General features: G+C 38.5%; 6 protein-coding genes and 4 pseudogenes across 6 annotated transcripts; 7 read left to right on the top strand and 3 right to left on the bottom strand.

Moving 5' to 3' along the window:
- Window positions 1–35,436: 35,436 nt before the first annotated feature.
- On the top strand, window positions 35,437–37,488 carry LOC140037736 (trans-resveratrol di-O-methyltransferase-like). Its single transcript, XM_072082738.1, has 2 exons — window positions 35,437–36,265; window positions 36,619–37,488. Exons 1-2 carry the CDS (start codon window positions 35,483–35,485, stop codon window positions 36,931–36,933), a joined length of 1,098 nt encoding a protein of 365 aa, XP_071938839.1. The 5' UTR covers window positions 35,437–35,482; the 3' UTR covers window positions 36,934–37,488.
- A 683-nt stretch (window positions 37,489–38,171) lies between these two features.
- On the top strand, window positions 38,172–39,411 carry LOC140037986 (trans-resveratrol di-O-methyltransferase-like; annotated as a pseudogene).
- Window positions 39,412–64,311: 24,900 nt separating this feature from the next.
- Window positions 64,312–66,356, top strand: LOC140037735 (trans-resveratrol di-O-methyltransferase-like). The gene is made up of 2 exons (XM_072082737.1): window positions 64,312–65,133; window positions 65,487–66,356. Exons 1-2 carry the CDS (start codon window positions 64,351–64,353, stop codon window positions 65,799–65,801), a joined length of 1,098 nt encoding a protein of 365 aa, XP_071938838.1. The 5' UTR covers window positions 64,312–64,350; the 3' UTR covers window positions 65,802–66,356.
- Window positions 66,357–67,039: 683 nt separating this feature from the next.
- LOC140037985 (trans-resveratrol di-O-methyltransferase-like) lies at window positions 67,040–68,279 on the top strand (annotated as a pseudogene).
- Window positions 68,280–82,748: 14,469 nt separating this feature from the next.
- On the bottom strand, window positions 82,749–87,760 carry LOC140037984 (uncharacterized). The gene is made up of 5 exons (XM_072083169.1): window positions 85,628–87,760; window positions 84,058–85,390; window positions 83,286–83,895; window positions 83,182–83,193; window positions 82,749–82,902 (listed from the first exon to the last, which is right to left on the bottom strand). The coding sequence occupies exons 1-5, from the start codon at window positions 87,758–87,760 to the stop codon at window positions 82,749–82,751; spliced, it is 4,242 nt and encodes a 1,413-aa protein (XP_071939270.1).
- Window positions 87,761–94,130: 6,370 nt separating this feature from the next.
- Window positions 94,131–95,627, top strand: LOC140037983 (trans-resveratrol di-O-methyltransferase-like). The gene is made up of 2 exons (XM_072083168.1): window positions 94,131–94,962; window positions 95,316–95,627. Exons 1-2 carry the CDS (start codon window positions 94,180–94,182, stop codon window positions 95,625–95,627), a joined length of 1,095 nt encoding a protein of 364 aa, XP_071939269.1. The 5' UTR covers window positions 94,131–94,179.
- Window positions 95,628–97,005: 1,378 nt separating this feature from the next.
- LOC140037982 (trans-resveratrol di-O-methyltransferase-like) lies at window positions 97,006–98,340 on the top strand (annotated as a pseudogene).
- Window positions 98,341–113,276: 14,936 nt separating this feature from the next.
- LOC140037981 (trans-resveratrol di-O-methyltransferase-like) lies at window positions 113,277–116,787 on the bottom strand (annotated as a pseudogene).
- Window positions 116,788–117,104: 317 nt separating this feature from the next.
- On the bottom strand, window positions 117,105–118,867 carry LOC140037734 (trans-resveratrol di-O-methyltransferase-like). Its single transcript, XM_072082736.1, has 2 exons — window positions 118,034–118,867; window positions 117,105–117,680 (listed from the first exon to the last, which is right to left on the bottom strand). The coding sequence occupies exons 1-2, from the start codon at window positions 118,814–118,816 to the stop codon at window positions 117,369–117,371; spliced, it is 1,095 nt and encodes a 364-aa protein (XP_071938837.1). The 5' UTR covers window positions 118,817–118,867; the 3' UTR covers window positions 117,105–117,368.
- Window positions 118,868–125,235: 6,368 nt separating this feature from the next.
- Window positions 125,236–130,247, top strand: LOC113739015 (uncharacterized). Its single transcript, XM_072083167.1, has 5 exons — window positions 125,236–127,368; window positions 127,606–128,938; window positions 129,101–129,710; window positions 129,803–129,814; window positions 130,094–130,247. Exons 1-5 carry the CDS (start codon window positions 125,236–125,238, stop codon window positions 130,245–130,247), a joined length of 4,242 nt encoding a protein of 1,413 aa, XP_071939268.1.
- Window positions 130,248–138,537: the final 8,290 nt, after the last annotated feature.

The raw sequence follows: 138,537 nt of genomic DNA, 5'->3' as shown, positions 1-138,537 counted from the left end.
GGATCACTTTCCCCTTCCTTTCATTGATCAAATGGTAGAGCGATTAGCAGGTCGAGCTTATTATTGTTTTTTGGATGGATTTTCAGGTTATTTCCAGATTGCTATCGAACCTGAAGATCAGGAGAAGACTACCTTCACGTGACCGTTTGGAAGATTCACATACCGGAGGATGCCATTTGGGTTATGCAATGCACCTACTACCTTCCAGCGCTATATGGTCAGTATTTTTTCAGAATATGTTGAGAAGATTATTGAGATTTTTATGGATGATTTCAGTATGTATGGGGAAAGTTTTGATAACTGTCTAGATAACCTGAAATTAATTTTAATAAGGTGCATAGAAGCTAATCTCGTGCTCAATTAGGAAAAATGCCATTTTATGGTCGAGCACGGGATAGTTTTGGGTCATGTGGTATCGTCTAAGGGTATTGAGGTTGATAAGGCAAAAATAGATGTTATATCTACTTTATCTTACCCCGCGAGTGTGCGGGAAGTGTGTTCGTTTTTGGTTCACGCAGGTTTCTACAGGAGGTTCATAAAGGACTTCTCCAAAATTGGAGCGTTCGTTTTTTGTTCACGCAGGTTTCTACAGGAGGTTCATAAAGGACTTCTCCAAAATTGGAGCGCCTTTGTTCCAACTGCTGCAGAAGGAGATACCCTTCGAGTTTGATGAGTCATGTAAGGGGGCGTTTGATAGGTTGAAGGAGCTACTGACCTCCTCACCTATTATCCAACCCCCCGATTGGAACCTACCGTTCGAGATCATGTGCGATGCCAGCGACTATGCCGTGGGCGCGGTGCTGGGTCAAAGAGTGGGGAAGGCAGCCCATGCTATATACTACGCCTCTCGAGCCTTGAACGGAGCTCAGTTGAACTATTCGACCACCGAAAAGGAGCTTTTAACTGTAATTTTTGCTTTAGAGAAATTTCGGTCCTATTTACTTGGTGCTAAAGTTATTATTTTATCTGATCATGCAGCCCTGCGGTATCTGCTGACCAAAAAAGAGGCAAAATCGCGACTGATAAGGTGGATACTACTGCTCCAAGAGTTCGACTTGGAGATCAGGGATAAGAAAGAGGCTGAAAATCTGGTAGCAGATCACTTAAGTCGAGTGCAAGTCGTAGAAGATAATATCCCATTGAGAGAAGCTTTTTCCGATGAGCATTTATTTTCTATTAATTTGTCTTTACCTTGGTATGCGGATATGGTTAATTTTCTAGTTATTGACAAGTTTCCTGCAGGATGGCCTAAGGCAAAAAGGGACAAATTGAGGAGTGACGCAAAGTCTTACATTTGGGATGACCCTTACCTCTGGAAACGTGGTGCCGACCAAATCATTCGCAGATGTGTAAGTGAAAATGAATTCCAATCTATTTTAGCTTATTGTCACTCTTTCGCATGTGGAGGCCACTTTGGACAAAAGAGGACTGCTCGTAAGGTTCTAGAGAGTGGATTTTATTGGCCGACCTTCTTTAAGGATGCCTACTTATTTTGTTAGTCATGTGATAAGTGTCAACGAGTAGGTAATATTTCTCGAAGGGATCAAATGACCCAAACCCCAATGATTTTTGTTGAAATTTTTGATGTTTGGGGTATTGACTTTATGGGCCCTTTTCCTTCATCTTTTGATTTTTTGTATATATTGCTTGCCGTGGATTATGTCTCAAAATGGGTGGAAGCAAAGGCCACCCGTACTAATGATTCCAAAGTAGTTGCAGAATTCATCAAGTCTAATATCTTTGTCCGCTTTGGGATGCCGCGAGCAATTGTAAGTGATCGGGGTACCCATTTCTACAACAAGACGATTGCTGCACTTTTTAGGAGGTACGGTGTCCTGCACAAAGTCTCCACGTCTTACCATCCGCAGACAAACGGTCAGGCGGAAGCATCGAACCGAGAGATCAAGTCGATTTTGGAAAAAATGGTTCGACCTGATAGGAAGGACTGGAGTGTGAGACTTGAAGATGCCTTGTGGGCATATAGAACGGCGTACAAGACGCCAATCGGCATGTCCCCTTACCGTTTGGTATTTGGGAAGCCATGCTACCTCCCTGTCGAGTTCGAGCATAGAGCATTTTGGGCGGTCAAGCAACGCAACATGGATATCGAAAAGGGAGGAATCCAAAGAAAGTTACAGTTACAGGAGTTGGAGGAGATTCGCAATGAAGCCTATGAGAATGCGGTAATTTATAAGGAGAAAAATAAGATTTTTCATGACCAACAGATCTCAAGAAGGACATTCGAGTGTGGGCAAAAAGTTCTACTATACCACTCCAAATTGAAATTATTTCCAGGTAAATTACGTTCTCGTTGGATTGGCCCTTTTGTTGTGACTAATGTCTTTCATTATGGTGCAGTGGAGATCCAAAGTTTGAAAACTGAGAAGAAATTTGTAGTGAATGGTCACCGTCTCAAGCCATATTATGAAGGTTTTCCAACTGAACGGGTGGAGATGATACACTTGGAGGACTCGATTAGCTTAGTTTAAGCAAAGTTTTGGACAACGTCTAGCCAAAGACATTAAAGAAAGGCGCTTTTGGGAGGCAACCCAAGACTATTTGTTTCAGTTTTCAGGCATTTTTGAAGTTTTAGTGTCAATTAATAGTTTGATGTTTGGTGGCAGGAAATTAGTAGTTAGACGTGCCCACGCCAGGTGGTCACGCCTAAGGGGAAGAAATTTTCGTTCAGGATCTGCGGACTCCATGGCAGTTAGACGTGCCCACGCCAGGAGGGGAAGAAATTTTCGTTCAGGATCTGCGGACTCCATGGTAGTTAGATGTGACCACGCCTAAGACAGGAGTTCTTTGTTTAAAAAAAAAAAAAAAAAAGAGGATATTTCTCACCGTAGCTCAAATGGAGCCAAATTTTTTTTTCTTTTCTTTCTTTTTCCTTCTTTTCTTTCTTTCTTTTCTTTGTTTTTCTTTCTTTCTTCTTCTTCCTTCTTCTTTTCTTCCTCCTCTGCTCCCTCCCTGCTGCCCGAATCCCCTTGGCCGCCGCCCACTCGCGCCCCATCTCCACCTCCACCGCGCGCCACCATCTTCCTCGACCGGACCGCGCGACCGCCACTAGCTCTCTCCGCCATCGAATCTGCGCAACGGCCGCGCGCCATCACCCATCGGGCATCAGCTCCTCTGTGCCCGCCGCCATCTCGCGCAAAGTTCGCAGCAGCCGCCGCGCGACCTACCGCCGCCCGCAGCTCACGGCAGCCGACGGCCGAGCACCTCGCACCACCGTCGATGGCCCGCGGGCGCGACACAGGTGCCGCGCTCCCTCGCGTGACAGTCACCTCTGTCCGCCGCTCACCCACCTTGCAAGCCCAGCTCCACCACTAGCCCTATCGCCGCTTGTCCGCCTCACCAGCCTCCGCTCCACCAGCAGCCCCAAGGCTCGCCTCCAGCACCAGCCCCAGGCCGCGCGCACGAGCTCAGTCTAGGGCGCGATCCATCCGCGCGCCTCGCCAACAGCCGCCATCCCCAAGGCGCGTGGCCGTCACGCGCCTTCTCTCCACTCCGTTGGCCGCCCCTGCTCTATTCACTGTCATCCACTGCCTATTCCAAACCTCCGGTGAATTCTTTCTTTAATTTTCTGTCACTAAGTAGTTGAGACCAGATTACTAGCTTTTATTAGCTGATGCTAGATTTTTATTTCTTAGCTGAGGCCAGATTTCTTTTAATTTGCTAGCTGAGGACAGAATTTTTTTGGTTGATTTTAGTGCTGTGATATCATCTGTGGTTGGTTGACGACTATTTGTCCAATTTTGGGGTGGAATCTGAAGTAATTGGGGAAAATTTCATTGTTTCCATGTTTAATTAGTTTTTGGGTGCAGTTTTTTATGTGTTTATCTACTTAATCGATTTTTGGGCCATTTAGTTTCTATTTGTTCAATTGTTGGCGTGTGGAGCTGTGTTCGGGACCCCTTACTTTGCTGATTAACCACCGCTCCATTTTTCCCAACTTCACCTTGTCTTTGCCCTCTTTTCCAATCCCCAATGACCAAATCCAAAACTAAAGGCAAGAACAAGCCATCCACATTCACCCCACAGCCCACAGTCCCTTTGAGTGGACCTGCCCCATCGACTGGGCCGGGAGGACCCCGGACCCGTCTTGGACGGAATAGGGAGGTTCATATCTCCTCTCCGGCCCACTATGGCGGCAATTTGACCTTCACCCGGGCTGCCGACAAGCAGCGGTATGCCTCGGCTTGCACAAGGAAGATAATTCCTTGTAAATACATCCATGGCCCTACACTTGATATGCTGAACCTGAGGGATGAGGTCACGCATCACTTGACTAACGTAGGCTGGACCCGCTATGCTTCTATCAATCTACCTGCTTTTACTGAACTCACGTGGGAATTCTATGCTACTTTCAAATTTCATATTCCTGATGAATTCTCCGTTACCACTCCTGGGGTAGTGAGGTTTCGATTAATCGGTAGAGAGTTCAGCCAATCTATAACTGAATTTAATTTGGCTCTTGGGTTCATAGATATTCCCTACCCCAGAGTGAGGAATATATGCACAGTGCGTGCGAGTACACGGAGCCATTTTTCTCTCATTACCTTGATTATTGGGGAGATTTGTCAGTTGACCGACACTGCTATGACCCCAGTCAGTCTAAAGCTTCTTATCTTAAGAGCGCCGCCTACCGGTATTTACATAGATTCATGACCTATAGTTTCTCAGGTAGGAAGGATAGCTCGGGTACTCTGACCAAGCCCGAGTTCTTTTTCGTTTGGTGCATGGTCACTCGGACTAGGGTCAATTTGGGTAGCTGGTTTGCCATCCACCTCCGAACTGTGCTAAGTAAGAAAAATAAGCCATTAATCTTAGGCTCATTTATCACTCAGTTGGTTGTAAATCTTGGGGTTTTGGACTTAAATAATCATAACTTGCATCGTGCTTGTACTATGGAACCCCTCGATTTTGTTTGTTTGGAAAAAATGGGTCTTGTGAGACAGGTGGCGGGCATTTTTCAGTTTGCTCCCCCGGGGCCAATCTCCGTTCCTCCAAAGCGCAGCGCTTCCAAATCCACTGCCCCGGAGGCTGGTGGTCCTTCCACGGATGCCCCCGGACCATCCTCTTCGGCACCTCCACCATCTTCCTCCGCCGATAGCCAGCTTGCAGCCCTCCGGTTCCAGATGCAGCACATGGACACTCGTATGGATCGGATGGAGCGTCAAATGGGCGGGATGGCCCAGAATATAGCGCAGTATCTCCATCACGTGGGCTTCCGCCCACCTTTTCCTCCACAACCCTGATTCAGTTCTGCCCTCCTCCATTTTTAAGGGAAGTGTTGTTGCCCCGGTACCTTTGTTGCGATCTTTCTTTGCTTACATTGAGGGCAATGTGAGGTTTAGGTGTGGGGGAGGGTTCACTACGCTTTGAGTCATGTTTTTAGTTGTTGGGTGTGCATTTTTCTTATTTTAGTAGTTAAACGGTGATGAATGCGATTGAGATATGAGTATAAATAGTAAGTTCATGCCATGGAGTGTTCTACTTTCCTTGATACTGAATTGATTGATTAATATGCTGCCTTTGACATCAATTTGATCACTTGTGCGATTTTTGGGCCTAATTTTTAGTTTTGTTGAGTGATTAGTGCACATGGTTTGTCATTCTAGAACTTGCTCGGTTATGCATGTCAAGACTGCATTTAAATGAGTTTAATGCATTGAAATGATAGGGCACCTAGGAATGAGCCATTTTTGGACTGTCTTAAAACCAAGCCTTGGATTATCTACCATTAGGGAGCCAAGTTGAGCCTTAACCCCTATTCTTTGCTTGATACCCCAGCTTTTAGCCGCGGAACCTCTTTTTAGACTTTCTTTCTGAATCTCGTGTGAAGAAGTGCTTTGATTTCATTATACAGAATTGTGGAATAGTATCTGAGAGGCATTGCAAAAAAAAAAAACCACAAAAAGAGAAAAAAGAGGTGGAAAGAAGGCAAAATGCAAGAAAGCAGCGAGTAAAGTTGATTCTTATGGTGCTGTTTGGGAGTTGTTGAAAAAAAAAAGAGAAAAAAAAGGGGGAAAATATATAAAAGAAGAGGAGAAAGGAAAAGTCGAAGGTCGTGGCAGGTGCCAATTTACTCTACTCGTGTGATGGTTGAGATGCCTTGAAGTTCCCAATGTGCAAGAATCTGTGTAGTGAGTTTCTGAACACTTTCTTTATACCTTTACACCCTTTTGATTCCTTTTTATCCTACCTTCTCACCCTAGCCCCATTACAACCTTGCAAAGTCCCTTGATTGCTGCATTTAAATTCATAAGTAAGTGGTGGAGATATGATATATGAGCAAGTTTATGGTAGTGTCATTCTATTGTGTTGATTTGAGAGCCATCTTATATACATTTCATATACACTTTGGAGTGAATGAGTGCACTTTGAACTGTGAGCACTGTTGATTTGGTATATTTTGATTTCAATGAAGTTATTGGGGATTTTGGAGTGCCGTTCTTGGTATGAACTGCTGTAAATTACTTCGTATCTTGATTGTACTTCTGAGATAATTATGCTTGAGGGCAAGCATGATTCAGGTGTGGGGGGAATTGATAGTGTATAATTTGTTAGTAATTTTATTATTTATGTCCCCTTTTATCCCTGATAAATATTGTGTTAATTGCTGATATTTACTCATATTTGGTATCTGGACTTAATTTCAGGAATGAAGCAGAAAACTACCAAAAAGGAGGGACTTTATGGAGAATATGGAGACGTCTAAGGGCTTCAATCCTTGGGCCCTTGGATTGGTGGGGACCACAAAGCTATAAGTCATTTGGGCTTTTCAAAGAAAGTTACGGAAAAGAGACTTGGGGGAAGTACTTTGGAGGCTTTGTCCACATGTGTGGGGACCACTTAGATAGCTTTAGTCTATCTTTCTTTTGTTTCTTAAATAGGGATAACGTAGGGAAGGAAGACATCTCTAGTTTTAGTTTATCTTTTTAGTTTAGTTTTTCAGCCTAGTCTTTAGTTTTTATTCCTTTCTCTTGACTGACCTCTGACACACGCCAGGTGTTCGATAATATTCCCCAACGGAAAAAACACCTCTTATTCCGTGCTTCTTAATAGAAAACCTCGCACCGCCGTCGATGGCCCGCGGGCGCGACACAGGTGCCGCGCTCCCTCGCGTGACAGTCACCTCTGTCCGCCGCTCACCCACCTTGCAAGCCCAGCTCCACCACTAGCCCTATCGTCGCTTGTCCGCCTCAGCAGCCTCCGCTCCACCAGCAGTCCCAAGGCTCGCCGCCAGTACCAGCCCTAGGCCGCGCGCGCGAGCTCAGCCTAGGGCGCGATCCATCCGCGCGCCTCGCCAGCAGCCGCCATCCCCAGGGCGCGTGGCCGTCACGCGCCTTCTCTCCACTCCGTTGGCCGCCCCTGCTCTCTTCACTGTCATCCACTGCCTACTCCAAACCTCCGGTGAATTCTTTCTTTAATTTTCTGTCACTAAGTAGTTGAGGCCAGATTACTAGCTTTTATTAGCTGATGCTAGATTTTAATTTCTTAGCTGAGGCCAGATTTCTTTTAATTTGCTAGCTGAGGACAGAAATTTTTTGGTTGATTTGAGTGCTATGATATCATCTGTGGTTGGTTGACGACTATTTGTCCAATTTTGGGGTGGAATCTGAAGTAATTGGGGAAAATTTCATTGTTTCCATGTTTAATTAGTTTTTGGGTGCAGTTTTTTATGTGTTTATCTACTTAATCGATTTTTGGGCCGTTTAGTTTCTATTTGTTCAATTGTTGGCGTGTGGAGCTGTGTTCGGGACCCCTTACTTTGCTGATTAACCACCGCTCCATTTTTTCCAACTTCACCTTGTCTTTGCCCTCTTTTCCAATCCCCAATGACCAAATCCAAAACTAAAGGCAAGAACAAGCCATCCACATCCACCCCACAGCCCACAGTCCCTTTGAGTGGACTTGCCCCCCCGACTGGGCCGGGAGGACCCCGGACCCGTCTTGGGCGGAATAGGGAGGTTCATATCTCCTCTCCGGCCCACTATGGCGGCAATTTGACCTTCACCCGGGCTGCCGACAAGCAGCGGTATGCCTCGGCTTGCACAAGGAAGATAATTTCTTGTAAATACATCCATGGCCCTACACTTGATATGCTGAACCTGAGGGATGAGGTCACGCAGCACTTGACTAACGTAGGCTGGACCCGCTATGCTTCTATCAATCTACCTGCTTTTACTGAACTCACGTGGGAATTCTATGCTACTTTCGAATTTCATATTCCTGATGAATTCTCCGTTACCACTCCTGGGGTAGTGAGGTTTCGATTAATCGGTAGAGAGTTCAGCCAATCTATAACTGAATTTAATTTGGCTCTTGGGTTCATAGATATTTCCTACCCAAGAGTGAGGAATATATGCACAGTGCGTGCGAGTACACGGAGCCATTTTTCTCTCATTACCTTGATTATTGGGGAGATTTGTCAGTTGACCGACACTGTTATGACCCCAGTCAGTCTAAAGCTTCTTATCTTAAGAGCGCCGCCTACCGGTATTTACATAGATTCATGACCTATAGTTTCTCAGGTAGGAAGGATAGCTCGGGTACTCTGACCAAGCCCGAGTTCTTTTTCGTTTGGTGCATGGTCACTCGGACTAGGGTCAATTTGGGTAGCTGGTTTGCCATCCACCTCCGAACTGTGCTAAGTAAGAAAAATAAGCCATTAATCTTAGGCTCATTTATCACTCAGTTGGTTGTAAATCTTGGGGTTTTGGACTTAAATAATCATAACTTGCATCGTGCTTGTACTATGGAACCCCTCGATTTTGTTTGTTTGGAAAAAATGGGTCTTGTGAGACAGGTGGCGGGCATTTTTCAGTTTGCTCCCCCGGGGCCAATCTCCGTTCCTCCAAAGCGCAGCGCTTCCAAATCCACTGCCCCGGAGGCTGGTGGTCCTTCCACGGATGCCCCCGGACCATCCTCTTCGGCACCTCCACCATCTTCCTCCGCCGATAGCCAGCTTGCAGCCCTCCGGTTCCAGATGCAGCACATGGACACTCGTATGGATCGGATGGAGCGTCAAATGGGCGGGATGGCCCAGAATATAGCGCAGTATCTCCATCACGTGGGCTTCCGCCCACCTTTTCCTCCACAACCCTGATTCAGTTCTGCCCTCCTCCATTTTTAAGGGAAGTGTTGTTGCCCCGGTACCTTTGTTGCGATCTTTCTTTGCTTACATTGAGGGCAATGTGAGGTTTAGGTGTGGGGGAGGGTTCACTACGCTTTGAGTCATGTTTTTAGTTGTTGGGTGTGCATTTTTCTTATTTTAGTAGTTAAACGGTGATGAATGCGATTGAGATATGAGTATAAATAGTAAGTTCATGCCATGGAGTGTTCTACTTTCCTTGATACTGAATTGATTGATTAATATGCTGCCTTTGACATCAATTTGATCACTTGTGCGATTTTTGGGCCTAATTTTTAGTTTTGTTGAGTGATTAGTGCACATGGTTTGTCATTCTAGAACTTGCTCGGTTATGCATGTCAAGACTGCATTTAAATGAGTTTAATGCATTGAAATGATAGGGCACCTAGGAATGAGCCATTTTTGGACTGTCTTAAAACCAAGCCTTGGATTATCTACCATTAGGGAGCCAAGTTGAGCCTTAACCCCTATTCTTTGCTTGATACCCCAGCTTTTAGCCGCGGAACCTCTTTTTAGACTTTCTTTCTGAATCTCGTGTGAAGAAGTGTTTTGATTTCATTATACAGAATTGTGGAATAGTATCTGAGAGGCATTGCAAAAAAAAAATACCACAAAAAGAGAAAAAAAAGGTGGAAAGAAGGCAAAATGCAAGAAAGCAGCGAGTAAAGTTGATTCTTATGGTGCTGTTTGGGAGTTGTTGAAAAAAAAAAAGAAAAAAAAAGGGGAAAAAATATATAAAAGAAGAGGAGAAAGGAAAAGTCGAAGGTCGTGGCAAGTGTCAATTTACTCTACTCGTGTGATGGTTGAGATGCCTTGAAGTTCCCAATGTGCAAGAATCTGTGTAGTGAGTTTCTGAACACTTTCTTTATACCTTTACACCCTTTTGATTCCTTTTTATCCTACCTTCTCACCCTAGCCCCATTACAACCTTGCAAAGTCCCTTGATTGCTGCATTTAAATTCATAAGTAAGTGGTGGAGATATGATATATGAGCAAGTTTATGGTAGTGTCATTCTATTGTGTTGATTTGAGAGCCATCTTATATACATTTCATATACACTTTGGAGTGAATGAGTGCACTTTGAACTGTGAGCACTGTTGATTTGGTATATTTTGATTTCAATGAAGTTATTGGGGATTTTGGAGTGCCGTTCTTGGTATGAACTGCTGTAAATTACTTCGTATCTTGATTGTACTTCTGAGATAATTATGCTTGAGGGCAAGCATGATTCAGGTGTGGGGGGAATTGATAGTGTATAATTTGTTAGTAATTTTATTATTTATGTCCCCTTTTATCCCTGATAAATATTGTGTTAATTGCTGATATTTACTCATATTTGGTATCTGGACTTAATTTCAGGAATGAAGCAGAAAACTACCAAAAAGGAGGGACTTTATGGAGAATATGGAGACGTCTAAGGGCTTCAATCCTTGGGCCCTTGGATTGGTGGGGACCACAAAGCTATAAGTCATTTGGGCTTTTCAAAGAAAGTTACGGAAAAGAGACTTGGGGGAAGTACTTTGGAGGCTTTGTCCACATGTGTGGGGACCACTTAGATAGCTTTAGTCTATCTTTCTTTTGTTTCTTAAATAGGGATAACGTAGGGAAGGAAGACATCTCTAGTTTTAGTTTATCTTTTTAGTTTAGTTTTTCAGCCTAGTCTTTAGTTTTTATTCCTTTCTCTTGACTGACCTCTGACACACGCCAGGTGTTCGATAATATTCCCCAACGGAAAAAACACCTCTTATTCCGTGCTTCTTAATAGAAAACCTCGCACCGCCGTCGATGGCCCGCGGGCGCGACACAGGTGCCGCGCTCCCTCGCGTGACAGTCACCTCTGTCCGCCGCTCACCCACCTTGCAAGCCCAGCTCCACCACTAGCCCTATCGTCGCTTGTCCGCCTCAGCAGCCTCCGCTCCACCAGCAGTCCCAAGGCTCGCCGCCAGTACCAGCCCCAGGCCGCGCGCGCGAGCCCAGCCTAGGGCGCGATCCATCCGCGCGCCTCGCCAGCAGCCGCCATCCCCAGGGCGCGTGGCCGTCACGCGCCTTCTCTCCACTCCGTTGGCCGCCCCTGCTCTCTTCACTGTCATCCACTGCCTACTCCAAACCTCCGGTGAATTCTTTCTTTAATTTTCTGTCACTAAGTAGTTGAGGCCAGATTACTAGCTTTTATTAGCTGATGCTAGATTTTAATTTCTTAGCTGAGGCCAGATTTCTTTTAATTTGCTAGCTGAGGACAGAAATTTTTTGGTTGATTTGAGTGCTGTGATATCATCTGTGGTTGGTTGACGACTATTTGTCCAATTTTGGGGTGGAATCTGAAGTAATTGGGGAAAATTTCATTGTTTCCATGTTTAATTAGTTTTTGGGTGCAGTTTTTTATGTGTTTATCTACTTAATCGATTTTTGGGCCGTTTAGTTTCTATTTGTTCAATTGTTGGCGTGTGGAGCTGTGTTCGGGACCCCTTACTTTGCTGATTAACCACCGCTCCATTTTTTCCAACTTCACCTTGTCTTTGCCCTCTTTTCCAATCCCCAATGACCAAATCCAAAACTAAAGGCAAGAACAAGCCATCCACATCCACCCCACAGCCCACAGTCCCTTTGAGTGGACTTGCCCCCCCGACTGGGCCGGGAGGACCCCGGACCCGTCTTGGGCGGAATAGGGAGGTTCATATCTCCTCTCCGGCCCACTATGGCGGCAATTTGACCTTCACCCGGGCTGCCGACAAGCAGCGGTATGCCTCGGCTTGCACAAGGAAGATAATTTCTTGTAAATACATCCATGGCCCTACACTTGATATGCTGAACCTGAGGGATGAGGTCACGCAGCACTTGACTAACGTAGGCTGGACCCGCTATGCTTCTATCAATCTACCTGCTTTTACTGAACTCACGTGGGAATTCTATGCTACTTTCGAATTTCATATTCCTGATGAATTCTCCGTTACCACTCCTGGGGTAGTGAGGTTTCGATTAATCGGTAGAGAGTTCAGCCAATCTATAACTGAATTTAATTTGGCTCTTGGGTTCATAGATATTTCCTACCCAAGAGTGAGGAATATATGCACAGTGCGTGCGAGTACACGGAGCCATTTTTCTCTCATTACCTTGATTATTGGGGAGATTTGTCAGTTGACCGACACTGCTATGACCCCAGTCAGTCTAAAGCTTCTTATCTTAAGAGCGCCGCCTACCGGTATTTACATAGATTCATGACCTATAGTTTCTCAGGTAGGAAGGATAGCTCGGGTACTCTGACCAAGCCCGAGTTCTTTTTCGTTTGGTGCATGGTCACTCGGACTAGGGTCAATTTGGGTAGCTGGTTTGCCATCCACCTCCGAACTGTGCTAAGTAAGAAAAATAAGCCATTAATCTTAGGCTCATTTATCACTCAGTTGGTTGTAAATCTTGGGGTTTTGGACTTAAATAATCATAACTTGCATCGTGCTTGTACTATGGAACCCCTCGATTTTGTTTGTTTGGAAAAAATGGGTCTTGTGAGACAGGTGGCGGGCATTTTTCAGTTTGCTCCCCCGGGGCCAATCTCCGTTCCTCCAAAGCGCAGCGCTTCCAAATCCACTGCCCCGGAGGCTGGTGGTCCTTCCACGGATGCCCCCGGACCATCCTCTTCGGCACCTCCACCATCTTCCTCCGCCGATAGCGAGCTTGCAGCCCTCCGGTTCCAAATGCAGCACATGGACACTCGTATGGATCGGATGGAGCGTCAAATGGGCGGGATGGCCCAGAATATAGCGCAGTATCTCCATCACGTGGGCTTCCGCCCACCTTTTCCTCCACAACCCTGATTCAGTTCTGCCCTCCTCCATTTTTAAGGGAAGTGTTGTTGCCCCGGTACCTTTGTTGCGATCTTTCTTTGCTTACATTGAGGGCAATGTGAGGTTTAGGTGTGGGGGAGGGTTCACTACGCTTTGAGTCATGTTTTTAGTTGTTGGGTGTGCATTTTTCTTATTTTAGTAGTTAAACGGTGATGAATGCGATTGAGATATGAGTATAAATAGTAAGTTCATGCCATGGAGTGTTCTACTTTCCTTGATACTGAATTGATTGATTAATATGCTGCCTTTGACATCAATTTGATCACTTGTACGATTTTTGGGCCTAATTTTTCGTTTTGTTGAGTGATTAGTGCACATGGTTTGTCATTCTAGAACTTGCTCGGTTATGCATGTCAAGACTGCATTTAAATGAGTTTAATGCATTGAAATGATAGGGCACCTAGGAATGAGCCATTTTTGGACTGTCTTAAAACCAAGCCTTGGATTATCTACCATTAGGGAGCCAAGTTGAGCCTTAACCCCTATTCTTTGCTTGATACCCCAGCTTTTAGCCGCGGAACCTCTTTTTAGACTTTCTTTCTGAATCTCGTGTGAAGAAGTGCTTTGATTTCATTATACAAAATTGTGGAATAGTATCTGAGAGGCATTGCAAAAAAAAAAAAAACCACAAAAAGAGAAAAAAGAGGTGGAAAGAAGGCAAAATGCAAGAAAGCAGCGAGTAAAGTTGATTCTTATGGTGCTGTTTGGGAGTTGTTGAAAAAAAAAAGAGAAAAAAAAGGGGGAAAATATATAAAAGAAGAGGAGAAAGGAAAAGTCGAAGGTCGTGGCAGGTGCCAATTTACTCTACTCGTGTGATGGTTGAGATGCCTTGAAGTTCCCAATGTGCAAGAATCTGTGTAGTGAGTTTCTGAACACTTTCTTTATACCTTTACACCCTTTTGATTCCTTTGTATCCTACCTTCTCACCCTAGCCCCATTACAACCTTGCAAAGTCCCTTGATTGCTGCATTTAAATTCATAAGTAAGTGGTGGAGATATGATATATGAGCAAGTTTATGGTAGTGTCATTCTATTGTGTTGATTTGAGAGCCATCTTATATACATTTCATATACACTTTGGAGTGAATGAGTGCACTTTGAACTGTGAGCACTGTTGATTTGGTATATTTTGATTTCAATGAAGTTATTGGGGATTTTGGAGTGCCGTTCTTGGTATGAACTGCTGTAAATTACTTCGTATCTTGATTGTACTTCTGAGATAATTATGCTTGAGGTCAAGCATGATTCAGGTGTGGGGGGAATTGATAGGGTATAATTTGTTAGTAATTTTATTATTTATGTCCCCTTTTATCCCTGATAAATATTGTGTTAATTGCTGATATTTACTCATATTTGGTATCTGGACTTAATTTCAGGAATGAAGCAGAAAACTATCAAAAAGGAGGGACTTGATAGAGAATATGGAGACGTCTAAGGGCTTCAATCCTTGGGCCCTTGGATTGGTGGGGACCACAAAACTATAAGTCATTTGGGCTTTTCAAAGAAAGTTACGGAAAAGAGACTTGGGAGAAGAAGTACTTTGGAGGCTTTGTCCACATGTGTGGGGACCACCTAGATAGCTTTAGTCTATCTTTCTTTTGTTTCTTAAATAGGGATAACGTAGGGAAGGAAGACATCTCTAGTTTTAGTTTATCTTTTTAGTTTAGTTTTTCAGCCTAGTCTTTAGTTTTTCTTCCTTTCTCCTGACTGGCCTCTGACACACGCCAGGTGTTCGATAATATTCCCCAACGGGAAAAACACCTCTTATTCCTTGCTTCCCCTCTACTAATTCTTTGATTAATCTCACCAGCAAGCATTTCAATCCATAAACCATGAAAATTCATATGCCTTCTTGGAAAATCTAGTCTCAACCTCCTCCTTAATAAGAGCTTCTGCATAGAACTTATAACGCCAGTGCGGTACAACCTGGGGAGGACCATTACTGCTATACCTATTAATTTCGCCAAACCATCAACAGTTGGCTTGAATGTACTAAGAGGAGGTGAAGGCCACCAGATCACAATTTCTCTATGATTTGCATCCTGAAGAAAAATGAAGAAGACTCATCTGCCAGATCATAAACGAGACAAGCAAATTTCTCTATGATGGAGCAAATTGAGAACATGACAATGGCACACCATTGATGAAAATAAACCGTTCGTCTACCATGGAGCCGCGCTTGGTCAATGGTAAATGAACAGATAGCATAAATCAGGCAGCCTAACATAGTAAAAGGAGGGTTGATATTCGCCTGGTCTTATATGCACATTTAATATCATCCCAGCAAATTCTGCTGGAAATGACACGCACCACCTCCCCACTTTGCTGTCAATGCATCATAGTATAATCGCCATCAGTCAATGTCAAACTAGATCCTGCACTACTAGAAGAGGGAAAAAATCGCAAATGTGTAAATCATGATGCTGGAAGACAAGAAATGGTCATTTGTTTCTTCAGCCCAAAAGAATTGACATTTTGACATCTGCACAATTCCAGAAGACATAGTTCGTGATACCTATGAAAACAACATGTTACACTTTTCAGATGCGAGTCTTTTAGCCGATGAAACTTGTTTTCTCAGACAGAAGAATCTAAGTTGGCCAAGTAGTCAGGGACTTCCCCCGCTATTTGGTTGAGGGTTCAAATTTTGGACTCAACAATTGGGAGTGGGAAGGGTGGGAGGTTAAAAAAAATGGGTTGGCCTGGAAAAATAACATTATCTTACTTTTTACCACTAGCATTGCAGTTGCCTTGACGTGTATTATGGTCTGCAGTCTGCACTCACTAAAGAAAGGGTCGAAACCGAAAAACCGAAAAAACAAAATAATGATAATCATAATAAGATTATAAGAATTAGAAACTTCATTTTGTTTATTCTTTGTTTTATAAGAGAACCTCCTCAGTTGAATTCTATTTTACCTCCGTCCTTAGCTAACATGGAGCTGAGAAAAGCGCTGAAATCAGCTCAAATGATGTGAATATTCGTTCGGAAAAATGGAATAACTGATTGTTGATTCGCTAAAAGAGGAAAAGTGTAAGTTTTAAGTTCTACAAAAGATGTCAATATCAGTATCAAATGAGGAAGATGAACTGAGGTGACTGTGTTTCACAAGACGGATACTACTGTACTACTTACACCTGTTATGCCTTTCACTACTTCCTTAAGCTGATTTGAGCCAAACCAAAAAAAAAAAATTTTAAATTCTAAATTCAAGACTCTATGAAAGTGCTATATACGTGGCCTCAATTCATTGATTTGAAGACAAATGATGAATCAATATGAAATTCATTTATTTGGGTTATCATAGATTATTTATAGTTGGAATTTCAATCAATGTGAAGCCTAAAGTTTTTGTACTCCAATTTTAAAAAGTGAAGGGTGGGGGGGGGGGGGGGGCAGCCACACATGTGTGATTGTGAATGAAGATAAGCAATAAAGAGAGAATTAATTTGGAGGATGAGGAATAAGAAAAAAAAAAAAAAAGAGATTCAAAAACAAAAGACAGATTGATTCTAGTGAATGTGGTTTGATGTAAAAGGAAAGTTGGTCTCGTGACTCTTTGTTGTTTGGTAGCATCTTGTGGTCATGGAAGTCGGAATTGTGTAGTACATGCAGACAACAGATTAAGCCTTTCACGGGTGCATGTATCGATCCATGATAGTGCCCTAAAGCAATTATACAATCCTGTGAACCCAAGAGATACTAATTGCAAATAATTTCATAAAACTAACATAATCAGTCCATAATCAGATCTACGATAACTCCCATAAATAATAATCATAGTTGTCGTGATTTGTGAACCCCCAAGATACTACATCAACAATGTCATTAGATTAACATGTATAATAATTAGTTAATAATAAACATCCCCAGAAAAAGAGGTTAATTAAAAACACAAAACTATGCATAACTTCAGTTCTCACCCAAGCCATGTTCGTAGGTATAAGTGAACCCTGAGCTAAACATGTTACTTATAAACAACTTTTTTTTTTCCAGTATAAGCGGGAGGACTCGAATCCGAAACCTCTTACTTACACTCCCTACTCCTGTACCACCCAATCCAACCCTTCCCAAAAACAACTTAGTATAAGATAACCATGTTTTCAAATAACAAATTTTTTTTTGGTTTTTCGTTTGTTTGTTTTTTTTTTTTTTTTTTTTGGGGGGGGGGGGGAGCAACTATTCAAGACTGTGTCTAGTTTTGTAACACAGAAGTAGGAGTAAACCCATAGTTGAGAAATGACATTTGCCCTGTGTATTAGTAATATAACATCCATAGAAGTTACCATATATTAGGAACTGGGTATCTATCCGTTTGGGCTGTATTCTTTAAGAGTTTTTTTTTTCTTTTTGCTGAAAAATAGCTATAGTGCTTTAATAAGGTGTGACATATGTGAAATAAAAAGGTAGCAAGAGAATATTTTTTAGCATTAAAAAAGCTCAAAAAGAGAATATTTTTTAATAAGGTGTGACATATGTGAATTATTTTTTTATTATTAAAAAAAGGATAATATTTTTAAAAAGCTCAAAAAAGTTTCGACAAAAAATAACAATCTAAATAGGACATTAACATTTCCTCTTGCTTGGTTTAGCCATTACAAATTGAACTTGAATGTTCTTAAACTTTTTAAACTGTCTATCTAAATAGATATACTTAAGTTGGTAAACTTTTCCAAATCTGTTGGCTGACCATCAAATTGTGTATCGTCATATTGTTTAATATATAAAACCGAATTCAGATCATACCTTTTTTTATTTAACTATTAGTAAACAAGATCTAGGTAGTTGAACAAATTTGCATATTGGAACTTGAATTTGGTGTCAGAACAGATGAATAAGTATAGATTTGTTCATTGTCTCTATGTCATCACATCTTATAAATTTGATGAAATCTGTAGGCTGAGAGCAAGATTTTGAAGGGTTACTATTGTGAGGAGAGAACACCGTAAAATAGAGTTTCTGCCTAATATAATCCCTTTTGATGGGCAAGATTGTCCTAATTTGTCACGGGAAATGTAGCGGCTCGTTCTTAAGGCCCACTGATGGCAATTTTCTGTTTTTATCAGGAGTTCTTGAATTCGTTGCTCTTTTCTTTTTTCTTTTTTTTTTTAATTGAAGAAGAGGTTTCTACAATTAAAATAGATCTAAACACTCAACTGAGTAGTTTTCTATGGAAAAAGGCTGCTTTGATTATACTTATTTTCATATATGAGTATATCAATTGTATCTAGGAAAGGATCGATTAAGTGGTATAGAGGCAGAGAGTATAAGTGAGATGTTCCGGATTCAAAACCTCTTTTTTTTTTTTTGGCTAACCCCGACAACTGAGAGGGACGCCACCCCCGCTATTATTGATAGTGGAAACCAGAGTACAGAAAGAATATCAGAGTACAAAAGATCGAGAATTAGGAGTTTCGCACCTTCCTAAGGAAAGGCAACCCCATGCTGTCGAGTCTAACTCCTCCACGGGCCAGCCGCGACTAGTCACTCCAGTGCTCATAGAGTTGAACAGCTTGACGAGGGTGAGCTACCCCTACATTAGCCAAAACCTCTACTTACATCTTACCAAAAAACAAAGAAAGTACATCAGTTTTAGTCCTAATTTGTCACGGGAAATGTAGCGGCTCGTTCTTAAGGTCCACTCATGACAATTTTCGGTTTTTGTGAGGATTGAGGAGTTCTTGAATTCGTTGCTCTTTTTTTTTTTCTTGAATTAAAGAAAAGATTTCTCCAATTAAAATAGGTCTAGACTCTCAAGTGAGTTGTTTTCTAGGGAACAAGGCTACGTTGATTATACTTATTTTTTGTCTCTGAAGATTCAGTGTCAACCTGTCTTCTTCAGGTGGTCCTTAAGAGCTGCAGTTTTCCATTTTTCTTAGTATAAGCTTTTCATTGTTCCTTCATTTTTGTTAATCCAGCCTTCTTCTTAATTCCCTTTTGGAAATTAAGTCCAAATAAGTTTTCACGAGGAGCACTTTCAACTTTTTAGGCAGCCTTTACATGACAAAAATTTACTTCATTATCAAATTAAGAGACGCTCGTGAAGTGACAAATTATTGTATTGGAATAAGCTCTAAGACAACTCACCTGTAGGTTAAAGCCACGTGCTTGCATGATTGTGGTTTTCATTATTTTATTTTATTTTATTTTCAAGAACATACAATGGACTTCATTACGTTTCAGCAAATATTTACACATGTGCCCCCCATCAAATGGAAATTCTTTTGATCATATGCATCCTTTTTTAAGAAAGACAAAACACAAAAATTTCACATTCATCATGAAAAGGCATGTATGGAGTATGCTACCAGAGAGCATCAGCACCGAAGAGACAATTTGGACACATTATCAAGGTGGCTCGGCAGACATTGATCAGATTTCTTCTCCTCTGGCTCTGATCACTTGACTATCAAATTGTACATCTGCAGAGTGCATCTTATGGTTGATGCCTGTGTTTTGAAACTCGGACCGAGTTGTGACTCGGTCGAGATTAGGGATTAATGGGATCGGCCAGAGGTTGATTCATCTAAAAATTGAATGATGTTATTGTGGTGTCATAAATGTATTTAATTTTAGAAATTAATATACTATATAAAATTTCTAAAAATGTATTAATATGTTTGATGTTTCTAAGATATATTACAAGAAAGTACAAATAAAGTAATATAATCAAGTAGCACTCTATATAATTTAATGCGTATTCAACAAGTTCAGAATTGAATTGGTGGGCTTATTTGAAAAGTAGTACTAGAATTTAGGACTGTAGTTGTAAATTACAAAATGTTTCTAGCTGTATTAACAGTTTTCTAACACTCTAGGGGACAAAATAGAATATTAAAAATTATTAGGGCGTCCAAAGCTACTATCAAATAATGAAACCTAAATCTTGTGTTTTCTTATTTCTCTGCAACTCTAAGGTTCTATTTGATAAAACTGAATATGAATTCTGAAATCTGAATATTGAAATAGTTAATTTGCTGAATTTTAAGAAAGATGAAAACGATAAAATTATGACAGAGTAAAAAAAATGTGAGGAGTATGGAGAAACTATGACAGTCAATAAATAGCTAGGGAGAAAATAGAAGCATAAAATCGTTAGATAGAGAATATTAGATTATTTAATTAGATAAGGATTTTGAACGTAATTAACAAACAAACGTAGATTTGGTAGATAATATAAGGTGATTGAAATAAATCTGTTGATTTTGATCAAAATTAAGCATTCAGTTATAATTCTTGTATTGAAAAAAATACACACAAGTTTTGCACTATTTAACAAGTTCAGCAAATCAATTTTTATTTATCAAATATCCAAAACTTCTGAATATCTGAAAAGATTTAGCACTTTTTCATGTTATCAAAATAAACCCTAAGTCGTCAATAAATTTCGCTCAATAGAATCACAATCGCACACACTCTCATACACATCCCCTACAAAGGTATGAAATCTTCTCTCTCTTATTTAATGTCTCTCTCTCCCTCTCTCTCTCCCTCTCTCTCTCTCATGGTGGTGTGAGATGGAGGCCATAGTGACAAACTCACACCATGGCTGGTGTTTGGTTGTATGATAGAGGATGAGACAAGTGAAAAGGGGAAAAAAATCAGCACAAAAGGAGGAGGAAAGAACAATCTGGATGGTTTGCTTCTTGTGATTAACAAAGTCAAAAGTGAAGCTTCGTTTACACTAGTAAAGGGTTATTGGGATGGCCGGAGTCGGATCCATCTAAGAATCATGACAACATCATTATGATGTCATAAATATATTTAATTTTAGAAATAAATATACTTTGTAAAATTTCTAAAAACGCATTAATATGTTTGATGATTCTAAGATATATTACAAGAAAATACAAATAAAATAATATAATCAAGTAGCACTCTATATAATTTAATGCGTATTCAACAAGTTTATAATTAAATTGGTGGACTTATTTGAAAATTAGTACTAGAATTTAAGACTGTAGTTGTAAATTACAAAATATTTCTAGGTGTATTAACTAACACTCTAGGGGACAAAATAGAAGATTAAAAATTATTAGGGCTTTCCAAGCTACTATCAAATAATGAAACCTAAATCTTGTGTTTTCTTATTTCTCTTGCAACTCCAAGTCCTCAGTAAGTTTCTCTCAACAGAATCATACGTACTCCTTTCAAAGGTATGAAATCTTCTCTCTCTCATTTAATGTCTTCCCCTCCCCTTCTCTCTCTCTCTCTCGCTCTCTCCCCTAATTGATTTTAAGGATTTAGCTGTCATGGTGGTGTTGTGAGATGGAGGCCATGGTGACGAACTCACACCATAGCTGGTGTTTGGTTATATGATAGAAGAGGATGAGATCAAGTGAAAAGGGAAAAAAATCAGCACAAAAGGAGGAAAGAACAAAAATCTGGGTGGTTTGCTTCTTGCGATTAACATAGTCAAAAGTGAAGCTGCATTTGGACCAGTAAATGATTCGTTGGAGACTTGGAGCTGTGTTTTTTGTTTCCTTAGTGTAAGTAGGAGTGTTCGGTCTCCCTTATTCGAATCACTCAACTCATCCCTCCTATCATTCGATTGTCAAAGAAAAAGAAGGAAAGGATAAAAAAAAAAAGAAAAAGAAAAATAAGAGTCAAAGAAGCAAAAAATGGGGAAACTTGACACCAAAGCCAATTCTGTTCTTATTTCATAGCATTTTAACATGATGTTGGAATTTATCCTGGTGTTTGTCTCATGACCAATAGTCAAAATATTCAAATGATCATTTGTATCAGAAAGGCAGGGGCTAGGAATGCGATGACATTTAAAGAGTGCATGTAAAATAAACTAGTTCCATGATCTTTTAGTGAGTAATTTAAGACTTTTAGTCCTTTTAAATTTTGTAAAATGTTATATATAAAGTTTGATGAGACTTACGGTGTTATAATTTTTGTCATCTTTTGAAGTTCTTATTTTGCTCTTACAAGAAAATATACAATGGTCAGACCTTATTTAAAAAAAAAAAAAGATTATATTCTTTAAGGATTAATATTAGAAATTATAAATAATGTTAGTTACCATCAATATATACTGGCGGAACCAGAATTTCAACTTCGGGACTGGGCTTGGGGGCGGGGGGGGGGGGGGGGGGAAATCAGAGATCTTTATAACAGACTCACAATAAAATTATGATATTATATATATATATATATATGTGTGTGTGTGTGTGTGTGTGTGTGTGTGTGTTATATTTGAAGTGTATCAACTACCCTATTTTTTGCTCCAGTAACTCAATCCTCAAGCGCTGCTTTATCTTTAACCCAATTTTCAGCTATCCTAAATTTATATGTACTATTCAAATTTCTTTTCCAAGGCTGAATATAATTTTTTATTTGTTAATGAAGAAATACTAAATTGAAATATTTTATGTCAGCATAAAGATTAAAGTCAAATACATTAAATTAGTTACTGTAAGATATAGCTCAAAATCTAAGATGATAGTTATTAAATATCTTTAAGAATTTTACTCATAAATTAATTATACTAGAAACCAAAGCATGTAATTAATAGACTCAAAAATTATCAAATTTGGGAGGGGGGGCAAAAACTAAATATCAACATAATAAGGTAAAATAGTAATGCAAAATGAGAATTCTCAAACTTTTGGGGAGGCGACTACCCCCGCTAGTGATCCTATATAACTACCAAAAAACTATACATCTATATATTTATATTTTTATAAACTTCTCAACAAATTAGTTTTTAAAATGCGCAACTAATTCCTATTAAAGTAAAATCTACAAATAATTATAAATTTATAGATTAATCTTCTATATTTTGACAGTACATACACTATTAACATTGGATGTATGATAACTAATTAGATTTTGAATTTGAAATTAAATTTTATATGTGTGTCATCTATCTAATAGTGATATTATATACATTATCAATGTATATAAGGTTAATTCCAATTTTATTTTATGCACATACATAAAGTGTAACTTCATCACTAGTCATACGTAATATCTATACCTAGTACTTCTATCCCTTTGCGGAACTAGTGGACGGAAGAGCGGTACTTCCTTCACTTAGTTAAGGGCTGTAAACAAACACCCTAATATTCAAATTTGTTTGATTGTGTTAACGAATTTAAAATTTTGTGCAAGATTGGCTTGTTTATTTGCAAATCGAGTTTGAATGAGCGTTTTATCGATTTTGAATGTTATCGAATATAAAATGCTGTTTAAATTTGGATTGAATAGTTGGTGAACCAAACTCGAACGACCTTTTGCCAACCCGAATTCGATTCAAATATCGAATAATTTGATTCATTTCTCAATCCTAACTTAGTTATAAGATCAACAGTGAGATTTAGACATTTTGTTGCAATTGACGCTCAAAATAACAAATGTTTCGAGTAACTGACCTTGTTACATATCTCAGTTTCATATCAATTCTTTGTTTTATTTAGCCTAGGCATAATCTATTATGCCTTTAGCACTAGTTTGTACATATTTTGAGATCAAGCTACCATATTTACCAGTTTTAATGGTTTTACTTTATCTTTATTATTATGGTTAGTCTTGATTTATTGATTAACATTGGGACCCAAAAACTTTAAGATTTTGAATTGAAATCCTCTTTCTCGCTATTTAAATCTCACTCATTCCTTGCTAAAAAGAAAAAAAAAAAAAAAAGAAAAGATTTGACTAACAGGTGCCAATGGTACCCCTTAAGAAGGGCTTCAGGTGTGATTTCATATAATAAGTTAAGTATAATATAAATGTATTAACATTGCCTACTAAAAACCAATTAGAAAAATTTGAATTGTTATTATTTTTTGTTTAAGCTTATTTTCTTCAATTCTTTCCCAATTCCCACCCACAACTACCAATGTCGAAGATGTAAATCGTGGATCTAGCAGTAAAATCCAATGGGCCTTGGTCGCTGATGTGTACCTTTTGTTTCTAATTCCCTTCTCCTTATTCTGGCCCAATATTTGCTACACCAGAATCATAAATATGAATAAACCAGTATCCACCATTATTATTAGCCAAATCCTTGCCAAAATTGTTTTTAGTATATATAATCTTTTACCTTGCATGGTCATAGCTAAAAATTTGTTTAACAAAACTACTGAATTGTTATCTAATTACTGAGCAATCGCTCAAAAATAACTTCTTGGTGTCAAATATGATTTCAGTACATAAAATATTTCATCTACAAGAATACATAGATTGCGACAGAAAATCATTTTGTGCCAATTACCCAAACAAATTTATTATTTAAAAATACATTTGTTTTAAGGCCAATTTGATGATTTTTCCCTCAACTTATTGAAAATCGTACATATTATGCTGACACATGTTGTCAAACATAGGGGAAAAAAAAAGTGATTAAACTATAAACTTTGTGAAGCAGACATTTATGATACACTCAATATGTCGGACATACTGCATTGTTATGTACAGGGATCGGTTGAGTGGTACAAGAGAAGAGAGTATAAGTAAGAGGTTTTAGGTTCGAGATCTCTCACTTACATTAAAAAAAAAAAAGAATGAAAATCGTTGTGAAACACAATAAACTTTCAATAAGCTATGTACTAATTTTTTTCCAACATCCAATAATTTATTTTTGTGGAAACCAAAATCAGTTAAGAGAGATTGCTAAATATTAAGACAACAGTGTAACACGACCTTGAGACAAATTTCAAACTAAAATTGAAATTTAGAAAATTTTTGTAATTTTTTCCCTACTTCCATTAAAGAAAATACTCAACAGACCCGAAATATCACCTTTTTTTTTTTTTTTTTCTCTTTTGGATTATCCTCTTCTATCTGCTTCTTCTTCCCCACTCCCCTGCCTCCCTTTTCCCCACTTTAGTAGTGCATTAGAACTTGCTATGTGGTAATTTTGGTCCCTAATTTTATAATTTCATTTTCCATGTTTCCTGAAGTAAGGCGAGAGTGGAGTAGAAGAAGGAGGTTGTTTGATGTAAGCAGTCCACGATTTAGTCTCCATATCTATTGCATCACGTTGTTAGTTCACACAGGCTAACCTTGGTTGCAAAATATGGTCAATATGAAAAGCATTTCAACCCATTGGAAAACCCAACGAAGGAAATTAAACCAAGTTATTTTAATATTTAATTTCCTTTTTTTTTTTGGTGTCATGTTGGTTTAGTTTCCATATTAGATTAGAAAATTTCAAGTCAATTTCCAAGTAACTTTCAGCTTATAATTGTATTTGTTTTAGAAAGTTTTGGAGTCTATAAATACTGCCATTCTAGTAGGTTATTATTTTGAAGAGTTGAGTTGAATCTTAAGAGTGGGTTTGAGAAAAAAACCTCAAGTTGAGATTTGTCAGTTGTCGTGATGACAGGGTGTCGAGTCTGTGCAATAATAAAAATAGGATCTAAAAACCACTAAAAGCAGTCAATAATTAATCCTAGGTACTGGAGCAGGGACTCTAGGTGTGCAATGGGTTACTTGATTCACTCTGTTCCCGAAAAGTTTGCTGAATCCGATATACCAGAATTAATTAGTTGACAAAAATTACTAAATAGTAGACAATGGCAAGCAGGGTCGTCTCCTTAGGAACTGGGGATATTTTTCTCTTTGAAATTCCAATTGATGAAGGGGGATTTTTATCGAAATGAAACTAAAAACAATTAAGCAATTCAACTAAAAATAAATAATTAACTATCACGAATATAGCAGGAATTAAATCGAGGATAGATAAATTCTAACCAAGGATACAACTACTCAGACACAGTCCATTCATCTGATCATTGATGTAAGAGAGGTTCACTTAATTTATTAATAGGCTAGTTATAGTCGCCGACGAACTCTAACGACTAATTTTTCCTTAATTTATTGATAACCAAGGTACGACCATTGATTATCCTTAACCAGAAAATACTCCTAGGTATGACTGTAGCAATTAATTTTCTAATTGTATTAAGATCTAGAAAAACCTAACCCCAATCAATAACACGCTACGAGGGTTATTTAAATTAGATTGCATGTTCCTCTAGTGTGTAAACACGTCAGTTGCCATTAATATTAATCAATCAAATAATTACAGATTTAATTGACTAACTTGGCAGGGGATTAATAAATCACATTGAACATCGGGCTCTTGACATCCAATTAATAAAATAATCTCATGAAAATTCAAGCAGACAACGTGCAAATATTAATAAATTGAGAAATGCGTGAAAACTAATTAGATCTCACAGATTTTCGGGACTGCGCCGTCGAGTTGATCCTTGACTAGATAAATGGCTTAGCGACGCCACATAATTAAATCTCCATGCAAATTAATTGATTGAAAAAGCATCAAGTTTTTCACTAAGAAATGAGAAATAAAAGATATTTTTCCCGTTAGAAAATATTGTCGAGCACATTGTGCGCGTGAAAAGGAAAAAGAAAGGGAACTAAAACTAAAGCTATCTAAAACTATTGATAAGCTCCTCCTGTATGTCCGTTTCTCCTTTTAAGCCAAATGACTAAATGCCTTCCCTATGTTCGTGGTCCTCGCCGATCCAAAAGCCCAAGAATTGGAGCCCTCTGCCAAAGTCCTTGTGTGTAGTTTTCTCTTGGTAGGAGGACTCCTAGTCAGCAGAAAGGGAAATGGAAGTCTGGTTCTTCTCAGAAATGTGGGCCAGGTTTATGAAGTTTTTTAGAAGTCTCAATTTTCTCCAGAAAATCCCTCCTTTTTTTTGTAGTTTTCTGTTCCATTCCCTGAAGTTAAGTCTAGATACCAAATATAAGCAGATATTAACAATTAAAACAATATTTGGCAGGGACAAAGGGAAAATTAATAATAAAATAACTGACAATTAACACCCCATCAATTCCCCCCACACCTGAACCATGCTTGCCCTCAAGCATGAGAACAACTCAACTCAACAATGGCTTGCTCTCACGTTATCTATTGCCAGCTGTACTTACACCAAAATCAAGGTATAGTGGTTAAGTGTCAAATCATATCTCTCCCGGTTAGTTCCTAAGATCATAGACTCGTCCAATTCATGGCTAACTCGCCTAGGAAATCAAAATATTAAACTAGCAACAGTTAGAAATTAAGTCAACTGGCAACCAAAATCTCAACATTGAAAACCAAGGATCGGCGGGCCAATATGATCATAGACTCACATATTTTCCATATCCGTCTTTTTTCTTTTTTGTTTTCTCTTTTTTTTTTTAAAGAATAAATGCTTAGTCCCAAGTCATCCAAGTCCTTTGACGTGAACTCTGACATTTTTAGATGAAAAAACCCAGTTACTCAGCTTTTCACAGCTCCAGAACTACCTACTCATAGACATCGCCACTTTTAGACGCGAGAATCGACATTTGTGGTGAAGACTCCCGGCTACTGGGTGACGACACTAGCGGAGTATAGCCATATGCTATTCACACTAAAATACCAAAATACCAGACAATTAAAGATCATAGCCCACGTCATCTCCTAAACATGGAGAACTAAGGTCAACAGGGGGACCAATCCACACACACTGCCAGCAAATTATTTACATTGCCTAAGCAAGTTAGTCACAAATTGCACCAAGTCATTAAACTCAAAATATTCACCAGGACAACATGCTCTTACTTGCCACCAAAACTAAATTCATAGAGTAAACTACAACTAGCAATAGAAGAGTGAGTTGCTAAAATATTCACCAAGACACCAGCAGGCCAGGCAGAAAATTAAAGAAAGGCAGAAAATTGAAGAGATCCACTAGTCGAATCCAAATCCCCTCTCACCTAGGTCACACAGGAAAAACACCTAAACTAAAAACAAAGGAAAAACACCCAAAAATCGGAAACTGGAAATACTAGCACCCAAACTGACCCCCCCACACCTAAGCCTCACATTGCCCTCAATGTGATAATGTAACAGCAAAAGGAAGGATAAGGGCAACGGTACTTCCCTGAAGTGTCAGAATAGGGGCGGGTCGGGCGCGAACTGAGGAGTAAGTCCCGTATGTTGCATAAATGCTGCCAAATTCTGCGCCATGCTATGCAAGTTGATGCCAATATGGGTCCCGCGAGTCTCCAGTCTCTCAACTGTGTTCCGGAGTTGGAGCCAGTCGTCGGCCCCTGGGGTGGGAGAAGGCTGAGCGGAAGTAGACGGGCCGGGATCACTGCCATCCATGGAAGCTCGGGCAAAAGATGACCGAGGGAGAGCGCGTAGCGGTCCCGGGGGAACAACCTCCCATCCGTTGTCGCCCTCCCGAATCAAACCCATTTTCTCTAAACTCGGAATGTCCAAGGACTCCATGTGACAGGCTATATGCAAATCATGGTTAGAAATATCAAGTACATGCAAATTAACAGCCAAGTGAGTAATGTATGACCCAAGAATCAAGGGGCGCTTCTTTTTAGGCAAAATAGACTTGAACTGAGAAGCGAGCCAGCACCCAAGATTAACATTAATATTGTTATGCATGCACCAAATAAAAAAAAATTCGGGCTTAGACAGAATGCCTGAACTATCTCGCCTACCCGAGAAACTATAGGTCAAAAGACGGTGGATATAACGAGACGTCGGGTCCTTCAGATAAGAACCCTTAGATAGACGAGGGTCATAATTATCACGGTCTACGGACATCTCCTCCCAAATATGTCGATAGGGGGAGAAAAAGGGTTGGACGTAGTCACATGCACTCTCGGCATACTCACGAGACTCGGCATAGGCTGGATCAATAAAACCAAGTGCTAGATTAAAATCAGTAATGGAATGGTGGAACTCTTGACCCATTAATCTAAAACGGGTGACATTAGGAGTAGAAACTGTGTAACCCGTGGGGAGGTCAAACTCGAATGTAGCTTAGAACTCCCTAACCAATTTGACAAATGCCAGACAGTCAACAATATAAGTGTAGGGACGCCACCCAATAGCCTGGATCAACCGATCAAAGTCAACTCGAATATTTAAAAGGCCTAAGGTGGCGGCGTCCTGGTATCGGCAAGGTATAATGCGCCGTTCACAACAATCAGCATATCGCCGCTTGTCGGCGGCCTTGGTGAAGTTCAAATTACCCCCAAAATATGCAGGGTTAGAGATATGGATGCCTCGTTGCCTTCCAAGGCGAGCCCTCCTCCTAGAGGAAGAAGGGTCGTGCGAGGGGTCAGAGGCGGGAATAGAGTGCTGGGGTGGGGGAGGCTGTGAGTGTTTAGGTGTCCTAGACCTAGAGGAAGATCGAGGTCTCACCATTGTGACTAGCAGGCAACCCAAAAGCTATAAGAAAATGCCTCAACAAGACAGCAAATGCAATTGAGAATTATCGGTGGTTCCAATTGAGTCCAATACAGAAACAAAGCAGCCTAAAAGTGCGACAACTACTCCAAATACCCCAAGCAAGTCAGTAAGACGCAACCAATTAGCAATAAGCAATGGAAGTGTCACAGTAGCCGTCCAATGCACCAAACAAATGCAATAAACCCCAACCAAAGGCAGCTCAATAGACTACAGGCAGAAAATACCAAAGGAGACTCAATTGACACCAAAAACGACCCTAACAAATCAGCAAATAATGACAAAATGTACTCACCCCAAAAAGCCCAACAGATGTCACCAAATGGAAAGCCCACTACACAACTCAACTGGGAGCAAATATAAGCACAAGGGGTTGGGCTTTCAAGCAAACAGCTAACCAAATAGAAACAACAAAAGTAAACAAAATACCGCAACCAGTACCACTGGTGCACACAAGATGAATAAATTTTAAGCAAACCACTACCATCAGTACCACTGGTGCACACACAGGTAAGGATCAATTCAAATAGGCAGCCCAAAGCACTGATAAATCCGACAACACAAACAATACTAGAAATAGAAGAAATCAAAAGGGTAAACAATTTGCCAATAACTCTCAAAATGACCCCAAATGAGCAATTGACTCGCCGAACAAATTACAAGTGAGAAATCAAGCAAAGCACCTCCTGCGATTATCCCCCAAGGAACCCAAGAAATGGGCAACAATCCCCAGCAATTTAGAATCTAGAAGATGCTAACAAGGGTGCAAGAACAATACCTCCACTTGTCAATATTTGACAGGTGGTGTTGGCGCACTAAAGAGGTAGACGCGAGAGAGAGCAGCGAGCTGGAGGAAGGATCGCACTGTCGGCGGCCGCGAGCATCGCGTGAGGTGGCAACCGCTGGTAGTGCAACAGTGCTGATGGTCGCGCGAGAGAGGATCTGGCCATGGGCTGCGGCGGCGTGCGATGGAGGCCTGGAGGCACGACTTGGCCGCAAGCTGGTGGTGTTGCGCGGTAGAGCCTGGAGGCGGCGTGGAGCTACTGTGAACTTCGGGCAGCAGCGGCGAGCTTCAGGTGGCGGTGCGAGAAGGAAGTAGCCTCGGGCAGCGGGGTGGTGGTGGTGCTCGCGGTGTTGCGGGCAGTGGCTGCGAGGTGAAGTTTCAGGCGGCGGTGCGCGAGCTAGAGGAGGTGTATGGCGAGCTGATGGACGGCGAGGCAACGGAGGAGGAAGAAAAGCGGGAGGCAATATCCCTTTTTTTTCATATACATTTGAATAGTTCAATTTCTTAAATGACTTTGACTTCACAATTTGGAAAAGAATCTTGTATATCGTAGAATTCTTTTGTAAAATATTGACACGCAAAAGTAAGAAATAAACAAGTTTTGACCAATCTAGTGTACTAATATAAACAATTTTGAAAATTGTACGCTAGGTGTACAAATAATAATAGCATGTATGATAAAGAAAAGAAAAGGGAAGAAACTAAAAAGGAAATGACAGGGAAAAAGAAGAAACAAGAATGCTTAAGAATGAATGAGCAGATTTGTCCAAACATATATGAGGTTTTTGACTATTTCACTTGCCCTTTTCCAGGTTTTGAAAATTATGCTCACCTCTCTTGAGGTTTATTATCTTGTAATTTTAGCTTCAATCAATAATAAAAAAGTGATATTAGGAGAAAAAAGATAATATGATTTCACAATTGCCCCTAATATGCTAAATTGTTTAATTAATCCAATACAGTCCAAACATTAAAGAAAACACTAGATTTACTATTTATCATCAAGGATTAAATTACATATAGCATCAAAATAATATATCATTCGCTATATTTTGTTTAATATAAGATTCAAATTGCTCTTTTCAGATACAAACCCATTGTCAAATATAATCAATAATAAATAATCAAAAAAAAAATCTGTAACCAACAAAAAGCGAAATTTAATACCATAAATATTTCAGCAACTAACGTTAATATGTTGACAAAAATATTGATGATGTTAATGGTTGTTCTTTGTAATATTTTGGTTGCAAAATTTTTTGATTATTTATTGTTGATCATGTTTAACAATGGGTATGTAATTGAAAAGAGTAATTTGGATCTTGTATTAAGTGAAAACACTGAATGATATACTATTTTTTTTTATGTTATATGTGATTTGATCCCTAATAATAAATAGCAAATTTTAGTGTTTTTCTTTGATAAGTGGGTTGGTATTAAATTAATTAAACAATGTAGCAGATGAGGGTAACGATGAAATCATATTGTTTTCTCTCTCCTAATATCAATTTTAATTATTGATTGGGTTTAAATGTTACAAGATAATTAATCCCAAGATAGGTTAGTATAATTTTTAAAGCTTAAAGGGAAGCCAATGAAATAGTAAAAAATTTCAAGAGAGGTTTCTAAAATTATCCCTTTTTTTATATATTTCATTTGGGGTTTTACATAGTTCATTTTATTAGACAAAATACATGACATCTGCAGGGATTCCAAACTGCGAGTTTTAACTCAAAATCCATTACCATGAAATGTCCAAACAGCAACGGAAAAGCAATGGATTTCCGACCGAAAATCCATTTACAATAATTTATTCAACAGCTGGGGATAACATACTGCACTAGAACCATGCTCCATTTATTTATGTAACGGCTAGAACAATTTGCTAATTGTTCCCTTAGATGCTAGTAGCATTTTAGCTTGATTCAGCAGTTACCAATACACGTCTCCGTAAGCTGCCACACACAGATACAGCCAGCACAACATGGATTGCCTGTGCAGGATTCCCCGGCAGGTACACAGCTCCGTTCCTAACCATCATGAACTCCAACGCCAAGCATTTTTATAATCTGTCCTCCAATTGGCAGCATTTTACTTGGTGCAGTTTTGACACAATTGGCAGCATTTTACTTGATGCAGTTTTGACAGCATTGGTGGTTTCTGTAGCTTCCCCAGCTTCAACTTTCCCCAGCACCGCACCTGCAAAAGAAATTTAAAAAAAAAATCTTAGTAGGAAATTAGCTAGTAATGGATGGTAGTTGAGTTCTACTAGTAATTAATACTCTAATTGAATTTAAAGACAAACTAACAATTCAATTGGGTTAAATGCATTAAATCTCCATGAACTTTCACCTTAGTTGCACTTTACCCCCTAAACTTCTCTAATAGGCACTTTGCGTGCCACCCCTCCCCCCAGAAAAATTTTTGGACAAAAATGTCCTTGCAATAATTTTTTACTGTCTCGTGATACTATTTCCTTCCTTTCATATTAGATGATACGAAATAATTTGAATTCTATATGAAATATGCTTAGAGAGACTATTGTGTTAGTTATGATTTTATGTAAATGATAAAACAAAGTAAGTCTGATAGACTAACTAGATGCAAGGAGCACAAGAGCAAGGAAGAAAGACTGATTAAAAGCCATTTGGATTCCTATTATTTTGGCATTATCTAGAAAAATAGAAAAATCATTCAAAATACCCTTCATATTTTGTTAAATGAATTTTTTTGCCTATCACTTTTAAAATGTTAACTTTACCTCCTTTATAAATTCAAATTAATAAATTTTGGTACCAAATCAAGTTTTTGACAACTTTTGAGCCTGAAAATCACCATGTGGTCCACATACAGTTATTTTTTATATACAAAAAGGTCAGGTTCCATTTCTTCAATGGCACAAGTGAATATAGATTAGGTCAAATCCGCTTTTTTAAGAGAAAAAAATAAATATGATTTAGATCAAATCCTATTTTTAGGAACAAAAATGAATATGGATCCAGTCATTTATTTAATTATAAATGGGATATAACATTTTTGTCCCTAAAAAATGATCATGCATTGGACACGTGTTGGATTCAAGGTAAAACGTGGTAAAAAAATCTAAATTGCAACCAAATTTTATCGATTTAATTTTGTGAGGGACATAAATTTAGTATTTCAAAAGCGACGGGTGGAAAATTTTATTTGATGAGATGTGAGGGACATTTTGAACAATTTTCTCTTAGAAAATCTTTTGAAATATTTGTTGTATGTAATTTTTGAATCATCTTTTTATTTAACATACATCGCATCATAAAAGTTGTTATAGTAAAGAAAATTCCCAAAAAATGCAATCCCTCTAATCTACAAAACTATTGATTTGAAAAATTATACAAGTGTTCCGATTTGTATGGATTGGTGATTCTCAATTATGTGATAAAGATTGAATAGAAATCATGAAGACCCACCAGACCTTTGATTGGTATTTGGTTCTTGACTAAAAGAAGAAAAACAAAGAAAACTTTTGGAGACTTGCCTGCTGAGGACTGATTGGTGAATATGACTTGTGAGTAGTCTAGAATGTGTGCTAGTGGTGGACCTTTGGAGTTTGGATTCTATTCTTGTTTGGTATAGTAGGCTTTTACTCCTCGTTAACGTTGTTACTGCCTTCCACAAGCCAACCCCATTATCTACTATTCTACTGGTAGTGCTTTATTTGTCTCTTGTTCTGGTTTGGTTTATTTGACGGTCTGGCAATGGTGGTGCTGATTGTGGTCGTGCTGCTGGTTGAGTGGTACTATTCTCTTCTTCAAGTGAGTTGCTACAGATATCAAGTTAAATTTGGATCAGTAACAAGTTAAATTTGCTTGCTTAAGTCAATGTTAAATTAAAGTAGCATCACATTGATTTACTTGCGTAATTTGATGAATTATGACTAACTGAGAGGAACTGGATATTAGGCCATTATTGCATTAAGCTTTGTTTATGCTACTTTTAATTCTTAATCTCTAATAAGATGTTGAAACAATCAATCTTTGGACAAGTTGCCTAGCCAATTTGGAAGAGTTGCAACTCATTGAAATGTAGTTGAGGTAGGTTGCAGATGGTTGTGACAAAGGTTAATTGAAATTTGTCAAATTTAATGCGTTTTTAGTTGATCTCATTGTGTTATTTGTTTTTCATTTTTTTTACATATATATTTTTCTCAATAAGCTCATCTTGATAGGGCGTTGTTTGTTGACTTTGTTAAGTTTATTCACAGAAATTATTGCTACGTGATTTATTTTAGCCTCGTGACCTGCGTTATAAATTCCAATTTCTTCTACGCTTGCAATCGAAACCATTCTAGAGTGATAAAAAAAAATTTTAAAAAAATGCTAATGAAACCATATATTCAACTTCATAAACTCTCTTTTCCTCACATGTGTAATTTATCTTCGTAGGCAGATATTAACATGGCCTGCCAATTCACTCCTATCCCAATCAAGAAAACAGCAGCCTTTTTTTTTTTTAGTCTATTGTCTTAAGTGGATTTTATCCATTCAGATTTCTTCATAAAAGCAAATTAGCTTCCTGATAATGAAATGAAAAGGGTTATCTGCACACACCAATATCAAGACATATGCAAGTAATGTTGGAAACAAAACCAAAAGTGACAAAATATAATTAAAGATCTTTTTTTACACCAAAGAAATGTGTATATTTTTAATTCTGTGGCGTGATTCCTTTTTAAAATGTTTGAAGCCCAATGTTCCTATAATAGAGGAAGCCTAGGAAAGCATTTGACAGTATTGCCAAGCAGTTGTAGGTTTTGTAGGCCAAAATGGTGCAATGTAAGTCGAAATGACAGACTATTTGCACCACAACAAATTTAGCAGCCCATTCTGGCGTTCAAAATAATATGATCGGCCAAAGTTTAAATTCTTCAAATATCCAAATCCAAATTTTTTACAACTTTATATTTTTTTCTTGCGAGGATTTTGGTTAGTCTAACACTTGTATAAACTTTCCTTTCTCCATTCATACAATTAGGACGAAATCTATCCAAAATTACGTGTGTCAGGAAAAGACTGTTGAATTGTGGTGGACTCTAGTATCAAATTAATGGATTAAATCTTCTAATAATTGAGGCAAATAAATAGTTTTATTCCATTGAAGGTGTATATAATGACAATACTCATAAAATTAACTTATACTAGACGCCTAATAATTGAGTCTAGATCTTGAGAATATATGTTCTAATTTTATTAGAGTTTCACTCGACATATCTGCTCAAAGATTCACTTAATAATTGAGTTCATTTATTGCCTTTGGATCCTTGTTTCTGAGTTGATTTCATTGTTTATTCATTTTTCTAACCGGTTGTTGTCATATTATTAGAAGAAACTATTGCAACGTTATTCCTGTGAATCCCATACCCGGCCTATAAAATGCGAGTTCTACTTGTAATTCCCAACCAAAAAGCGAAAAAAAAATCCTAGAATTTCAAACAAAAAAATGGATTTGGCTAGAAATATTGTTGATCATACTGGTGAGCTTTTTCAAGCACAAGCTCACATATGGAACCATATATTCAACTTCATAAATTCTATGTCCGTCAAATGTGCAATTCAATTAGGCATTCCAGACGTTATTCACAAACATGGCCAGCCGATGACCCTTGATCAATTGATTGATGCTCTTCCCATCAAGAATGCAAAAGCCCCTTTCGTTTATCGTCTCATGCAGATTTTGATCCACTCAGGCTTCTTCATTGAAGCAAAGATTCCTGGAAATGAGAATGATAATCAAAAGGGTTATCTGCTTACTTCTGCTTCTGAACTCCTTTTAAAGAGTAACCCTTTTAGCATGACGCCGTTTTTACTAGCCATTCTCGATCCCACCTTGACTGATCCATGGCACCATCTCAGCCAGTGGTTTCAGAATAGTGATGAAACCCCGTTTTATACTTGCCATGGCAGCTCACTTTATGATCTTGCAAGCCATGAGCCGCGGCTTAATCAATTCTTTAACGAAGCAGTGGCTAGTGATACCCGGCTGGTTAGTAGCGTGGTGACCAAAGATTGTAAGCATGTTTTTGAGGGTTTGAATTCATTGGTAGATGTTGGAGGTGGAACTGGAACCTTTGCTAAGGCAATTGCTGATGCTTTCCCTCGCCTGAAATGCACTGTGCTTGATCTTCCTCATGTTGTTGATGGCTTGGAGAGTAGTGAGAACTTGGCCTATGTTGGAGGTAACATGTTTGAAGCCATTCCTCCTGCAGATGCTGTTTTAATGAAGGTATGAAATCGATGTTGCACGTTTTCTAGTTGACAAATTTTTTTTATAGTAGTGTTATTTAGATTTTTATCCTTATTGCCTGAGATCATAAGATTAAAATTCACCAATTATAAGAAGTGTCAATTTCAAAAGTAAGATTGAGTAGTAGAAATTGAGGTTATGCTTAATCCAAGAACTGCATCATGAAGAGGGGAAAAAAAAGAACAAAGTTTTAAACGTCAAATTGATTGCGTGTGTTTGGTACTATAAGAGAATAGTTTTGTTTTTGCTTTTTGACGCAAAAAGCTTTAAATGGGTTGTAATGTTTCTAACAAAAATTTTCTTTCATTGTGATATAATTTGCAATCAAGCAGTGGATATTGATTGATTGGAGCGATGATGAGTGTGTACAAATACTAAAAAAATGTAAAGAAGCAATTCCTAGCAAGGAAAAAGGAGGCAAAGTGATAATTGTTGAAATGTTCTGCAAAAGCCAGCAGAAAGGGGATGATGATCATGAGGCGATTGAGACCCAACTGTTCTTTGATATGGCAGCGATGGTTCTAGTCAAAGGAAGGCAAAGAAATGAGAAAGATTGGGCGAAACTTTTCACGGAGGCAGGCTTCAGTGACTATAAGATAACTGCAGTATTGGGCTTGAGATCTATCATTGAGGTTTATCATAATTAATTAATATGCTTTTTGAAAATGTTGTTTGTGCTAAAGAGTGATGAATCTTTAGTCAGGATGTTCAGAATAAGTTTTATGGCTTTGGAGTGTTTGTTTTACTCATTTATTGGCAATAGACAAATTGCCAAAGTCCAGTCTTGAAGCTGAACGTGGGCGGCTGATCAACTTGGTTCGTGCTTGTATCTTGAACCAGATTTACTCGCGAAGTTCACCAGATTTTCTGGCAATTGGGCATTGAATGAGAAGAGAAAAATTACAGCCGCTTGTAGGATCCTTACTAGTATAAATAAATGCCATTTCCTCAGTTGAAGGGCACCAAAGCTCAAGTGAAAGATAGGAAATGAACGAGTTCAATTGTTGAGTGAGTGTTTGAGCAGATATCTCAAGAGTGAGGCACTGATATATTAGAGCAACTATTCTCAAGAGTGAGGCTCAATTATTAGTGTCCAATATAAATATATTTTGTGTGTTGTTATTAAATATATTTTGAGTGTAATAAAATTGTTCGTTTGCCTCCTTTATATAAAGGATTTAATCCATTGATTTGGTATTAAACCCCACCACAATCCAACACTGGAATGTGTCCAAATCCCAGCCTGGAATACACAGCAAGCACATTATGTATAAATGGTGTGGAGTTGAGGTAGCTAACGACAATAACTGTTTCCAACATTGTTGAAGTTGAAGTAGATGCATCGCTTCCACTTTAAATTCAGCCATTACAGCTGAATGTAAGTTGAAGGAAGAACGGATAAACAAAATGTAAGTTTAAAAGATTTTCAGTTCTTAACTTGCCTAAGTTGTACAACACTTTCTAAACAAAATGTAACTCAATGTAAATTACTTATTCAATTTTGAAACAATGGCATTGTATCTAATTAATATTCGTGTAGATCCATATATGTTTGTAATTTCAAAGTTATGTGACTTGCTTTTGGCTGCACATTATCAAAATTTGCCTTGTTGAGAAAATCTTTCCCATACATCATTTGGGACGGTGGCACCTGACAACCGTCCCAACCCATTCTCCACAAATACACCTTTCTGGATCTTGCAAATATATTAGTCAACAAAAAGAGTACGCATTATTTACTAAATTGAATTGTTATAGCCACTCATGGCCCCAGTTACTAATCATCATGCCTATCCATTCGTATGGACCTTATACGCTCTTTAACTATAAGATTGGATGCCTACCTGTTATACCCAAAGAGGAAAACAAAATCGACAGCGAAAAGATGGACTTGGGTAGAAATGGTGATGCTAATAAGCTACTTCAAGCTCAAGCTCACATATGGAATCACATATTCAACTTCATAAACTCCATTTCCCTCAAATGTGCAATTCAACTCGGCATACCAGACATTAATCACAAGCATGTTAAGCCAATGAGTCTCGATGAACTCACCGATGCTCTTCCAATTGGCAATGCAAAAGCCCCCTTTGTCTATCGTCTGATGAGGATTCTAATCCACTCAGGCTTCTTCATCGAGGCAAAAGTTAGCCAGCACGATGAAGAGGAAGGTTATATGCTCACTACTTCTTCTAAACTTTTATTAAAAGATGAGCCTTTTAGCGTGACACCATGCTTGATCCTACCTTGATGGATCCATGGTACCACCTTAGCCAGTGGTTGCAAAACAACAGTGATGTGAATCCCTTCAAGACTTGTCACGGCAAGGTAGTGTGGGAGCTTGCAGGCCAGGATCTGAGGCTTAATAATTTTTTTAATGAAGGAATGGCTAGCGATTCTAGGCTAGTTGGCAGTATTCTGATCAGGGATTGCAAGGATGTTCTTTCAATGTTGAATTCTTTGGTGGATGTTGCAGGTGGAACTGGAACTTTGGCTACGGAAATTGCTGATGCTTTTCCTGACTTGAAATGTATTGTTCTCGATCTTCGTCATGTGGTTGACGGCTTGGTAGCGAATAACAAGAGTTTAGCCTTTGTTGGAGGAAGTATGTTTGTAGCTATTCCTCCTGCAGATGATGTTACAATGAAGGTAAGATCACCTTTCCAAGAAGATGCAACAGATCCATATTCACCTTTTTGTTGTTAAAAGGCAGCTTAGTATTGATTCTAAACACATCTATATATGCTGCTGATTCATTACAACCATGTCTTTTTGATGTGGTATTCTTGACTAATTTGAATTCTTTGTGATATGAATGTTAATTTAAACAGTGGATATTGCACGATTGGAATGATGAGGAATGTGTACAAATGCTTAGGAAATGCAAAGAAGCAATTCCTAGCAAGGAAAATGGAGGGAAGGTGATAATCATAGACATGGTACTGAATGACCAGCAAAAGGGAGCTGATGATCATGAGGCAATTGAAAGTCAACTTTTCTTTGATATGCTGATGATGGTGCTTGTCACGGGGAAACAAAGAAATGAGAGAGAGTGGGCAAAACTCTTTTCTGAGGCAGGATTCAATGACTATAAGATAACTCTAGTACTAGGCAGGATTCATTGAGGTTTATTATTAGGAGTAGCGGATAATTTTTTTGGACTATTTTTGTTAGACATATGTAAGAAGTCAACATGTTTATCTTTTCTTCTTTTACGATTGTAATCTTTTGTGGCATTTTCTTTTCATTTTCAATAAATCAATATTTTTTTGGGAGGTGAAAATAGCCATGCGAGAATTTTCTGCAGAGCTATTCTGTCGGGCAGACCTGTAAGTCACTTTCCAAGCACAATCTTGAGTATTTATTTCTTTTCAAGGCCCGTCGCAGGGAGAGAATTTGAGGAATCATTCGCTAACCCCAAGAGACAGACTACAGGGCAGATAACTTAGCCCAAAAACGAGACCCAACATGTAGCTCATTGTGCGTAGGGATGCAATTGAGCTTTATCAAGTCGAACACTCTAGTATTTAAATTTATTTAATTATTTTAATGATTTCAAATTTTTGTTTAAGTTTGATTTGTTTATTTGTCCTATCGAACTTGAACGAGTTTAACAGGTTGTCAATGCCTGTACAATAATAAAAATAAACCTAATTGCCAATTAAAGTAATCAAAACCCGATTCCAATTACTGGAGCAGGGACTCTAGGTGTACAATGGGTTACTTGATTCACCCTGCTCCCGAAGAGTTTGCTTAACCGATATACCCGATGGAATGACTTTTACACAAATAATTATTAATTTGTAAACAGGGCAAGTAGGGTCATATCCTCAGGGACTGGGGATATTTGTCTCTTTTGAAATCCAAAGTAACACGAGGGGGTGTTTTTGTATAAAAGATGACAATTAAAACAATTCAACTAAAAATGAAATAGCCAACTAAAAATTAAATGACTATTCACTAAAATCAAAGTAATAATAATTAAAGGTCTAGCCAAGAAATAACTTCAGCAATGGTTCACCTAATTGATCATCGATGCACTACCAGGGTTATTTTAGATTAGCCCGCGTATTCTCCAAAATTTTTTAAAAATATTTTCCAAAATTTCAAGTTAATGGCCGAAATGTTCAATTTTGTGAAATTGTGAGTTGATTAATGAGTGGATTAAATGAGTGGATTAATGCATTAATTTTGTGAAATTGTGAAGGATATCGATGTATGAAATTCATGCACGAGTTGAAAGAAGTGTAAGGATTGTCCAGAGGATAAAGTACATAAGAAATTAGGAGCAAAAATGAAGGAAAAACGAAAGAAACGAAAAAATTGGAAATTTAATGGAACCGATCCGAGCTCGGATCCGTGAGAGCAAAGAGAGATCCGATCCCTCTTCTGTACTTCTGGAGGAGTGTATCCGAGGTCAGAAGATCCGACCTCGGATCCATCATGGGAAGTCCTCGGATCCTAAAGATCCGAGCTCGGATCTATATTCAACCCTCGGATCCGAGACTCGGATCTGTCTCTCTCTTCAGCAAGTGGCACAGCCGTTTTCCTTTACTTTTCTCACAACTTTTCCAGCTATTTTGAGGGACAGAAATCGGTGGCACATGCTTCTGCAACAAAAGAGAAGACCAAATGAATTGTAGACAAACGAAAATATCATATCTTTGATTCTGCTACTGACTACATTAGAGATAGCACTCAGGGTTTGAGGCTTTTAGGATTCAGGATTTTAGGGTTTCAGAGATCAAGAATTAGTGTTTTAGGAGAATAGCACTTTCGAGTTTATGGTTGTAGGATTTTAGTTTGACTATAGTGTGCCTTGATTAGGACTTTCGATTTTTAATTAAAATAGTAATCCTATCGTGCCGCAAAAATATTTTTTAATGGATTTTAATAAACCCAACAACCTTGATTTAATGTTTTAGGGTTTACAAGGATTTGGTTTCTAAGATTTATGATTTAGTGTTTTACGGCTTTAGCACTTAGGGTTTTAGGATTTTTGCATGACAATAACTTTGTCTTGATTATCACTTTATATTTTTAATCAAAATAGTAATCCTGCCAATAATTGTAAAAGGTAAAACACGCAAGATTTAATCGCTAGATCTTTGATTTAATTTTTTTTCTTTTCCCTTTCAACTACCAAACAAATAACACGTACTTCATAAAAATAACTTAAATAATTTTTTAAAATAACATTGCGTTATGAAATTTCTAAAATTACAGTTGAAATTGTAACAGATATTAATGACTATTAACTATTAGATTCTTATAACTAATATTCATCGGTGTCAACAAATAAATACGATTCATTAATAACAAAGGAAAATTAGAATTTGATTAAAAAAATTTATTTGATAAAAAAAGGAAAAAAAGTTAGTATTTTATTCATAAAAAATAGTCAACACCTTACATGTTAACAATTTCATTCTATTTTTACATTGATCTATGAAATAGAAAGAACCATGCATGTGTACTTTTTCCACCATTTAAATGTATTATAATAAAATAACGTATTTCCAACCGTACAATTACCAATTTTTTTTATTATAAAAGAAATATGCATGTATAGTAAATTATATTAAAAAGATTATTGTGAATATGATTTTTTTTAGAGCACATATTTGATGACTTTAGGCACGTGCAAGTTTTAAAATAAAAAAAATTTATTCCTCTGCTAATTACAGATTTTTAAATAAAATTTCTCTAACATTTCTCCGAAATATAAGATTTTAGTAGATATTTTAAAATAAGATTTTACTACCGACAGCATTTTAGTAAAGGCAACTTCTACAAAACAAACAGCATTTACATTTAATTTTATATTTTTTATGGAGCTCGTAAATTTCATTTAAAATTTTTTTTCTAGCAAGTTTGAATTTAATTTTCTGAAAGTCATACTTATAAATGCGAAATCTAACCAAAAAGTTAAATACAATTTTTGGAGGTCAAATTTATCAAATGCGAGCTATTTGAAAATTTTTTAAAAAAACATTTAGGAGCTCGCATTTAGCTCTTACTATTTTCTGGAAAAAATTCTCTAGCTCCCAAAAAAAAAGCAAAAAAATTTAAATTAGAGCTCGCATTTGCGGAATGCGAGCTCTATTCTAACCTCGCATTCGTGAAATGCGAGCTCAGTACTGCTCGCATTTCACGAATACGAAAACCCCCAGACGGAATCCCTTGCCAAAATCACCCATTTTGTAGAATTTTTTTAAAATTCATCACAAAATTGGAAATTTCTCCAATTTTCAAAGTCCGATCACCTTTGCATGAGCTCACTGTCCATATTTACATTTTTTACTTTAATTTCCATTTATTTTTAGTTTTTTATTGATTAGTTGTTTTTTCTTTTATTTTTCATATTCTGTTTTGGGTTTTTCTCCTTTTTTTATTTTGGTATATTGTGTTATGTCACTTGATGATGATGATGATTCAGTAAAGTTCAAATTTTTCTATTTGAATTGGATATATATTTTTTAATTTTCTAATGACGATTATACATATTGTCAATCTTTGGTGTTATTCATTTGGATACCTCAATTTTTGATAGATAAATTCAAAAGAATTAATTTTTTTGTTATAACAATTTTAGGTCCCATTTTAAGATAGAAAAGAATTATTTCTTTTTTTTTGTGACAATTTTATGTCCTATTTAACCATATAAGAGAGGAAATTTTTAATGAAAATAAATTTGGGATGTTAAATTTAGACAAAAACATAATAAGAGTGAAGTCTGATGATTCTCTTAGTGAAGGATGTCTGTACAAGATAGGTATTTTGGAGATATTAGTCTATGTCTGCTTATCTGTGTGAGATCAATGGAGGCTGTTTTGTTTATATTATTCTTGTTTTGTGCAGCAGCAATATACACGGTAAAAAAAATTATAGGTTCATTTTCCACCTTAGAGTGTTAGTTATAATGCTCATGCAATTAGCTAGTAGATTAGTACTATCAATGATCTATCTGCGTACAAATGGCCATATGATATGGATTTCTCTATTATCTCACTGCATTTATGCATTCGTTGTTATTAAACGAATTTTATATTAGTACTTGCTCAAAAATTATAAAGATAAAATTCAGTTAGAATACCATTAAGGAGCAAAGAAGCTAATAAGAGTCAAAACCTCAACATCTGGCGTACAAAATTGATAACATGAAATTTGTAACTTCATTCCAAGTTAATTACATAACATAGTTTAATTATATCTAAAATGTTCTGATGAACATATGAAAAAAAATCACGTCGTCTTCAAATCTTACTAATACAACTTAAGCAGTGGCAAAATTACTCGAAAATTAAAAAGATGTAAGGGATTAGGGGGTAATCAACAGATCAAGTAGGCGAAATGGAAGACTGTAGCCATTTTGGATGCAGCTATCAATTCACACACCATAAAACAACACATTTAGGTTGGTTAACATCCTTGGATTAGGCTTTAACATCTCAAATGGTTAATAACTTATCAGTTTTTATTAGACTTTAAGATCTCATTCAATTTGTATTTAATTGAGTTGTTTTTATGTACTATTTTCAAATGAAATATTGGTGAAATGAAAGACCAAAAGAATTGGGAAAAGTTTTCATGCTTTGCTCATTGCCATTTGCTCTATATATACAAGTACAATGTGCAACCAGACTGCCGTGACTTCAGCCCCAATTTACCTAATTATGTGCAATTACCAAAGCTACCAAATATAGATAGATACTATAAACACAAGATACCCGAAACTGCAGCCGAGACTAAGTGTATACGCTAATACCCCCCCTCAAGTTGGAGCATGAAGATCGGAAATGCCCAACTTGCAAAGAATGTCATCAAACGAACGTTTGCCAAGAGCCTTGGTTAGAATATCAGCGAGTTGGTGAGACGAGGATACAAATTGGGGAAGAATGATACCACGACGAATCTCATCACGAATAAAGTGACAATCAACCTCGATGTGCTTGGTGCGTTCATGAAACACAGGGTTGTGAGCAAGATGAAGAGCGGACTGGCTATCACAATAAATCCGCATAGGAGATGAGTGAGGGACGCCAAGAGAAGCTAACAAACCCTTGAGCCATTTTAATTCACAAGTCGTAGAGGCCAAAGATCGATACTCTGCCTCAGCCGAAGATTGAGATACGGTATGCTGTTTTTTCGTTTGCCAGGAAATTGGAGAATCCCCAAGAAAGACAAAATATGCCGTCAAAGAACGTCGAGTCAATGGGCAACTCGCCCAATCCGCATCACAATAAGCTGTAAGATGAAGAGAGGAATCAGAGCGTAGCAAAAGACCTTGCCCAGGATAAAGTTTTAAGAAACGAACAACCCGAAGGGCCGCCTCCCAATGACTATGTCGTGGCTCCTGCAGAAATTGTGCCAAGATATGTACACTGTAAGATAGTTCAGGGCGAGTAATCGTCAAGTAGATAAGACGACCAATAAGACGCCGATAAGGCATAGAGTCAGGAAGGGTCTTGTCCTTAGCTAAAGCAAGGTGATGATTTTGCTCCATTGGTGTGCCGGCAGGTTTAGCACCTAACAAACCGGTCTCAGAAATAATATCGAGAGCATACTTTCTCTGACAAAGAAAAATTCCAGTCGAATTTCGTGCTACTTCAAGACCAAGGAAGTACTTCAATTTACCAAGGTCTTTCATGTGGAAACAATCATTCAAGTAAGTTTTAAACGCATGAATGACATCACTATCATTCCCACCTATCACCAGATCATCCACATAGACCAAAATGGTCAACTGAACTTTGCCACGCCGAAACGTGAACAAAGAATAGTCTGAGCCAGATTGCTGAAATCCATATTGAACCAGAGCCGTAGCCAGCTTGGCAAACCAACACCGCAGTGCCTGTCACAGCCCGTAGAGAGACTTGCGCAGACGACACACTTTATCCGCTCCGGGTGCCGTAAAACCTGGTGGAAAACGCATATATACTTCCTCCTCAAGGTCGCCATGCAAAAATGCATTGTGCACATCCATCTGATGCAATTCCCACCCACGGATCGCTGCTACTGCCAAGAAGGTACGAACCATGACCATCTTTGCAGTAGGTGCGAACGTCTCAGTATAATCAAGACCCTCGATCTGGTGATTCCTGAAAACAACCAACCGTGCCTTGTATCGCTCGATTGTTCCGTCTGCATGATGCTTGATTTTGTAGACCCATTTACTACCAAGAGCCTTCTTTCCCGTAGGCAAAGTACAAACTGTCCATGTCCCATTATTCTCTAAAGCCTCAACCTCCTTTCTCATTGCCTCACGCCAACATGAATGCTGCATTGCCTCTTTAAAACTGGTTGGTTCAATCCCTGTAGTTACTACAGCCACGAATCGACGATGCGACAGAGAAAATTTAGCACAATTCACATAGTTTGTGATGGGGTAGGGCGTACCTGAGGATGCCAAGGAAGAGGAAGGAGAGCTCGAGGAACGGAGGGCAGCTGTATGCAACACATAATCATGCAAACGAACTGAAGGCTGTCGCGCTCGTTTGCCACGACCAAGATCGTCCGCTGTACCTGTAACCTCTGCAACTTCAGGTATTGTTACGATCCCATCTGCTGTCACACCCTCTTCCACGGACTGTCCGTCATATTCAGAGACTGGCGGAGGTGCCTCAATCTCAGGCATGTCCTCCAATATAGTAGGCTCAATGACAGTAGGCAGAGGATCTGGAGTTGCCGACCTTGTGGAGTCCATATGGGCAAAAGGAAACACGTGCTCAACAAACTCAACATCTCGACTTTCAAAGCAAACCTGTCTATCTAGATCATACACCCTCCACCCCTTTTTACCATATGGATAACCCATGAATATGCACTTATGATTTCGACTTGCAAACTTATCCTTTTCCCGATTAATGCTCTTAGCATAGCATAGGCATCCAAATACTCTAAGATGAGAAATAGATGGAGGACTTCCAAACAAAATTTCATATGGAGTTTTTCCACCCAAAATCAAAATATGGAGTACGATTGATTAAATATCCTGCAGTGAGAATGCATTCTCCCCAAAATTGAATAGGTAAGTTAGCCTGAAAACGAAGCGCCCTACCAACATTCAAAATGTGTCGATGTTTCCTCTCAACTCTTCCATTTTGTTCGGGTGTCCCAACCATGGAAGTCTGATGAATAATGCCATACTCCTTAAAATAATCACCTAAACAAGTAAACTCTGTATCATTGTCACTGCGTATAATTTTGACTTGTTTATTAAATTGTCTCTCGGTCATAGCCAAAAAATTCTTAACAACATATGGGACCTCATGTTTCCCTTTTAACAAATAAACCCATACACCACGAGAACAATCATCAACAATAGTCAGAAAATAGGTAGCACCACAAAAACTAGCATCTCGATAAGCTCCCCACAAATCACAATGAATTAATTCAAAGATATCACTAGCTTTACGGTCACTAATAGGAAAAGGAATACGGGTTTGTTTTGCCCAGAAACAAACGTCACAAGGTTCATGAACACCTTTATTTATCTCTATACTACCGTCTATTGTAGGGAGCTTTTCTATGACTCGCACAGAGGGATGTCCCAGCCTTTTATGCCACAAATCCATATTCTTGACTGTAGCGGCTCCATGAGCACTGACCAGAGGCTCCCCTCGTGCGACATACAGCCCCTCAAGCTCTTCACCCACTCCAATCAGCATCCTCGAAGTGCGGTCCTGGATAACACATAAACGATCAGTGAATTTCAAGATATAAACTTTGTCACGGGCTAATTTTGAAACAGATATCAAATTGCATCGTATTTCAGGAACATATAAAACACCCTTGAGAGATAATTTTCCTACAAGGACTGTTCCTTCTCCTGTTGCCATAACGTATTCACCGTTTGGCATTTTCACGGGACAAGGAGGTATTCCTTGAAGCTCTAAAAATGCAGTTTCCTCTCCTGTCATATGATGCGAAGCACCTGTGTCGAACAACCATTGTAAATATGCCTTACCATTAAGCCTTGGCTGACCAACTGATGTATTATTCGTGTGAGTGTTCCAGAGAGACTTCAAAGTCTCCCAATCAGCTTTGCTCAAGTTCTCCAATCCAGCTTTATCAGAATCATCAAGTGGTCTCCCATGGGAAACATTAGCAGCCGCCTGTACTGCCCCTTGTGCAACATGAGCCCGTGCTACTCCACCACGGCCACGCCCCTGGTTACCACGTCCTTTGCCTCTTCCTTGAGTCGAATTTCCTGGCCACCAGTCGGGATAGCCATGAAGACGAAAACATGTGTCCATGCTATGTCCTGGTTTTTGGCAGTGAGAGCAAACTACTCCATCGTCTTTTCGGTCCCCCCCTGAATTCCGAGGGCCTGGGCTGACCGTTTTCATGGCAAAGCTCACCGGATCAGACCGATTGGGAGCTGCTCGCGTCATTACCTGCACTTGTTCTTGCTCCGTAACTTGAGAATAAACCCTATGAAGGTTTGGAAGAGGGTCTGAAGCGATGATGTTGGAACGAACATTACTATAAGATGATTCATCAAGCCCCATGAGGAATTGATGCACCCGCTCTTCCTCTTGACGCTGTTGAAGCCGTGTAGCGAAGTTACACTGCATCCATTACAAAAGCAAGTAGGCATAGGATCGTAATCATTCAGATCATCCCACAGTTTCTTGAGTCGACCATAATAAGCCATGATCGAATCCCCGTTTTGTTTGCAATTTGCAACCTCCGTTTTCAATTGATGAACTCGCGCGCCATTACGAACAGAGAATCGCTGCTGGATATCATCCCATAATTCCTTTTGCCGTTTCCTTGTATGAAATCGTGGAACGCAAGCCTGGTTCGATGGTATTAAAAATCCATGACACAATCATGGAGTTCACTGTCCACCAATCATCAATTTCATCTGAGTTCTGGTTCGGCTCCTTAATGGTGCCGTCAATGAAACCTTGTTTCTTCTTTGCCCTCAACAAAATCCTCATGGCCTTAGCCCATTCTTCATAGTTTGGTCCTTTGAATTGTGTCTGCGTAATTAAATTGCCTGGGTTGTCATTCGCACTCAATAAGAACGGCGAATTGGTCTTCAAACTTGAAGCTTTTTGATCTGTCATCTTCCTAGGATTTATAGTTTAGGGGTCGGTATTGTTTTCAGAGCCAAAAAGGCTCTGATACCATGAAAGACCAGAAGAATTGGGAAAAGTTTTCATGCTTTGCTCATTGCCATCTGCTCTATATATACAAGTACAATGTGCAACCAGACTGCCGTGACTTCAGCCCCAATTTACCTAATTATGTGCAATTACCAAAGCTATCAAATATAGATAGATACTATAAACACAAGATACCCGAAACTGTGACAGGTCGTCAGCCAGTGCAATAATAATAATAATAATATAGAACCTAGCTACCACTAAGAGCAGTCAATAATTAATCCTAGGTACTGGAGCAGGGACTCTAGGTGTGCAATGGGTTACTTGATTCATCCTGTTCTCGAAGAGTTTGCTTAATCCGATATACCAGAATTAATTAATTGACAAAAATTACTAAATAGTAGACAGTGGCAAGTAGGGTCGTCTCCTCAGGGACTGGAGATATCTGTTTCTTTTTAAAATCCAATTGATAAGGGGGGGATTTCACCGGAATGAAACTAAAAATAAATAGACAATTTAATTAAAAATGAATAAATCACTAGCACAAATATAGCAGGAATTTAATCAGGAATAAATAAATTCTAGCCAAGGATGCAACTACTCAGGCACAGTCCATTTATCTGATCATTGATGCAGGAGAGGTTCACTTAATTCATTAATAGGCTAGTTATAGTCTGACGACCAATTTTTCCTTAAATTATTGATAACCAAGGTACGACCATTGATCACCCCTAACCAGGAAATACTCCTAGGTACGACCGTAGGAATTAATTTCCCAATTGCATTAATATTAGAAAAACCTAGCCCTAACCAATAACACGCTACGAGGGTTATTTAAATTAGATTGCACGTTCCCCTAATGTGTAAACACACCAGTTGCCACTAATATTAATCAATCAAACAATTACGGATTTAATTGACTAAATTGGCACGAGATTAATAAATCACATTGAACATCGGGCCCTTGACATCCAATTAATAAAATAATCCCATGAAAATATAAGCAGACAACGTGCAAATATTAATAAATTAAGGAACGCGTGAAAACTAATTAGATCTCACAGATTTTCGGGACTGCGCCGTCGAGTTGACCCTTGACTAGATGGAAGACTTAGCCACGCCGCATAATTAAATCACCACACGAATTAATAGATTGCAAAGGCATTGCGATTTCTATTAAGAAGCAAGGAATAAAAGGTGTTTTTCCCGTTGGGTAATATTGTCGAACACCTGGCGTGCGTCAGAGGCCAGTCAGGAGAAAGCAAAACTAAAACTGAACTAAAAGACTAAAACTAGAGGTGTCCCTGTTATTCTACGTCATCCCTATTTAAGCAACAAAAGAAAGATGACTAAAGCCTATCTAGGTGGTCCCCACACATGTGGACAAAGCCTTCAAAGTACTACTTGCCCAAGTCTCTTTCCGTAGCTTTCTTTGAAGAGCCCAAATGACATATAGTTTGTGGTCCCCCACCAATTCAAGGGCCCAAGAATTGAAGCCCCTAGAAGTCTCCATATTCTCCACAAAATCCCTCCTTTTTGGTAGTTTTCTGTTTCACTCCTGAAATTAAGTCCATATACCAAAAATGAGTAGATCTCAGCAATTAACACAATATTTATTAGCGATAAAAGGGAAAATTAATAATAAAATTACCAACAAATTATACCCTATCAATTCCCCCCACACCTGAATCATGCTTGCCCTCAAGCATGGGGACAATTCAACTCAACACAGGCTAGCTTTCACACTTTCATTGCCAGCTGTGCTTATACCAAAAATCAAGATTTAGCGGCTAAGTGTCAAGTCACATCTTACTCGGTTAGCTTCTAAGTTCATAGACCTGTCCAATTCATGGCTAATTCGCTTAGGAAATCCAAATATTAACTAGCAACAGGCAGTAGTTAAGTCAACTGGCAACCAAAATCTCAACAATACGAACCAAGGATCGGCAGGCTAACATGATCATAAACTCACATATTCTCCACATCTAATTTTCTTTTTTTTTTCCTTTCTTCTGTTTTGTTTTCTTCTCCCTTTTTTTTTTTTTTTTTAATAATAGCAAAGGCATAATGCTTAGTCCCGAGCTATTCAAGTCTTTTGACGTGAACTCTGACATTTTTAGATGAAAGAGCCCAGTTACTCAACTTTTCACAGCTCCAGGACCACTTACTCATAGATATCGCCACTTTTTTACGCGAGCGCCGACACTTGTGGTGAAGACTCCCGGTTACTAGGTGGCGACACTAGCGGAGTATAGCCATACGTTATTCACCACAAAACACCAAAATACCAAGTAATTATAGATCATAGCCTGCGTCATGTCCTAAATATGGAGACTAAGGTAAACAGGAGACCAAACTACACAACAGTGCCAGCAAAATATTTATATTGCCTAAACAAGTTAGCCATAAATTGCACCACGTCGTTACACTCAAAGTATTCACCAAGAAAGCATGTTTTTACTTGCCACTGTAATTTAACTCATAGTACAAACCACAACTAACAAGAAAAAGTGAGCTGCCAAAAATATTCACCAAGATAGAAGCAAGGGAAAGGCACTCAAAAGGGAATAAAGGAACAACACCTAAACAGAAAACACTTACTAAAAGCATAGGAAAAATACCCCAAAAACGAAAAATGGGAAATATCTAGCACTCAAACAAACAAAGACCCCCCCACACCTAAATGACACATTGCCCTCAATGTGATAACAGAACAGCAGCGAAAAAGGAAGGGCAACGGTACTTCCCTGGAGTCGTCAAGACAAGGGAGGGTTAGGCGGAAACTGCAGAGGGAACCCGGCCTGCTGCATAAACGCCGCTAGATTCTGCGCCATATTGTGAATGTTAACGTCCATGTGTCGCTGCCTAATCTCAAGTCGCTCGACTGTGCTGCGGAGATGGTTCCATTCCTCATCCGTACGGGCGGAAGGCGGGGGAGCGGAGGAAGATGGGCCAGGATCGCCGCCCTCAGTGGAAGCTCGGGCAAAAGACGACCGAGGGGGAGGGCGGAGCGGCCCCGGGGGAGCAAGCTCCCAACCATTGTCTCCCTCCCGAACTAAGCCCATTTTCTCTAGGCACGGGATATCCAATGGCTCCATTTGACAGGCTACATGCAAGTTATGGTTAGAAATATCAAGGACATGCAAATTAATAGCCAAGTGGGTAATGTAAGACCCCAAAATCAAGGGGCGCTTCTTTTTAGGCAAGATGGATTTGAACTGAGAAGCGAGCCAACACCCAAGGTTAACCTTAATATTGTTTTGCATGCACCATATAAAGAAGAATTCCGGCTTAGACACAACGCCCGAACTATCTCGCCTACCCGAGAAACTGTAAGCCAAAAACCGGTGGATATAGCGAGAGGTCGGGTCCTTCAGAAAAGAACCCTTAGATAAACGAGGGTCATAGTTATCCCTGTCGACGGACATCTCATCCCAAATAAAGCGATAGCGGGAGAAAAACGGCTGAACATAGTCACATGCACTCTCGGCATACTCCCTAGACTCAGCATAAGCAAGATCAATGAAACCAAAGGCCAGATTGAAGTCGGTTATGGAATGGTGGAATTCCTGGCCCATTAAACGGAAGCGGATGACATCAGGGGTAGAAACTGTGTAATTAGTGGGAAGGTCAAACTCAAACGTGGCATAAAACTCCCTGACTAATTCGACAAAAGCCGGGAGGTCAGTGATACGAGAATAGGGGCGCCACCCGATGGCTTCAATCAAATCGTGAAAGGGGACGCTAATATTTAGAAGGCCCAATGTGGCGGGGTCCCGATAACGACAAGGAATAATCCGTCGTTCACAAGCCGCTTCATAGCGCCGCTTGTCGGCTGCCCTGGTGAAAACCAAATGACCTCCAAAATGTGCAGGGTCAGAGATATGGACGCCTCTTTGTCGCCCAAGACGAGCCCGCCTCCCAGAGGAGGAAGGGTCGTGCGAAGGGTCAGAGGCGGGAATGGAATGCTGGGGTGGAGGGGGCTGAGGAGTCCTAGGGGTCCTAGTCTTAGAAGAAGATCGAGGCTTCACCATGGTGACCAACAGGCAAACCAAAACAACCAAGTAGCAAATGTAAGCGTCACGGCGCCCCCAATAAACAAGTATAAGCGTCACGGGCGCCCCCAAATATAACCAGCAATCGCAGCAATTCACCACAAAGTAATTGAGAAAGTTGAAGAAATCAAACAACAATGCAACAGTACCACTGGTGCTCAGACAGGAAAGTTTAAATTCAACGGAAGCTCTTAACCACAACAAAAATCTCAACCAGGACCACTGGTGAGTCACAGGGGAAACTAAAACAAATAGCCAACTCACTAAATGTAAACAAACCACTCCAACCAGTACCACTGGTTTACACACGGAGGTCAGACGGCCAACAATTCAACAAAAGCAGAAATACCCCCACATATGGTAGCAATTAGACCCAAACCTGTCCAAAATGGACCCCAAAAATTTCTTAATTCACCCCCCGAATATCGCAGCAAAAATCCCAAAATTACTGCCTGCCCAAGTCCAACAAAAAAGGCCCAGGAAACATGAAATGCAAATTTTAGCAATTTAAGTGATCTAATTACTGAGCAATCGCTCAAAAATAACTTCTTGGTGTCAAATATGATTTCAGTACATAAAATATTTCATCTACAAGAATACATAGATTGCGACAGAAAATCATTTTGTGCCAATTACCCAAACAAATTTATTATTTAAAAATACATTTGTTTTAAGGCCAATTTGATGATTTTTCCCTCAACTTATTGAAAATCGTACATATTATGCTGACACATGTTGTCAAACATAGGGGAAAAAAAAAGTGATTAAACTATAAACTTTGTGAAGCAGACATTTATGATACACTCAATATGTCGGACATACTGCATTGTTATGTACAGGGATCGGTTGAGTGGTACAAGAGAAGAGAGTATAAGTAAGAGGTTTTAGGTTCGAGATCTCTCACTTACATTAAAAAAAAAAAAGAATGAAAATCGTTGTGAAACACAATAAACTTTCAATAAGCTATGTACTAATTTTTTTCCAACATCCAATAATTTATTTTTGTGGAAACCAAAATCAGTTAAGAGAGATTGCTAAATATTAAGACAACAGTGTAACACGACCTTGAGACAAATTTCAAACTAAAATTGAAATTTAGAAAATTTTTGTAATTTTTTCCCTACTTCCATTAAAGAAAATACTCAACAGACCCGAAATATCACCTTTTTTTTTTTTTTTTTCTCTTTTGGATTATCCTCTTCTATCTGCTTCTTCTTCCCCACTCCCCTGCCTCCCTTTTCCCCACTTTAGTAGTGCATTAGAACTTGCTATGTGGTAATTTTGGTCCCTAATTTTATAATTTCATTTTCCATGTTTCCTGAAGTAAGGCGAGAGTGGAGTAGAAGAAGGAGGTTGTTTGATGTAAGCAGTCCACGATTTAGTCTCCATATCTATTGCATCACGTTGTTAGTTCACACAGGCTAACCTTGGTTGCAAAATATGGTCAATATGAAAAGCATTTCAACCCATTGGAAAACCCAACGAAGGAAATTAAACCAAGTTATTTTAATATTTAATTTCCTTTTTTTTTTTGGTGTCATGTTGGTTTAGTTTCCATATTAGATTAGAAAATTTCAAGTCAATTTCCAAGTAACTTTCAGCTTATAATTGTATTTGTTTTAGAAAGTTTTGGAGTCTATAAATACTGCCATTCTAGTAGGTTATTATTTTGAAGAGTTGAGTTGAATCTTAAGAGTGGGTTTGAGAAAAAAACCTCAAGTTGAGATTTGTCAGTTGTCGTGATGACAGGGTGTCGAGTCTGTGCAATAATAAAAATAGGATCTAAAAACCACTAAAAGCAGTCAATAATTAATCCTAGGTACTGGAGCAGGGACTCTAGGTGTGCAATGGGTTACTTGATTCACTCTGTTCCCGAAAAGTTTGCTGAATCCGATATACCAGAATTAATTAGTTGACAAAAATTACTAAATAGTAGACAATGGCAAGCAGGGTCGTCTCCTTAGGAACTGGGGATATTTTTCTCTTTGAAATTCCAATTGATGAAGGGGGATTTTTATCGAAATGAAACTAAAAACAATTAAGCAATTCAACTAAAAATAAATAATTAACTATCACGAATATAGCAGGAATTAAATCGAGGATAGATAAATTCTAACCAAGGATACAACTACTCAGACACAGTCCATTCATCTGATCATTGATGTAAGAGAGGTTCACTTAATTTATTAATAGGCTAGTTATAGTCGCCGACGAACTCTAACGACTAATTTTTCCTTAATTTATTGATAACCAAGGTACGACCATTGATTATCCTTAACCAGAAAATACTCCTAGGTATGACTGTAGCAATTAATTTTCTAATTGTATTAAGATCTAGAAAAACCTAACCCCAATCAATAACACGCTACGAGGGTTATTTAAATTAGATTGCATGTTCCTCTAGTGTGTAAACACGTCAGTTGCCATTAATATTAATCAATCAAATAATTACAGATTTAATTGACTAACTTGGCAGGGGATTAATAAATCACATTGAACATCGGGCTCTTGACATCCAATTAATAAAATAATCTCATGAAAATTCAAGCAGACAACGTGCAAATATTAATAAATTGAGAAATGCGTGAAAACTAATTAGATCTCACAGATTTTCGGGACTGCGCCGTCGAGTTGATCCTTGACTAGATAAATGGCTTAGCGACGCCACATAATTAAATCTCCATGCAAATTAATTGATTGAAAAAGCATCAAGTTTTTCACTAAGAAATGAGAAATAAAAGATATTTTTCCCGTTAGAAAATATTGTCGAGCACATTGTGCGCGTGAAAAGGAAAAAGAAAGGGAACTAAAACTAAAGCTATCTAAAACTATTGATAAGCTCCTCCTGTATGTCCGTTTCTCCTTTTAAGCCAAATGACTAAATGCCTTCCCTATGTTCGTGGTCCTCGCCGATCCAAAAGCCCAAGAATTGGAGCCCTCTGCCAAAGTCCTTGTGTGTAGTTTTCTCTTGGTAGGAGGACTCCTAGTCAGCAGAAAGGGAAATGGAAGTCTGGTTCTTCTCAGAAATGTGGGCCAGGTTTATGAAGTTTTTTAGAAGTCTCAATTTTCTCCAGAAAATCCCTCCTTTTTTTTGTAGTTTTCTGTTCCATTCCCTGAAGTTAAGTCTAGATACCAAATATAAGCAGATATTAACAATTAAAACAATATTTGGCAGGGACAAAGGGAAAATTAATAATAAAATAACTGACAATTAACACCCCATCAATTCCCCCCACACCTGAACCATGCTTGCCCTCAAGCATGAGAACAACTCAACTCAACAATGGCTTGCTCTCACGTTATCTATTGCCAGCTGTACTTACACCAAAATCAAGGTATAGTGGTTAAGTGTCAAATCATATCTCTCCCGGTTAGTTCCTAAGATCATAGACTCGTCCAATTCATGGCTAACTCGCCTAGGAAATCAAAATATTAAACTAGCAACAGTTAGAAATTAAGTCAACTGGCAACCAAAATCTCAACATTGAAAACCAAGGATCGGCGGGCCAATATGATCATAGACTCACATATTTTCCATATCCGTCTTTTTTCTTTTTTGTTTTCTCTTTTTTTTTTTAAAGAATAAATGCTTAGTCCCAAGTCATCCAAGTCCTTTGACGTGAACTCTGACATTTTTAGATGAAAAAACCCAGTTACTCAGCTTTTCACAGCTCCAGAACTACCTACTCATAGACATCGCCACTTTTAGACGCGAGAATCGACATTTGTGGTGAAGACTCCCGGCTACTGGGTGACGACACTAGCGGAGTATAGCCATATGCTATTCACACTAAAATACCAAAATACCAGACAATTAAAGATCATAGCCCACGTCATCTCCTAAACATGGAGAACTAAGGTCAACAGGGGGACCAATCCACACACACTGCCAGCAAATTATTTACATTGCCTAAGCAAGTTAGTCACAAATTGCACCAAGTCATTAAACTCAAAATATTCACCAGGACAACATGCTCTTACTTGCCACCAAAACTAAATTCATAGAGTAAACTACAACTAGCAATAGAAGAGTGAGTTGCTAAAATATTCACCAAGACACCAGCAGGCCAGGCAGAAAATTAAAGAAAGGCAGAAAATTGAAGAGATCCACTAGTCGAATCCAAATCCCCTCTCACCTAGGTCACACAGGAAAAACACCTAAACTAAAAACAAAGGAAAAACACCCAAAAATCGGAAACTGGAAATACTAGCACCCAAACTGACCCCCCCACACCTAAGCCTCACATTGCCCTCAATGTGATAATGTAACAGCAAAAGGAAGGATAAGGGCAACGGTACTTCCCTGAAGTGTCAGAATAGGGGCGGGTCGGGCGCGAACTGAGGAGTAAGTCCCGTATGTTGCATAAATGCTGCCAAATTCTGCGCCATGCTATGCAAGTTGATGCCAATATGGGTCCCGCGAGTCTCCAGTCTCTCAACTGTGTTCCGGAGTTGGAGCCAGTCGTCGGCCCCTGGGGTGGGAGAAGGCTGAGCGGAAGTAGACGGGCCGGGATCACTGCCATCCATGGAAGCTCGGGCAAAAGATGACCGAGGGAGAGCGCGTAGCGGTCCCGGGGGAACAACCTCCCATCCGTTGTCGCCCTCCCGAATCAAACCCATTTTCTCTAAACTCGGAATGTCCAAGGACTCCATGTGACAGGCTATATGCAAATCATGGTTAGAAATATCAAGTACATGCAAATTAACAGCCAAGTGAGTAATGTATGACCCAAGAATCAAGGGGCGCTTCTTTTTAGGCAAAATAGACTTGAACTGAGAAGCGAGCCAGCACCCAAGATTAACATTAATATTGTTATGCATGCACCAAATAAAAAAAAATTCGGGCTTAGACAGAATGCCTGAACTATCTCGCCTACCCGAGAAACTATAGGTCAAAAGACGGTGGATATAACGAGACGTCGGGTCCTTCAGATAAGAACCCTTAGATAGACGAGGGTCATAATTATCACGGTCTACGGACATCTCCTCCCAAATATGTCGATAGGGGGAGAAAAAGGGTTGGACGTAGTCACATGCACTCTCGGCATACTCACGAGACTCGGCATAGGCTGGATCAATAAAACCAAGTGCTAGATTAAAATCAGTAATGGAATGGTGGAACTCTTGACCCATTAATCTAAAACGGGTGACATTAGGAGTAGAAACTGTGTAACCCGTGGGGAGGTCAAACTCGAATGTAGCTTAGAACTCCCTAACCAATTTGACAAATGCCAGACAGTCAACAATATAAGTGTAGGGACGCCACCCAATAGCCTGGATCAACCGATCAAAGTCAACTCGAATATTTAAAAGGCCTAAGGTGGCGGCGTCCTGGTATCGGCAAGGTATAATGCGCCGTTCACAACAATCAGCATATCGCCGCTTGTCGGCGGCCTTGGTGAAGTTCAAATTACCCCCAAAATATGCAGGGTTAGAGATATGGATGCCTCGTTGCCTTCCAAGGCGAGCCCTCCTCCTAGAGGAAGAAGGGTCGTGCGAGGGGTCAGAGGCGGGAATAGAGTGCTGGGGTGGGGGAGGCTGTGAGTGTTTAGGTGTCCTAGACCTAGAGGAAGATCGAGGTCTCACCATTGTGACTAGCAGGCAACCCAAAAGCTATAAGAAAATGCCTCAACAAGACAGCAAATGCAATTGAGAATTATCGGTGGTTCCAATTGAGTCCAATACAGAAACAAAGCAGCCTAAAAGTGCGACAACTACTCCAAATACCCCAAGCAAGTCAGTAAGACGCAACCAATTAGCAATAAGCAATGGAAGTGTCACAGTAGCCGTCCAATGCACCAAACAAATGCAATAAACCCCAACCAAAGGCAGCTCAATAGACTACAGGCAGAAAATACCAAAGGAGACTCAATTGACACCAAAAACGACCCTAACAAATCAGCAAATAATGACAAAATGTACTCACCCCAAAAAGCCCAACAGATGTCACCAAATGGAAAGCCCACTACACAACTCAACTGGGAGCAAATATAAGCACAAGGGGTTGGGCTTTCAAGCAAACAGCTAACCAAATAGAAACAACAAAAGTAAACAAAATACCGCAACCAGTACCACTGGTGCACACAAGATGAATAAATTTTAAGCAAACCACTACCATCAGTACCACTGGTGCACACACAGGTAAGGATCAATTCAAATAGGCAGCCCAAAGCACTGATAAATCCGACAACACAAACAATACTAGAAATAGAAGAAATCAAAAGGGTAAACAATTTGCCAATAACTCTCAAAATGACCCCAAATGAGCAATTGACTCGCCGAACAAATTACAAGTGAGAAATCAAGCAAAGCACCTCCTGCGATTATCCCCCAAGGAACCCAAGAAATGGGCAACAATCCCCAGCAATTTAGAATCTAGAAGATGCTAACAAGGGTGCAAGAACAATACCTCCACTTGTCAATATTTGACAGGTGGTGTTGGCGCACTAAAGAGGTAGACGCGAGAGAGAGCAGCGAGCTGGAGGAAGGATCGCACTGTCGGCGGCCGCGAGCATCGCGTGAGGTGGCAACCGCTGGTAGTGCAACAGTGCTGATGGTCGCGCGAGAGAGGATCTGGCCATGGGCTGCGGCGGCGTGCGATGGAGGCCTGGAGGCACGACTTGGCCGCAAGCTGGTGGTGTTGCGCGGTAGAGCCTGGAGGCGGCGTGGAGCTACTGTGAACTTCGGGCAGCAGCGGCGAGCTTCAGGTGGCGGTGCGAGAAGGAAGTAGCCTCGGGCAGCGGGGTGGTGGTGGTGCTCGCGGTGTTGCGGGCAGTGGCTGCGAGGTGAAGTTTCAGGCGGCGGTGCGCGAGCTAGAGGAGGTGTATGGCGAGCTGATGGACGGCGAGGCAACGGAGGAGGAAGAAAAGCGGGAGGCAATATCCCTTTTTTTTCATATACATTTGAATAGTTCAATTTCTTAAATGACTTTGACTTCACAATTTGGAAAAGAATCTTGTATATCGTAGAATTCTTTTGTAAAATATTGACACGCAAAAGTAAGAAATAAACAAGTTTTGACCAATCTAGTGTACTAATATAAACAATTTTGAAAATTGTACGCTAGGTGTACAAATAATAATAGCATGTATGATAAAGAAAAGAAAAGGGAAGAAACTAAAAAGGAAATGACAGGGAAAAAGAAGAAACAAGAATGCTTAAGAATGAATGAGCAGATTTGTCCAAACATATATGAGGTTTTTGACTATTTCACTTGCCCTTTTCCAGGTTTTGAAAATTATGCTCACCTCTCTTGAGGTTTATTATCTTGTAATTTTAGCTTCAATCAATAATAAAAAAGTGATATTAGGAGAAAAAAGATAATATGATTTCACAATTGCCCCTAATATGCTAAATTGTTTAATTAATCCAATACAGTCCAAACATTAAAGAAAACACTAGATTTACTATTTATCATCAAGGATTAAATTACATATAGCATCAAAATAATATATCATTCGCTATATTTTGTTTAATATAAGATTCAAATTGCTCTTTTCAGATACAAACCCATTGTCAAATATAATCAATAATAAATAATCAAAAAAAAAATCTGTAACCAACAAAAAGCGAAATTTAATACCATAAATATTTCAGCAACTAACGTTAATATGTTGACAAAAATATTGATGATGTTAATGGTTGTTCTTTGTAATATTTTGGTTGCAAAATTTTTTGATTATTTATTGTTGATCATGTTTAACAATGGGTATGTAATTGAAAAGAGTAATTTGGATCTTGTATTAAGTGAAAACACTGAATGATATACTATTTTTTTTTATGTTATATGTGATTTGATCCCTAATAATAAATAGCAAATTTTAGTGTTTTTCTTTGATAAGTGGGTTGGTATTAAATTAATTAAACAATGTAGCAGATGAGGGTAACGATGAAATCATATTGTTTTCTCTCTCCTAATATCAATTTTAATTATTGATTGGGTTTAAATGTTACAAGATAATTAATCCCAAGATAGGTTAGTATAATTTTTAAAGCTTAAAGGGAAGCCAATGAAATAGTAAAAAATTTCAAGAGAGGTTTCTAAAATTATCCCTTTTTTTATATATTTCATTTGGGGTTTTACATAGTTCATTTTATTAGACAAAATACATGACATCTGCAGGGATTCCAAACTGCGAGTTTTAACTCAAAATCCATTACCATGAAATGTCCAAACAGCAACGGAAAAGCAATGGATTTCCGACCGAAAATCCATTTACAATAATTTATTCAACAGCTGGGGATAACATACTGCACTAGAACCATGCTCCATTTATTTATGTAACGGCTAGAACAATTTGCTAATTGTTCCCTTAGATGCTAGTAGCATTTTAGCTTGATTCAGCAGTTACCAATACACGTCTCCGTAAGCTGCCACACACAGATACAGCCAGCACAACATGGATTGCCTGTGCAGGATTCCCCGGCAGGTACACAGCTCCGTTCCTAACCATCATGAACTCCAACGCCAAGCATTTTTATAATCTGTCCTCCAATTGGCAGCATTTTACTTGGTGCAGTTTTGACACAATTGGCAGCATTTTACTTGATGCAGTTTTGACAGCATTGGTGGTTTCTGTAGCTTCCCCAGCTTCAACTTTCCCCAGCACCGCACCTGCAAAAGAAATTTAAAAAAAAAATCTTAGTAGGAAATTAGCTAGTAATGGATGGTAGTTGAGTTCTACTAGTAATTAATACTCTAATTGAATTTAAAGACAAACTAACAATTCAATTGGGTTAAATGCATTAAATCTCCATGAACTTTCACCTTAGTTGCACTTTACCCCCTAAACTTCTCTAATAGGCACTTTGCGTGCCACCCCTCCCCCCAGAAAAATTTTTGGACAAAAATGTCCTTGCAATAATTTTTTACTGTCTCGTGATACTATTTCCTTCCTTTCATATTAGATGATACGAAATAATTTGAATTCTATATGAAATATGCTTAGAGAGACTATTGTGTTAGTTATGATTTTATGTAAATGATAAAACAAAGTAAGTCTGATAGACTAACTAGATGCAAGGAGCACAAGAGCAAGGAAGAAAGACTGATTAAAAGCCATTTGGATTCCTATTATTTTGGCATTATCTAGAAAAATAGAAAAATCATTCAAAATACCCTTCATATTTTGTTAAATGAATTTTTTTGCCTATCACTTTTAAAATGTTAACTTTACCTCCTTTATAAATTCAAATTAATAAATTTTGGTACCAAATCAAGTTTTTGACAACTTTTGAGCCTGAAAATCACCATGTGGTCCACATACAGTTATTTTTTATATACAAAAAGGTCAGGTTCCATTTCTTCAATGGCACAAGTGAATATAGATTAGGTCAAATCCGCTTTTTTAAGAGAAAAAAATAAATATGATTTAGATCAAATCCTATTTTTAGGAACAAAAATGAATATGGATCCAGTCATTTATTTAATTATAAATGGGATATAACATTTTTGTCCCTAAAAAATGATCATGCATTGGACACGTGTTGGATTCAAGGTAAAACGTGGTAAAAAAATCTAAATTGCAACCAAATTTTATCGATTTAATTTTGTGAGGGACATAAATTTAGTATTTCAAAAGCGACGGGTGGAAAATTTTATTTGATGAGATGTGAGGGACATTTTGAACAATTTTCTCTTAGAAAATCTTTTGAAATATTTGTTGTATGTAATTTTTGAATCATCTTTTTATTTAACATACATCGCATCATAAAAGTTGTTATAGTAAAGAAAATTCCCAAAAAATGCAATCCCTCTAATCTACAAAACTATTGATTTGAAAAATTATACAAGTGTTCCGATTTGTATGGATTGGTGATTCTCAATTATGTGATAAAGATTGAATAGAAATCATGAAGACCCACCAGACCTTTGATTGGTATTTGGTTCTTGACTAAAAGAAGAAAAACAAAGAAAACTTTTGGAGACTTGCCTGCTGAGGACTGATTGGTGAATATGACTTGTGAGTAGTCTAGAATGTGTGCTAGTGGTGGACCTTTGGAGTTTGGATTCTATTCTTGTTTGGTATAGTAGGCTTTTACTCCTCGTTAACGTTGTTACTGCCTTCCACAAGCCAACCCCATTATCTACTATTCTACTGGTAGTGCTTTATTTGTCTCTTGTTCTGGTTTGGTTTATTTGACGGTCTGGCAATGGTGGTGCTGATTGTGGTCGTGCTGCTGGTTGAGTGGTACTATTCTCTTCTTCAAGTGAGTTGCTACAGATATCAAGTTAAATTTGGATCAGTAACAAGTTAAATTTGCTTGCTTAAGTCAATGTTAAATTAAAGTAGCATCACATTGATTTACTTGCGTAATTTGATGAATTATGACTAACTGAGAGGAACTGGATATTAGGCCATTATTGCATTAAGCTTTGTTTATGCTACTTTTAATTCTTAATCTCTAATAAGATGTTGAAACAATCAATCTTTGGACAAGTTGCCTAGCCAATTTGGAAGAGTTGCAACTCATTGAAATGTAGTTGAGGTAGGTTGCAGATGGTTGTGACAAAGGTTAATTGAAATTTGTCAAATTTAATGCGTTTTTAGTTGATCTCATTGTGTTATTTGTTTTTCATTTTTTTTACATATATATTTTTCTCAATAAGCTCATCTTGATAGGGCGTTGTTTGTTGACTTTGTTAAGTTTATTCACAGAAATTATTGCTACGTGATTTATTTTAGCCTCGTGACCTGCGTTATAAATTCCAATTTCTTCTACGCTTGCAATCGAAACCATTCTAGAGTGATAAAAAAAAATTTTAAAAAAATGCTAATGAAACCATATATTCAACTTCATAAACTCTCTTTTCCTCACATGTGTAATTTATCTTCGTAGGCAGATATTAACATGGCCTGCCAATTCACTCCTATCCCAATCAAGAAAACAGCAGCCTTTTTTTTTTTTAGTCTATTGTCTTAAGTGGATTTTATCCATTCAGATTTCTTCATAAAAGCAAATTAGCTTCCTGATAATGAAATGAAAAGGGTTATCTGCACACACCAATATCAAGACATATGCAAGTAATGTTGGAAACAAAACCAAAAGTGACAAAATATAATTAAAGATCTTTTTTTACACCAAAGAAATGTGTATATTTTTAATTCTGTGGCGTGATTCCTTTTTAAAATGTTTGAAGCCCAATGTTCCTATAATAGAGGAAGCCTAGGAAAGCATTTGACAGTATTGCCAAGCAGTTGTAGGTTTTGTAGGCCAAAATGGTGCAATGTAAGTCGAAATGACAGACTATTTGCACCACAACAAATTTAGCAGCCCATTCTGGCGTTCAAAATAATATGATCGGCCAAAGTTTAAATTCTTCAAATATCCAAATCCAAATTTTTTACAACTTTATATTTTTTTCTTGCGAGGATTTTGGTTAGTCTAACACTTGTATAAACTTTCCTTTCTCCATTCATACAATTAGGACGAAATCTATCCAAAATTACGTGTGTCAGGAAAAGACTGTTGAATTGTGGTGGACTCTAGTATCAAATTAATGGATTAAATCTTCTAATAATTGAGGCAAATAAATAGTTTTATTCCATTGAAGGTGTATATAATGACAATACTCATAAAATTAACTTATACTAGACGCCTAATAATTGAGTCTAGATCTTGAGAATATATGTTCTAATTTTATTAGAGTTTCACTCGACATATCTGCTCAAAGATTCACTTAATAATTGAGTTCATTTATTGCCTTTGGATCCTTGTTTCTGAGTTGATTTCATTGTTTATTCATTTTTCTAACCGGTTGTTGTCATATTATTAGAAGAAACTATTGCAACGTTATTCCTGTGAATCCCATACCCGGCCTATAAAATGCGAGTTCTACTTGTAATTCCCAACCAAAAAGCGAAAAAAAAATCCTAGAATTTCAAACAAAAAAATGGATTTGGCTAGAAATATTGTTGATCATACTGGTGAGCTTTTTCAAGCACAAGCTCACATATGGAACCATATATTCAACTTCATAAATTCTATGTCCGTCAAATGTGCAATTCAATTAGGCATTCCAGACGTTATTCACAAACATGGCCAGCCGATGACCCTTGATCAATTGATTGATGCTCTTCCCATCAAGAATGCAAAAGCCCCTTTCGTTTATCGTCTCATGCAGATTTTGATCCACTCAGGCTTCTTCATTGAAGCAAAGATTCCTGGAAATGAGAATGATAATCAAAAGGGTTATCTGCTTACTTCTGCTTCTGAACTCCTTTTAAAGAGTAACCCTTTTAGCATGACGCCGTTTTTACTAGCCATTCTCGATCCCACCTTGACTGATCCATGGCACCATCTCAGCCAGTGGTTTCAGAATAGTGATGAAACCCCGTTTTATACTTGCCATGGCAGCTCACTTTATGATCTTGCAAGCCATGAGCCGCGGCTTAATCAATTCTTTAACGAAGCAGTGGCTAGTGATACCCGGCTGGTTAGTAGCGTGGTGACCAAAGATTGTAAGCATGTTTTTGAGGGTTTGAATTCATTGGTAGATGTTGGAGGTGGAACTGGAACCTTTGCTAAGGCAATTGCTGATGCTTTCCCTCGCCTGAAATGCACTGTGCTTGATCTTCCTCATGTTGTTGATGGCTTGGAGAGTAGTGAGAACTTGGCCTATGTTGGAGGTAACATGTTTGAAGCCATTCCTCCTGCAGATGCTGTTTTAATGAAGGTATGAAATCGATGTTGCACGTTTTCTAGTTGACAAATTTTTTTTATAGTAGTGTTATTTAGATTTTTATCCTTATTGCCTGAGATCATAAGATTAAAATTCACCAATTATAAGAAGTGTCAATTTCAAAAGTAAGATTGAGTAGTAGAAATTGAGGTTATGCTTAATCCAAGAACTGCATCATGAAGAGGGGAAAAAAAAGAACAAAGTTTTAAACGTCAAATTGATTGCGTGTGTTTGGTACTATAAGAGAATAGTTTTGTTTTTGCTTTTTGACGCAAAAAGCTTTAAATGGGTTGTAATGTTTCTAACAAAAATTTTCTTTCATTGTGATATAATTTGCAATCAAGCAGTGGATATTGATTGATTGGAGCGATGATGAGTGTGTACAAATACTAAAAAAATGTAAAGAAGCAATTCCTAGCAAGGAAAAAGGAGGCAAAGTGATAATTGTTGAAATGTTCTGCAAAAGCCAGCAGAAAGGGGATGATGATCATGAGGCGATTGAGACCCAACTGTTCTTTGATATGGCAGCGATGGTTCTAGTCAAAGGAAGGCAAAGAAATGAGAAAGATTGGGCGAAACTTTTCACGGAGGCAGGCTTCAGTGACTATAAGATAACTGCAGTATTGGGCTTGAGATCTATCATTGAGGTTTATCATAATTAATTAATATGCTTTTTGAAAATGTTGTTTGTGCTAAAGAGTGATGAATCTTTAGTCAGGATGTTCAGAATAAGTTTTATGGCTTTGGAGTGTTTGTTTTACTCATTTATTGGCAATAGACAAATTGCCAAAGTCCAGTCTTGAAGCTGAACGTGGGCGGCTGATCAACTTGGTTCGTGCTTGTATCTTGAACCAGATTTACTCGCGAAGTTCACCAGATTTTCTGGCAATTGGGCATTGAATGAGAAGAGAAAAATTACAGCCGCTTGTAGGATCCTTACTAGTATAAATAAATGCCATTTCCTCAGTTGAAGGGCACCAAAGCTCAAGTGAAAGATAGGAAATGAACGAGTTCAATTGTTGAGTGAGTGTTTGAGCAGATATCTCAAGAGTGAGGCACTGATATATTAGAGCAACTATTCTCAAGAGTGAGGCTCAATTATTAGTGTCCAATATAAATATATTTTGTGTGTTGTTATTAAATATATTTTGAGTGTAATAAAATTGTTCGTTTGCCTCCTTTATATAAAGGATTTAATCCATTGATTTGGTATTAAACCCCACCACAATCCAACACTGGAATGTGTCCAAATCCCAGCCTGGAATACACAGCAAGCACATTATGTATAAATGGTGTGGAGTTGAGGTAGCTAACGACAATAACTGTTTCCAACATTGTTGAAGTTGAAGTAGATGCATCGCTTCCACTTTAAATTCAGCCATTACAGCTGAATGTAAGTTGAAGGAAGAACGGATAAACAAAATGTAAGTTTAAAAGATTTTCAGTTCTTAACTTGCCTAAGTTGTACAACACTTTCTAAACAAAATGTAACTCAATGTAAATTACTTATTCAATTTTGAAACAATGGCATTGTATCTAATTAATATTCGTGTAGATCCATATATGTTTGTAATTTCAAAGTTATGTGACTTGCTTTTGGCTGCACATTATCAAAATTTGCCTTGTTGAGAAAATCTTTCCCATACATCATTTGGGACGGTGGCACCTGACAACCGTCCCAACCCATTCTCCACAAATACACCTTTCTGGATCTTGCAAATATATTAGTCAACAAAAAGAGTACGCATTATTTACTAAATTGAATTGTTATAGCCACTCATGGCCCCAGTTACTAATCATCATGCCTATCCATTCGTATGGACCTTATACGCTCTTTAACTATAAGATTGGATGCCTACCTGTTATACCCAAAGAGGAAAACAAAATCGACAGCGAAAAGATGGACTTGGGTAGAAATGGTGATGCTAATAAGCTACTTCAAGCTCAAGCTCACATATGGAATCACATATTCAACTTCATAAACTCCATTTCCCTCAAATGTGCAATTCAACTCGGCATACCAGACATTAATCACAAGCATGTTAAGCCAATGAGTCTCGATGAACTCACCGATGCTCTTCCAATTGGCAATGCAAAAGCCCCCTTTGTCTATCGTCTGATGAGGATTCTAATCCACTCAGGCTTCTTCATCGAGGCAAAAGTTAGCCAGCACGATGAAGAGGAAGGTTATATGCTCACTACTTCTTCTAAACTTTTATTAAAAGATGAGCCTTTTAGCGTGACACCATGCTTGATCCTACCTTGATGGATCCATGGTACCACCTTAGCCAGTGGTTGCAAAACAACAGTGATGTGAATCCCTTCAAGACTTGTCACGGCAAGGTAGTGTGGGAGCTTGCAGGCCAGGATCTGAGGCTTAATAATTTTTTTAATGAAGGAATGGCTAGCGATTCTAGGCTAGTTGGCAGTATTCTGATCAGGGATTGCAAGGATGTTCTTTCAATGTTGAATTCTTTGGTGGATGTTGCAGGTGGAACTGGAACTTTGGCTACGGAAATTGCTGATGCTTTTCCTGACTTGAAATGTATTGTTCTCGATCTTCGTCATGTGGTTGACGGCTTGGTAGCGAATAACAAGAGTTTAGCCTTTGTTGGAGGAAGTATGTTTGTAGCTATTCCTCCTGCAGATGATGTTACAATGAAGGTAAGATCACCTTTCCAAGAAGATGCAACAGATCCATATTCACCTTTTTGTTGTTAAAAGGCAGCTTAGTATTGATTCTAAACACATCTATATATGCTGCTGATTCATTACAACCATGTCTTTTTGATGTGGTATTCTTGACTAATTTGAATTCTTTGTGATATGAATGTTAATTTAAACAGTGGATATTGCACGATTGGAATGATGAGGAATGTGTACAAATGCTTAGGAAATGCAAAGAAGCAATTCCTAGCAAGGAAAATGGAGGGAAGGTGATAATCATAGACATGGTACTGAATGACCAGCAAAAGGGAGCTGATGATCATGAGGCAATTGAAAGTCAACTTTTCTTTGATATGCTGATGATGGTGCTTGTCACGGGGAAACAAAGAAATGAGAGAGAGTGGGCAAAACTCTTTTCTGAGGCAGGATTCAATGACTATAAGATAACTCTAGTACTAGGCAGGATTCATTGAGGTTTATTATTAGGAGTAGCGGATAATTTTTTTGGACTATTTTTGTTAGACATATGTAAGAAGTCAACATGTTTATCTTTTCTTCTTTTACGATTGTAATCTTTTGTGGCATTTTCTTTTCATTTTCAATAAATCAATATTTTTTTGGGAGGTGAAAATAGCCATGCGAGAATTTTCTGCAGAGCTATTCTGTCGGGCAGACCTGTAAGTCACTTTCCAAGCACAATCTTGAGTATTTATTTCTTTTCAAGGCCCGTCGCAGGGAGAGAATTTGAGGAATCATTCGCTAACCCCAAGAGACAGACTACAGGGCAGATAACTTAGCCCAAAAACGAGACCCAACATGTAGCTCATTGTGCGTAGGGATGCAATTGAGCTTTATCAAGTCGAACACTCTAGTATTTAAATTTATTTAATTATTTTAATGATTTCAAATTTTTGTTTAAGTTTGATTTGTTTATTTGTCCTATCGAACTTGAACGAGTTTAACAGGTTGTCAATGCCTGTACAATAATAAAAATAAACCTAATTGCCAATTAAAGTAATCAAAACCCGATTCCAATTACTGGAGCAGGGACTCTAGGTGTACAATGGGTTACTTGATTCACCCTGCTCCCGAAGAGTTTGCTTAACCGATATACCCGATGGAATGACTTTTACACAAATAATTATTAATTTGTAAACAGGGCAAGTAGGGTCATATCCTCAGGGACTGGGGATATTTGTCTCTTTTGAAATCCAAAGTAACACGAGGGGGTGTTTTTGTATAAAAGATGACAATTAAAACAATTCAACTAAAAATGAAATAGCCAACTAAAAATTAAATGACTATTCACTAAAATCAAAGTAATAATAATTAAAGGTCTAGCCAAGAAATAACTTCAGCAATGGTTCACCTAATTGATCATCGATGCACTACCAGGGTTATTTTAGATTAGCCCGCGTATTCTCCAAAATTTTTTAAAAATATTTTCCAAAATTTCAAGTTAATGGCCGAAATGTTCAATTTTGTGAAATTGTGAGTTGATTAATGAGTGGATTAAATGAGTGGATTAATGCATTAATTTTGTGAAATTGTGAAGGATATCGATGTATGAAATTCATGCACGAGTTGAAAGAAGTGTAAGGATTGTCCAGAGGATAAAGTACATAAGAAATTAGGAGCAAAAATGAAGGAAAAACGAAAGAAACGAAAAAATTGGAAATTTAATGGAACCGATCCGAGCTCGGATCCGTGAGAGCAAAGAGAGATCCGATCCCTCTTCTGTACTTCTGGAGGAGTGTATCCGAGGTCAGAAGATCCGACCTCGGATCCATCATGGGAAGTCCTCGGATCCTAAAGATCCGAGCTCGGATCTATATTCAACCCTCGGATCCGAGACTCGGATCTGTCTCTCTCTTCAGCAAGTGGCACAGCCGTTTTCCTTTACTTTTCTCACAACTTTTCCAGCTATTTTGAGGGACAGAAATCGGTGGCACATGCTTCTGCAACAAAAGAGAAGACCAAATGAATTGTAGACAAACGAAAATATCATATCTTTGATTCTGCTACTGACTACATTAGAGATAGCACTCAGGGTTTGAGGCTTTTAGGATTCAGGATTTTAGGGTTTCAGAGATCAAGAATTAGTGTTTTAGGAGAATAGCACTTTCGAGTTTATGGTTGTAGGATTTTAGTTTGACTATAGTGTGCCTTGATTAGGACTTTCGATTTTTAATTAAAATAGTAATCCTATCGTGCCGCAAAAATATTTTTTAATGGATTTTAATAAACCCAACAACCTTGATTTAATGTTTTAGGGTTTACAAGGATTTGGTTTCTAAGATTTATGATTTAGTGTTTTACGGCTTTAGCACTTAGGGTTTTAGGATTTTTGCATGACAATAACTTTGTCTTGATTATCACTTTATATTTTTAATCAAAATAGTAATCCTGCCAATAATTGTAAAAGGTAAAACACGCAAGATTTAATCGCTAGATCTTTGATTTAATTTTTTTTCTTTTCCCTTTCAACTACCAAACAAATAACACGTACTTCATAAAAATAACTTAAATAATTTTTTAAAATAACATTGCGTTATGAAATTTCTAAAATTACAGTTGAAATTGTAACAGATATTAATGACTATTAACTATTAGATTCTTATAACTAATATTCATCGGTGTCAACAAATAAATACGATTCATTAATAACAAAGGAAAATTAGAATTTGATTAAAAAAATTTATTTGATAAAAAAAGGAAAAAAAGTTAGTATTTTATTCATAAAAAATAGTCAACACCTTACATGTTAACAATTTCATTCTATTTTTACATTGATCTATGAAATAGAAAGAACCATGCATGTGTACTTTTTCCACCATTTAAATGTATTATAATAAAATAACGTATTTCCAACCGTACAATTACCAATTTTTTTTATTATAAAAGAAATATGCATGTATAGTAAATTATATTAAAAAGATTATTGTGAATATGATTTTTTTTAGAGCACATATTTGATGACTTTAGGCACGTGCAAGTTTTAAAATAAAAAAAATTTATTCCTCTGCTAATTACAGATTTTTAAATAAAATTTCTCTAACATTTCTCCGAAATATAAGATTTTAGTAGATATTTTAAAATAAGATTTTACTACCGACAGCATTTTAGTAAAGGCAACTTCTACAAAACAAACAGCATTTACATTTAATTTTATATTTTTTATGGAGCTCGTAAATTTCATTTAAAATTTTTTTTCTAGCAAGTTTGAATTTAATTTTCTGAAAGTCATACTTATAAATGCGAAATCTAACCAAAAAGTTAAATACAATTTTTGGAGGTCAAATTTATCAAATGCGAGCTATTTGAAAATTTTTTAAAAAAACATTTAGGAGCTCGCATTTAGCTCTTACTATTTTCTGGAAAAAATTCTCTAGCTCCCAAAAAAAAAGCAAAAAAATTTAAATTAGAGCTCGCATTTGCGGAATGCGAGCTCTATTCTAACCTCGCATTCGTGAAATGCGAGCTCAGTACTGCTCGCATTTCACGAATACGAAAACCCCCAGACGGAATCCCTTGCCAAAATCACCCATTTTGTAGAATTTTTTTAAAATTCATCACAAAATTGGAAATTTCTCCAATTTTCAAAGTCCGATCACCTTTGCATGAGCTCACTGTCCATATTTACATTTTTTACTTTAATTTCCATTTATTTTTAGTTTTTTATTGATTAGTTGTTTTTTCTTTTATTTTTCATATTCTGTTTTGGGTTTTTCTCCTTTTTTTATTTTGGTATATTGTGTTATGTCACTTGATGATGATGATGATTCAGTAAAGTTCAAATTTTTCTATTTGAATTGGATATATATTTTTTAATTTTCTAATGACGATTATACATATTGTCAATCTTTGGTGTTATTCATTTGGATACCTCAATTTTTGATAGATAAATTCAAAAGAATTAATTTTTTTGTTATAACAATTTTAGGTCCCATTTTAAGATAGAAAAGAATTATTTCTTTTTTTTTGTGACAATTTTATGTCCTATTTAACCATATAAGAGAGGAAATTTTTAATGAAAATAAATTTGGGATGTTAAATTTAGACAAAAACATAATAAGAGTGAAGTCTGATGATTCTCTTAGTGAAGGATGTCTGTACAAGATAGGTATTTTGGAGATATTAGTCTATGTCTGCTTATCTGTGTGAGATCAATGGAGGCTGTTTTGTTTATATTATTCTTGTTTTGTGCAGCAGCAATATACACGGTAAAAAAAATTATAGGTTCATTTTCCACCTTAGAGTGTTAGTTATAATGCTCATGCAATTAGCTAGTAGATTAGTACTATCAATGATCTATCTGCGTACAAATGGCCATATGATATGGATTTCTCTATTATCTCACTGCATTTATGCATTCGTTGTTATTAAACGAATTTTATATTAGTACTTGCTCAAAAATTATAAAGATAAAATTCAGTTAGAATACCATTAAGGAGCAAAGAAGCTAATAAGAGTCAAAACCTCAACATCTGGCGTACAAAATTGATAACATGAAATTTGTAACTTCATTCCAAGTTAATTACATAACATAGTTTAATTATATCTAAAATGTTCTGATGAACATATGAAAAAAAATCACGTCGTCTTCAAATCTTACTAATACAACTTAAGCAGTGGCAAAATTACTCGAAAATTAAAAAGATGTAAGGGATTAGGGGGTAATCAACAGATCAAGTAGGCGAAATGGAAGACTGTAGCCATTTTGGATGCAGCTATCAATTCACACACCATAAAACAACACATTTAGGTTGGTTAACATCCTTGGATTAGGCTTTAACATCTCAAATGGTTAATAACTTATCAGTTTTTATTAGACTTTAAGATCTCATTCAATTTGTATTTAATTGAGTTGTTTTTATGTACTATTTTCAAATGAAATATTGGTGAAATGAAAGACCAAAAGAATTGGGAAAAGTTTTCATGCTTTGCTCATTGCCATTTGCTCTATATATACAAGTACAATGTGCAACCAGACTGCCGTGACTTCAGCCCCAATTTACCTAATTATGTGCAATTACCAAAGCTACCAAATATAGATAGATACTATAAACACAAGATACCCGAAACTGCAGCCGAGACTAAGTGTATACGCTAATACCCCCCCTCAAGTTGGAGCATGAAGATCGGAAATGCCCAACTTGCAAAGAATGTCATCAAACGAACGTTTGCCAAGAGCCTTGGTTAGAATATCAGCGAGTTGGTGAGACGAGGATACAAATTGGGGAAGAATGATACCACGACGAATCTCATCACGAATAAAGTGACAATCAACCTCGATGTGCTTGGTGCGTTCATGAAACACAGGGTTGTGAGCAAGATGAAGAGCGGACTGGCTATCACAATAAATCCGCATAGGAGATGAGTGAGGGACGCCAAGAGAAGCTAACAAACCCTTGAGCCATTTTAATTCACAAGTCGTAGAGGCCAAAGATCGATACTCTGCCTCAGCCGAAGATTGAGATACGGTATGCTGTTTTTTCGTTTGCCAGGAAATTGGAGAATCCCCAAGAAAGACAAAATATGCCGTCAAAGAACGTCGAGTCAATGGGCAACTCGCCCAATCCGCATCACAATAAGCTGTAAGATGAAGAGAGGAATCAGAGCGTAGCAAAAGACCTTGCCCAGGATAAAGTTTTAAGAAACGAACAACCCGAAGGGCCGCCTCCCAATGACTATGTCGTGGCTCCTGCAGAAATTGTGCCAAGATATGTACACTGTAAGATAGTTCAGGGCGAGTAATCGTCAAGTAGATAAGACGACCAATAAGACGCCGATAAGGCATAGAGTCAGGAAGGGTCTTGTCCTTAGCTAAAGCAAGGTGATGATTTTGCTCCATTGGTGTGCCGGCAGGTTTAGCACCTAACAAACCGGTCTCAGAAATAATATCGAGAGCATACTTTCTCTGACAAAGAAAAATTCCAGTCGAATTTCGTGCTACTTCAAGACCAAGGAAGTACTTCAATTTACCAAGGTCTTTCATGTGGAAACAATCATTCAAGTAAGTTTTAAACGCATGAATGACATCACTATCATTCCCACCTATCACCAGATCATCCACATAGACCAAAATGGTCAACTGAACTTTGCCACGCCGAAACGTGAACAAAGAATAGTCTGAGCCAGATTGCTGAAATCCATATTGAACCAGAGCCGTAGCCAGCTTGGCAAACCAACACCGCAGTGCCTGTCACAGCCCGTAGAGAGACTTGCGCAGACGACACACTTTATCCGCTCCGGGTGCCGTAAAACCTGGTGGAAAACGCATATATACTTCCTCCTCAAGGTCGCCATGCAAAAATGCATTGTGCACATCCATCTGATGCAATTCCCACCCACGGATCGCTGCTACTGCCAAGAAGGTACGAACCATGACCATCTTTGCAGTAGGTGCGAACGTCTCAGTATAATCAAGACCCTCGATCTGGTGATTCCTGAAAACAACCAACCGTGCCTTGTATCGCTCGATTGTTCCGTCTGCATGATGCTTGATTTTGTAGACCCATTTACTACCAAGAGCCTTCTTTCCCGTAGGCAAAGTACAAACTGTCCATGTCCCATTATTCTCTAAAGCCTCAACCTCCTTTCTCATTGCCTCACGCCAACATGAATGCTGCATTGCCTCTTTAAAACTGGTTGGTTCAATCCCTGTAGTTACTACAGCCACGAATCGACGATGCGACAGAGAAAATTTAGCACAATTCACATAGTTTGTGATGGGGTAGGGCGTACCTGAGGATGCCAAGGAAGAGGAAGGAGAGCTCGAGGAACGGAGGGCAGCTGTATGCAACACATAATCATGCAAACGAACTGAAGGCTGTCGCGCTCGTTTGCCACGACCAAGATCGTCCGCTGTACCTGTAACCTCTGCAACTTCAGGTATTGTTACGATCCCATCTGCTGTCACACCCTCTTCCACGGACTGTCCGTCATATTCAGAGACTGGCGGAGGTGCCTCAATCTCAGGCATGTCCTCCAATATAGTAGGCTCAATGACAGTAGGCAGAGGATCTGGAGTTGCCGACCTTGTGGAGTCCATATGGGCAAAAGGAAACACGTGCTCAACAAACTCAACATCTCGACTTTCAAAGCAAACCTGTCTATCTAGATCATACACCCTCCACCCCTTTTTACCATATGGATAACCCATGAATATGCACTTATGATTTCGACTTGCAAACTTATCCTTTTCCCGATTAATGCTCTTAGCATAGCATAGGCATCCAAATACTCTAAGATGAGAAATAGATGGAGGACTTCCAAACAAAATTTCATATGGAGTTTTTCCACCCAAAATCAAAATATGGAGTACGATTGATTAAATATCCTGCAGTGAGAATGCATTCTCCCCAAAATTGAATAGGTAAGTTAGCCTGAAAACGAAGCGCCCTACCAACATTCAAAATGTGTCGATGTTTCCTCTCAACTCTTCCATTTTGTTCGGGTGTCCCAACCATGGAAGTCTGATGAATAATGCCATACTCCTTAAAATAATCACCTAAACAAGTAAACTCTGTATCATTGTCACTGCGTATAATTTTGACTTGTTTATTAAATTGTCTCTCGGTCATAGCCAAAAAATTCTTAACAACATATGGGACCTCATGTTTCCCTTTTAACAAATAAACCCATACACCACGAGAACAATCATCAACAATAGTCAGAAAATAGGTAGCACCACAAAAACTAGCATCTCGATAAGCTCCCCACAAATCACAATGAATTAATTCAAAGATATCACTAGCTTTACGGTCACTAATAGGAAAAGGAATACGGGTTTGTTTTGCCCAGAAACAAACGTCACAAGGTTCATGAACACCTTTATTTATCTCTATACTACCGTCTATTGTAGGGAGCTTTTCTATGACTCGCACAGAGGGATGTCCCAGCCTTTTATGCCACAAATCCATATTCTTGACTGTAGCGGCTCCATGAGCACTGACCAGAGGCTCCCCTCGTGCGACATACAGCCCCTCAAGCTCTTCACCCACTCCAATCAGCATCCTCGAAGTGCGGTCCTGGATAACACATAAACGATCAGTGAATTTCAAGATATAAACTTTGTCACGGGCTAATTTTGAAACAGATATCAAATTGCATCGTATTTCAGGAACATATAAAACACCCTTGAGAGATAATTTTCCTACAAGGACTGTTCCTTCTCCTGTTGCCATAACGTATTCACCGTTTGGCATTTTCACGGGACAAGGAGGTATTCCTTGAAGCTCTAAAAATGCAGTTTCCTCTCCTGTCATATGATGCGAAGCACCTGTGTCGAACAACCATTGTAAATATGCCTTACCATTAAGCCTTGGCTGACCAACTGATGTATTATTCGTGTGAGTGTTCCAGAGAGACTTCAAAGTCTCCCAATCAGCTTTGCTCAAGTTCTCCAATCCAGCTTTATCAGAATCATCAAGTGGTCTCCCATGGGAAACATTAGCAGCCGCCTGTACTGCCCCTTGTGCAACATGAGCCCGTGCTACTCCACCACGGCCACGCCCCTGGTTACCACGTCCTTTGCCTCTTCCTTGAGTCGAATTTCCTGGCCACCAGTCGGGATAGCCATGAAGACGAAAACATGTGTCCATGCTATGTCCTGGTTTTTGGCAGTGAGAGCAAACTACTCCATCGTCTTTTCGGTCCCCCCCTGAATTCCGAGGGCCTGGGCTGACCGTTTTCATGGCAAAGCTCACCGGATCAGACCGATTGGGAGCTGCTCGCGTCATTACCTGCACTTGTTCTTGCTCCGTAACTTGAGAATAAACCCTATGAAGGTTTGGAAGAGGGTCTGAAGCGATGATGTTGGAACGAACATTACTATAAGATGATTCATCAAGCCCCATGAGGAATTGATGCACCCGCTCTTCCTCTTGACGCTGTTGAAGCCGTGTAGCGAAGTTACACTGCATCCATTACAAAAGCAAGTAGGCATAGGATCGTAATCATTCAGATCATCCCACAGTTTCTTGAGTCGACCATAATAAGCCATGATCGAATCCCCGTTTTGTTTGCAATTTGCAACCTCCGTTTTCAATTGATGAACTCGCGCGCCATTACGAACAGAGAATCGCTGCTGGATATCATCCCATAATTCCTTTTGCCGTTTCCTTGTATGAAATCGTGGAACGCAAGCCTGGTTCGATGGTATTAAAAATCCATGACACAATCATGGAGTTCACTGTCCACCAATCATCAATTTCATCTGAGTTCTGGTTCGGCTCCTTAATGGTGCCGTCAATGAAACCTTGTTTCTTCTTTGCCCTCAACAAAATCCTCATGGCCTTAGCCCATTCTTCATAGTTTGGTCCTTTGAATTGTGTCTGCGTAATTAAATTGCCTGGGTTGTCATTCGCACTCAATAAGAACGGCGAATTGGTCTTCAAACTTGAAGCTTTTTGATCTGTCATCTTCCTAGGATTTATAGTTTAGGGGTCGGTATTGTTTTCAGAGCCAAAAAGGCTCTGATACCATGAAAGACCAGAAGAATTGGGAAAAGTTTTCATGCTTTGCTCATTGCCATCTGCTCTATATATACAAGTACAATGTGCAACCAGACTGCCGTGACTTCAGCCCCAATTTACCTAATTATGTGCAATTACCAAAGCTATCAAATATAGATAGATACTATAAACACAAGATACCCGAAACTGTGACAGGTCGTCAGCCAGTGCAATAATAATAATAATAATATAGAACCTAGCTACCACTAAGAGCAGTCAATAATTAATCCTAGGTACTGGAGCAGGGACTCTAGGTGTGCAATGGGTTACTTGATTCATCCTGTTCTCGAAGAGTTTGCTTAATCCGATATACCAGAATTAATTAATTGACAAAAATTACTAAATAGTAGACAGTGGCAAGTAGGGTCGTCTCCTCAGGGACTGGAGATATCTGTTTCTTTTTAAAATCCAATTGATAAGGGGGGGATTTCACCGGAATGAAACTAAAAATAAATAGACAATTTAATTAAAAATGAATAAATCACTAGCACAAATATAGCAGGAATTTAATCAGGAATAAATAAATTCTAGCCAAGGATGCAACTACTCAGGCACAGTCCATTTATCTGATCATTGATGCAGGAGAGGTTCACTTAATTCATTAATAGGCTAGTTATAGTCTGACGACCAATTTTTCCTTAAATTATTGATAACCAAGGTACGACCATTGATCACCCCTAACCAGGAAATACTCCTAGGTACGACCGTAGGAATTAATTTCCCAATTGCATTAATATTAGAAAAACCTAGCCCTAACCAATAACACGCTACGAGGGTTATTTAAATTAGATTGCACGTTCCCCTAATGTGTAAACACACCAGTTGCCACTAATATTAATCAATCAAACAATTACGGATTTAATTGACTAAATTGGCACGAGATTAATAAATCACATTGAACATCGGGCCCTTGACATCCAATTAATAAAATAATCCCATGAAAATATAAGCAGACAACGTGCAAATATTAATAAATTAAGGAACGCGTGAAAACTAATTAGATCTCACAGATTTTCGGGACTGCGCCGTCGAGTTGACCCTTGACTAGATGGAAGACTTAGCCACGCCGCATAATTAAATCACCACACGAATTAATAGATTGCAAAGGCATTGCGATTTCTATTAAGAAGCAAGGAATAAAAGGTGTTTTTCCCGTTGGGTAATATTGTCGAACACCTGGCGTGCGTCAGAGGCCAGTCAGGAGAAAGCAAAACTAAAACTGAACTAAAAGACTAAAACTAGAGGTGTCCCTGTTATTCTACGTCATCCCTATTTAAGCAACAAAAGAAAGATGACTAAAGCCTATCTAGGTGGTCCCCACACATGTGGACAAAGCCTTCAAAGTACTACTTGCCCAAGTCTCTTTCCGTAGCTTTCTTTGAAGAGCCCAAATGACATATAGTTTGTGGTCCCCCACCAATTCAAGGGCCCAAGAATTGAAGCCCCTAGAAGTCTCCATATTCTCCACAAAATCCCTCCTTTTTGGTAGTTTTCTGTTTCACTCCTGAAATTAAGTCCATATACCAAAAATGAGTAGATCTCAGCAATTAACACAATATTTATTAGCGATAAAAGGGAAAATTAATAATAAAATTACCAACAAATTATACCCTATCAATTCCCCCCACACCTGAATCATGCTTGCCCTCAAGCATGGGGACAATTCAACTCAACACAGGCTAGCTTTCACACTTTCATTGCCAGCTGTGCTTATACCAAAAATCAAGATTTAGCGGCTAAGTGTCAAGTCACATCTTACTCGGTTAGCTTCTAAGTTCATAGACCTGTCCAATTCATGGCTAATTCGCTTAGGAAATCCAAATATTAACTAGCAACAGGCAGTAGTTAAGTCAACTGGCAACCAAAATCTCAACAATACGAACCAAGGATCGGCAGGCTAACATGATCATAAACTCACATATTCTCCACATCTAATTTTCTTTTTTTTTTCCTTTCTTCTGTTTTGTTTTCTTCTCCCTTTTTTTTTTTTTTTTTAATAATAGCAAAGGCATAATGCTTAGTCCCGAGCTATTCAAGTCTTTTGACGTGAACTCTGACATTTTTAGATGAAAGAGCCCAGTTACTCAACTTTTCACAGCTCCAGGACCACTTACTCATAGATATCGCCACTTTTTTACGCGAGCGCCGACACTTGTGGTGAAGACTCCCGGTTACTAGGTGGCGACACTAGCGGAGTATAGCCATACGTTATTCACCACAAAACACCAAAATACCAAGTAATTATAGATCATAGCCTGCGTCATGTCCTAAATATGGAGACTAAGGTAAACAGGAGACCAAACTACACAACAGTGCCAGCAAAATATTTATATTGCCTAAACAAGTTAGCCATAAATTGCACCACGTCGTTACACTCAAAGTATTCACCAAGAAAGCATGTTTTTACTTGCCACTGTAATTTAACTCATAGTACAAACCACAACTAACAAGAAAAAGTGAGCTGCCAAAAATATTCACCAAGATAGAAGCAAGGGAAAGGCACTCAAAAGGGAATAAAGGAACAACACCTAAACAGAAAACACTTACTAAAAGCATAGGAAAAATACCCCAAAAACGAAAAATGGGAAATATCTAGCACTCAAACAAACAAAGACCCCCCCACACCTAAATGACACATTGCCCTCAATGTGATAACAGAACAGCAGCGAAAAAGGAAGGGCAACGGTACTTCCCTGGAGTCGTCAAGACAAGGGAGGGTTAGGCGGAAACTGCAGAGGGAACCCGGCCTGCTGCATAAACGCCGCTAGATTCTGCGCCATATTGTGAATGTTAACGTCCATGTGTCGCTGCCTAATCTCAAGTCGCTCGACTGTGCTGCGGAGATGGTTCCATTCCTCATCCGTACGGGCGGAAGGCGGGGGAGCGGAGGAAGATGGGCCAGGATCGCCGCCCTCAGTGGAAGCTCGGGCAAAAGACGACCGAGGGGGAGGGCGGAGCGGCCCCGGGGGAGCAAGCTCCCAACCATTGTCTCCCTCCCGAACTAAGCCCATTTTCTCTAGGCACGGGATATCCAATGGCTCCATTTGACAGGCTACATGCAAGTTATGGTTAGAAATATCAAGGACATGCAAATTAATAGCCAAGTGGGTAATGTAAGACCCCAAAATCAAGGGGCGCTTCTTTTTAGGCAAGATGGATTTGAACTGAGAAGCGAGCCAACACCCAAGGTTAACCTTAATATTGTTTTGCATGCACCATATAAAGAAGAATTCCGGCTTAGACACAACGCCCGAACTATCTCGCCTACCCGAGAAACTGTAAGCCAAAAACCGGTGGATATAGCGAGAGGTCGGGTCCTTCAGAAAAGAACCCTTAGATAAACGAGGGTCATAGTTATCCCTGTCGACGGACATCTCATCCCAAATAAAGCGATAGCGGGAGAAAAACGGCTGAACATAGTCACATGCACTCTCGGCATACTCCCTAGACTCAGCATAAGCAAGATCAATGAAACCAAAGGCCAGATTGAAGTCGGTTATGGAATGGTGGAATTCCTGGCCCATTAAACGGAAGCGGATGACATCAGGGGTAGAAACTGTGTAATTAGTGGGAAGGTCAAACTCAAACGTGGCATAAAACTCCCTGACTAATTCGACAAAAGCCGGGAGGTCAGTGATACGAGAATAGGGGCGCCACCCGATGGCTTCAATCAAATCGTGAAAGGGGACGCTAATATTTAGAAGGCCCAATGTGGCGGGGTCCCGATAACGACAAGGAATAATCCGTCGTTCACAAGCCGCTTCATAGCGCCGCTTGTCGGCTGCCCTGGTGAAAACCAAATGACCTCCAAAATGTGCAGGGTCAGAGATATGGACGCCTCTTTGTCGCCCAAGACGAGCCCGCCTCCCAGAGGAGGAAGGGTCGTGCGAAGGGTCAGAGGCGGGAATGGAATGCTGGGGTGGAGGGGGCTGAGGAGTCCTAGGGGTCCTAGTCTTAGAAGAAGATCGAGGCTTCACCATGGTGACCAACAGGCAAACCAAAACAACCAAGTAGCAAATGTAAGCGTCACGGCGCCCCCAATAAACAAGTATAAGCGTCACGGGCGCCCCCAAATATAACCAGCAATCGCAGCAATTCACCACAAAGTAATTGAGAAAGTTGAAGAAATCAAACAACAATGCAACAGTACCACTGGTGCTCAGACAGGAAAGTTTAAATTCAACGGAAGCTCTTAACCACAACAAAAATCTCAACCAGGACCACTGGTGAGTCACAGGGGAAACTAAAACAAATAGCCAACTCACTAAATGTAAACAAACCACTCCAACCAGTACCACTGGTTTACACACGGAGGTCAGACGGCCAACAATTCAACAAAAGCAGAAATACCCCCACATATGGTAGCAATTAGACCCAAACCTGTCCAAAATGGACCCCAAAAATTTCTTAATTCACCCCCCGAATATCGCAGCAAAAATCCCAAAATTACTGCCTGCCCAAGTCCAACAAAAAAGGCCCAGGAAACATGAAATGCAAATTTTAGCAATTTAAGTGCCCGAGAGCTACTAATTAAGGTAGAACTTGGAATACCTCCACCTGCCAAATTTGGGCAGGTGGTGACGCGCGGCAATGGAGCTGGTGGTGGCTGTTGGAGCTTCAGGCAGCAGCGGCGCTGGAGCAGGGTGCTAGCATCGGCGACAGGGCTCTGCAGGAAAGCCCCTGCGGCGTGCGATCTGTCGTGGAAGCGCGCAGGCGTCGCGCGAGCAGGGCTACTTGTCGCGTGCAGCGCGGTGGTCAGCAGAGGGTAGCGGCTGGAGGGGTAGCGCGCGAGGGAGCGGCGGCGGCTGGAGGTGGCGCGCGAGGGACAGCGGCGTCGACGACAGCCTGCGTGGGTGAAGCTGCTGCGGTGGTAGTGGAAACTCGTGGGCTCTGGCCGAAGCTGGGGCGCGGTGGAGGTCGGCGGCGGCTGGAGGGTGGCTGTGGTCGTGGCGCTCGGGCTTAGGGAGCCGCGACCGAGAGTAGCCACGCGCAGCGAGCGTGGGCAGCTTGGCCTTGGCTCACGGCGGCGTGCGGCTCTGGTGATTTGGGTGAAAGGGGTGGCGGCCGAAAGGAGAAAAGAAGGAAAAGGGAAAGAGGGGCAGCGGGGAAGAAAGAAAGAAAGAAGAAAGAAAAAGGATGATTTGGGTGATTTAGCTGTAGTTTTTTTTTTTTTTAAATATAAATTTCTCAAAACCCTGTTTCTTCATTATTCCGAATTTATATTTCAAAATTCTGAATTTTGAAAAGAAAATAAAAGCCAAAGGTTTTAAAAGAAAATTTCTTTGAAAATGTTTATTTACTTTTTTTTTTTATGAAAGGAATAATAATAATAATAATAATAAATAAATTTTTTTTTTTTGAATTCATGTTTTGTGTCGTCAATCACCGCGTGGGCATGCCCAGATTACAAAACATCCACTGACCTCAGGAGACACAAACACCACGTGGGCACGCCAAGATTGCTCTTCGTCCTCTGATCTCAGTAGACACCAACACCGCGTGGGCACGCCAAGATTGGTCTTCGTCCTCTGATCTCAGGATACACCAACACCGCGTGGGCACGCCACGATTGATCTTCCTGATTTCAGTGAAGGAAATATTAATACTGCTACTACCCAACGAGGAAACGACAAAATGAAAGAAATGAACAACTAAAAACAATAAAATCAATATTCGGGTTGCCTCCCGAAAGAGCGCCTTTCTTTAGTGTCTTTGGCTAGACATAGCCCATAATTTGCTTAAACCAAGCAAATTGGGTCCTCCAAATGCATCATCTCTACCCGCTCAACTGGAACCTCATCATAATACGGCTTGAGACGATGACCATTCACCACAAATTTCTTCTCCGTCTTCAGACTCTGGATCTCCACTGCACCATAATCAAAGACATTAGTTACAACAAAGGGACCAATCCAACGAGAACGTAACTTACCCGGAAATAACTTCAACTTCGAGTGATACAGTAGAACTTTTTGTCCACATTCAAACGTCTTCCTAGAGACCTGCTGGTCATGAAAAATCTTGTTTTTCTCCTTATACATCACAGCATTCTCGTAGGCTTCATTGCGAATCTCCTCCAATTCTTGTAACTGTAGCTTCCTTTGAATTCCGCCCTCTTCGATATCCATGTTGCATTGCTTGACCGCCCAAAATGCTCTATGCTCGAATTCGACAGGGAGGTGGCATGGCTTCCCAAATACCAAACGGTAAGGGAACATGCCGATCGGTGTCTTGTACGCCGTTCTATATGCCCACAAGGCATCCTCAAGTCTCACACTCCAGTCCTTCCTGTCAGGTCGAACCATTTTTTCCAAAATCGACTTGATCTCCCGGTTCGATGCTTCCGCCTGACCGTTTGTCTGCGGATGGTAAGACGTGGAGACTTTGTGCAAGACACCGTACCTCCTAAAAAGTGCAGCAATCATCTTGTTGCAGAAATGGGTATCCCGATCACTTACAATTGCTCGCGGCATCCCAAAACGGACAAAGACATTAGATTTAATGAATTCTGCAACCACCTTAGAATCATTAGTGCGGGTGGCTTTTGCTTCCACCCACTTTGAAACATAATCTACGGCAAGCAATATATACAAAAAACCGAAAGATGAAGGGAAAGGGCCCATAAAATCAATACCCCAAACATCAAAAATCTCAACAAAAATCATTGGGGTTTGGGTCATTTGATCCCTTCGAGAAATACTACCTACTCGTTGACACTTATCACATGACTTACAAAATAAATATGCATCCTTAAAGAGGGTCGGCCAATAAAATCCACTCTCTAGAACCTTACGAGCAGTCCTCTTTGGTCCAAAGTGACCTCCACATGCAAAAGAGTGACAATAAGCTAAAATGGATTGGAATTCATTTTCACTTACACATCTCCGAATGATTTGGTCAGCACCACGTTTCCAGAGGTAAGCGTCATCCCAGATGTACGATTTTGCGTCACTCCTTAACTTATTCCTTTTTGCCTTAGGCCATCCTGCAGGAAACTTGTCAGTAACTAGAAAATTAACAATATCTGCATACCAGGGCAAAGTTAAATTAGCAGAAAATAAGTGCTCGTCGGGGAAAGTTTCTCTCAACGGGATATCGTCCTTGGTGACTTGTACCCGACTCAAGTGATCTGCAACCAAATTCTCTGCCCCTTTCTTATCTCTGATCTCCAAGTCAAACTCCTGTAACAACAGTATCCACCTTATCAGTCGCGGTTTCGCCTCTTTCTTGGTCAATAGATACCGTAGGGCTGCATGATCAGAGAAAATAATAACTTTAGCACCAAGTAAATAGGAACGAAATTTTTCTAAAGCAAAAACTACAGCTAAAAGCTCTTTCTCAGTGGTCGAATAGTTCAATTGGGCTCCGTTCAAGGCTCGAGATGCGTAGTATATAGCGTGTGCTGCCTTTCCCACTCTTTGACCTAGCACCGCACCCACTGCGTAATCGCTGGCGTCACACATGATTTCAAATGGGAGATTCCAGTCAGGGGGTTGGATGACAGGTGGAGAAGTGAGTAATTTTTTTAACTTCTCGAACGCTTCTTCGCACTCCTCGTCGAATTCAAAACTGACATCCTTTTGTAAAAGCCTGAAAAGTGGTGCCCCGATCTTTGAGAAATCCTTGATAAATCTGCGATAGAAACCTGCATGTTCTAGAAAAGAACGAACTTCCCGTACAGTTACGGGGTAAGGTAAAGCAGATATCACATCTATTTTAGCTTTATCAACCTCAATTCCTCTAGACGACACTACGTGTCCTAGAACTATCCCGTGCTCAACCATGAAGTGACATTTTTCCCAATTTAGTACCAGGTTAGTCTCAATGCATCTTTTTAAAATCAATGTCAAGTTATCTAAACAATCGTCAAAACTATCACCATAGACACTAAAGTCATCCATGAATACCTCAATTATTCTCTCTACATATTCAGAAAAAATGCTAATCATGCACCTCTGGAATGTTGCAGGGGCATTACACAATCCAAAAGGCATCCTTCGATAGGCAAAAGTGCAAAAGGGGCAAGTGAAAGTTGTTTTCTCTTGATCCTCTGGCGCAATTGCTATCTGAAAATAACTAGAGAAACCATCCAAAAAACAATAATAGGCACGGCGAGCTAACCTTTCAACCATTTGATCGATAAATGGAAGGGGAAAATGATCCTTCTTGGTCACTGCGTTCAATTTACGGTAATCGATGCACTGGCGCCAACCCGTAGGCTTTCGAATTGGAACAAGGTCCCCTTCATGATTTTCTTCCGCAGTTACCCCTACTTTCTTTGGCACCACTTAAACCGGACTCACCCATGGGCTGTCTGAGATAGAGAAAATAATTCCTACGTCCAGAAGCTTGATTATCTCTTTCTTGACCACTTCCATCATGATGGGGTTCAATCTCCTTTGTGGTTGTCTTATCGGCCTAGCATCCTCTTCCAGGCGAATGCGGTGCATGCACACAGACGGACTTATACCCTTGATGTCTGCAATTGTCCACCCTATAGCTTCCTTATGCTCCCTTAAAACCCGCAACAGTTTGTCCTCCTCCGTGGGTGATAATTTGGATGAGATTATCACTGGTAACGTCTCTTTTTCACCTAGAAAGGCATACTTTAAATGCTCGGGAAGGGGTTTCAACTCCACTTCAGGTGCCTGCACGATAGAAGGTAACAGCTTTAGGTGTGGTTCAGGCACAAATATAGGAGCAACATCATACCTTAGAGGACTTTGGCCTAGTGAATGCAAGGCTCCAACCATTCTTTGCAAATTGATGTCTAACTCCATTTCGCAGGCCACTTCCAGATCCAAATGTTTGGTGATTGCTACCTCCAATTCATCCCTGCCATTAATCTCAAATACTTCTTGCACCAAAGGGTCAATTATACTCACAGCAAAAACAGCATTAGAATGACACGGATATTTCATGGCCTCAAATATACTAAAATGAACTATTTCTCCATCAAATTCCATCGTTAGGGTGCCCTTACTAACATCAATTTTTGTACGAGCCGTGCTCAAGAAGGGCCTCCCCAACAAAATTGGTGATGGATTTGGAGAACGTTCATCACCCATATCAAGAATATAAAAATCAGCAGGGAACACTAAATTGTTCACTTGTACTAACATATCTTCTATCACCCCATCAGGATAAGCATTAGTCCTATCAGCCAATTGAATTATAATGCCAGTTTCCTTTAAAGGGCCCAAATTCAGAGAAACATATATAGCCCTGGGCATCACATTTATAGAGGCTCCTAAATCTAACATGGCATTCCTAATGCTAATGTTCCCTATTTTGCACGGAATAGTGAACATACCTGGGTCTCCGCACTTGGGTGGAAGTTTTCTTTGAAGCACTGCAGATACGTTCTCTCCCACAATTATCCTTTCATCTCCCCTCAGTTTCTTCCTATTGATGCATAGGTCCTTCAAAAATTTGGCATACCGGGGTACTTGCTTAATTGCGTCAAGTAAGGGGATATTTATCTCCACCTTCCTAAACATCTCCAAAATTTCCTTTTCCTTATCTTGCTTTTTCGGCCTTTCCAACCTGCTAGGAAAAGGTGGTGGGTTAGGCTTAATTGGAACCACAGGGTTACGTATTACCTCTTTATTTGTGCCAGGAGTTCCTTCTTCCTCAAGCTCCTTCTCAATGCGGTCCTCATTCTTGTCCTTCGGAGCCACTGGTGCTGGTCCTTCAATCTCTTTCCCACTCCTGAGGGTCATTGCACTTACATTCTTGGGGTTCACCTCAGGTTGGGATGGAAGTTTTCCCTTCCCCTGGGAGTCCAGTCGATTGACAATTGAGGCTAATTGACTCATCTGATTTTCCAAGTTTTGCATACGTGCTTTCATCTCTTGATTGTTGGCCTCAGTGTCCTGTTGAAATTTCATAGTATTAGAGGCTATGGTTTTAACCATGTCTTCTAGGGACATACCTGAGGCAGAGGAGGGTTGATTCCTTGTTTGATATTGCTGCTGGAAACCCTGTTGTCTATTGGGGATGAAATTTTGTTGCTTATTTCCCCCATAACTCAGATTTGGATGATCCCTCCAACCCGGATTGTATGAGTTGGAATAGGGGTCATACTGTCTACGTGGCATGGGCATGTTACCAGCCATGTTTGCTTGCTCAATTCCCTCTTCATGTAACTGTGGGCATGAGTCAGTGGTATGACCAATATTCGTGCAAATCCCACACACTTTGGCTTGCTGTGCATTTCCTACAGCTATCTGTCGAACAAATGATGTTAATTCAGATAACTGCTGTTCAATGGAAGATGAACTTACCTCGTTGACCTTTCTCGTAGGAACATCTGCTCTCGTACCAAACTGCTGGCAATTCTCTGCCATTTGCTCAATTAAGTCCCATGCCTCCTGGGTAGTCTTATTTACCAGTGCACCACCACTTGCTGCATCAATGATATTCCTATCGTTCATCAGTAGCCCCTCGTAGAAATACTGAATCAGCAGTTGATCACTTATTTGGTGATGTGGGCATCGGGTACGCAGCCTGGTGAACCTCTCTCAATATTCATACAAGGATTCCCCGTGAAATTGCTTGATTCCACATATTTCCTTTCGCAAACTAGCAGCTCTGGATGCAGGGAAATATTTTTCAAAAAATTTTTTCTGCATCTCTGGCCACGTGGTGATAATGCCTGCAGGTAGACAGTATAACCAGTCCTTTGCCGAATCCTTGAGAGAGAAAGGGAAGACCCTTAATTTAATTTGTTCATCAGTTACTCCCGAAGGCTTCATACTCGAGCACACCACATCAAATTCCTGCATGTGTTTGTGGGGTTCCTCTCCTGGCAGACCATGAAAAACAGGCAACAAATGTATTAAACCAGGTTTTAATTCGAAAGCTGCATTCTCACTAAGGCGAGGAAAAGTTATGCAAAGAGGTTGTTGGGTCAAGTTTGGAGCAGCCAACTCCCTTAATGTTTGTGTGTTTGCCATGTCGACGTCCTCTTGGCAATAATCACTTGAAGTGTCACCCAACGATTCTGCTGGTTCAACTTCGGGCTCAGGTCTCTGAGATGTAGCCCTGGAGTGCTCCTCTCTGAGCTGTCTGGTTTCTTTCCTTGTTCTACGCGCGGTTTTCTCTACTTCAGCGTCAAAAATCAATTCACCTGTACGAGAAGACCTAGGCATACACTAGAAAAATACCAGAAAATTAGAGCAAAATAAAAAAAAATAAAATAAAAAAGATTGAAATTTAAAAAGAAACAAATAATAACGCCAGGTCCCCGACAACGGCGCCAAAAATTGACAGGTCGTCAGCCTGTGCAATAATAATAATAATAATATAGAACCTAGCTACCACTAAGAGCAGTCAATAATTAATCCTAGGTACTGGAGCAGGGACTCTAGGTGTGCAATGGGTTACTTGATTCACCCTGTTCCCGAAGAGTTTGCTTAATCCGATATACCAGAATTAATTAATTGACAAAAATTACTAAATAGTAGACAGTGGCAAGTAGGGTCGTCTCCTCAGGGACTGGAGATATCTGTTTCTTTTTAAAATCCAATTGATAAGGGGGGGATTTCACCGGAATGAAACTAAAAATAATTAGACAATTTAATTAAAAATGAATAAATCACTAGCACAAATATAGCAGGAATTTAATCAGGAATAAATAAATTCTAGCCAAGGATGCAACTACTCAGGTACAGTCCATTTATCTGATCATTGATGCAGGAGAGGTTCACTTAATTCATTAATAGGCTAGTTATAGTCTGACGACCAATTTTTCCTTAAATTATTGATAACCAAGGTACGACCATTGATCACCCCTAACCAGGAAATACTCCTAGGTACGACCGTAGGAATTAATTTCCCAATTGCATTAATATTAGAAAAACCTAGCCCTAACCAATAACACGCTACGAGGGTTATTTAAATTAGATTGCACGTTCCCCTAATGTGTAAACACACCAGTTGCCACTAATATTAATCAATCAAACAATTACGGATTTAATTGACTAAATTGGCACGAGATTAATAAATCACATTGAACATTGGGCCCTTGACATCCAATTAATAAAATAATCCCATGAAAATATAAGCAGACAACGTGCAAATATTAATAAATTAAGGAACGCGTGAAAACTAATTAGATCTCACAGATTTTCGGGACTGCGCCGTCGAGTTGACCCTTGACTAGATGGAAGACTTAGCCACGCCGCATAATTAAATCACCACACGAATTAATAGATTGCAAAGGCATTGCGATTTCTATTAAGAAGCAAGGAATAAAAGGTGTTTTTCCCGTTGGGGAATATTGTCGAACACCTGGCGTGCGTCAGAGGCCAGTCAGGAGAAAGCAAAACTAAAACTGAACTAAAAGACTAAAACTAGAGGTGTCCCTGTTATTCTACGTCATCCCTATTTAAGCAACAAAAGAAAGATGACTAAAGCCTATCTAGGTGGTCCCCACACATGTGGACAAAGCCTTCAAAGTACTACTTGCCCAAGTCTCTTTCCGTAGCTTTCTTTGAAGAGCCCAAATGACATATAGTTTGTGGTCCCCCACCAATTCAAGGGCCCAAGAATTGAAGCCCCTAGAAGTCTCCATATTCTCCATAAAATCCCTCCTTTTTGGTAGTTTTCTGTTTCACTCCTGAAATTAAGTCCATATACCAAAAATGAGTAGATCTCAGCAATTAACACAATATTTATCAGCGATAAAAGGAAAAATTAATAATAAAATTACCAACAAATTATACCCTATCAAACTGCAGCCGAGACTAAGTGTATACGCTAATATGAAATTGAACACATGCTCATTTTCAATAAGTCTTGGTCATGTTAGTAGAGCCATGGGATGTTTACGATTTGAAATGATTTTCATCATGCCATTTTCAAATTTTAGTTTCTTTGAGCTACGGCTAGAAAACCCACCAAAATATTTTTTTTTTAAAATCATAATGGCTGCTGATTGATGTTCTATTACCATTCATGACTTGCATACTTTTGGCAATTAGAAATCCTATCCTATGTACTGCATGGATGGCCAAACCTATGTATGGTTTCAATCAGTTTTGCTTTGACCAGATTTTTTCGTGCACGTATGTATGGTTATTCATGAAACTGGCTAGCTAATTCCAATCTTTAATAAAAGTGGTCGGGCTAAATCTCATTAGTCAATAAGTTTAATTAAAATCATAAATATATACTACTTCCCCTCCTTTTTTTTTTTTGAAAGATTAGTTTGCTACCCCTCAATTCTTTCGATTATTTAATTCCACTTTATTTTTCTTTTTAATGCTTTGCCATATATATATTCAGGTTATTCTTGTACCAAGCATATCAGCCCTTATTTGGCTGAATGGAGCACGTGTTACAACGCAATTGTAATTCAAGTAAATATGATTATATTATGAGAGATAAAGTAAACAGATTTCTTTAAAAGAGTGAGTGCTGACTTATAATGAATTGCTTGATTTGTTTAATTCCCAATTCAAAAAATTTCTACGTCGTAGTCTGGCATACAACTCTATTTTCTCCTTCACAGTACTTGAAGTAACGTTAAATAAGCATCTTGTATCCAGTAAGAGTGACATTTATACGTTTAAGGTGCAAGGACAAGTCTATCATGATCTTTCTAACCTAATGTGATAGGTTGCAATTTTATCATTTATTTTATTATTAATTTTCTCTATTACCTGACCCGATGTGGGTTAATTGTTAAATTTTACTCACTTTTAGTATTTTGCATCTATTTCAGGGAGTAAAACGAAAATATGATAACATGTGCTAATTTGATAGAAAAGGAGTCCAGATGATAAAACTCGTCCCAGGGGCATTTTTGGAAAAGAAGATGTTACGCCCATTTTGATAAATTCGGTGAAGGAAGGACGGCTGAAGGGCTTCTTCTTCTTGTTGGGAGCCGCCGCACTTAATACGTTTAAGGTGACATTTATACGTTTAAGGTGCAAGGACAAGTCTATCGTGATCTTTCTAACCTAATGCATAATGAGATGTGCAACACCATCTCTAACATTTCTGCAAACGCAAAGAATGGGATAATATCATGAAGTGCTAGTTTAAGCTAAGTAACAAGTGGAGTTTTACAATTTTTTTAAAAATATTTATTTGGAGTTTTATAGTATGATTTTTATCTGTGTTTCATTTCTGCAGATAACTAATACCGAAATGAATAATCATAATAAGATTAGCCGTCAAATTGTCATTGTCCATGAACAGCCCCATGGGGAAATGGCGACTATGCAAATGCTTTGAACCAAGTAAGTTTGTGAGGAATTTGAGAGCAAGCTAAGCATGTGAAAGCAGAACACGGGCTGCTTAGCTGCCCAATTAATTTCAGGGAATAATTTCATTTCTTCCCTGAATTTTCCCTGACCAACACTCTTGATGATTTACAATTCACAAATTAACTCTTGATATACAGTAACTTCATTAACTTAACTTGAGGAGACAAATTGGTTTTGAGTGGAGGTCATCCCTCACTGGGTCACAATCTGCCTCAAAACTATAACCATAAACCCCAGAATAATAATAATCATCATCATCATCCATCCTTTGCATGGCTACTGGCATTCTGGAAAAGGCATGTAACGTGATTCGGAAATCCCATGTTGATTTACTCGCATAATTTGATGAATTATGACTAATTGAGAGGAACTGGTTATTACTTCGTCATTGCATTAAGTTTTGTTTATGTTGAATTAATAGTAAACAGTCAATTTCTGGAGATGCTGTGACAAAGGTTAATTGAACTTTGTCAAATTTAATGTGTTTTTTTAATTGATCTCATTGTATTTTTTAATTCATTTTTTACATAAATATTTTTCTCAATATGCTCATTTTAATAGGACATTGTTTGTCGACTTTATTAAGTTTATCACGGAAATTGTAGCTGCGTGATTTATTTTAGTCTCGTGACCTGTGCTATCAAGTCCAATTTCTATTTGGCTTGCAATTGAAATCATTCAAGAGTAAGAAACAAAAAACTGCTAAACTAACCAAAGCTCAAGCCAACAAATATTCAACTTCATAAACTCTCTATTCCTCACGTGTGCAGTTTAACTTCATAAGCAGAAATTGGTGTGGCCAGCCAATCAGCCTTGCTAAATTGATCATTGCTATACCAATCAACAGTCCAGGGTCACTTTTTATTAGTTGTCTCATACCGATTTAATCCATTCAGACTTCTTCATTAAATCAAATTAGGTTCCTGAAAATGAAATCAAAAGGGTTATCTGCCCACTTCGTTAACAAGATATGCAAGTAATGTTGGAAACAAATCCAAAAGTGACAAAATATAATTTAAAAGTTTAGTACTCAAACAAATGTGTATGTGCCGTAATTCTTTTTTTAAATGTTTGACAGACAAACTGCACTGCAAATATAGCAACAAATCAAGGTCAAGAAACAAAAGTTTAGCCCATTATGGAGTTCAATATAATATAATCAAAGTTTAAATTGTATAACAGGTGCCATAGAACACTCGTTAAAATATATTTCAAGTGTTATGTTTTTTAAAATATAATATTAATTAGAGAAAGTAAATAAATATAAAAGAGGGTAGGTAAGATTAAATAAGGAAAGTATGTAAATACAAGAGAGGATAATAATTGTTACTATGCGTATATATATGATATGTTAAGTGAATATTATGTAAGGCACCCATTAGTAAAACCCAAGTTTAAATTCTGCAAATATTCAACTCAAATTTTTGTACTTATATTTTTTTTCTTTGCGAGGATTTTGGTTCCTTTAACACTTGTATAGGCATTCCTTTCTCCATCTTCACAATAACGAGGAAAGCTTACCAAATTTACATGTGTTCGAAAATGTCTGCATGTGTTGAATTTTCAAAATAGAGAACTTTTAAATTAAGAATTGTGTTATCTTGTGGCCATTAAGACTTGTAAATCATACCAAACTTACTGTATAAATATACATCCTAACAATTATTAATATACCTTATTTCTATAAATTTTCTTTATTTAACTTTACATTTCTAAGATATTTACATGTGAACTTCATCTTAACAATGAATGCCTAATGGATAAGACCCTAAATTAAAGACCACTTCATTTACTTTAGCATCATGCCATGTTCAATTACCCCATATTTTATAGGTCGAAGACTCTAAATCTAAGAGCTGCAAATTATGGATATATACATTGGTTCCACATTTCATCAAATTCTAGTATTTGATATTGATTAACAATAATGGCTAGTACTAATTTTCGAATCCATTAGAGTTGTAAATCTCTCATAGTAGGAAGAAAACAAGGCTTAACGTTCCAATTAAGAAATGTATCCCTATATTTAGGACAAGAATAATGTTTCTTAAGCATTGCAATACACCAGATCGTTGTGAAAAGAGAATTTGCTCAAGAATGATGCACCAACGTAAAATTTTACTCAACCACGGCTCAAAAGTTGTGATAATTTAAATTTCTTTTTCTTCGTCTTCCAAACAAGAAGAACCACCAGCAGCGTGCATTATGTGATTTTCTCAAGTGATAATACGAGTCGACACAAAGAACAATTAATTAATAAGTGCTGATTATACACTTTAATTTAAGCACGTCTCCAGAAACACTGAATTATGTGTAGTTACACCAAGAAGGAGACTAGACTAACCCATATACTCATATTTGAATTGGTCAAGAAAAGGAAACTGATGTCAGCTGCCTTTGGATCCTTGTTTCTGAGTTGATTTCATTGTTTATTTTGCTAACAGGTTCTTGTCAGACTATTAGAAGAAATTATTGCAACGTTATTCCTGTGAATCCCATAATCCGCCTATAAAATGCGAGTTCTACTTGTAATTCCCACCACCAAAAAGCGCAAAAAATCCTAGAATTTCAAACAAAAAATGGATTTGGCTAGAAATATTGGTGATCATACTGATGAGCTTTTTCAAGCACAAGCTCACATATGGAACCATATATTCAACTTCATAAATTCTATGTCCCTCAAATGTGCAATTCAATTAGACATTCCAGATGTTATTCACAAGCATGGCCGGCCGATGACCCTCGATCAATTGATCGATGCTCTTCCCATCAAGAATGAAAAAGCCCCATTCGTTTATCGTCTCATGCAGATTTTGATCCACTCAGGCTTCTTCATTGAAGCAAAGATTCCTGGAAATGAGAATGATAATCAAAAGGGTTATCTGCTCACTTCTGCTTCTGAACTTCTTTTAAAGAGCAACCCTTTTAGCGTGACGCCATTTTTACTGGCCATGCTCGATCCCGCCTTGACAGATCCATGGCACCATCTCAGCCAGTGGTTTCAGAACAGCTATGAAAGCCCATTTTATACTTGCCATGGGAGGTCACTTTATGATTTTGCGAGCCATGAGTCTCAGCTTAATCAATTCTTTAACGAAGCAATGGCTAGTGATGCCCGGATGGTTAGTAGCGTGGTGACCAAAGATTGTAAGCATGTTTTTGAGAGTTTGAATTCATTGGTAGATGTTGGAGGTGGAACTGGGACCTTTGCTAAGGCAATTGCTGATGCTTTCCCTCGCCTGAAATGCACTGTGCTTGATCTTCCTCATGTTGTTGATGGCTTGGAGAGTACTAAGAACTTGGGCTATGTTGGAGGTAACATGTTTGAAGCCATTCCTCCTGCAGATGCTGTTTTAATGAAGGTATGAAATCGATGTTGCACGTTTTCTAGTTGACAATTTTCTTTTATAGAAGTTTTATTTAGATTTTCATCCTAACTGCCTGAGATCATAGGATTAAAATTCACCAATTATGGGAAGTGTCAACTTCAAAAGTAAGTTTGAGCAGAAGAAATTGAGGCTATGCTTAATCTAAGAACTGCATCATGAAGACGGACAGAAAAAGAACAAAGTTTTAAACGTCAAATTGATGGCATGTGTTTGGTACTATAGGTGAATAGTTTTGTTTTTTCTTTTTGACGCAAAAAGCTTTAGATGGGGTGTAATGTTTCTAACAAAAATTTTCTTTCATTGTGATACAATTTGCAATCGAGCAGTGGATATTGATTGATTGGAGCGACGATGAGTGTGTACAAATACTAAAAAAATGTAAAGAAGCAATTCCTAGCAAGGAAAAAGGAGGCAAAGTGATAATTGTTGACACGTTCTGCAAAAGTCTGCAGAAAGGGGATGATGATCATGAGGCGATTGAGACCCAACTGTTCTATGATATGGGGGCGATGGTTCTAGTCAAAGGAAGGCAAAGAAATGAGAAAGATTGGGCGAAACTTTTCTCTGAGGCAGGCTTCTGTGACTATAAGATAACTGCAGTATTGGGCTTGAGATCTATCATTGAGGTTTATTATTAATTATTCTTTTCCTAGGTTTGTGAGCAGTCAGCCGCTTTTGACTGGGGCTTTTAGCTTTCTTCAGCCGCAACTTAGACTAGTTTAGGAGTTCACCTTTTCAATCTTTTGCTGTAGACGCCTTTGACGTTCGCTTTTGATTTGCTACAATTGTCCATCACTTTTATCCTTTTTCTTGACTCTGCTCCAGGAGCGACGGGATATAAGGAAATGAACCAAGGGAATTTCTCATTTGTTCCTTAGTTAATTCACATCGCTCCGCTCCTTGGAATTAATTGTTTGGATGTTTGCGTGGATGAAATCAATTAAATCGCGTGAGCTTGGCATGATGAGGAGCGGCTAATTTTCTCCTCTACCCAAAGGGTGACGCGAGGGCGCGGTCCATCACACCTGTGAGATCTAATCAAGCTTTCATTATTTCTTCCAATTCGTTATTATTCGTGCGTTTTCTGAATTAATTGTTCATGGGTATTTGATTAATCGAATATCAACGGCCGGGTATTTGATTTAATTTAATAGCCTACTGCCACGTTAATTAAATAGAATCCGTAATTGTTCATTTAGTTAACACCCCGTGGCAACCACCATAATTGGTTTTATGATGGGGAAACGCAGGATCTAGCTTAAATAAACCCTCTTAGCGTGTTTATTGGTTAGGGTTGGGTTCTTCTAGTTTTAATGCAATTGGGTAATTAAATTCCTATGGTCGTACCTAGGGTTGTTATCTGGTTAGGGAAGCAGTCAATGGTCGTACCTTGACTGTCGAAAAGGTAAGGAAGAACTGGTTGTCAGAGCTTATTGATAACTATAACCAACCTAGTGATGAATGGGTGAAATATCTTTGCATCGATGATCATTTAATTGGACCGCGCCTGAGCAGTTGATCCTTTGGATAGAACTTTTATCAATTGCTATTTTTATTGAATTGTGCTTTGTGAGTTAGTTCTGAATTTAGTTCGCTTTATTTTTACTTTGCTTTTATTCTATTTATTTATCTTCCATTGAAAATCCCCCAATTTTGTTCTACTAGTTTGGAAAGAAATAATTTCCTACCCGCTCCCTGTGGAATCGACCCTACTTGCCATTGTATGCAAAATTAATATTTTTATAGACAAATCTGGTATATCGGATCAAGCAAACTCTTCGGGAACAGGGTGAATCAAGTAACCCATTGCACACCTAGGGTCCCTGCTCCAGTACTTGGATTTGTTTTATAATTATTTAATTGAGGTGGTAATTAGGACTTTTTAGTAATTATTATTGCACAGGTTCGGCACCTGTCAACCTGACAACTGTCCCATACACCTTTCTGGATCTTGCAAATATATTAGTCAACAAAAAGAGTGCGCAGAAGAACTAAATTGAATTGTTATAGCCACTCATGGCCCCAGTTACTAATCATCATGCCTATCCATTCGTGTGGGTCTTATATGCTCTTTAACCATAAGATTGGATGCCTACCTGTTATACCCAAAAAGGAAAACAAAATCAACAGCGAAACAGTTGGATTTGGGCAGAAATGGTAATGCTAATGAGCTACTTCAAGCTCAAGCTCACACATGGAATCACATATTCAACTTCGTAAACTCCATTTCCCTCAAATGTACAATTTAACTCGGCATACCAGACATTATTCACAAGCATGGTAAGCCCATGACCCTGGATGAACTCACCAATGCTCTTCCAATTGGCAATGCAAAAGCCCCCTTTGTCTATCGCCTGATGAGGATTCTAATCCGGTCAGGCTTCTTCATCGAGGCAAAAATTAGTCAGCACGATGATGAGGAAGGTTATATGCTCACTACTTCATCTAAACTTTTATTAAAAGATGAGCCTTTTAGCTTGACGCCATGTTTGATCCTACCTTGATGGATCCATGGTACCACCTTAGCCACTGGTTGCAAAACAACAGTGATGTGAATCCCTTCAAGACTTGTCACATCAGAAGCTTAATAATTTTTTTAACGAAGGAATGGCTTGCGATTCTCAGCTAGTTGGCAGCATTCTGATCAGGGATTGCTAGGATGTTTTTTCAGGGTTGAATTCTTTGGTGGATGTTGGAGGTGGTACTGGAACTTTGGCTAAGGAAATTGCTGATGCTTTTCTTGACTTGAACTGTATTGTTCTCGATCTTCCTCATGTGGTTGACTGCTTGGTAGCGAATAACAAGAGTTTAGCCTTTGTTGGAGGAAGTATGTTTGTAGCTATTCCTCCTGCAGATGATGTTACAATGAAGGTAAGATCACCTTTCCAAGAAGATGCAACAGATCCATATTCACCTTTTTGTTGTTAAAAGGCAGCTTAGTATTGATTCTAAACACATCTATATATGCTGCTGATTCATTACAACCATGTCTTTTTGATGTGGTATTCTTGACTAATTTGAATTCTTTGTGATATGAATGTTAATTTAAACAGTGGATATTGCACGATTGGAATGATGAGGAATGTGTACAAATGCTTAGGAAATGCAAAGAAGCAATTCCTAGCAAGGAAAATGGAGGGAAGGTGATAATCATAGACATGGTACTGAATGACCAGCAAAAGGGAGCTGATGATCATGAGGCAATTGAAAGTCAACTTTTCTTTGATATGCTGATGATGGTGCTTGTCACGGGGTAACAAAGAAATGAGAGAGAGTGGGCAAAACTCTTTTCTGAGGCAGGATTCAATGACTATAAGATAACTCTAGTACTAGGCAGGATTCATTGAGGTTTATTATTAGGAGTAGCGGATAATTTTTTTGGACTATTTTTGTTAGACATATGTAAGAAGTCAACATGTTTATCTTTTCTTCTTTTACTATTGTAATCTTTTGTGGCATTTTCTTTTCATTTTCAATAAATCAATATTTTTTTGGGAGGTGAAAATAGCCATGCGAGAATTTTCTGCAGAGCTATTCTGTCGGGCAGACCTGTAAGTTACATGCTCAACACTTTCCAAGCACAATCTTGAGTATTTATTTCTTTTCATGGCCCGTCCCAGGGAGAGAATTTGAGGAATCATTCGCTAACCCCAAGAGACAGACTACAGGGCAGATAACTTAGCCCAAAAAGGAGACCCAACATGTAGCCCATTGTGCGTAGGGATGCAATTGAGCTTAATCAAGTCGAACACTCTAGTATTTAAATTTATTTAATTATTTTAATGATTTCAAAATTTTTGTTTAAGTTTGATTTATTTATTTGTCCTATCGAACTTGAATGAGTTTGACAGGTTGTCGATGCCTGTACAATAATAAAAATAAACCTAATTACCAATTAAAGTAACCAAAACCCGATTCCAAGTACTGGAATAGGGACTTTAGGTGTGTAATGGGTTACTTGATTCACCATGTTCCCGAAGAGTTTGCTTAATCCGATATACCCGATGGGATGACTTTTACACAAATAATTATTAATTTGTAAACAGGGCAAGTAGGGTCGTATCCTCAGGGACTGGGGATATTTATCTCTTTTGAAATCCAAAGTAACACGAGGGGATGTTTTTGTATAAAAGATGACAATTAAAACAATTCAACTAAAATGAAATAGCCAACTAAAAATTAAATGACAATTCACTGAAATCAAAGAAATAATAATTAAAGGTCTAGCCAAGAAATAACTTCAGCAATGGTTCACCTAATTGATCATCAATGCAAAGACAATTTCAATTATTTACTAATAAATAGGTTATAACTACCAAACAAGCGATGACAGTTAACCCCTCCTTACTGTGTCGGTGATTAAGGTACGCCTGTTAATCACTGCTCTAATTGAGAAATAACCTTAAGTACGCCCATAAGATTTAATTTTCCAATTGCCTTATGTATTAGAGATGCCCTATTCTAATCAAATAACGCACTATCAGGGTTATTTTAGATTAGCCCGCGTATTCTCCTGATACAATCTAATCATGTCAGTTGTCACTATTTCGAGACAATTAAATAATTACGGATTTAATATCCCAATTGACAATAGATTATTAAATCAACTCATTATCCGGATCCAAGATAATCAATTAATTAAATAACCATAAGCACTGCAATCAGGGAATATGCAAATACCAATAAATAAGTGAAAAAGATAAAATTAAATTGATCTCACAATTTTTAAGCGAAGCAAAGCATCCGTTGTTCCTTGACTAGACAAAGGGGTTTAGCTTATTATTGACGAGAAAAACCCATACGAAACTGAAGCAATAGTCGCTGCCATTGTCTCGGTAATTGGGAGAATTCAATTCGCTTCAAATAATGAAAGGAAACGAAAACTGCGTAGAATGGTTAAATCTTCTATCTAATTCGTACTTTGCGGCTACCTCTTCTCCCAAGAGCTTAGAGTCTTAATCAAACTTTGACTTCCACTTCTTCTTTTTCTCTATTCAGCCGCCCCAGACAACACAAATAACCAACTTACAAAGTTGATTTCCTTCCTCTGCTGAAACTCAAATAACTAACTAACAGAATAGTTACGGCTCCCATGTTGCACTTCCAAACACAAGCAGGTGTCGCATGTCTTTCCTGAACTTTCTCGACATGTTAAGGCCTGAGTTGACGTGACCACGTCAAGCAGTATTTATAGTGTGAAATTTGCACCTATTTACCATATTTTGCTCCAACTCCTTGCAATAAGTACAAATGCCACAAATGAGTAGAATCTGACAATTAATATGCATTTAGTGAAGTAATAAGGGAAATTAATTATAAAATAAATGATAAAATCCATGTCGCTTTCATATCTTACTAATACCACTTAAGCAATAGCAAAATTAATTGAAAATTTAAAAAAAGGTAAGGGATTAGATGGTAATTAGTAGATTAGGTAGGTGAGATGGGAGATTGTAGCCAATTTGAATGCAACTACCAGTTCACAAAGCATAGAATAAGATATTTAGGCTCATTAAATCCTTGGATTAGGGTCTATACCTCAAATGGTTAGCAACTTACCAATTTGCATTAGACTTCAGGATCTCATCAGTTTGTGTTCAACTAACTTGTTTTTATGTACTATTTTTAAATGAAATACAGGGCAAATTGAACACACACTCATTTTTGGTGAGTTCTGATTAAATTAATAGAGTCAAGTGATGTTTATAATTTGAAGTGATTTCATCATATTATTTTCAAAATATAGTTTCTTTGAGCTACGGCTAGAAAACGTGCCCAAAAAACTTAATCGTAATGGCGGCTAATTGATGTCCTATTACCATTCATGACTTGCATACTTTTGGCAATTAGAAATGTACTACATGAATGGCCAAATCTATGTATGGTTTCAATCAATTTTGTTTTGACAAGATACTTTCGTGCACGTGTATATGGTTGTTCATGAAACTATCTAGCCAATTCCAATATTATATAGTGTTCGTGCTAAATCTCTTTGTCAATAAGTTTAATTAAAATTATAAACATATACTATTACCCCTTCTTTCTTTTTGAATGATTAGTTCGCTACCGTAAATAAAAGTGTTTTGAATGATTTATCGATATATGTTTCTTGATCTTTTGATTTGTCTAATATCTCCAAAATTATAGAAGTGTTAGCGTGAGCGTAAAATTGAGTATCATGGATATATACAATATTCCAATATAACGAGGTTTACAATTTGGTACAATTTGAACTTTATTAGCCTCTTCTTCCTTGTCTTCTCTTTTTCTTTTGTATCCAATTGAAAGCATTGAGTGGTCTTTTGTTCGAATACTAATGCTGACACTACTACAAACACTAATCAACAATATTTGACAGTTGATTGCTAATCTCCCGTTGAAATACAAATACTAGTTAATACTTATCATCAATACACGATAGTTTTATATCCATTATTGTTTCATTGATATCGGGGAAATTTTATCAAAGAAGAAGAAACCGTAGTTGAATTTGTTCATAATTCTTGCTCCTGTGTTCGGTAAGGAGTCTCTTAATTTATAAGTAATATTTTAATTTGTATCTTTATATGTTTTTCAAGAAGTTAATTCCAAAGGACAATTGCTATTACTAATGTATACTAGATACCCTGGTTATTTCGACTACTGGAATTAATGATGCATACATGCAAAATTACAAACCTTATTGGACAGTGATTCCATGAAATCTTTAGGTGAAACTAGAAATCAGGTAATTGCTAGTTGGAATTGTAGACTTTTTATACATAATATGTTTTCTTTTTATCCTTTTTTAGAAAAATATTGTAATTGGGAAATCAATGTCCGATTGCTGACGTCTTCACAATTTTCAAAGTCTGATCACCTTTGCATGTTCTCATTGTCCATATTTACATTTTTTACTTTAATTTCCATTTATTTTTTAGTTTTTTAGTGATTAGTTGTTTTTTCTTTAATTTTTCATATTCTATTTTGGGTTTTTCTCCTTTTTTTTATTCTGGTATATTGTGTTATGTTACTTGATGATGATGATGATTCAGTAAAGTTCAAATTTTTCTATTTGAATTGGATATATATTTTTTAATTTTCTAATGACGATTATACATATTGTCAATCTTTGGTGTTATTCATTTGGATACCTCAAATTTTAATAGATAAATTCAAAAGAATTAATTTTTTTGTTATAACAATTTTAGGTCCCATTTTAAGATAGAAAAGAATTATTTCTTTTTTTTTGTGACAATTTTATGTCCCATTTAACCATATAAGAGAGGAAATTTTTAATGAAAATAAATTTGGGATGTTAAATTTAGACAAAAACATAATAAGAGTGAAGTCTGATGATTCTCTTAGTGAAGGATGCCTGTACAAGATAGGTATTTTGGAGATATTAGTCTTTTTTTTTGTCAAACCTCATACTTTCACTTCATTTCATAACTTGATACTACAAGACTTAGATACATCAGAATTGCTTCCTCTGTATTCATTTTGTGCTCTCTCATGGAGCCACATGGGAAAACACACTTCCCATTCAACATTTTTTGTTAGCTCTACTGCAAACTTAGCTAAGCTATGTGCACAACCATTCCCAGTTCTATGAACAAAGGAGAAAGTACATTGTTCAAACAAACATCTCATATTAGCAATGTCCTCAAGGATGATGGCTATCCTGGTTTGCTGCTTATCTTCCTTGTTAATCATGTCCACCACCTCTTTGCAGTCCGACTGGAGATATTAGTCTATGTCTGCTTATCTGTGTGAGATCAATGGAGGCTGTTTTGTTAATATTATTCTTGTTTTGTGCAGCAGCAATACACACGGTTAAAAAAATTATAGGTTTATTTTCCACCTTAGAGTGTTAGTTATAATGCTCATGCAATTAGCTAGTAGATTAGTACTATCAATGATCTATCTGCCTACAAATGGCCATATGATATGGATTTCTCTATTATCTCACTGCATTTATGCATTCATTGTTATTAAACTGAATTTTATATTAGTACTTGCTCAAAAATTATAAAGATAAAATTCAGTTAGAATACCACTAAGGAGCAAAGAAGCAAATAATAGTTAAATCCTCAACATCTGGCATATAAAATTGATAACAAGAAATTTGTAAGTTCATTCCAAGTTAATTGCATAACATAGTTTAATTATATCTAAAATGTTCTGATGAACATATGAAAAAAAATCATGTCGTCTTCAAATCTTACTAATACAACTTAAGCAGTGGCAAAATTACTCGAAAATTAAAAAGATGTAAGAAATTAGGTGGTAATCAGCAGATCAGGTAGGCGAAATGGAAGACTGTAGCCATTTTGGATGCAGCTATCAGTTCACACACCATAAAACAACACATTTAGGTTGGTTAACATCCTTGGATTAGGGTCTATATCTCAAATGGTTAATAACTTACTAGTTTTTATTAGACTTTAAGATCTCATTCTGAGTTTTAACAAGAATTACACTTATTTTCTGGTTTTATTGTATGTTGGGGTACAACAATCAAGTTTTGCAGTTACATCTGACAAGACCAAGCTAACTTCAAGAAAAGTTATAAAATTATAGAGGATCTAATTTACGATGTGTCATAGGAAATGCCAACGGATGGGTTGGACTAACCTATCTTTGCATACGGTCGGAGTAAAGGATGATTGGATGGACACTGAAGATTATAGCTTTTATTGCAACTGTAGCTTTTGCATTCGTTGTTAAAGCTAATGTTGTCCTGTTATTTGGTGCATCCTTGTTGTTTCTGCAATCTCTAATGCTGTCCTGTTTGTTGGAGGTAAAGTTGCTGAGAGTCCACAAATGACACGCGAGTTCTAACAAACAGCTGAAGAAACTTCTGGACATTATCCTTCGCTGTGCATGTTCCCTTGTTCCAAATCATGGTATTGACCAGAAGCTTGATTTGATTAATCCTACTTGTGAGAAGGGAACACAATGGCAAAGCCTACAGCTCTAATTTACTGACACCATGAAGTAATGTCTCAAGTTAAACCAGCTTGGCCACTCAATTTTCAGTTTTCTTCCCAAAGTTCGACTAGAAAAACTATAGTTATTGAACCCGGTCCGAAAGGGAGCTGACGAAAGATGTGGGTGAATGAGTTACTGGTTCAACCAGTGAGTGAGTGGTTTAACCGGTGAGTCACTAAATATATTTAAATATTATATTTCATAATTTTTGATATAGTTAAAACTATAATAAATTATGTCATAGTAAATGCTGAATTTGCCTAATTTATTATAGAATCATTAATTCTTATAAAAATTAATAAAACCTAAATTCAATTAGTAATCTATCAAAGTTCAAGTATAAAATTTTATTTAAGTGTAATTATCGGGTTTATTTATGAATTTTAGGTGCAAAAGATTATTAGACATGAATTGTGTGTAAAAAATTATTATGATAGTTATTAAACGATATTAGAATGAATTGTGTGATATGTTATGTTTTATATTCGTTTCATAATTTATAGAGTTTGGGGAGTAATAAAATTTATTAAAAGATTCCAAATAAATTTTATTTTTAAAAAATAAAATAAGGATAAAAGTCTAATAGATAATATAAAAAAGACTAAACAATCAACAAATGAGTTGTTGCTGTAGTGGTAATTGCATTTGCATATATACAAGAAGTTTGGGTTCAAATCTTCACATCTAAAAATTTTTAACATGTAAACTGGGTTCCCTATAAAATCGAATGGTTCACCGGATTGACCGATTAAACCGTCGATCCGTTAAAAAGTCAACGGTTCACTTGTAGGAATGTTTGAATCAAAAAATTTGGCCTGGTTCAATGACCAGTTCACAGACTTGACGAGTCGAACCACCAGATCAAATTGGGTTTAATAACTATGAGAAAAACTCCAAGTCTATTGCAAACTACATGTGCTCGACATACATAAATAATCTAACAAGAAACTAATTCTGGAATTGGGCTTAGACATGCTTCCTGAGGTTGTAGAGCTTAGCCCGAGATTTAACTGATTCAGCCTTCAGTTAAAACTTAAAACAAAATACAGTTCAGTTCCCGATTTGATAAGTTTGCTGAATCGAAAATGTACAAGAGATGTCAATGGAAGCCCTCGCTTGCGGCAATGTTTGTTTTTCTTGGTTTTTTGCCCTTTTTTTTTCTGCTAGTAATTAATTCTCGTTCTTTTTCACTCCCTCATTTTCAGTAAACTTTGATCAATTTAATTGATTCCTAACCCCTATTGCGTATATGCTTGTACCAAGTATGTCTTTCCTAATAATTATTCTTTTGTATTAATATTTTTTCCGATGTTTTTTTCCTTTGAAGGTAAATGCACTAGTGACTAAGTAGCTTACAAGAGAAGTACAAGATATAAGGTGCCTTGCTTCCATCTAGAAAAACATGCAACCTATCTAGTTTACAAGTCTGCTACTACGATTATGCTTGCATCTCCTTTCTACTGATGCAGCGCCAGCACTATTTGGATACATATGAGAAGTTGGATTTTCCTTCCCCTCTACTAATTCTTTGATTAATCTCACCAGCAAGCATTTCAATCCATAAACCATGAAAATTCATATGCCTTCTTGGAAAATCTAGTCTCAACCTCCTCCTTAATAAGAGCTTCTGCATAGAACTTATAACGCCAGTGCGGTACAACCTGGGAAGGACCATTACTGCTATACCTATTAATTTCGCCAAACCATCAACAGTTGGCTTGAATGTACTAAGAGGAGGTGAAGGCCACCAGATCACAATTTCTCTATGATGGAGCAAATTGAGAACATGACAATGGCACACCATTGATGAAAATAAACCGTTCGTCTACCATGGAGCCGCGCTTGGTCAATGGTAAATGAACAGATAGCATAAATCAGGCAGCCTAACATAGTAAAAGGAAGGTTGATATTCGCCTGGTCTTATATGCACATTTAATAGCATCCCAGCAAATTCTGCTGGAAATGACACGCACCACCTCCCCACTTTGCTGTCAATGCATCATAGTACAATCGCCATCAGTCAATGTCAAACTAGCTAGATCCTGCACTACTAGAAGAGGGAAAAAATCGCAAATGTGTAAATCATGATGCTGGAAGACAAGAAATGGTCATTTGTTTCTTCAGCCCAAAAGAATTGAGATTTTGACATCTGCACAATTCCAGAAGACATAGTTCGTGATACCTATGAAAACAACATGTTACACTTTTCAGATGCGAGTCTTTTAGCCGATGAAACTTGTTTTCTCAGACAGAAGAATCTAAGTTAGCCAAGTAGTCAGGGACTTCCCCCGCTATTTGGTTGAGGGTTCAAATTTTGGACTCAACAATTGGGAGTGGGAAGGGTGGGAGGTTAAAAAAAATGGTTTGGCCTGGAAAAATAACATTATCTTACTTTTTACCACTAGCATTGCAGTTGCCTTGACGTGTATTATGGTCTGCAGTCTGCACTCACTAAAGAAAGGGTCGAAACCGAAAAACCGAAAAACCGAAAAAACAAAATAATGATAATCATAATAAGATTATAAGAATTAGAAACTTCATTTTGTTTATTCTTTGTTTTATAAGAGAACCTCCTCAGTTGAATTCTATTTTACCTCCGTCCTTAGCTAACATGGAGCTGAGAAAAGCGCTGAAATCAGCTCAAATGATGTGAATATTCGTTCGGAAAAATGGAATAACTGATTGTTGATTCGCTAAAAGAGGAAAAGTGTAAGTTTTAAGTTCTACAAAAGATGTCAGTATCAGTATCAAATGAGGAAGATGAACTGAGGTGACTGTGTTTCACAAGACGGATACTACTGTACTACTTACACCTGTTATGCCTTTCACTACTTCCTTAAGCTGATTTGAGCCAAACCAAAAAAAAAAATTTTTAAATTCTAAATTCAAGACTCTATGAAAGTGCTATATACGTGGCCTCAATTCATTGATTTGAAGACAAATGATGAATCAATATGAAATTCATTTATTTGGGTTATCATAGATTATTTATAGTTGGAATTTCAATCAATGTGAAGCCTAAAGTTTTTGTACTCCAATTTTAAAAAGTGAAGGGTGGGGGGGGGGGGGGGGGGGGGACAGCCACACATGTGTGATTGTGAATGAAGATAAGCAATAAAGAGAGAATTAATTTGGAGGATGAGGAATAAGAAAAAAAAAAAAAAAGAGCTTCAAAAACAAAAGACAGATTGATTCTAGTGAATGTGGTTTGATGTAAAAGGAAAGTTGGTCTCGTGACTCTTTGTTGTTTGGTAGCATCTTGTGGTCATGGAAGTCGGAATTGTGTAGTACATGCAGACAACAGATTAAGCCTTTCACGGGTGCATGTATCGATCCATAATAGTGCCCTAAAGCAATTATACAATCCTGTGAACCCAAGAGATACTAATTGCAAATAATTTCATAAAACTAACATAATCAGTCCATAATCAGATCTACGATAACTCCCATAAATAATAATCATAGTTGTCGTGATTTGTGAACCCCCAAGATACTACATCAACAATGTCATTAGATTAACATGTATAATAATTAGTTAATAATAAACATCCCCAGAAAAAGAGGTCAATTAAAAACACAAAACTATGCATAACTTCAGTTCTCACCTAAGCCATGTTCGTAGGTATAAGTGAACCTTGAGCTAAACATGTTACTTATAAACAACTTTTTTTTTTTTTTTTCCAGTGTAAGCGGGAGGACTCGAATCCGAAACCTCTTACTTACACTCCCTACCCCTGTACCACCCAACCCAACCCTTCCCAAAAACAACTTAAAAACAACTTAGTATAAGATAACCATGTTTTCAAATAACAAAATTTTTTTTGGTTTTTTGTTTGTTTGTTTGTTTTTTTTTGTTTTTGGGGGGGGGGGGGGGGGGGGGGAGCAACTGTTCAAGACTGTGTCTAGTTTTGTAACACAGAAGTAGGAGTAAACCCATAGTTGAGAAATGACATTTGCCCTGTGTATTAGTAATATAACATCCATAGAAGTTACCATATATTAGGAACTGAATATCTATCCGTTTGGGCTGTATTCTTTAAGAGTTTTTTTTTTTCTTTTTGCTGAAAAATATCTATAGTGCTTTAATAAGGTGTGACATATGTGAAATACAGAGGTAGCAAGAGAATATTTTTTATTATTAAAAAAAAAAGAACATTAAAAAAGCTCAAAAAGAGAATATTTTTTAATAAGGTGTGACATATGTTAAATATTTTTTTATTATTAAAAAAAAGATAATATTTTTAAAAAGCTCAAAAAAGTTTCGACAAAAAATAACAATCTAAATAGGACATTAACATTTCCTCTTGCTTGGTTTAGCCATTACAAATTGAACTTGAACGTTCTTAAACTTTTTAAACTGTCTATCTAAATAGTTATACTTAAGTTGGTAAACTTTTCCAAATCTGTTGGCTGACCATCAAATTGTGTATCATCATATTGTTTAATATATAAAACCGAATTCAGATCATACCTTTTTTTATTTAACTATTAGTAAACAAGATCTAGGTAGTTGAACAAATTTGCATATTGGAACTTGAATTTGGTGTCAGAACAGATGCATAAGTATAGATTTGTTCATTGTCTCTATGTCATTACATCTTATAAATTTGATGAAATCAGTAGGCTGAGAGCAAGATTTTGTAGGGCTACTGTTGTGAGGAGAGAACACCGTAAAATAGAGTTTCTGCCTAATATAATCCCTTTTGATGGGCAAGATTGTACTGCTGCCACGTAAAAGAAATGGAAAGGAAAATACTACCATGACTATTATTTGTTTCAATAATATTCAACCCTTAATTGGACACTGAAAATATTATTAACGAGATATATATCTTCTCACCTTTATATCTAGTATGAAGTATGAAAATATAAAAAAAAAAATTACAGAATTCTAAGTTAATTAAGGGTCGTTTTCATAAATGTTATGCTGTCTGTCGGCCAAAAAATGTAGTGATGTATGCAAAGGTTGTCCTAATTTGTCACGGGAAATGTAGCGGCTCGTTCTTAAGGCCCACTGATGGCAATTTTCTGTTTTTATCAGGAGTTCTTGAATTCGTTGCTCTTTTTTTTTTTTTTGAATTGAAGAAGAGGTTTCTACAATTAAAATAGATCTAAACTCTCAACTGAGTAGTTTTCTATGGGAAAAGGCTGCTTTGATTATACTTATTTTCATATATGAGTATATCAATTGTATCTAGGAAAGGATCGATTAAGTGGTATAGAGGCAGAGAGTATAAGTGAGATGTTCCGGATTCAAAACCTCTTTTTTTTTTTTTTTTGGCTAACCCCGACAACCGAGAGGGACGCTACCTCCACTATTATTGATAGTGGAAACCAGAGTACAGAAAGAAGATCAGAGTACAGAAGATCGAGAATTAGGAGTTTCGCACCTTCCTAAGGAAAGGCAACCCCATGCTGTCGAGTCTAACTCCTCCACGGGCCAGCCGCGACCAGTCACTCCAGTGCTCATAGAGCTGAACAGTTTGACGAGGGTGAGCTACCCCTACATTAGCCAAAACCTCTACTTACATCTTACCTAAAAACAAAGAAAGTACATCAGTTTTAGTCCTAATTTGTCACGGGAAATGTAGCGGCTCGTTCTTAAGGTCCACTCATGACAATTTTCGGTTTTTGTGAGGATTGAGGAGTTCTTGAATTCGTTGCTCTTTTTTTTTTTTCTTGAATTAAAGAAAAGATTTCTCCAATTAAAATAGGTCTAGACTCTCAAGTGAGTTGTTTTCTAGGGAACAAGGCTACGTTGATTATACTTATTTTTTGTCTCTGAAGATTCGGTGTCAACCTGTCTTCTTCAGGTGGTCCTTAAGAGCTGCAGTTTTCCATTTTTCTTAGTATAAGCTTTTCATTGTTCCTTCATTTTTGTTAATCCAGCCTTCTTCTTAATTCCCTTTTGGAAATTAAGTCCAAATAAGTTTTCACGAGGAGCACTTTCTACTTTTTAGGCAGCCTTTGCATGACAAGAATTTACTTCATTATCAAAGTAAGAGACGCTCGTGAAGTGACAAATTATTGTATTGGAATAAGCTCTAAGACAACTCACCTGTAGGTTAAAGCCACGTGCTTGCATGATAGTGGTTTTCATTATTTTATTTTATTTTCAAGAACATACAATGGACTTCATTACGTTTCAGCAAATATTTACAGATGTGCCCCCCATCAAATGGAAATTCTTTTGATCATATGCATCCTTTTTTAAGAAAGACAAACACAAAAAATTTCACATTCATCATGAAAAGGCATGTATGGAGTATGTTACCAGAGAGCATCAGCACCGAAGAGACAATTTGGACACATTATCAAGGTGGGTCGGCAGACATTGATCAGATTTCTTCTCCTCTGGCTCTTGTCACTTGAGTCTTGACTATGAAATTGTGCAACTGCAGAGTGCATCTTATGGTTGATGCCTGTGTTTTGAAACTCGGATCGGGTTGTGACTCGGTCGAGATTAGGGATTAATGGGATCGACCAGAGTTTGATCCATCTAAAAATAGAATGATGTCATTGTGATGTCATAATAAATGTATTTAATTTTAGAAATTAATAACTACATAAAATTTCTAAAAACGTATTAATATGTTTGATGTTTTTAAGATATATTACAAGAAAATAAAAATAAAGTAATATAATCAAGTAGGACTCTATATAATTTAAGGCGCATTCAACAAGTTTAGAATTAAATTGGTGGGCTTATTTGAAAAGTAGTACTAGAATTTCGGACTGTAGTTGTAAATTACAAAATATTTCTAGGTGTATTAACAGTTTTCTAACACTCTAGGGAACAAAACAGAATAAATAAATTATTAGGGCATTTAAAGCTATTAAATAATGAAACCTTAATCTTGTGTTTTCTTATTTCTCTACAACTCTAAGGTTCTATTTGATAAAACTGAATATGAATTCTGAAATCTGAATATTGAAATAGTTAATTTGCTGAATTTTAAGAAAGATGAAAACGATAAAATTATGACAGGGTAAAAAAAATGTGAGGAGTATGGAGAAACTATGACAGTCAGTAAATAGCTAGGGAGAACATAGAAGTATAAAATCGTTAGATAAAGAATATAATATTATTTAATTAGATAAGGATTTTCAACATAATTAACAAACAAAGGTAGATTTGGTAGATAATATAAAGTGATTGAAATAAATCGGTTGATTTTGATCAGAATTAAGCATTCAATTACAATTCTTGTATTGAAAAAAAATACACACAAATTTAGCAATGTTTAACAAGTTCGCCAAATCAATTTTTATTCATCAAACATCCAAAACTTCTGAATATCTGAAAAGGTTCAGCACTTTTTTATGTTATCAAAATAAACCCTAAGTCGTCAATAAATTTCTCTCAATAGAATCACAATCGTGCACACTCTCATACACATCCCCTGCAAAGGTATGAAATCTTATCTCTCTTATTTAATGTCTTCCTCTCCCCTTCTCTCTCTCTCTCTCATGGTGGTGTTGTGAGATGGAGGCCAAAGCGACAAACTCACACCATGGCTGGTGTTTGGTTGTATGCTAGAGGATGAGACAAGTGAAAAGGGGAAAAAAATCAGCACAAAAGGAGGAGGAAAGAACAGTCTGGATGGTTGGCTTCTTGTGATTAACAAAGTCAAAAGTGAAGCTTCGTTTAGACTAGTAAAGGGTTATTGGGAAGGGTTATTGGGATGGCCGGAGTCGGATCCATCTAAAAATCATGACAACATCATTATGATGTCATAAATATATTTAATTTTAGAAATAAATATATCATCAAACATATTAATATGTTTGATGATTCTAAGATATATTACAAGAAAATGCAAATAAAGTAATATAATCAAGTAGCACTCTATATAATTTAATGCGTATTCAACAAGTTTATAATTAAATTGGTGGGCTTATTTGAAAATTAGTACTAGAATTTAAGACTGTAGTTGTAAATTACAAAATATTTCTAGGTGTATTAACTAACACTCTAGGGGACAAAATAGAAGATTAAAAATTATTAGGGATTTCAAAGCTACTATCAAATAATGAAACCTAAATCTTGTGTTTTCTTACTTCTCTTGCAACTCCAAGTCCTCGGTAAGTTTCTCTCAACAGAACCACACGTACTCCTGTTTTTCTCGTCAATAATAAGCTAAACCCCTTTGTCTAGTCAAGGAACAACGGATGCTTTGCTTCGCTTAAAAATTGTGAGATCAATTTAATTTTATCTTTTTCACTTATTTATTGGTATTTGCATATTCCCTGATTGCAGTGCTTATGGTTATTTAATTAATTGATTATCTTGGATCCGGATAATGAGTTGATTTAATAATCTATTGTCAATTGGGATATTAAATCCGTAATTATTTAATTGTCTCGAAATAGTGACAACTGACATGATTAGATTGTATCAGGAGAATACGCGGGCTAATCTAAAATAACCCTGATAGTGCGTTATTTGATTAGAATAGGGCATCTCTAATACATAAGGCAATTGGAAAATTAAATCTTATGGGCGTACTTAAGGTTATTTCTCAATTAGAGCAGTGATTAACAGGCGTACCTTAATCACCGACACAGTAAGGAGGGGTTAACTGTCATCGCTTGTTTGGTAGTTATAACCTATTTATTAGTAAATAATTGAAATTGTCTTTGCATTGATGATCAATTAGGTGAACCATTGCTGAAGTTATTTCTTGGCTAGACCTTTAATTATTATTTCTTTGATTTCAGTGAATTGTCATTTAATTTTTAGTTGGCTATTTCATTTTAGTTGAATTGTTTTAATTGTCATCTTTTATACAAAAACATCCCCTCGTGTTACTTTGGATTTCAAAAGAGATAAATATCCCCAGTCCCTGAGGATACGACCCTACTTGCCCTGTTTACAAATTAATAATTATTTGTGTAAAAGTCATCCCATCGGGTATATCGGATTAAGCAAACTCTTCGGGAACATGGTGAATCAAGTAACCCATTACACACCTAAAGTCCCTATTCCAGTACTTGGAATCGGGTTTTGGTTACTTTAATTGGTAATTAGGTTTATTTTTATTATTGTACAGGCATCGACAACCTGTCAAACTCATTCAAGTTCGATAGGACAAATAAATAAATCAAACTTAAACAAAAATTTTGAAATCATTAAAATAATTAAATAAATTTAAATACTAGAGTGTTCGACTTGATTAAGCTCAATTGCATCCCTACGCACAATGGGCTACATGTTGGGTCTCCTTTTTGGGCTAAGTTATCTGCCCTGTAGTCTTTCTTACATATGTCTAACAAAAATAGTCCAAAAAAATTATCCGCTACTCCTAATAATAAACCTCAATGAATCCTGCCTAGTACTAGAGTTATCTTATAGTCATTGAATCCTGCCTCAGAAAAGAGTTTTGCCCACTCTCTCTCATTTCTTTGTTACCCCGTGACAAGCACCATCATCAGCATATCAAAGAAAAGTTGACTTTCAATTGCCTCATGATCATCAGCTCCCTTTTGCTGGTCATTCAGTACCATGTCTATGATTATCACCTTCCCTCCATTTTCCTTGCTAGGAATTGCTTCTTTGCATTTCCTAAGCATTTGTACACATTCCTCATCATTCCAATCGTGCAATATCCACTGTTTAAATTAACATTCATATCACAAAGAATTCAAATTAGTCAAGAATACCACATCAAAAAGACATGGTTGTAATGAATCAGCAGCATATATAGATGTGTTTAGAATCAATACTAAGCTGCCTTTTAACAACAAAAAGGTGAATATGGATCTGTTGCATCTTCTTGGAAAGGTGATCTTACCTTCATTGTAACATCATCTGCAGGAGGAATAGCTACAAACATACTTCCTCCAACAAAGGCTAAACTCTTGTTATTCGCTACCAAGCAGTCAACCACATGAGGAAGATCGAGAACAATACAGTTCAAGTCAAGAAAAGCATCAGCAATTTCCTTAGCCAAAGTTCCAGTACCACCTCCAACATCCACCAAAGAATTCAACCCTGAAAAAACATCCTAGCAATCCCTGATCAGAATGCTGCCAACTAGCTGAGAATCGCAAGCCATTCCTTCGTTAAAAAAATTATTAAGCTTCTGATGTGACAAGTCTTGAAGGGATTCACATCACTGTTGTTTTGCAACCAGTGGCTAAGGTGGTACCATGGATCCATCAAGGTAGGATCAAACATGGCGTCAAGCTAAAAGGCTCATCTTTTAATAAAAGTTTAGATGAAGTAGTGAGCATATAACCTTCCTCATCATCGTGCTGACTAATTTTTGCCTCGATGAAGAAGCCTGACCGGATTAGAATCCTCATCAGGCGATAGACAAAGGGGGCTTTTGCATTGCCAATTGGAAGAGCATTGGTGAGTTCATCCAGGGTCATGGGCTTACCATGCTTGTGAATAATGTCTGGTATGCCGAGTTAAATTGTACATTTGAGGGAAATGGAGTTTACGAAGTTGAATATGTGATTCCATGTGTGAGCTTGAGCTTGAAGTAGCTCATTAGCATTACCATTTCTGCCCAAATCCAACTGTTTCGCTGTTGATTTTGTTTTCCTTTTTGGGTATAACAGGTAGGCATCCAATCTTATGGTTAAAGAGCATATAAGACCCACACGAATGGATAGGCATGATGATTAGTAACTGGGGCCATGAGTGGCTATAACAATTCAATTTAGTTCTTCTGCGCACTCTTTTTGTTGACTAATATATTTGCAAGATCCAGAAAGGTGTATGGGACAGTTGTCAGGTTGACAGGTGCCGAACCTGTGCAATAATAATTACTAAAAAGTCCTAATTACCACCTCAATTAAATAATTATAAAACAAATCCAAGTACTGGAGCAGGGACCCTAGGTGTGCAATGGGTTACTTGATTCACCCTGTTCCCGAAGAGTTTGCTTGATCCGATATACCAGATTTGTCTATAAAAATATTAATTTTGCATACAATGGCAAGTAGGGTCGATTCCACAGGGAGCGGGTAGGAAATTATTTCTTTCCAAACTAGTAGAACAAAATTGGGGGATTTTCAATGGAAGATAAATAAATAGAATAAAAGCAAAGTAAAAATAAAGCGAACTAAATTCAGAACTAACTCACAAAGCACAATTCAATAAAAATAGCAATTGATAAAAGTTCTATCCAAAGGATCAACTGCTCAGGCGCGGTCCAATTAAATGATCATCGATGCAAAGATATTTCACCCATTCATCACTAGGTTGGTTATAGTTATCAATAAGCTCTGACAACCAGTTCTTCCTTACCTTTTCGACAGTCAAGGTACGACCATTGACTGCTTCCCTAACCAGATAACAACCCTAGGTACGACCATAGGAATTTAATTACCCAATTGCATTAAAACTAGAAGAACCCAACCCTAACCAATAAACACGCTAAGAGGGTTTATTTAAGCTAGATCCTGCGTTTCCCCATCATAAAACCAATTATGGTGGTTGCCACGGGGTGTTAACTAAATGAACAATTACGGATTCTATTTAATTAACGTGGCAGTAGGCTATTAAATTAAATCAAATACCCGGCCGTTGATATTCGATTAATCAAATACCCATGAACAATTAATTCAGAAAACGCACGAATAATAACGAATTGGAAGAAATAATGAAAGCTTGATTAGATCTCACAGGTGTGATGGACCGCGCCCTCGCGTCACCCTTTGGGTAGAGGAGAAAATTAGCCGCTCCTCATCATGCCAAGCTCACGCGATTTAATTGATTTCATCCACGCAAACATCCAAACAATTAATTCCAAGGAGCGGAGCGATGTGAATTAACTAAGGAACAAATGAGAAATTCCCTTGGTTCATTTCCTTATATCCCGTCGCTCCTGGAGCAGAGTCAAGAAAAAGGATAAAAGTGATGGACAATTGTAGCAAATCAAAAGCGAACGTCAAAGGCGTCTACAGCAAAAGATTGAAAAGGTGAACTCCTAAACTAGTCTAAGTTGCGGCTGAAGAAAGCTAAAAGCCCCAGTCAAAAGCGGCTGACTGCTCACAAACCTAGGAAAAGAAAACTAAGCCTCAAAAATAGATGCCCCTTGAATCTTCCTTGTTTCGCTTTTTATATCCGCCGCACAAGAGACGTAGAAAAGAAAAAGACGTCTGGAACAAAGGCCTGGAGCAAAGCTTTGTCTCCAGAGTTCTGATCCCACGCTTCGGGTTCACGTGGACCGCAGTCCGACTTTCGGTTTCGTCCTCCTTTTAAGGCGTGACCATGCTCTGAAATGAAAAGTCTTCTGGAAATTTACCCCGCGATATCATTTTAATGCTAACCACCTACAATTCACACAAATATCAAATATGAGTGAAATTCCCTTTCTTAGTACCATGAATAGCTAAAATTAGAACAAGATGACAATGCAAAACGTGCCAAATAACGGCTCTATCACAGGTGCCACCGTCCCAAATGATGTATGGGAAAGATTTTCTCAACAAGGCAAATTTTGATAATGTGCAGCCAAAAGCAAGTCACATAACTTTGAAATTACAAACATATATGGATCTACACGAATATTAATTAGATACAATGTCATTGTTTCGAAATTGAATAAGTAATTTACATTTTGTTTAGAAAGTGTTGTACAACTTAGGCAAGTTAAGAACTGAAAATCTTTTTCAGTTTTTTGTCCCTCATGTTTATCCGTTCTTTCTTCAACTTACATTCAGCTGTAATGGCTGAATTTAAAGTGGAAGCGATGCCTCTACTTCAACTTCAACAATGTTGGAAACAGTTATTGTCCTTAGCTACCTCAACTCCACACCATTTATACATAATGTGCTTGCTGTGCATTCCAGGCTGGGATTTGGACACATTCCAGTGTTGGATTGTGGTGGGGTATAATACCAAATCAATGGATTAAATCCTTTATATAAAGGAGGCAAACGAACAATTTTATTACACTCAAAATATATTTAATAACAATACACAAAATAAATTTATATTGGACACTAATAATTGAGCCTCACTCTTGAGAATAGTTGCTCTAATATATCAGTGCCTCACTCTTGAGATATCTGCTCAAACACTCACTCAACAATTGAACTCGTTCATTTCCTATCTTTCACTTGAGCTTTGGTGCCCTTCAACTGAGGAAATGGCATTTATTTATACTAGTAAGGATCCTACAAGCGGCTGTAATTTTTCTCTTCTCATTCAATGCCCAATTGCCAGAAAATCTGGTGAACTTTGCAAGTAAATCTGGTTCAAGATACAAGCACGAACCAAATTGATCAGCCGCCCACGTTCAGCTTCAAGATGGACTTTGGCAATTTGTCTATTGCCAATAAATGAGTAAAACAAACACTCCAAAGCCATAAAATTTATTCTGAACACCCTAACTAAAGGTTCATCACTTTTTAGCACAAACAACATTTTCAAAAGACATATTAATTAATTAATAATAAACCTCAATGATAGATCTCAAGCCCAATACTGCAGTTATCTTATAGTCACAGAAGCCTGCCTCAGAGAAAAGTTTCGCCCAATCTTTCTCATTTCTTTGCCTTCCTTTGACTAGAACCATCGCCCCCATATCATAGAACAGTTGGGTCTCAATCGCCTCATGATCATCATCCCCTTTCTGCAGACTTTTGCAGAACGTGTCAACAATTATCACTTTGCCTCCTTTTTCCTTGCTAGGAATTGCTTCTTTACATTTTTTTAGTATTTGTACACACTCATCGTCGCTCCAATCAATCAATATCCACTGCTCGATTGCAAATTGTATCACAATGAAAGAAAATTTTTGTTAGAAACATTACACCCCATCTAAAGCTTTTTGCGTCAAAAAGAAAAAACAAAACTATTCACCTATAGTACCAAACACATGCCATCAATTTGACGTTTAAAACTTTGTTCTTTTTCTGTCCGTCTTCATGATGCAGTTCTTAGATTAAGCATAGCCTCAATTTCTTCTGCTCAAACTTACTTTTGAAGTTGACACTTCCCATAATTGGTGAATTTTAATCCTATGATCTCAGGCAGTTAGGATGAAAATCTAAATAAAACTTCTATAAAAGAAAATTGTCAACTAGAAAACGTGCAACATCGATTTCATACCTTCATTAAAACAGCATCTGCAGGAGGAATGGCTTCAAACATGTTACCTCCAACATAGCCCAAGTTCTTAGTACTCTCCAAGCCATCAACAACATGAGGAAGATCAAGCACAGTGCATTTCAGGCGAGGGAAAGCATCAGCAATTGCCTTAGCAAAGGTCCCAGTTCCACCTCCAACATCTACCAATGAATTCAAACTCTCAAAAACATGCTTACAATCTTTGGTCACCACGCTACTAACCATCCGGGCATCACTAGCCATTGCTTCGTTAAAGAATTGATTAAGCTGAGACTCATGGCTCGCAAAATCATAAAGTGACCTCCCATGGCAAGTATAAAATGGGCTTTCATAGCTGTTCTGAAACCACTGGCTGAGATGGTGCCATGGATCTGTCAAGGCGGGATCGAGCATGGCCAGTAAAAATGGCGTCACGCTAAAAGGGTTGCTCTTTAAAAGAAGTTCAGAAGCAGAAGTGAGCAGATAACCCTTTTGATTATCATTCTCATTTCCAGGAATCTTTGCTTCAATGAAGAAGCCTGAGTGGATCAAAATCTGCATGAGACGATAAACGAATGGGGCTTTTTCATTCTTGATGGGAAGAGCATCGATCAATTGATCGAGGGTCATCGGCCGGCCATGCTTGTGAATAACATCTGGAATGTCTAATTGAATTGCACATTTGAGGGACATAGAATTTATGAAGTTGAATATATGGTTCCATATGTGAGCTTGTGCTTGAAAAAGCTCATCAGTATGATCACCAATATTTCTAGCCAAATCCATTTTTTGTTTGAAATTCTAGGATTTTTTGCGCTTTTTGGTGGTGGGAATTACAAGTAGAACTCGCATTTTATAGGCGGATTATGGGATTCACAGGAATAACGTTGCAATAATTTCTTCTAATAGTCTGACAAGAACCTGTTAGCAAAATAAACAATGAAATCAACTCAGAAACAAGGATCCAAAGGCAGCTGACATCAGTTTCCTTTTCTTGACCAATTCAAATATGAGTATATGGGTTAGTCTAGTCTCCTTCTTGGTGTAACTACACATAATTCAGTGTTTCTGGAGACGTGCTTAAATTAAAGTGTATAATCAGCACTTATTAATTAATTGTTCTTTGTGTCGACTCGTATTATCACTTGAGAAAATCACATAATGCACGCTGCTGGTGGTTCTTCTTGTTTGGAAGACGAAGAAAAAGAAATTTAAATTATCACAACTTTTGAGCCGTGGTTGAGTAAAATTTTACGTTGGTGCATCATTCTTGAGCAAATTCTCTTTTCACAACGATCTGGTGTATTGCAATGCTTAAGAAACATTATTCTTGTCCTAAATATAGGGATACATTTCTTAATTGGAACGTTAAGCCTTGTTTTCTTCCTACTATGAGAGATTTACAACTCTAATGGATTCGAAAATTAGTACTAGCCATTATTGTTAATCAATATCAAATACTAGAATTTGATGAAATGTGGAACCAATGTATATATCCATAATTTGCAGCTCTTAGATTTAGAGTCTTCGACCTATAAAATATGGGGTAATTGAACATGGCATGATGCTAAAGTAAATGAAGTGGTCTTTAATTTAGGGTCTTATCCATTAGGCATTCATTGTTAAGATGAAGTTCACATGTAAATATCTTAGAAATGTAAAGTTAAATAAAGAAAATTTATAGAAATAAGGTATATTAATAATTGTTAGGATGTATATTTATACAGTAAGTTTGGTATGATTTACAAGTCTTAATGGCCACAAGATAACACAATTCTTAATTTAAAAGTTCTCTATTTTGAAAATTCAACACATGCAGACATTTTCGAACACATGTAAATTTGGTAAGCTTTCCTCGTTATTGTGAAGATGGAGAAAGGAATGCCTATACAAGTGTTAAAGGAACCAAAATCCTCGCAAAGAAAAAAAATATAAGTACAAAAATTTGAGTTGAATATTTGCAGAATTTAAACTTGGGTTTTACTAATGGGTGCCTTACATAATATTCACTTAACATATCATATATATACGCATAGTAACAATTATTATCCTCTCTTGTATTTACATACTTTCCTTATTTAATCTTACCTACCCTCTTTTATATTTATTTACTTTCTCTAATTAATATTATATTTTAAAAAACATAACACTTGAAATATATTTTAACGAGTGTTCTATGGCACCTGTTATACAATTTAAACTTTGATTATATTATATTGAACTCCATAATGGGCTAAACTTTTGTTTCTTGACCTTGATTTGTTGCTATATTTGCAGTGCAGTTTGTCTGTCAAACATTTAAAAAAAGAATTACGGCACATACACATTTGTTTGAGTACTAAACTTTTAAATTATATTTTGTCACTTTTGGATTTGTTTCCAACATTACTTGCATATCTTGTTAACGAAGTGGGCAGATAACCCTTTTGATTTCATTTTCAGGAACCTAATTTGATTTAATGAAGAAGTCTGAATGGATTAAATCGGTATGAGACAACTAATAAAAAGTGACCCTGGACTGTTGATTGGTATAGCAATGATCAATTTAGCAAGGCTGATTGGCTGGCCACACCAATTTCTGCTTATGAAGTTAAACTGCACACGTGAGGAATAGAGAGTTTATGAAGTTGAATATTTGTTGGCTTGAGCTTTGGTTAGTTTAGCAGTTTTTTGTTTCTTACTCTTGAATGATTTCAATTGCAAGCCAAATAGAAATTGGACTTGATAGCACAGGTCACGAGACTAAAATAAATCACGCAGCTACAATTTCCGTGATAAACTTAATAAAGTCGACAAACAATGTCCTATTAAAATGAGCATATTGAGAAAAATATTTATGTAAAAAATGAATTAAAAAATACAATGAGATCAATTAAAAAAACACATTAAATTTGACAAAGTTCAATTAACCTTTGTCACAGCATCTCCAGAAATTGACTGTTTACTATTAATTCAACATAAACAAAACTTAATGCAATGACGAAGTAATAACCAGTTCCTCTCAATTAGTCATAATTCATCAAATTATGCGAGTAAATCAACATGGGATTTCCGAATCACGTTACATGCCTTTTCCAGAATGCCAGTAGCCATGCAAAGGATGGATGATGATGATGATTATTATTATTCTGGGGTTTATGGTTATAGTTTTGAGGCAGATTGTGACCCAGTGAGGGATGACCTCCACTCAAAACCAATTTGTCTCCTCAAGTTAAGTTAATGAAGTTACTGTATATCAAGAGTTAATTTGTGAATTGTAAATCATCAAGAGTGTTGGTCAGGGAAAATTCAGGGAAGAAATGAAATTATTCCCTGAAATTAATTGGGCAGCTAAGCAGCCCGTGTTCTGCTTTCACATGCTTAGCTTGCTCTCAAATTCCTCACAAACTTACTTGGTTCAAAGCATTTGCATAGTCGCCATTTCCCCATGGGGCTGTTCATGGACAATGACAATTTGACGGCTAATCTTATTATGATTATTCATTTCGGTATTAGTTATCTGCAGAAATGAAACACAGATAAAAATCATACTATAAAACTCCAAATAAATATTTTTAAAAAAATTGTAAAACTCCACTTGTTACTTAGCTTAAACTAGCACTTCATGATATTATCCCATTCTTTGCGTTTGCAGAAATGTTAGAGATGGTGTTGCACATCTCATTATGCATTAGGTTAGAAAGATCACGATAGACTTGTCCTTGCACCTTAAACGTATAAATGTCACCTTAAACGTATTAAGTGCGGCGGCTCCCAACAAGAAGAAGAAGCCCTTCAGCCGTCCTTCCTTCACCGAATTTATCAAAATGGGCGTAACATCTTCTTTTCCAAAAATGCCCCTGGGACGAGTTTTATCATCTGGACTCCTTTTCTATCAAATTAGCACATGTTATCATATTTTCGTTTTACTCCCTGAAATAGATGCAAAATACTAAAAGTGAGTAAAATTTAACAATTAACCCACATCGGGTCAGGTAATAGAGAAAATTAATAATAAAATAAATGATAAAATTGCAACCTATCACATTAGGTTAGAAAGATCATGATAGACTTGTCCTTGCACCTTAAACGTATAAATGTCACTCTTACTGGATACAAGATGCTTATTTAACGTTACTTCAAGTACTGTGAAGGAGAAAATAGAGTTGTATGCCAGACTACGACGTAGAAATTTTTTGAATTGGGAATTAAACAAATCAAGCAATTCATTATAAGTCAGCACTCACTCTTTTAAAGAAATCTGTTTACTTTATCTCTCATAATATAATCATATTTACTTGAATTACAATTGCGTTGTAACACGTGCTCCATTCAGCCAAATAAGGGCTGATATGCTTGGTACAAGAATAACCTGAATATATATATGGCAAAGCATTAAAAAGAAAAATAAAGTGGAATTAAATAATCGAAAGAATTGAGGGGTAGCAAACTAATCTTTCAAAAAAAAAAAAGGAGGGGAAGTAGTATATATTTATGATTTTAATTAAACTTATTGACTAATGAGATTTAGCCCGACCACTTTTATTAAAGATTGGAATTAGCTAGCCAGTTTCATGAATAACCATACATACGTGCACGAAAAAATCTGGTCAAAGCAAAACTGATTGAAACCATACATAGGTTTGGCCATCCATGCAGTACATAGGATAGGATTTCTAATTGCCAAAAGTATGCAAGTCATGAATGGTAATAGAACATCAATCAGCAGCCATTATGATTTTAAAAAAAAAATATTTTGGTGGGTTTTCTAGCCGTAGCTCAAAGAAACTAAAATTTGAAAATGGCATGATGAAAATCATTTCAAATCGTAAACATCCCATGGCTCTACTAACATGACCAAGACTTATTGAAAATGAGCATGTGTTCAATTTCATATTAGCGTATACACTTAGTCTCGGCTGCAGTTTGATAGGGTATAATTTGTTGGTAATTTTATTATTAATTTTTCCTTTTATCGCTGATAAATATTGTGTTAATTGCTGAGATCTACTCATTTTTGGTATATGGACTTAATTTCAGGAGTGAAACAGAAAACTACCAAAAAGGAGGGATTTTATGGAGAATATGGAGACTTCTAGGGGCTTCAATTCTTGGGCCCTTGAATTGGTGGGGGACCACAAACTATATGTCATTTGGGCTCTTCAAAGAAAGCTACGGAAAGAGACTTGGGCAAGTAGTACTTTGAAGGCTTTGTCCACATGTGTGGGGACCACCTAGATAGGCTTTAGTCATCTTTCTTTTGTTGCTTAAATAGGGATGACGTAGAATAACAGGGACACCTCTAGTTTTAGTCTTTTAGTTCAGTTTTAGTTTTGCTTTCTCCTGACTGGCCTCTGACGCACGCCAGGTGTTCGACAATATTCCCCAACGGGAAAAACACCTTTTATTCCTTGCTTCTTAATAGAAATCGCAATGCCTTTGCAATCTATTAATTCGTGTGGTGATTTAATTATGCGGCGTGGCTAAGTCTTCCATCTAGTCAAGGGTCAACTCGACGGCGCAGTCCCGAAAATCTGTGAGATCTAATTAGTTTTCACGCGTTCCTTAATTTATTAATATTTGCACGTTGTCTGCTTATATTTTCATGGGATTATTTTATTAATTGGATGTCAAGGGCCCAATGTTCAATGTGATTTATTAATCTCGTGCCAATTTAGTCAATTAAATCCGTAATTGTTTGATTGATTAATATTAGTGGCAACTGGTGTGTTTACACATTAGGGGAACGTGCAATCTAATTTAAATAACCCTCGTAGCGTGTTATTGGTTAGGGCTAGGTTTTTCTAATATTAATGCAATTGGGAAATTAATTCCTACGGTCGTACCTAGGAGTATTTCCTGGTTAGGGGTGATCAATGGTCGTACCTTGGTTATCAATAATTTAAGGAAAAATTGGTCGTCAGACTATAACTAGCCTATTAATGAATTAAGTGAACCTCTCCTGCATCAATGATCAGATAAATGGACTGTACCTGAGTAGTTGCATCCTTGGCTAGAATTTATTTATTCCTGATTAAATTCCTGCTATATTTGTGCTAGTGATTTATTCATTTTTAATTAAATTGTCTAATTATTTTTAGTTTCATTCCGGTGAAATCCCCCCCTTATCAATTGGATTTTAAAAAGAAACAGATATCTCCAGTCCCTGAGGAGACGACCCTACTTGCCACTGTCTACTATTTAGTAATTTTTGTCAATTAATTAATTCTGGTATATCGGATTAAGCAAACTCTTCGGGAACAGGGTGAATCAAGTAACCCATTGCACACCTAGAGTCCCTGCTCCAGTACCTAGGATTAATTATTGACTGCTCTTAGTGGTAGCTAGGTTCTATATTATTATTATTATTATTGCACAGGCTGACGACCTGTCAATTTTTGGCGCCGTTGTCGGGGACCTGGCGTTATTATTTGTTTCTTTTTAAATTTCAATCTTTTTTATTTTATTTTTTTTTATTTTGCTCTAATTTTCTGGTATTTTTCTAGTGTATGCCTAGGTCTTCTCGTACAGGTGAATTGATTTTTGACGCTGAAGTAGAGAAAACCGCGCGTAGAACAAGGAAAGAAACCAGACAGCTCAGAGAGGAGCACTCCAGGGCTACATCTCAGAGACCTGAGCCCGAAGTTGAACCAGCAGAATCGTTGGGTGACACTTCAAGTGATTATTGCCAAGAGGACGTCGACATGGCAAACACACAAACATTAAGGGAGTTGGCTGCTCCAAACTTGACCCAACAACCTCTTTGCATAACTTTTCCTCGCCTTAGTGAGAATGCAGCTTTCGAATTAAAACCTGGTTTAATACATTTGTTGCCTGTTTTTCATGGTCTGCCAGGAGAGGAACCCCACAAACACATGCAGGAATTTGATGTGGTGTGCTCGAGTATGAAGCCTTCGGGAGTAACTGATGAACAAATTAAATTAAGGGTCTTCCCTTTCTCTCTCAAGGATTCGGCAAAGGACTGGTTATACTGTCTACCTGCAGGCATTATCACCACGTGGCCAGAGATGCAGAAAAAATTTTTTGAAAAATATTTCCCTGCATCCAGAGCTGCTAGTTTGCGAAAGGAAATATGTGGAATCAAGCAATTTCACGGGGAATCCTTGTATGAATATTGAGAGAGGTTCACCAGGCTGCGTACCCGATGCCCACATCACCAAATAAGTGATCAACTGCTGATTCAGTATTTCTACGAGGGGCTACTGATGAACGATAGGAATATCATTGATGCAGCAAGTGGTGGTGCACTGGTAAATAAGACTACCCAGGAGGCATGGGACTTAATTGAGCAAATGGCAGAGAATTGCCAGCAGTTTGGTACGAGAGCAGATGTTCCTACGAGAAAGGTCAACGAGGTAAGTTCATCTTCCATTGAACAGCAGTTATCTGAATTAACATCATTTGTTCGACAGATAGCTGTAGGAAATGCACAGCAAGCCAAAGTGTGTGGGATTTGCACGAATATTGGTCATACCACTGACTCATGCCCACAGTTACATGAAGAGGGAATTGAGCAAGCAAACATGGCTGGTAACATGCCCATGCCACGTAGACAGTATGACCCCTATTCCAACTCATACAATCCGGGTTGGAGGGATCATCCAAATCTGAGTTATGGGGGAAATAAGCAACAAAATTTCATCCCCAATAGACAACAGGGTTTCCAGCAGCAATATCAAACAAGGAATCAACCCTCCTCTGCCTCAGGTATGTCCCTAGAAGACATGGTTAAAACCATAGCCTCTAATACTATGAAATTTCAACAGGACACTGAGGCCAACAATCAAGAGATGAAAGCACGTATGCAAAACTTGGAAAATCAGATGAGTCAATTAGCCTCAATTGTCAATCGACTGGACTCCCAGGGGAAGGGAAAACTTCCATCCCAACCTGAGGTGAACCCCAAGAATGTAAGTGCAATGACCCTCAGGAGTGGGAAAGAGATTGAAGGACCAGCACCAGTGGCTCCGAAGGACAAGAATGAGGACCGCATTGAGAAGGAGCTTGAGGAAGAAGGAACTCCTGGCACAAATAAAGAGGTAATACGTAACCCTGTGGTTCCAATTAAGCCTAACCCACCACCTTTTCCTAGCAGGTTGGAAAGGCCGAAAAAGCAAGATAAGGAAAAGGAAATTTTGGAGATGTTTAGGAAGGTGGAGATAAATATCCCCTTACTTGACGCAATTAAGCAAGTACCCCGGTATGCCAAATTTTTGAAGGACCTATGCATCAATAGGAAGAAACTGAGGGGAGATGAAAGGATAATTGTGGGAGAGAACGTATCTGCAGTGCTTCAAAGAAAACTTCCACCCAAGTGCGGAGACCCAGGTATGTTCACTATTCCGTGCAAAATAGGGAACATTAGCATTAGGAATGCCATGTTAGATTTAGGAGCCTCTATAAATGTGATGCCCAGGGCTATATATGTTTCTCTGAATTTGGGCCCTTTAAAGGAAACTGGCATTATAATTCAATTGGCTGATAGGACTAATGCTTATCCTGATGGGGTGATAGAAGATATGTTAGTACAAGTGAACAATTTAGTGTTCCCTGCTGATTTTTATATTCTTGATATGGGTGATGAACGTTCTCCAAATCCATCACCAATTTTGTTGGGGAGGCCCTTCTTGAGCACGGCTCGTACAAAAATTGATGTTAGTAAGGGCACCCTAACGATGGAATTTGATGGAGAAATAGTTCATTTTAGTATATTTGAGGCCATGAAATATCCGTGTCATTCTAATGCTGTTTTTGCTGTGAGTATAATTGACCCTTTGGTGCAAGAAGTATTTGAGATTAATGGCAGGGATGAATTGGAGGTAGCAATCACCAAACATTTGGATCTGGAAGTGGCCTGCGAAATGGAGTTAGACATCAATTTGCAAAGAATGGTTGGAGCCTTGCATTCACTAGGCCAAAGTCCTCTAAGGTATGATGTTGCTCCTATATTTGTGCCTGAACCACACCTAAAGCTGTTACCTTCTATCGTGCAGGCACCTGAAGTGGAGTTGAAACCCCTTCCCGAGCATTTAAAGTATGCCTTTCTAGGTGAAAAAGAGACGTTACCAGTGATAATCTCATCCAAATTATCACCCACGGAGGAGGACAAACTGTTGCGGGTTTTAAGGGAGCATAAGGAAGCTATAGGGTGGACAATTGCAGACATCAAGGGTATAAGTCCGTCTGTGTGCATGCACCGCATTCGCCTGGAAGAGGATGCTAGGCCGATAAGACAACCACAAAGGAGATTGAACCCCATCATGATGGAAGTGGTCAAGAAAGAGATAATCAAGCTTCTGGACGTAGGAATTATTTTCTCTATCTCAGACAGCCCATGGGTGAGTCCGGTTTAAGTGGTGCCAAAGAAAGTAGGGGTAACTGCGGAAGAAAATCATGAAGGGGACCTTGTTCCAATTCGAAAGCCTACGGGTTGGCGCCAGTGCATCGATTACCGTAAATTGAACGCAGTGACCAAGAAGGATCATTTTCCCCTTCCATTTATCGATCAAATGGTTGAAAGGTTAGCTCGCCGTGCCTATTATTGTTTTTTGGATGGTTTCTCTAGTTATTTTCAGATAGCAATTGCGCCAGAGGATCAAGAGAAAACAACTTTCACTTGCCCCTTTTGCACTTTTGCCTATCGAAGGATGCCTTTTGGATTGTGTAATGCCCCTGCAACATTCCAGAGGTGCATGATTAGCATTTTTTCTGAATATGTAGAGAGAATAATTGAGGTATTCATGGATGACTTTAGTGTCTATGGTGATAGTTTTGACGATTGTTTAGATAACTTGACATTGATTTTAAAAAGATGCATTGAGACTAACCTGGTACTAAATTGGGAAAAATGTCACTTCATGGTTGAGCACGGGATAGTTCTAGGACACGTAGTGTCGTCTAGAGGAATTGAGGTTGATAAAGCTAAAATAGATGTGATATCTGCTTTACCTTACCCCGTAACTGTACGGGAAGTTCGTTCTTTTCTAGAACATGCAGGTTTCTATCGCAGATTTATCAAGGATTTCTCAAAGATCGGGGCACCACTTTTCAGGCTTTTACAAAAGGATGTCAGTTTTGAATTCGACGAGGAGTGCGAAGAAGCGTTCGAGAAGTTAAAAAAATTACTCACTTCTCCACCTGTCATCCAACCCCCTGACTGGAATCTCCCATTTGAAATCATGTGTGACGCCAGCGATTACGCAGTGGGTGCGGTGCTAGGTCAAAGAGTGGGAAAGGCAGCACACGCTATATACTACGCATCTCGAGCCTTGAACGGAGCCCAATTGAACTATTCGACCACTGAGAAAGAGCTTTTAGCTGTAGTTTTTGCTTTAGAAAAATTTCGTTCCTATTTACTTGGTGCTAAAGTTATTATTTTCTCTGATCATGCAGCCCTACGGTATCTATTGACCAAGAAAGAGGCGAAACCGCGACTGATAAGGTGGATACTGTTGTTACAGGAGTTTGACTTGGAGATCAGAGATAAGAAAGGGGCAGAGAATTTGGTTGCAGATCACTTGAGTCGGGTACAAGTCACCAAGGACGATATCCCGTTGAGAGAAACTTTCCCCGACGAGCACTTATTTTCTGCTAATTTAACTTTGCCCTGGTATGCAGATATTGTTAATTTTCTAGTTACTGACAAGTTTCCTGCAGGATGGCCTAAGGCAAAAAGGAATAAGTTAAGGAGTGACGCAAAATCGTACATCTGGGATGACGCTTACCTCTGGAAACGTGGTGCTGACCAAATCATTCGGAGATGTGTAAGTGAAAATGAATTCCAATCCATTTTAGCTTATTGTCACTCTTTTGCATGTGGAGGTCACTTTGGACCAAAGAGGACTGCTCGTAAGGTTCTAGAGAGTGGATTTTATTGGCCGACCCTCTTTAAGGATGCATATTTATTTTGTAAGTCATGTGATAAGTGTCAACGAGTAGGTAGTATTTCTCGAAGGGATCAAATGACCCAAACCCCAATGATTTTTGTTGAGATTTTTGATGTTTGGGGTATTGATTTTATGGGCCCTTTCCCTTCATCTTTCGGTTTTTTGTATATATTGCTTGCCGTAGATTATGTTTCAAAGTGGGTGGAAGCAAAAGCCACCCGCACTAATGATTCTAAGGTGGTTGCAGAATTCATTAAATCTAATGTCTTTGTCCGTTTTGGGATGCCGCGAGCAATTGTAAGTGATCGGGATACCCATTTCTGCAACAAGATGATTGCTGCACTTTTTAGGAGGTACGGTGTCTTGCACAAAGTCTCCACGTCTTACCATCCGCAGACAAACGGTCAGGCGGAAGCATCGAACCGGGAGATCAAGTCGATTTTGGAAAAAATGGTTCGACCTGACAGGAAGGACTGGAGTGTGAGACTTGAGGATGCCTTGTGGGCATATAGAACGGCGTACAAGACACCGATCGGCATGTTCCCTTACCGTTTGGTATTTGGGAAGCCATGCCACCTCCCTGTCGAATTCGAGCATAGAGCATTTTGGGCGGTCAAGCAATGCAACATGGATATCGAAGAGGGCGGAATTCAAAGGAAGCTACAGTTACAAGAATTGGAGGAGATTCGCAATGAAGCCTACGAGAATGCTGTGATGTATAAGGAGAAAAACAAGATTTTTCATGACCAGCAGGTCTCTAGGAAGACGTTTGAATGTGGACAAAAAGTTCTACTGTATCACTCGAAGTTGAAGTTATTTCCGGGTAAGTTACGTTCTCGTTGGATTGGTCCCTTTGTTGTAACTAATGTCTTTGATTATGGTGCAGTGGAGATCCAGAGTCTGAAGACGGAGAAGAAATTTGTGGTGAATGGTCATCGTCTCAAGCCGTATTATGATGAGGTTCCAGTTGAGCGGGTAGAGATGATGCATTTGGAGGACCCAATTTGCTTGGTTTAAGCAAATTATGGGCTATGTCTAGCCAAAGACACTAAAGAAAGGCGCTCTTTCGGGAGGCAACCCGAATATTGATTTTATTGTTTTTAGTTGTTCATTTCTTTCATTTTGTCGTTTCCTCGTTGGGTAGTAGCAGTATTAATATTTCCTTCACTGAAATCAGGAAGATCAATCGTGGCGTGCCCACGCGGTGTTGGTGTATCCTGAGATCAGAGGACGAAGACCAATCTTGGCGTGCCCACGCGGTGTTGGTGTCTACTGAGATCAGAGGACGAAGAGCAATCTTGGCGTGCCCACGTGGTGTTTGTGTCTCCTGAGGTCAGTGGATGTTTTGTAATCTGGGCATGCCCACGCGGTGATTGACGACACAAAACATGAATTCAAAAAAAAAAAATTTATTTATTATTATTATTATTATTATTCCTTTCATAAAAAAAAAAAGTAAATAAACATTTTCAAAGAAATTTTCTTTTAAAACCTTTGGCTTTTATTTTCTTTTCAAAATTCAGAATTTTGAAATATAAATTCGGAATAATGAAGAAACAGGGTTTTGAGAAATTTATATTTAAAAAAAAAAAAAACTACAGCTAAATCACCCAAATCATCCTTTTTCTTTCTTCTTTCTTTCTTTCTTCCCCGCTGCCCCTCTTTCCCTTTTCCTTCTTTTCTCCTTTCGGCCGCCACCCCTTTCACCCAAATCACCAGAGCCGCACGCCGCCGTGAGCCAAGGCCAAGCTGCCCACGCTCGCTGCGCGTGGCTACTCTCGGTCGCGGCTCCCTAAGCCCGAGCGCCACGACCACAGCCACCCTCCAGCCGCCGCCGACCTCCACCGCGCCCCAGCTTCGGCCAGAGCCCACGAGTTTCCACTACCACCGCAGCAGCTTCACCCACGCAGGCTGTCGTCGACGCCGCTGTCCCTCGCGCGCCACCTCCAGCCGCCGCCGCTCCCTCGCGCGCTACCCCTCCAGCCGCTACCCTCTGCTGACCACCGCGCTGCACGCGACAAGTAGCCCTGCTCGCGCGACGCCTGCGCGCTTCCACGACAGATCGCACGCCGCAGGGGCTTTCCTGCAGAGCCCTGTCGCCGATGCTAGCACCCTGCTCCAGCGCCGCTGCTGCCTGAAGCTCCAACAGCCACCACCAGCTCCATTGCCGCGCGTCACCACCTGCCCAAATTTGGCAGGTGGAGGTATTCCAAGTTCTACCTTAATTAGTAGCTCTCGGGCACTTAAATTGCTAAAATTTGCATTTCATGTTTCCTGGGCCTTTTTTGTTGGACTTGGGCAGGCAGTAATTTTGGGATTTTTGCTGCGATATTCGGGGGGTGAATTAAGAAATTTTTGGGGTCCATTTTGGACAGGTTTGGGTCTAATTGCTACCATATGTGGGGGTATTTCTGCTTTTGTTGAATTGTTGGCCGTCTGACCTCCGTGTGTAAACCAGTGGTACTGGTTGGAGTGGTTTGTTTACATTTAGTGAGTTGGCTATTTGTTTTAGTTTCCCCTGTGACTCACCAGTGGTCCTGGTTGAGATTTTTGTTGTGGTTAAGAGCTTCCGTTGAATTTAAACTTTCCTGTCTGAGCACCAGTGGTACTGTTGCATTGTTGTTTGATTTCTTCAACTTTCTCAATTACTTTGTGGTGAATTGCTGCGATTGCTGGTTATATTTGGGGGCGCCCGTGACGCTTATACTTGTTTATTGGGGGCGCCGTGACGCTTACATTTGCTACTTGGTTGTTTTGGTTTGCCTGTTGGTCACCATGGTGAAGCCTCGATCTTCTTCTAAGACTAGGACCCCTAGGACTCCTCAGCCCCCTCCACCCCAGCATTCCATTCCCGCCTCTGACCCTTCGCACGACCCTTCCTCCTCTGGGAGGCGGGCTCGTCTTGGGCGACAAAGAGGCGTCCATATCTCTGACCCTGCACATTTTGGAGGTCATTTGGTTTTCACCAGGGCAGCCGACAAGCGGCGCTATGAAGCGGCTTGTGAACGACGGATTATTCCTTGTCGTTATCGGGACCCCGCCACATTGGGCCTTCTAAATATTAGCGTCCCCTTTCACGATTTGATTGAAGCCATCGGGTGGCGCCCCTATTCTCGTATCACTGACCTCCCGGCTTTTGTCGAATTAGTCAGGGAGTTTTATGCCACGTTTGAGTTTGACCTTCCCACTAATTACACAGTTTCTACCCCTGATGTCATCCGCTTCCGTTTAATGGGCCAGGAATTCCACCATTCCATAACCGACTTCAATCTGGCCTTTGGTTTCATTGATCTTGCTTATGCTGAGTCTAGGGAGTATGCCGAGAGTGCATGTGACTATGTTCAGCCGTTTTTCTCCCGCTATCGCTTTATTTGGGATGAGATGTCCGTCGACAGGGATAACTATGACCCTCGTTTATCTAAGGGTTCTTTTCTGAAGGACCCGACCTCTCGCTATATCCACCGGTTTTTGGCTTACAGTTTCTCGGGTAGGCGAGATAGTTCGGGCGTTGTGTCTAAGCCGGAATTCTTCTTTATATGGTGCATGCAAAACAATATTAAGGTTAACCTTGGGTGTTGGCTCGCTTCTCAGTTCAAATCCATCTTGCCTAAAAAGAAGCGCCCCTTGATTTTGGGGTCTTACATTACCCACTTGGCTATTAATTTGCATGTCCTTGATATTTCTAACCATAACTTGCATGTAGCCTGTCAAATGGAGCCATTGGATATCCCGTGCCTAGAGAAAATGGGCTTAGTTCGGGAGGGAGACAATGGTTGGGAGCTTGCTCCCCCGGGGCCGCTCCGCCCTCCCCCTCGGTCGTCTTTTGCCCGAGCTTCCACTGAGGGCGGCGATCCTGGCCCATCTTCCTCCGCTCCCCCGCCTTCCGCCCGTACGGATGAGGAATGGAACCATCTCCGCAGCACAGTCGAGCGACTTGAGATTAGGCAGCGACACATGGACGTTAACATTCACAATATGGCGCAGAATCTAGCGGCGTTTATGCAGCAGGCCGGGTTCCCTCTGCAGTTTCCGCCTAACCCTCCCTTGTCTTGACGACTCCAGGGAAGTACCGTTGCCCTTCCTTTTTCGCTGCTGTTCTGTTATCACATTGAGGGCAATGTGTCATTTAGGTGTGGGGGGGTCTTTGTTTGTTTGAGTGCTAGATATTTCCCATTTTTCGTTTTTGGGGTATTTTTCCTATGCTTTTAGTAAGTGTTTTCTGTTTAGGTGTTGTTCCTTTATTCCCTTTTGAGTGCCTTTCCCTTGCTTCTATCTTGGTGAATATTTTTGGCAGCTCACTTTTTCTTGTTAGTTGTGGTTTGTACTATGAGTTAAATTACAGTGGCAAGTAAAAACATGCTTTCTTGGTGAATACTTTGAGTGTAACGACGTGGTGCAATTTATGGCTAACTTGTTTAGGCAATATAAATATTTTGCTGGCACTGTTGTGTAGTTTGGTCTCCTGTTTACCTTAGTCTCCATATTTAGGACATGACGCAGGCTATGATCTATAATTACTTGGTATTTTGGTGTTTTGTGGTGAATAACGTATGGCTATACTCCGCTAGTGTCGCCACCTAGTAACCGGGAGTCTTCACCACAAGTGTCGGCGCTCGCGTAAAAAAGTGGCGATATCTATGAGTAAGTGGTCCTGGAGCTGTGAAAAGTTGAGTAACTGGGCTCTTTCATCTAAAAATGTCAGAGTTCACGTCAAAAGACTTGAATAGCTCGGGACTAAGCATTATGCCTTTGCTATTATTAAAAAAAAAAAAAAAAAGGGAGAAGAAAACAAAACAGAAGAAAGGAAAAAAAAAAGAAAATTAGATGTGGAGAATATGTGAGTTTATGATCATGTTAGCCTGCCGATCCTTGGTTCGTATTGTTGAGATTTTGGTTGCCAGTTGACTTAACTACTGCCTGTTGCTAGTTAATATTTGGATTTCCTAAGCGAATTAGCCATGAATTGGACAGGTCTATGAACTTAGAAGCTAACCGAGTAAGATGTGACTTGACACTTAGCCGCTAAATCTTGATTTTTGGTATAAGCACAGCTGGCAATGAAAGTGTGAAAGCTAGCCTGTGTTGAGTTGAATTGTCCCCATGCTTGAGGGCAAGCATGATTCAGGTGTGGGGGGAATTGATAGGGTATAATTTGTTGGTAATTTTATTATTAATTTTCCCTTTTATCGCTAATAAATATTGTGTTAATTGCTGAGATCTACTCATTTTTGGTATATGGACTTAATTTCAGGAGTGAAACAGAAAACTACCAAAAAGGAGGGATTTTGTGGAGAATATGGAGACTTCTAGGGGCTTCAATTCTTGGGCCCTTGAATTGGTGGGGGACCACAAACTATATGTCATTTGGGCTCTTCAAAGAAAGCTACGGAAAGAGACTTGGGCAAGTAGTACTTTGAAGGCTTTGTCCACATGTGTGGGGACCACCTAGATAGGCTTTAGTCATCTTTCTTTTGTTGCTTAAATAGGGATGACGTAGAATAACAGGGACACCTCTAGTTTTAGTCTTTTAGTTCAGTTTTAGTTTTGCTTTCTCCTGACTGGCCTCTGACGCACGCCAGGTGTTCGACAATATTACCCAACGGGAAAAACACCTTTTATTCCTTGCTTCTTAATAGAAATCGCAATGCCTTTGCAATCTATTAATTCGTGTGGTGATTTAATTATGCGGCGTGGCTAAGTCTTCCATCTAGTCAAGGGTCAACTCGACGGCGCAGTCCCGAAAATCTGTGAGATCTAATTAGTTTTCACGCGTTCCTTAATTTATTAATATTTGCACGTTGTCTGCTTATATTTTCATGGGATTATTTTATTAATTGGATGTCAAGGGCCCGATGTTCAATGTGATTTATTAATCTCGTGCCAATTTAGTCAATTAAATCCGTAATTGTTTGATTGATTAATATTAGTGGCAACTGGTGTGTTTACACATTAGGGGAACGTGCAATCTAATTTAAATAACCCTCGTAGCGTGTTATTGGTTAGGGCTAGGTTTTTCTAATATTAATGCAATTGGGAAATTAATTCCTACGGTCGTACCTAGGAGTATTTCCTGGTTAGGGGTGATCAATGGTCGTACCTTGGTTATCAATAATTTAAGGAAAAATTGGTCGTCAGACTATAACTAGCCTATTAATGAATTAAGTGAACCTCTCCTGCATCAATGATCAGATAAATGGACTGTGCCTGAGTAGTTGCATCCTTGGCTAGAATTTATTTATTCCTGATTAAATTCCTGCTATATTTGTGCTAGTGATTTATTCATTTTTAATTAAATTGTCTATTTATTTTTAGTTTCATTCCGGTGAAATCCCCCCCTTATCAATTGGATTTTAAAAAGAAACAGATATCTCCAGTCCCTGAGGAGACGACCCTACTTGCCACTGTCTACTATTTAGTAATTTTTGTCAATTAATTAATTCTGGTATATCGGATTAAGCAAACTCTTCGAGAACAGGATGAATCAAGTAACCCATTGCACACCTAGAGTCCCTGCTCCAGTACCTAGGATTAATTATTGACTGCTCTTAGTGGTAGCTAGGTTCTATATTATTATTATTATTATTGCACTGGCTGACGACCTGTCACAGTTTCGGGTATCTTGTGTTTATAGTATCTATCTATATTTGATAGCTTTGGTAATTGCACATAATTAGGTAAATTGGGGCTGAAGTCACGGCAGTCTGGTTGCACATTGTACTTGTATATATAGAGCAGATGGCAATGAGCAAAGCATGAAAACTTTTCCCAATTCTTCTGGTCTTTCATGGTATCAGAGCCTTTTTGGCTCTGAAAACAATACCGACCCCTAAACTATAAATCCTAGGAAGATGACAGATCAAAAAGCTTCAAGTTTGAAGACCAATTCGCCGTTCTTATTGAGTGCGAATGACAACCCAGGCAATTTAATTACGCAGACACAATTCAAAGGACCAAACTATGAAGAATGGGCTAAGGCCATGAGGATTTTGTTGAGGGCAAAGAAGAAACAAGGTTTCATTGACGGCACCATTAAGGAGCCGAACCAGAACTCAGATGAAATTGATGATTGGTGGACAGTGAACTCCATGATTGTGTCATGGATTTTTAATACCATCGAACCAGGCTTGCGTTCCACGATTTCATACAAGGAAACGGCAAAAGGAATTATGGGATGATATCCAGCAGCGATTCTCTGTTCGTAATGGCGCGCGAGTTCATCAATTGAAAACGGAGGTTGCAAATTGCAAACAAAACGGGGATTCGATCATGGCTTATTATGGTCGACTCAAGAAACTGTGGGATGATCTGAATGATTACGATCCTATGCCTACTTGCTTTTGTAATGGATGCAGTGTAACTTCGCTACACGGCTTCAACAGCGTCAAGAGGAAGAGCGGGTGCATCAATTCCTCATGGGGCTTGATGAATCATCTTATAGTAATGTTCGTTCCAACATCATCGCTTCAGACCCTCTTCCAAACCTTCATAGGGTTTATTCTCAAGTTACGGAGCAAGAACAAGTGCAGGTAATGACGCGAGCAGCTCCCAATCGGTCTGATCCGGTGAGCTTTGCCATGAAAACGGTCAGCCCAGGCCCTCGGAATTCAGGGGGGGACCGAAAAGACGATGGAGTAGTTTGCTCTCACTGCCAAAAACCAGGACATAGCATGGACACATGTTTTCGTCTTCATGGCTATCCCGACTGGTGGCCAGGAAATTCGACTCAAGGAAGAGGCAAAGGACGTGGTAACCAGGGGCGTGGCCGTGGTGGAGTAGCACGGGCTCATGTTGCACAAGGGGCAGTACAGGCGGCTGCTAATGTTTCCCATGGGAGACCACTTGATGATTCTGATAAAGCTGGATTGGAGAACTTGAGCAAAGCTGATTGGGAGACTTTGAAGTCTCTCTGGAACACTCACACGAATAATACATCAGTTGGTCAGCCAAGGCTTAATGGTAAGGCATATTTACAATGGTTGTTCGACACAGGTGCTTCGCATCATATGACAGGAGAGGAAACTGCATTTTTAGAGCTTCAAGGAATACCTCCTTGTCCCGTGAAAATGCCAAACGGTGAATACGTTATGGCAACAGGAGAAGGAACAGTCCTTGTAGGAAAATTATCTCTCAAGGGTGTTTTATATGTTCCTGAAATACGATGCAATTTGATATCTGTTTCAAAATTAGCCCGTGACAAAGTTTATATCTTGAAATTCACTGATCGTTTATGTGTTATCCAGGACCGCACTTCGAGGATGCTGATTGGAGTGGGTGAAGAGCTTGAGGGGCTGTATGTCGCACGAGGGGAGCCTCTGGTCAGTGCTCATGGAGCCGCTACAGTCAAGAATATGGATTTGTGGCATAAAAGGCTGGGACATCCCTCTGTGCGAGTCATAGAAAAGCTCCCTACAATAGACGGTAGTATAGAGATAAATAAAGGTGTTCATGAACCTTGTGACGTTTGTTTCTGGGCAAAACAAACCCGTATTCCTTTTCCTATTAGTGACCGTAAAGCTAGTGATATCTTTGAATTAATTCATTGTGATTTGTGGGGAGCTTATCGAGATGCTAGTTTTTGTGGTGCTACCTATTTTCTGACTATTGTTGATGATTGTTCTCGTGGTGTATGGGTTTATTTGTTAAAAGGGAAACATGAGGTCCCATATGTTGTTAAGAATTTTTTGGCTATGACCGAGAGACAATTTAATAAACAAGTCAAAATTATACGCAGTGACAATGATACAGAGTTTACTTGTTTAGGTGATTATTTTAAGGAGTATGGCATTATTCATCAGACTTCCATGGTTGGGACACCCGAACAAAATGGAAGAGTTGAGAGGAAACATCGACACATTTTGAATGTTGGTAGGGCGCTTCGTTTTCAGGCTAACTTACCTATTCAATTTTGGGGAGAATGCATTCTCACTGCAGGATATTTAATCAATCGTACTCCATATTTTGATTTTGGGTGGAAAAACTCCATATGAAATTTTGTTTGGAAGTCCTCCATCTATTTCTCATCTTAGAGTATTTGGATGCCTATGCTATGCTAAGAGCATTAATCGGGAAAAGGATAAGTTTGCAAGTCGAAATCATAAGTGCATATTCATGGGTTATCCATATGGTAAAAAGGGGTGGAGGGTGTATGATCTAGATAGACAGGTTTGCTTTGAAAGTCGAGATGTTGAGTTTGTTGAGCACGTGTTTCCTTTTGCCCATATGGACTCCACAAGGTCGGCAACTCCAGATCCTCTGCCTACTGTCATTGAGCCTACTATATTGGAGGACATGCCTGAGATTGAGGCACCTCCGCCAGTCTCTGAATATGACGGACAGTCCGTGGAAGAGGGTGTGACAGCAGATGGGATCGTAACAATACCTGAAGTTGCAGAGGTTACAGGTACAGCGGACGATCTTGGTCGTGGCAAACGAGCGCGACAGCCTTCAGTTCGTTTGCATGATTATGTGTTGCATACAGCTGCCCTCCGTTCCTCGAGCTCTCCTTCCTCTTCCTTGGCATCCTCAGGTACGCCCTACCCCATCACAAACTATGTGAATTGTGCTAAATTTTCTCTGTCGCATCGTCGATTCGTGGCTGTAGTAACTACAGGGATTGAACCA

This window comes from Coffea arabica, chromosome 3c (assembly GCF_036785885.1).
Source record: "Coffea arabica cultivar ET-39 chromosome 3c, Coffea Arabica ET-39 HiFi, whole genome shotgun sequence".
Classification (NCBI taxonomy): Eukaryota; Viridiplantae; Streptophyta; class Magnoliopsida; order Gentianales; family Rubiaceae; genus Coffea; species Coffea arabica.
Note: the sequence above shows the minus strand (reverse complement) of the source record. Positions and strands in the feature narration are given on the sequence as shown.

Excerpts from the sequence above, each read along its gene's own strand:
- LOC113739015 (XM_072083167.1), top strand. The coding sequence starts at position 125,236 with ATGAACGATAGGAATATCATTGATGCAGCAAGTGGTGGTGCACTGGTA. Across the intron at positions 127,369-127,605 it reads CTATCTCAGACAGCCCATGG|ATAGCAATTGCGCCAGAGGA; the intron begins GTGAGTCCGGTT and ends AGTTATTTTCAG. Across the intron at positions 128,939-129,100 it reads TAAGGATGCATATTTATTTT|ATTATGTTTCAAAGTGGGTG; the intron begins GTAAGTCATGTG and ends TGCTTGCCGTAG.
- LOC140037984 (XM_072083169.1), bottom strand. The coding sequence starts at position 87,760 with ATGAACGATAGGAATATCATTGATGCAGCAAGTGGTGGTGCACTGGTA. Across the intron at positions 85,391-85,627 it reads CTATCTCAGACAGCCCATGG|ATAGCAATTGCGCCAGAGGA; the intron begins GTGAGTCCGGTT and ends AGTTATTTTCAG. Across the intron at positions 83,896-84,057 it reads TAAGGATGCATATTTATTTT|ATTATGTTTCAAAGTGGGTG; the intron begins GTAAGTCATGTG and ends TGCTTGCCGTAG.
- LOC140037983 (XM_072083168.1), top strand. The coding sequence starts at position 94,180 with ATGGATTTGGCTAGAAATATTGGTGATCATACTGATGAGCTTTTTCAA. Across the intron at positions 94,963-95,315 it reads CAGATGCTGTTTTAATGAAG|TGGATATTGATTGATTGGAG; the intron begins GTATGAAATCGA and ends GCAATCGAGCAG.
- LOC140037735 (XM_072082737.1), top strand. The coding sequence starts at position 64,351 with ATGGATTTGGCTAGAAATATTGTTGATCATACTGGTGAGCTTTTTCAA. Across the intron at positions 65,134-65,486 it reads CAGATGCTGTTTTAATGAAG|TGGATATTGATTGATTGGAG; the intron begins GTATGAAATCGA and ends GCAATCAAGCAG.
- LOC140037734 (XM_072082736.1), bottom strand. The coding sequence starts at position 118,816 with ATGGATTTGGCTAGAAATATTGGTGATCATACTGATGAGCTTTTTCAA. Across the intron at positions 117,681-118,033 it reads CAGATGCTGTTTTAATGAAG|TGGATATTGATTGATTGGAG; the intron begins GTATGAAATCGA and ends GCAATCGAGCAG.
- LOC140037736 (XM_072082738.1), top strand. The coding sequence starts at position 35,483 with ATGGATTTGGCTAGAAATATTGTTGATCATACTGGTGAGCTTTTTCAA. Across the intron at positions 36,266-36,618 it reads CAGATGCTGTTTTAATGAAG|TGGATATTGATTGATTGGAG; the intron begins GTATGAAATCGA and ends GCAATCAAGCAG.